Here is a 144,179-nt window from a genome sequence, read left to right on the forward strand (position 1 = left end):
ACTGTCATTCTCATTTATTGACTCTCTTTTTATTTATTGATCTATAAATACCTCTTTCTTTAAAACGTGTATAACATTCTGGTGTGATGGTTTGGAAGGAAAAGAGCAAAGTTTTGTCAGGAATTTCTAAAAGTTAAGTCTGAGAAATTGTTTTCCTGCACCGTTCATGTTTACACACAAATCTAGGGTTAGGGTTAGGGTTAGGGTTAGGGTTAGGGTTAGGGTTAGGGTTAGGCAAGGTGATCAGTGGGGACTGGGGGGGGGGGGGGGTGTTGATGAGCGCTGCTTGCTAAAAATTGATGCGCCCTTTGGTTTTGATGCCAATGACCTTCAGACACTGAAAGAAAGAAAAAGTGAGAGATAGAGAGAGAGAGAGAGAGAGAGAGAGAGAGAGAGAGAGAGAGAGAGAGAGAGACCTCCTGTCTTTCAGGCCAAGCATTGACCTCACAAAGAACCGCAGGTTTTAAACAGCTATTAGTTATTCCACAGAGAACAAAACAAGTTGGCTGTTTACTAGGAAATCCTGCTAGGACATCAAATCTTAAAGACGTCTTATGATTTTTAAGCCGGGCAGGTAGACACGCAGCAGAGCAAAGCGCAATTAGCACATAGAACGGAACAAACAAAGAGGCATTTGGGGAAATCTAATCCTTTTTACACTGTTCCTCTCTGGATGTTGGCAATGAGTTCCTTTATCTAATACATGGCCTGGAATAATTAGTTCCCCCCCCCCCCCCCCCCCCCCAAACACACACACACTTTGGCTTAGCTAGACGATAATTACCGTGGTCCTGGGTGAATTCTCATTAGGGTATTGTGACCTTGAAGAAGAGCACGCACCATTGACATCTTAACTAAAGAGCGGAACCGGCTCTGTGATCCTGCTGACTGCCCAGAGCCCACAGTAGTGGAAAAGTTGTGGAAGTTCAGGACATGTGGAGTTTTTACTCTGGCCTGCTTTCTCCTTCCACTATTCGTCCTTTCCTCCCATTTCCCATCTTATCTTCCATTGTTCCCCCCTGTACAAATTCCAACCAAATCTCATGCAGAATTCAGGAAAATCCAGTTTCAGTGAATTTAATGGAAATTGTGTTATAAGAAGGTCAAGCTATGGGCTGTAATCCTGCCCCTGATCCCAAACATTTTAAACCAATTTGTTTGTCAAAAAATTTACAAATTCACTCCTCCAGTTCCAGCTGTTTAACATTGCACTCGGGTTGCCAGGTCTGCATGAAACAGCACAAAAACAAACCCAGTGAAATAAAAATAATAACAAAACCTAATAATAAACACTACAAATCCCAATGTCATAATCACTACATGTAAAATATCTTAAACAATGCAAAAACTATATCCTTTGAAAATATTTTGAATATTAATGTATACTAACACCAGACAAATTCTAGGTGTTTAGAAAGAAAATAATGACAAATTAAAAATATTAACTCACCTACCTGAGTTAATATGTACACAAAAAATATTTTTCATGGGTTGATTCGATAATTCAAAGTTCTTAGGTTAAAAAATGTAAAATTACATACAAATAGTTACATAGAAAAAAGATTCTACATGGAACCAAATAACCTCCTAATACAAGATGAACTAAGCCGAGACATTTTTAAATGTGTTATAGAAGAAAGGGCTCTAATAAAAAAATGTGAAAAGTGGACCATTAATTGGGAGTGAAAACGTATACACAAACTTTTACTCCATTTTGTAAAAAATAAAATGAAATAAAAATAAAGGTTCACTATATGTATGGTTAGGTCACATAATGCCAAACGTGCAGAAACAGAAAGACAACTTTAATAAAAGAAAACACACAAAACACCAATGAAAACAGTGAACAAAACAGCGAATACCATAACCTAAACGTAGACCCAGGAAAATAGCGAAAACCATGAAAGACATAAACAAATAAAAAACAAATTGTGCTGTGAGACGTAGGCATTTATACACACATGCTAATTACCGTAAAGGTGAATCAGGTGCACAAACAAACACCTTTAGACTGTCAAGCAGGTGAGTAGTCCAGTGCAGTGATCCGTGGAAAACGTAGTCCTGGCCAGAATCCTTACAAGTTATATGTAGGAGCAGAGTTTTAGGTGGGTAAAGACAGACAGTGTAACAAAACTGATAAATTTAGTATAATCTAAAAATCATTGTGTTAATACCTACTTCTTTCTAAAAAACAAAACAAAAAAAGAAAGTATCTGATTGTAAATATTTCAGTGAGATTTAGTGTATAATTCAATGTTACTACAGATTATCTTTCTATTTTTACAGGATAAATATTTGTGTATTTTTAAAAAATACTCTTTAAAAAGCCACAACCTGTCAGATGATCATTTATTCTTTTTTTTTACCACACTGCAAATGTTTATGGAACTATGAAAGAAAGTATTACCAGCCTTTTTCGAACAGTATCCCGGAGTTTCCATTTCTCATTTTCTGACTCTTTGGTGTATTTTCCTTATATTCTATCCATTTTGCAAAATAATAATGAATATATTTTCATCTGACCTAGCTAACAGAGCTGATATTGAGCCTACAATCACGAGGCATGGCCGCTAGTACATGCTGATCATGGGGTCTTTTTAGTAGAAAATTTGCTTATAAGTAAATCATGTCTATTAATCTAATGTATGCAAAGCGTCAAACTCCCAACCTGCAATACAGAAAGGAGGTCAAAAGTCTACACGGATTCCTGTTTATTTGCTGTGAAGAAGGGATTTTCCTGCAAACATGCAGAGGTGTGCTTTTCCTGCAAACATGCAGAGGTGCTGCTTTGAGAGGTCAAATGTCAAAACTCTGCACTGCCTCTGTCCTTTAAGTAATGAACTGAAATGACAGCACTAACAAATAATGCTTCTCAGTATTCTCAGGTATTCTCTCTAACTACCACTCTTAAAACACACACACACACACACACACACACACACACACACACACACACACACACACACACACACACACACACACACACACACACACACACATACTTAATGCCCACAATAAAATTTAATTCTCACATTTAGCAGGATTTGTGAAAACAAAAAGTGTGTGTGTGTGTGTGGGTGTGTGAGAGCTTGGTGTGTCTTGGGCCGGGGATCTGTGAGTCATCCACAGCTGCAAACAAGGCCACAAGCATCCGAGGATTAAGTATGAGCGTAACTCTTCATTTGCCTGTTTTCCTGCAGAAGAATGCCTTAATAGCCGTCCAGAAAACAGGTTTACTGCACTATCCTGTTAACTTATACATGGTGACAATTTATGCTGAGCAGTCAGGGGACAGCATGTCGAGAAATAACAAGAAGTGCCATTACATAGTCTACTAACAGGGTGGGAATTAAAGTAAACGATTACACTTGGGAAAAAACAAACGCAGCTTAGTTTTGCTAAGGAATCGAATGTTGTGTCGAATAATCCTGCTGGAAGCTGGCGCTTAAAGGTGAATGGAGCTTTCAAGATATTTACGTCTGCGTGGAAATGGTCTTGTTTTTTTGTTTTGTTTTTTTTACATTTCTACACAATGGAACTCCTGCTGAGCCTGAACTGGGTCATAAAAGGATTTTCCCTACAATTATACTATATTCTCCATTTCAGCTATTCTATGCACTTAGTCTAAATGATGAAAATGTACTTACATTCAGTATCATATTTTAATTTAATATTGTCTGCAATAAAACGGTTTCTTTCCTAGCTAGAAGAGCAGATGTAAGTTCATAGATTTTTCAATTGGATTTGCAGGTCATGACATTGTTGAAGGAAACAGAGATCATGCGCATGTTTATGGCCTGGAATGAAATCGGTTAACTTGTCGAAGCATCCAGATCTTTAGTAAGACTTACTGGCACTGGCTGTATAAACACAATGTTCCCTTGGTATGGTGGTAGCCAAGTTGGATAATCAGATTTTTCGCCGTGTTGCCAGTGTTGTATCATTAAGAGTCACAATTTTTGACAGTGAAAATTGTCGGACACACTGTAGATTACATGGTTGATGGAGGAAATTATGACAAAATTTACTAATAAGATGTCTGCTAGTCCTGCTGGTCTGTTACTAAGAAAATATGTTTGCTAGTCCTGCTGGTCCGGTACTAGCATGTGGTTGTTATTCCTGCTACGAAACACTTCACAAATCTGACAAATATAGACTTATAATTAAAAATAAGGTTAAGCATAGGTAACTATATTAACGATCGGTGTGTTAGCTACTCTGCAGAACCTGTTCATTATATTAGCTTTGTAGCTCCAGGCCTTGTAGGCAGTATTTAACCAGTGGCTTTTACAGAACTGTTAAATCAGCACGTTCAGTACAATGCCAGTGAAGTGGAAACTTCACTAAACTCTGCTTAAAAAAAAAGCAAGGCTCAGCTAGGAATAGCGAGAAGCGGATCACAGTAAGAGCCCTGAGGCACTCACACCACCGCCGTCTTGTAAAAAGAGAGACAACACGCAAAAGCTGGCCCAATTAAAAGGTAACAAGCACCACAAGTGCTTTGTCATCATTAAGCATGAACAGTTTTACAGCTCCTGCTCACGCCTGGCGTGTAATTATGCCCACTGTCTCCCGCCCACCGGCAATGAAAGGCTGGATCGTGATGTAGGGTCACCAGGGGTCAGAGATCATGGAGGGGGCAGTGGGAAAAAGCTGGTGGGTGTATGTGTGTGCATGCATGATCTTAAACACACGCACACACACACACACACACACAGGCGCGCGCGTGCATGCACACAAACGCATACACACACGAATAAACCTGAGCAAACAAAAAAAGAGCTTCGAGTTAAATAAGCAGCAAATATGTATTTAGATAAAGCTTTACAGTCCAATGAAATTTGGGTTAATCTTTTATATAACAGTAAATCAATTCATAAATTTATTATACTGTTTTTAGAAAAGGATTTATATATATATATATATATATATATATATATCTAGTGGTTAAGATGCAGCGCTCCCACCGCTGCGACCCGGGTTCGATTCCCGGTCAGGGAACCATCCCCAGCCACTCTTAGTGCCGGTCCCAAGCCCGGATAAATTGGGGAGGGTTGCGTTAGGAAGGGCATCCAGCGTAAAAACACGTGCCAAATCAAACATGCGGAGGATCCGCTGTGGCGACCCCTAACGGGAGAAGCCGAAAAGAAAGTTATATATATATATATATATATATATATATATATATATATATATATATATATATATATATATATATATATATACAGTACAGACCAAAAGTTTGGACCTTCTCATTCAAAGATTTCTCTTAATTTTTATGACTATGAAAATTGTAGAGTCACACTGAAGGCATCAAAACTATGAATTAACACATGTGGAATTATAAACATAACAAAAAAGTGTGAAACAACTGAAAATATGTCATATTGTAGGTTCTTCAAAGTAGCCACCTTTTGCTTAGATTACTGCTTTGCACACTCTTGGCATTCTCTTGATGCCTACTTTGAAGAACCTACAATATGACATATTTTCAGTTCACTTTTTTTATGTATATAATTCCACATGTGTTAATTCATAGTTTTGATGCCTTCAGTGTGACTCTACAATTTTCATAGTCATGAAAATAAAGAAAACTCTTTGAATGAGCAGATGTGTCCAAACTTTTGGTCTGTACTGTATATATATATATATATATATATATATATATATATATATATATATATATATATATATATATATATATATATATATAGAATGTGACCATTCCCAAGTGATTCAAACTTTTAGTTGATGCCAGACAGACTGGTTTGATCTCGGGGGATTTTAACACACAGCAGTCTCTAGAGTTTCAATTTTATCTTATTGAGGAGAGAGTTGAGGTGAGCAGAAAAAAACCCCTCAGAAATGCATCATGTGGCTTGGCAACAGAAGATGATCACATTAGCAAAGAACAGGAATGAGAAGCTACAGTGGGCACAGGATCACCAAAAGTCGACATCTTAAGATCCAGTTTTGGTAAACTCATTGTGCTCAGTGTAACCTCTGGGTAAAATACAAATCCCATAAAAAATAACATACCTGTCATAAAACCAATATGGTAATCTAATCATAAATCAATCGGAAGCATCATAAACCGTTAAGCAGTGTAAATAACCGACCAGTCGAACCAGCTGTTGGTGATAATTACACATCAGTGCTGACTCACAACTACCTGTTAGACAAGTTCTGTCATTTCACAAACGTAAGAATCAAGACAAGGGCATAGAACAAATACCACTAAAATTAAACATAACCTTGAAAAATCCTTAAAGGAAATGACGCGTATAAGTGGCTGGTGACAGTCTAAAGGCCGTCCTCTTATTTATTTCCTCGCCGTGCTCAGGTGGAATGCGTGACCAAGTGTAAGGGTACGTTTAGGGACGCTCACAAGCAGCAGGGTTCAAACAATTGCATTGCAAAAAAAAAAAAAACATATTGATAAAACTATTGACTAAATATATATATATTTTTTTATATTATTATATAAACGTTGTTTAAGATTTATTCATTAGCTTTTTCTAAACTATAGTACACTGTAGAATCTTGAATATAGTCAGATTTAGCTGGTATTTCAAAAGCATCTACTAAATAAAAGAAAATACTGTAAGTGATATGTTTTAGTTTGACTAAAAGAATGTGTTTCCAAAAACTACATGGTCTCAAGCGTAAGATAAATGCAGAGGATAAGACACAAAACAAAACCTCAAAAAAAAAAAAAAAAATGTAGTTAAACTAATTTAGGTAAAAGTGTAAAAAATAAAAAAAAAGTGCTTATGGAAACCCACGTGTCTCCCTCTCTTCCTCTCTGCGATGTGCTGACTATGCAGCTGGTTTCGGGAGGCACGGCAATAAAAGGAAGAGCTAATGAAAGGTCACAACGGGTCAGCATGCTTGCATACCTTTGCTGGAGCAGCCAACAAGAAATCGCGCCAAACTGTTTCACTTTTTGACTGAAGGGCATTGAGGGTTCACGAGGTCACCTCAGGAGTCACAAGGTCGTGAAACTCCAGGTTCAGATTCCGAGCACAGCCAGGGGTCAGAGGTCAGCACAGGCATGTGAACAGCCTGGGGGGAGGGTCGCTGTTATAAGCAGCCGGAGGAGAGAAAAATATCATGCCGTCCCTCTTTTTGCTCACGCTTCTGCTGATTGTCTTAAGGTTATCAGGTTGGCCTTCTTCACACCTTAAATCGTCTCCTCTAAAAGAAATGAGTTCCACTGAGTTATGATATATGACGTTGTTCCTCTGAGATATCAGTGATGGATTGATGTTTTTGTTTTCTCTCCGGAAGCCTGGCACGTAAACGACACCTCAAATCAGCTCTGGTTGTACATCCTTTCATGATGCGAGGGCACATAAAAAAGCCAGGCCTCTGTCTGTGTGAAAACCTGAACTTGCTTAGTCACAATCCACAACACCAAACAGATCAGGTGTTCAGAGGCAGGGATTAAATCCGTACCACTAACCATTTTTTCATTCATATTAAAGCGTTTATATTTTGACACTACTTTTTTTCTCCCCTGATCATGTCATTTTTCTCAGTGACATTCAAGAATTATCAGGGGAGGTCAGCAGCACTGCAATCTTTCTGAAGAAAGACCTTTTCCAGGCGATTTGCTGTCATCTATCTGTAGTCTCATGTGCAATATATTTATTATCAGTGGCGGATGATATGAATGGTCTCACAGGGTTAAAGCCTTCTGCTGTTCCATAGGAGGTTTTAGGGATTTAATTGTTTTTCAAGTTTAACATGTAATTTGTAACCCCCAGAATGTAATAAGCAAAAAAGTGAGGCTGGGGCTGATTTCTTTCGAATGTGGATTGTAAGATTCATGCAGCCATCAGGCTCCCTGAAATAAAAAATTTTTTACCAGTAGGACGTCATCAAGGGGAAGGAGCCTGAGATTGTGCGTGAGGTTGAGAGGTTCCGACTAGAGATAGTCGGGATCACCTCTACGCACGGCCTGGGCTCTGGAACCACACTCCTCGAGAGAGGATGGACTCTTTACAACTCTGGAGCTGCCCATGGTGAAAGGCGTCGGGCTGGTGTGGGTTTGCTTATAGCCCCCCAGCTCAGCCGCCATGTGTTGGAGTTTACCCCGGTGAACGAGAGGGTCGTTTCCCTGCGCCTACGGGTCGGGGATAGGTCTCTCACTGTCGTGTGTGCCTACGGGCCAAACGGCAGTATAGAGTACCCGGCCTTCTTGGGGTCTCTGGGAGGGGTGCTGGACAGTGCTCCGACTGGGGACTCCGTCGTTCTACTAGGAGACTTCAATGCACACGTGGGCAGCGACAGTGACACCTGGAGGGGCGTGATTGGGAGGAACGGCCCCCCTGATCTGAACCCGAGCGGTGTTCAGTTATTGGACTTCTGTGCTAGTTACAGTTTGTCCATAACGAACACCATGTTCAAGCATAAGGGTGTCCATCAGTACACGTGGCACCAGGACACCCTAGGCCGCAGGTCGATGATCGACTTTGTGGTCGTTTCATCTGACCTGCGGCCGTATGTCTTGGACACTCGGGTAAAGAGAGGGGCGGAGCTGTCAACTGATCACCACCTGGTGGTGAGTTGGATCCGATGGCGGGGGAGGAAGCTGGACAGACTCGGCAGACCCAAGCGTACTGTGAGGGTCTGCTGGGAACGTTTGGCCGAGCCTCCTGTCAGAGAGATCTTCAACTCCCACCTCCGGCAGAGCTTTGACCAGATCCCGAGGGAGGCCGGAGATATTGAGTCCGAGTGGACCATGTTCTCCACCTCCATTGTCGAAGTGGCCGCTCGGAGCTGTGGCAGTAAGGTCTCCGGTGCCTGTCGAGGCGGCAATCCCCGAACCCGGTGGTGGAAACCGGAAGTAAGGGATGCCGTCAAGCTGAAGAAGGAGTCCTACCTGGCCTGGTTGGCTTGTGGGACTCCTGAGGCAGCTGACGGGTACCGGCAGGCCAAGCGAACTGCAGCCCGGGTGGTTATCGAGGCAAAAACTCGGGCCTGGGAGGAGCTCGGTGAGGCCATGGAGAAGGACTATCGGCTGGCCTCGAAGAGATTCTGGCAAACCGTCCGGCGCCTCAGGAGGGGAAAGCAGTGCCCCACCAATGCTGTTTACAGTAGAGGTGGGGAGCTGTTGACCTCAACTGGGGATGTCGTTGGACGGTGGAAGGAATACTTCGAGGATCTCCTCAATCCCGCCGTCACGTCTTCCATTGAGGAAGCAGAGGCTGAGGGCTCAGAGGCGGACTCGTCCATCACCCAAGCTGAAGTCACCGAGGTAGTAAAGAAACTCCTTGGTGGCAGGGCACCGGGGGTGGATGAGATCCGCCCTGAGTACCTCAAGTCTCTGGATGTTGTGGGGCTGTCTTGGCTGACACGCCTCTGCAGCATCGCGTGGCGGTCGGGGACAGTGCCTCTGGAATGGCAGACCGGGGTGGTGGTCCCTCTTTTTAAGAAGGGGGACCGGAGGGTGTGTTCCAACTATAGGGGGATCACACTTCTCAGCCTACCTGGGAAAGTCTATGCCAGGGTACTGGAGAGGAGAATACGGCCGATAGTAGAACCTCGGATTCAGGAGGAACAATGTGGTTTTCGTCCAGGCCGTGGAACACTGGACCAGCTCTATACCCTCTACAGGGTGCTGGAGGGTTCATGGGAGTTTGCCCAACCAGTCCACATGTGCTTTGTGGATTTGGAAAAGGCATTCGACTGTGTCCCTCGCGGCGGCCTGTGGAGGGTGCTCCGGGAGTATGGGGTCGGGGGCCCTTTACTAAGGGCTGTCCGGTCCCTGCATGACCGAAGCAGGAGCTTGGTTCGCATTGCCGGCAGTAAGTCAGACTTGTTCCCGGTGCATGTTGGACTCCGGCAGGGCTGCCCTTTGTCACCGGTTCTGTTCATAATTTTTATGGACAGAATTTCTAGGCGCAGCCAGGGGTCGGAGGGTGTCCGGTTTGGTGACGACACGATTTCGTCTTTGCTCTTTGCAGATGATGTTGTCGTGTTGGCTTCATCAGACCAGGACCTTCAGCATGCACTGGGACGGTTTGCAGCCGAGTGTGAAGCGGCTGGGATGAGAATCAGCACCTCCAAATCCGAGGCCATGGTCCTCAGTCGGAAAAGGGTGGCTTGCCCACTTCAGGTTGGTGGGGAGTTCCTGCCGCAAGTGGAGGAGTTTAAGTATCTTGGGGTTTTGTTCACGAGTGAGGGAAGGGTGGAACGGGAGATTGACAGTCGGATCGGTGCAGCTTCTGCAGTAATGCGGTCGATGTACCGGTCTGTCGTGGTGAAGAAGGAGCTGAGCCGCAAGGCGAAACTTTCGATTTACCGGTCAATCTACGTTCCTACTCTCACCTATGGTCATGAGCTCTGGGTCATGACCGAAAGGACAAGATCCCGGATACAGGCGGCCGAAATGTGCTTCCTCCGCAGGGTGGCTGGGCGATCCCTTAGAGATAGGGTGAGAAGCTTAGTCACTCGGGAGGAGCTCGGAGTAGATCCGCTGCTCCTCCACATCGAGAGGGGTCAGCTGAGGTGGCTCGGGCATCTGTTCCGGATGCCTCCTGGACGCCTTCCTGGGAAGGTGTTCCGGGCGCGTCCCACTGGGAGGAGACCCCGGGGAAGACCTAGGACACGCTGGAGAGACTATGTCTCCCGGCTGGCCTGGGAACGCCTTGGTGTCCCCCCGGAAGAGCTGGAAGAAGTGTCTAGGGAGAGGGAAGTCTGGGCATCTTTGCTTAGACTGCTGCCCCCGCGACCCGGCATCGGATAAGCGGGAGAAGATGGATGGATGGACGTCATCAATAGCAGGCAGGGAATATATTTTGCCATTGAAGGGAGGAATTAAATGTGAAAATTCACATATTTACCAGTGTTCAAAACAATTTTTTTTGTCTGAATGATGTTATGACTTTTTTTGAAGGAAACACAGCACGCACCAGTAGAAGACAATGGAATTTGAAATAACAAAATCTGAAATCACAATGCAGCTCTGAACTCAGTATTCAATAGTGAGTGATATTGTAGGCTGCATCAATCATATTATACCTTATGATATAATGCATTTCTCAAACATTTTAAGAGATTTTATCAGATTTTTGGGTTCACATGTAATATAGTACTGAGTACTGTAACATGCAGGTCAAACATTTAAATTCAAGATCAATAATCTCAATAAAATCAATATTTCTATGACTTAAAATCTGATCCTTGTTTAAACAGAAAAAAATAATTCAGGTTTGTCCTAATCTATGTGTCATTAATATACATTCCACTGAAAAAACGATGATAAATCATTGATGATCTGCAGTTTCCACAAACTAAGTGCAGCTGCTTGTAGGCCACATCAGTTTAACCGGCTGTGGACTGATGTGAAATGTGAAGGCCAACAGCTTCAACAATTTACGAATAACTGAACAAGGGGGCAGAAAATCAATGACGCCCAGCCCATCCACATCACCGGTGGATTTTGAACTTTATTGCAGCTCACATAGATCATCCTCAGGGTCTTTTTTCTTCCTCCTCTTCTTCTTTTTCTTTTTTTTCCGCCTTTTGTCGACCTCTTCGGACTCTTTGCACCTCTAGTAATTTTTCTCTTTCTTCTTTTGCCTTTCACAGTGTTAAAAATCAGCAGGAAGTCTACTTTAAATCTCATCTCATGCAAATATCTTCAGATTTGCATTTGAAAAGGAAAGAAGATGAGATTCCCCCCCCCCCCCCTTCAAACCCCCTACCCACAAAAAGCATTTATGAATAGAAAATCACAAAATGAAGAACATCATGAACCAGATCATCATCATCATTATCATCATCATCACTGAGTGGCTGAGATGTGTTACAGTATTTTGAAAGCAGGACAGTATTTTTCATTTAGGCCACACGAGCACTAAAAGTGACAGCAGCGCCATCAAGTGGGCACAAGTGCAAAAGGCAGATTGCATGAGATGGATATAGATGTATTAAAAAAAAGGAATTATTGCTGTTAGTTTTAATAAGCAATCAGCCCATCAGTAAAGTGCCACCATAAACTTTCATCCATTTTAAACATTGATTAAAAAGGTTTGAAAAGGGTTTGAAAACATTTTCAGAGCAATTGATCATGACCACAAAGAAAGCTGGTTATGATCTGAAAAAATCTTTTTACCGTTTTTCATAAACTTTGAAAAATGAACAATTGATGGAAGGAGTCTATCAGTCCAGTGATAATGTTTAATAAAAGTCAGAGATAAAGCTGGAACTAATGGGTTTTATGTATCTTGGGACATTTCTCAGGATATCTCAAGATGTCTCTCGGTATCTTTTGTATTAATTTTAGAAGTGAGAAAGAGAGAGAAAGCGAGAGAGAGAGAGAGAGAGAGAGAGAGAGAGAGAGAGAGAGAGAGAGAGAGAGAGAGAGAGAGAGAGAGAGAGTGTTGTTCATAGCTGCTATCACATACCTGAGAAAAAGAACGGCCATGTTTAGCAGATGTAAATAACTAAATAATTTTAAAAAGTGCTCTTTAATATAATTGCTGGTAAATATAAAAATAAGGGGGGGCTATATGAGGAATATAAAAACGACATTTTTAAAGTGGTAACAGACACCACATCACCATATCTGTTAGATCTGTTCCTTCACCTTACACTGACTCAGTGTATTCAGGAAACAATGTTTGATAGCAACAGCTTTTCTCTGGCTGTATCATGCAATAAATCTTACATATGCAACCAGTTAACAGATAATAAATAACATTTAACATAATTGCATTCTTATTTAGTTACTCAGTGTTTGGTAACGAAGGGCTACATTGCATCAGCAACACTGACTCAATAACAGACAAGTAATTCATAAGAAGACAACTGATGGCACCTGCATTCATAGCGATACTTTGAATTTAATTAATCACTTGATTTTTAATCATAAATATAATATATGATGTGTCAGGCAGTTATTCGTGTAATTGTATGCAAAATCATGATCCTACTAAATAGCTACTTTAATTATGGTATAATATTTAGCAATCAAATATTAATTTATCAATCATTGGGCACCTGTTTGAAAGCTGGCAGTCTGCAAGTGTTTTACCTTCACCACCTTCATCCATATGGATCAATTTCTTGTTCTGATCTCAACAAGTCTGGGCAAACTACTGGGTAGGCACCAATAAAAGGCCACATTTTTATGATGTCATCGTGTAGACTTATTACAACGTATTTTACAGTATTTTAAAACCAAACAAAAATTCAAAACACTAAAGTATTTTGATACATAATATGAAGCCATTTTCATCAACCTTATCAAATACCCTATACCCTATTTTATAATTAAAATACATATTTGAAATACATGTATCATAAATACTGCCCAGTTTTATTCTTTATATATTGGGTAAGAATAGAAACATTTATGTATAAGTGATATCCAGGCATCATGTTTCAGGCTATTTTAGAGCAGGTCTCTTACAATAGAGATCGCCATCTCTCTTATGAATTTGCATGTTCTGCCACAGGCTTATACTAACGATATTATTATCCAAATGTACCTCAATCCTGAGAGGCAATGAGAAAGACATAGAGGCAAAGAGTGAGGGGGAGAGAGAGAGAGAGAGAGAGAGAGAGAGAGAGAGAGAGAGAGAGAGAGAGAGAGAGAGAGAGAGAGAGAGAGAGAGAGAGAGAAAAGGTAGGATGATGTAGAGAGTAGTGAAGCAGGAAGTAAATAGGATTAGTAAGAAGGAAGTGAGAGTTGGTGAAGGTGGAGGAGTTTAGGTACCTGGAATCAACAGTGCAAAGTAATAGAGAATGTGTTAGAGAAGTGAAGAAAAGAGTGCAGGCAGGGTGGAGTGGGTGGAGAAGAGTGATAGCAGGAGTGATTTGTAAAAGAAGAGTATCTGCAAGAGTGAAAGGGAAAGTTTATAGGATTGTGGTGAGACCTGCGATGTTGTATGGTTTAGAGACAGTGGCATTGAGTAAAAGACAGGAGGTGGAGCTGGAGGTAGCAGAGCTGAAGATGTTGAGGTTTTCGTTGGGAGTGATGAGGATGGACAGGATTAGAAATGAGTTTATTAGAGGAACAGCGCATGTAGGACATTTTGGAGACAAGGTGAGATGGGCGATTGAGATGGTTTGGACATGTGCAGAGGAGGAAAATGGGGTCTATTAGGGAGAGAGAGAGAGAGAAAGAGAGAGAGAGAGAGAGAGAGAGAGAGAGAGAGAGAGAGAGAGAGAGAGATAGAGAGAGAGAGAGAGAGAGAGAGAGAGAGAGAGAGAGAAAGAAGATTTTTTCACAATTCATCAGAACAACTTCTAGCTTCTGTTTATTTTCATAGACAGTAACAGAACAGCGGAGTGAGACTGAAACAGTGCCTAAGACGATTCACAACTCAATACAGAAACCACAAAGATTCAAAACTGTCCTTAATTCTGTTTCTGTATACAGCAAATGTAAAACTACTTTAACAAAATAGACAATCATTTTGGTTCTTATTTCTCTTATCTGAATTATCTTTAACAAAATAGCTAAGATTTGTTTTCAAATCTATAGGATTTGATCACAGTACAGATTAATTCCAAAGCAGTGAATTGCTAATAAACAGCGTGTCCTGAAGTGCCTCATTTCTTCATCATAAGAGTGCATCAATAGCATTATTAAACAGTCATTTCCTCACTATCACTTGGAGTTTTTCACAATACAAATACACACACACACACACACACACACACACACACACACACACACACACACACACACACACACACACAGTATATATATATATATATATATATATATATATATATATATATATATATATATATATATATATATATATATATATATATATATATATATATATATATATATATATATATACAGTGAGGAAAATAAGTATTTGAACACGCTGCTATTTTGCAAGTTCTCCCACTTAGAAATCATGGAGGGGTCTGAAATTGTCATCGTAGGTGCATGTCCACTGTGAGAGACATAATCTAAAAAAAAAATTCAGAAATCACAATATATGATTTTTAAACTATTTATTTGTATGATACAGCTGCAAATAAGTATTTGAACACCTGTCTATCAGCTAGAATTCTGACCCTCAAAGACCTGTTAGTCTGCCTTTAAAATGTCCACCTCCACTACATTTATTATCCTAAATTAGATGCACCTGTTTGAGGTCGTTAGCTGCATAAAGACACCTGTCCACCCCATACAATCAGTAAGAATCCAACTACTAACATGGCCAAGACCAAAGAGCTGTCCAAAGACACTAGAGACAAAATTGTACACCTCCACAAGGCTGGAAAGGGCTACGGGGAAATTGCCAAGCAGCTTGGTGAAAAAAGGTCCACTGTTGGAGCAATCATTAGAAAATGGAAGAAGCTAAACATGACTGTCAATCTCCCTCGGACTGGGGCTCCATGCAAGATCTCACCTCGTGGGGTCTCAATGATCCTAAGGAAGGTGAGAAATCAGCCCAGAACTACACGGGAGGAGCTGGTCAATGACCTGAAAAGAGCTGGGACCACCGTTTCCAAGGTTACTGTTGGTAATACACTAAGACGTCATGGTTTGAAATCATGCATGGCACGGAAGGTTCCCCTGCTTAAACCAGCACATGTCCAGGCACGTCTTAAGTTTGCCAATGACCATTTGGATGATCCAGAGGAGTTATGGGAGAAAGTCATGTGGTCAGATGAGACCAAAATAGAACTTTTAGGTCAGAATTCCACTAAATGTGTTTGGTGGAAGAAGAATGATGAGTACCTTCCCAAGAACACCATCCCTACTGTGAAGCATGGGGGTGGTAGCATCATGCTTTGTGGGTGTTTTTCTGCACATGGGACAGGGCGACTGCACTGTATTAAGGAGAGGATGACCGGGGCCATGTATTGCGAGATTTTGGGGAACAACCTCCTTCCCTCAGTTAGAGCATTGAAGATGGGTCGAGGCTGGGTCTTCCAACATGACAATGACCCGAAGCACACAGCCAGGATAACCAAGGAGTGGCTCTGTAAGAAGCATATCAAGGTTCTGGCGTGGCCTAGCCAGTCTCCAGACCTAAACCCAATAGAGAATCTTTGAAGGGAGCTCAAACTCCGTGTTTCTCAGCGACAGGCCAGAAACCTGACTGAGCTAGAGAAGATCTGTGTGGAGGAGTGGGCCAAAATCCCTCCTGCAGTGTGTGCAAACCTGGTGAAAATCTACAGGAAACGTTTGACCTCTGTAATTGCAAACAAAGGCTCCTGTACCAAATATTAACATTGACTTTCTCAGGTGTTCAAATACTTATTTGCAGCTGTATCATACAAATAAATAGTTTAAAAATCATACATTGTGATTTCTGGATTTTATTTTTTAGATTATGTCTCTCACAGTGGACATGCACCTACGATGACAATTTCAGACCCCTCCATGATTTCTAAGTGGGAGAACTTGCAAAATAGCAGAGTGTTCAAATACTTATTTTCCTCACTGTATATATATATATAAATTGTGCTTTGAAATAAACATGCTCTTTGTTTTGAGCTTTCAGAACTCCCATTAACACCGTCTGACCAGTCATACCGTTACCTATTCACTTGTTTCATACAGATCTACTAAAAAAGTTTTTTTTTTTTTGGCCCGAAATTAATACGGACAGAAAAACAGACAGAAAAAGAGTGATAGAGTACTAAAGAAACACAGCTTGGAGAAGAATGGTACGATGCTTGTCAAGAGGCCTGAAGGCTCAAAGTCCAGATCATGGCTACATGCATGTACAGTACACACACATCTATCTATCTATCTATCTATCTATCTATCTATCTATCTATCTATCTATCTATCTATCTATCTATCTATCTATCTATCTATCTATCTATCTATCTATCTATCTATCTGTCTGTCTGTCTGTCTGTCTGTCTGTCTGTCTGTCTGTCTGTCTGTCTGTCTGTCTGTCTGTCTGTAGATATATACCATCTAGATAGACATACACATATCTCTCTCTCTCTCTCTCTCTCTCTCTCTCTCTTTCTCTCTCTCTTTTTTTTCTCTCTCTTTCTCTTGATACTCGCTACACTTTATAGATGCACTCATTAAATAAACACTTTGTAGGTGAACGGTTAGAGACTACAGCTTATCCTTTCACCAAATCCTCCAAGTAAAACATCTATTCCAGAGATTCAGAAAAGTATTTTAGTTAACTACATCTAACTTTTTTCGACTGAAAACTGAAGAATCAAAATTAGATGTATCTGATCAAGTTAGAGTTGATGCCTCCAGTCAAAAACGAGCCACATTGAATTGTGAATGGTTAAGAATAAAATACATTACAGTTTCTTCCAGTTGCTTTGGAGCTTTTTTCAGTGCAGAAATGAAATTCTCAAAACTCCTTGTTCAACCTCCGACCATAGCCACTTGCGCACATCATAAAAACATTTCTCCTTGCTTTGATAAAATTTAGAATGCTTTAGTACATTCATTTAATTGATTGTATACACGTTTACTACATTATCAGTTGTTTATGTCAAGTTGATTATAATATATTACACTGGTTTCACCTGAATAGTCTTAACCCTGAAAACATAGAGGCATCAGTTTGTGGCAAAAGTCAGAGAATGCAAAATGTTTAAACCAGTTCTCAAAATCTGTCAAACTTAAACTTCTATTAAACTGTTTTTTTTGGTAAATGTTTCTTGAATTGATGAAAAGTGTAGGTGAATCTTGAATTTCACTAGGCTAGTGTACAGCATCAAATCAACCAATAATCAACTAGTTCTCAAAAACAGGTCAAAGGTGAATTTTGTGAACCCTTTAAATCGAAATTCAGAATTACAATTTCTGAAAATGAATGAACAACTAAGAAACAAACACTAGTATAGAAAAAGAGTGAATCCTGTTTGGTTTAATGCAATCAATATAAATCAAATATGTAATCAAATAAATACATTTGTGCTACTGAAATTCATATACAGAGTCAGCAGTATTAGCTGAAGATTACACTGAATAATCAAAAAATTTAAATATCTACTCTACTACTAGAGGATGCCATCATTGTGAATCTTTCTCCCTTTAGTACAAAGGGTTGATACCTCATCTATTGGATTAGGGAAGGGATTTTCAGCTTTCTGTTAATCTGCAGCGTGTTGGATAGTTACTCTCTGAGAGCTTGTGTGTACTCGAAACACCGCTGTGCTCTCCTGGTGGAAGAGGTAGAACAGAAGGGAGAAAAGAAGTGGCTTCATAATGAACCTTTTCTGCTTTAGTCTGGTAAGTAACTTTCTTTCGGCTTCTCCCATTAGGGGTCGCACAGCGGACCATCCGCATGTTTGATTTGGAACATGTTTTTACGCTGGATGCCCTTCCTAACGCAACCCTCCCCATTTATCTGGGCTTGGGACCAGCACTAAAGCTTTTGTAACCCTAATGGCTGGGGTTGGTTCCCTGACCGTCATGGAGTTAAATGCTCGTCTCATACAGCATGACCGAGATGCCTTGTTTGCTAACATGATCTATTTTGGTTTGGTTCAGGAGAAATAATTCTCTACACAATGTGGACAGGGTACTTTAGCTGCAAGTTGTTAAAAAAATTAGTTTAAAATGGTCTAGCTTCTGTACTTAGAGCTAATGAAAGCTGAAAATGTGACATGCCTGAGCTGTTGTTACCCACAGAGATGTGAAAACAATTTGCACAGAGGTGAAAAAAGCTGAAAAAAAGATAACGTTCCACTCTAAGCAGCAGCCCAGTGACATTGCAGTATTAGCAGATGTACAAGCGGACTTGACTCCACTCCTCGAGCTTTACTGTGAAGCTGCATGTCCAAAACACATATATCTGCACCTTCTGCTCTATTTTGATATTCAATGAACATCAGAAGTAATTATCTGTGCCATTCTCAGGGTAAAAAAACATCAAGCTGAGCCCAAATAGTCACTGTTTGTATCTAACATCTAAGAGGAGCCCAAAGCTACCAGCTTAGGTTTAGAATTAGGTGAAACTGCATGATTAAATCAGTCTCTTACAACGAATTACTCATGTGGTTTCTAACAAGTAGACATGTTAGTATTTATCAGAATGGATGAAAGAATGTCACAGAGCACAACATAACCAGAAGGTAAGAGTCAGGCTGGAAGTGTGGCCTAAATTTTGAAAGGCTCACTTGATATAAAAGTAACCCTTAACAATGTGGCCAAAAATCTTTTGAAATACTAAAAAGAAAAAGAAACAAAAGCACAACATCTGTGCTGACTGAGGTAAAAAAAAAAAAAAGGTTTTGTCATTAAAAAATTTAAATCTTATATCTTATCAATCTCAGGTAGTTATTTTTTCCCTTTTTTTAGGAGGGATCTACAGACAGTTTGTACAAGGCTCCGTGCTCAAGCCCTGATCTAACATCATGGAGTCCCAGCTTGGACGGCTCGAAACCCTGCGTTGCTTTGGTGAGCTCTTCATATAAAACCCAAAAATCACACAACAGATGATTAGTTTCAGTCAACACGTGTATTCCCAACGATCATTCCATGCGTGACTGATTCACGTTTGAGTAGTCCTTTCTCTGAAGAGAGGACATTAATCAGAATAAGTGTCCACCATCTGGACACTGCACCATTAATCTGGGGCACATTCATCAGGAAAATGTCCAAATCCTAAATTAATTCACCCACTGTTTTAGTGAATATTGAATTAGAAATAAAATGGAAAATATAACTAGGTCAGGGGATTCAATCTTAACAATTTGTTCTGGTTCTTTATAAATGTAAAATATTCATCACAGATTAAAAATCCTGCGTTTCTGTACTAAATCTATAGTAAAAAATAATCAAAATTAATAAATTAAATTATTCATGATTTATTATTCCCCATCCTTCAGGAGCTTCTCCAGACTCCCACCAAACAATGTATGATGGAATCAAAGACAGAAAAAAATAAGTAAGTAATCGTTTATTTTTCTGTGACACGACATTTTTCAAGCTAAATTGGCATATTTACAGAGTGTTCAGCTTATAGGGTGCTACGCCAAGACCTAATTGTTTAAGTAGAGGCTTTTAGTCTCTGTGTGTGTGTGTGTGTGTGTGTGTGTGTGTGTGTGTGTGTGTGTGTGTGTGTGTGTGTGTGTGTGTGTGTGAAAAACAGTTGTATTTTTTTTCTTAGACACGTGTTGTTATGATCACAGCCTAAGTATTTAGTATCTTATCTTAAACTATTATTATATATTGTTATACAGTTATAATACAATCTATATGTCCCAGGATACCCAGAATTTTACACATTCATGATTTTGTGAATGAAAGAACAAAAGCACAGGATTAATGGTTGAGAATAAATCTGCTGTTTGTCCAAAACAAGGTCTAGAGCATTTTCTCCCTAAAATCATTGCAGTACAAATAACCTTGAACCACATTCAAGAGAGTATTACTATGAACAAACTCTCTATTTTTTGTCTTTATTGTATCTTACTTGGGGTCTCCCTCTGTCTTTTTCTGGATTGCAATACAGTTTTTTAACCTCTGCATAAGTTTCACATATAAATCAGGAAGTTAGCATGATATATGCCACACCAGAGGCTCCTAGATCTTGGAATCAACCACAATGTAGAAATTTCTATGTAAAAATAGTCAGATTATTTTTTTATTATTTACCTAAAAAAAAAAAAGATGCATTGGATGTTTTGAAGGGCAAAATCTGTTTTCTAAAATTGTTATTAGTCTATTGAGGAAGGTGGAGACTAACGTATGCACCATTTCTATTTTGAAACCTGTGAAAGTTCTTTAAAAGTATAATGAAAAATGTGCTCTGTCTGTATTCACTCTCCTTCTTTAGTGACATTCAAGATTCATCTGTACAATTCATCAATTCATGTCACATTTACAAAAAAAAGTTTAATAGAAATTTTAGATGACATATTCTGACAACTGGTTTAGCCATTTTGCATTCAATGACTTATGCAATGAAATAATGCCTTGATGTTTTGGGGGTTAAGACTATTCTTATATTTTGATCAACATGACATAAACAACTGATAATGTAGGAAACAGCAGATACTAAAGATTGTGGAGGTTGAATAAGTAGTTTTGAGAATTTCATTTCTGTTGACATACACTCCAAAGCAACTGAGAAAATTGTAATAAATACATAATGTTCAGGATAACTAATCCACCCAGCCATTATGGTTGCAAAAACCAGTGCATTTTAGTGCCATTTCCAAACCCGGATTAATGTGGAGGGTTGTGTTAGGAAGAGCATCCAGCATAAAACATGTACTAAATCAAATATGCAGATCACAAATCAAAAATTCCTACCGGATCGGTCAAGGCCCGGGTTACCAAAGACTGCTACAGATATCGTTAGCCAACAGGGTACAAATAGTGGAAATTGGGCTACTGTTGGTCGAAGGAGGAGAAGGAGAGGAGGAAGACGTCTACAGAGACGGCAGGAAAAGGAGAAGTGTAGGAAAGTGGAGGTTAGGATGGGCACTTTAAATGTTGGTACTATGACTGGTAAAGGGAGAGAGGTAGCTGATATGATGGAAAGGAAAAAGGTAGATATGTTGTGTGTTTAGGAGACCAAGTGGAAAGGGAGTGAGGCCAGGAATATTGTGTGGATGTTAAGAGAAATGGCGTAGGGGTGATCCTGAGGGAAGAGTTTATTAAGAGTGTAGTGGAGGTGAAGAGAGTTTCTGATAGGGTGATGAACTTGAAGCTGGAAGTTGAAGGGGTGATGATAAATGTCATCAGTGATTATGCTCCACAAGTGGCTTGTGAGATGAAGGAGAAGGAATGAGTTAGAAGAAGTGGTAGATGGTGTACCAAAAATAAAAAAGATTGGTGAGAGGGGCAGACTTTAATGGGCATGTTGGTGAAGGGAACAGAGGTGATGAGGAGGTGATGGGTAGGTATGGCTTTAATGAGAGGAATGTGGAGGGGCAGATGGTGGTAGATTTTGCTAAAAGGATGGAAAAGGCAGTGGTAAATACCTAGCTAAGTAGAAGAAGGATCACAGGGTGACGTATAAGAGTGGAGGAAGGGGCACACAGGTGGACTATCTTTTATTTAGGAGATGCAAACTGAAGGAGATTGGAGACCGTAAGGTGTTGGCAAGGGACAGTGTAGCTAGACAGCATCAGATGGTGTATGGTCTGTAGGGTGGTTTTGGAGGTGAAGAAGAAGAGGAGAGTGAGGACTGAAAAAAGAATAAGATGGTGGAAACTGGACGAAGACTGTAGTATGAGATTCAGGGAAGAGGTCAGACAGGGGCTCAGTGGTGCTGAAGAGGTGCGGGATGATTGGGCAACTACTGCAGAAGTGATAAGGGAGACAGCTAGAAAGGTACTTGGTGTGACATCTGTAAAGAGAAAGGAAGACAAAAAGACATGGTGGTGGATTGAGGAATTGCAGGAAATCATAAGGAGAAAGAGGTTGGCTAAACAGAATTGGGATCGACAGAGAGATGAGAAAAGTAGGCAGGAGTACAAGGAGATGCAGCAGCAGGTGAAGAAGGATGTGGTTAAAGCTATTTAAAAGGCATATGAGGTGCTGTATGAGAAGTTTGACACTAAGGAAGAAGAAAAGGATTTGTACGGATTGGCCAAGCAGAGGGACCGAGCTGGGAAGGATGTGCTGCAAGTTAGAGCAATAAAGGATGGCGATGGAAATGTGTTGACTAGTGAGGAGAGTGTGTTTCAAAGATGGATGCTTCAGGAGAGATGGCAGTGGAGTTTTTAACTGGATTGTCTAACAAGATTTTGGAAGGTGAAAGGATGCCTGAGGAATGGAGAAAACGTGTGCTGGTACCGATCTTTAAGAACAAGGGAGATGTGCAGACTTGCAGTAACTACAGGGGAATAAAATTGATCAGTCTATTAAAGTGGGGATGGGGCTGCATCAAGGTTAAGCTGTGAGCCCTTTCCTGTTTGCAGTGGTGATGGACAGGTTGACAGGCGAGGTCAGACAGGAGTCTTCCTGGACTATGATGTTTGTGGATATTGTTATTTGGGGTGAGAGTAGGGAGCAGGTTGAGAAGATCCTGAAGAGTTGCAGGTATGCGCTGGAGAGAAGGGGAATGAAAGTCAGTAGGAGGGCAGTGGAGTGGTGCAGTTGCAGGGAGAAGAGGTGGAGAAGGTGGAGGAGTTCAGGTACCTGGGGTCAACAGTGCAAAGTAATGGAGGGTGTTAGAGAAGTGAAGAAAAGAGTGCAGGCAGCGTGGATTGTGATAGACGAGTATCTGCAAGAGTGAAAGGGAAAGTTTATAGGACTGTGGTGAGACCTGCGATGTTGTATGGTTTAGAGACAGTGGCATTGAGTAAAAGACAGAAGCTGGAACTGGAGGTAGCAGAGCTGAAGATGCTGAAGTTTTCGTTGGGAGTGATTATGATTGACAGGATTAGAAATTAGTTTATTAGAGGGACAGCACATGTAGGACATTTTGGAGACAAAGTGAGGGAGGCACGATTGGGATGCTTTGGACATGTGGAGAGGAGGGACATGGGGTGTATTGGTAGAAGAATGCTGAGGATTGAGCTACAATGAAGGGGGAAAAGAGGAAGACCAAGGAGGAGGTTTATGGATGTGATGAGGGAACACATGCATGCAGTTGGTTTAAAATAGGCAGATGTAGAGGACAGGTGGTATGGAGACAAAGATCTGCGGTGGCAACCCCTAATAGAAGAAGCCTACAGAAGAAGAAGTTCAGGATAACTAATCACATAATTTTAAAGATACAAAACAAACTATGCAATTTTCAAAAGGCAACATATGACATTAGTTTCTTAATTTCCAGCTTGCTAAGCCCCACCCAGTGCAAAAAAAATTTATCTTCATTTGTTAAGCCCTGACAATAGCTCTTTCCTGTCACAACAGAGCTGTCAACTGAGAAGGGTTAAGCGTAAGTTTTTGATCAATCTCTCAACAATACAATGCTTCTTTCTTTGGTTTCATTCTATCCATTCAGTTCTCCAATTCAGACATAAACCATTATAGTTGTGACCATGCTTGTAATTACATTATAATTGCACTTGTGCTCATTGTTAATTAAACTCAATGTACGTTTATTATGTCTAACACATCTTTTGTGTTTTATGGCTCAGATCACATGCTTCAGAGTTAACACGCATCAGTGGTACGTCAGCTTTACTGTTTAACTGCACTGCACTCAACTATTTTTAAGTAACATTTAAAAATACACTTACTGATGCCTTGACTTTAGTTACATGAATTTCCCTCCGATCCATTGGTCCTTTATCACTCTAATTTTGGCCTTCCAAATTAAGCCCACACTCCCAAATGGCTCAGATGGCTGTCACCCTCCTACCCCACTTGGCTGCCTCAGTTGCTGGCACTTGATTTATTTCACACATTAAGTGTTTTACTCACATAATGACTTATTTTTGGTCTCTTCTTATTCAAAGACAAAGCAGCTTCTGGTAATCTGGTCTACTGTCCTTGCATTGGAAAGAGAGATAATCTAGGCCACCATCAAGCTAAAAGTAAGTGATAGCAGGATGTAGGAAGGTTAAGAATATTTGTGTATTATGTGTATTATATAAGTGGCGTTTCGACTGACTGGTAAGCCATGAACCTCAATGTGTCATATTCACAGTGCAAACATACTGCACATGCTGCTTGGGTGAAAGATCACAAAATGGCTGTCAGGTTAATTATGGAACAATGATGTCACTTGTAGACATTCATACAATTATAAAACCATATTAGAATATTTGCATTCAGTTTGTATAAATAGTAGCTGGTGATCCTTCTGACTCAACTGATTATTTATGGTCTCTGCATTCTGAGCAGATGCAAATGAAGATCCTTTCACGATGAACACTTTGACTCAAGAAGAAAGACTTCAGAGAAATGAGAGGGATTATAATGTTCAGGTACACCAGCAAACCTCAATGCCATATAAATCATTTATATAACTTCTGTATCTGCTTGAAAACCTTATGAGGAATGCTACAAGACCACCCATCTCACAAAAGGGTCAGTCAATCTTAACAAGAAGTCTCGTTTTCTTGCAAATGTAGAACATCTGACATCACTGAATCACATTTTGGACATTCTTTATCAGTCATTATAATAGTAACACTGTCAAACATTTGACAAATGAGAGGGTCTATTTGCAAATGTGCCACTGAATGGCTAGTGATTTAAATCTCCATGTGCATAATGTGTTTGATTATTTTGCACATAATTCCTCTGTGCTGGCAATCTTTCAGTGTCACCTCTGCTTTGAGGATCCATAAAGCAAACCATCCCCCAAAAAAATTTAGTTGCTTCTCACTAAATTCATGAAACTCATTAATGTGATCTATGTGATCTGTATAATACACAATGTGTTATCATACACATTAGCCCTGCTATCTGTGCAAACGAGATGTAATAAGTAATAAACTTGATCACTGACAGCGAGGCTGCAGGATGTAATGCAGATAATACAATAAATGTATTTCAATTCAATGTAAACATAGAGAAGATAAGACTTTTATGCTATCCGTTAAAATGATGCAACACAACAGGGGTCAACAGGTATTCGGTACACTTGCAGTAACCCTCACATCTACATAATATTCATCTCACGCACTTTTACTCTCGCTCTCTACTGCGTTTTTTTTCTCCTGAAGCTCAATGTCGAGTTTTTTTGACCAGATCTAAGTTTCATAAGAGCGACACATCCTGTGAACAGATGAGGAAGTATGGGCTCGGCCTGTGTGTGTGTGTTTAAAGAAAGTGTTTAAGCCGTCGGTGTATGTGGTGTGTTTGGTCATGCATATGAATATTGATTTCTAAAGAAAAATTACGCATCTCTGAGAGTCATGCTTCAGAGGAGAGCTTCGAATGCCTCAGAGAAAACGAGGAATAAACCAAAGGTAAAAAAGAAAGATTAATTATACATATAATACTGCATCAGTGTTGGGGTGCACATTATAATGGTGTAAGCCAGCCACAACTGGAATTGTGCAAGAGTTTTTTTTGTTGTTGTTTTTTGGGTGCGGTGGTTACAATATTGCTTTGTTTCAGTTGAACTACTTTGCAATTAGCAAAATGATGATTATAAAACATTTCAATTTGGCTTAAATGACTTTTTCATGGACTACATAACATAAATACGCAATAATGATAACGGTAAAACTCTGTACTGTGTAAGAATGACAGAAAAACAAGTGAAAATGTTTTCTGTAATAAAAATGTATATGAAAATCTCCAAAAGGCCAACATGATGTTTTCTTTTTCCTTATTTCCTCATTATTTGAGGTAAATACAATGTAGTTCTTTGGCTTGTTGATTTTTTTCTTTTCTTCTATCTTTTTTTAAAAGGTGTCTTTCAAAACACACGTCTAAAAGTAGTTTTCAATCCCCTTTTTTCATTATAAAAAAAAAATCAGGTTTAAGTAAAAGTTTTGACCAAAATTTGTAATTGTTGCAATTGTGGCTGCTTTTTGTATTAGTAACAGAAAAATGACATTTTTAATCACAAATAATCTATACTCATGCAACAGTCTTACATTTCACCTCTGTCTTTATCAGCGCTCTTACAGCTTTGGTAGGTTCGATTCACCCAAAAATCAGTCCAAGCAGGAGGAACATGAAAGCACTTCGGTAAATCTGCATTGCTGACTGTATCAATAAAGTTGTAAAGAAATAATAATCATGTACATTATGAAACTTGTCGTTGTGCAGTTTTGCAGTTTATACCAGCATGTGTACCGTTCACGCTTTTACACTTTTTTTATACAGAAACAGGGTGCTGATGGCGAATCACCCGAGGTAGATCATATCAAAGGGGGGTTAGGAAAGAAGATGAAAGCAATCTCAATGACCATGCGCAAAAAGATGGGAAAGAAGTATGTGAAGGAACTGTCAGAGGAAATGGTAAGCGCTGAAGTTTAAAATAAACGGGTGTTTTTTTGTTTCTGCAGCGTCTGCGTTTTTTTGCCACGTTTCATGTAAACCTATCGCTGGAAAGCGTCTCAACTTTCTAACCACTAAAAAACAAGTATAAATGTTACAGATCAAGAAGCATAGTAAGGGCATTTTGATATTTGTTTAAATAACATGTAATGTAAAGAATCAAATGGCTGGTAACACAACTATTTACTAAAACCAGCAACTTAGAAACAAGAAAAAAAAAAATACCTGATGGTGTGCTGTTACAGGAAAATAATCAATAACAAGGTTGTGTGCCACAGTTTCCTTGCTGCAGTTGATCTTTTTTTTTTTTTTATCAAAAGTTGTCTGGAAGTGTTTTATACCTTAGTTGATGATTACAATGTAAATTTGATTAATACATGACACATACTGCATTTAATGTAGTGGAACATCCACTAAACAAGCATGTTATTACATACATCAACTGAAAACTATCATTCAGGATTCACCATCTTGTGCTTATGTGTAGATTAATACAACAAAAATGCAACATGTTACCAATAAAAAGCAAAACCGCAAACTATTCTCCATTGTGGAGGATTTTCTGTGCTAGATGCATTTTTATTTCTGAGCACTGTGACAAAATGCTTACACTTAAAAAAAATGGCATCATCTCCTTACAGTGAAACATCTGTTATAAAGAAGTGAATGCTTTGATATAAGCTGCAGGAAAATAAATATATTAGTCAATTAATCACATTTAAAAATATATTTCTATACTGAGAATTAAATTGTAAGCTGAATGGACATTTTGGCATCTTTTGCACAGGGGGAAGGTGTGGATGGAGACCAGGAAGCTAAACAAGTAGCTAATGCAAATGAAGATTCAGTCAAAGGGTGTACAAAGTCGAGTAACTCAGTGGAAAGTCTCTTCAGTCTCCACAGCGGCCAGAGCTCCTCCAGTAGTAAGCTTCACACATAGATATTACACCTCATTTGCCTTTTATAGTCCTATATTTTTCAGTAATGTGGGATTTATTTACCACAGTGTGGTGTAGACGGAACGAGGTGTATGTCACAAAACTAGGCAGTGTGGTTTATTGTGCAGGCCAGGTTGACTAAAGGAAATGAACTAATTTTTGTGAAAAATAGTAAAAAAATTTATAATTAATAATTTATCCAAATCATTTATGTCAGATAAGATAAAGATAAACAATTTCCTGATCCTGAAAAATCCTGATAGAATGGGTGGAAAAGTTTGTATAGCTTTATTTGGTGCTATGATGTTCCTTCATAGCACAAATTAATGAGTGGCTTTGTACATTTCATTATTTGCATTTTTGTTCTTGGGTGTGATGTAAAGTATCTAATTTAGCCTATATGTACACCAGTCTTCAGTCTTCTGTATATCTTCTGCAACAAATTCTATTCAAAACAAGAAAATAAGTGACTGTTGATTATACTGCTTGTACATATGCCCTGTTTAAAAGAATAGGAAGCAATAAGACATAACTTTCGAATTGCTAAGTTGTAGCTTAATGCCAATAAGTTGCAAACATTAGGCCTCAAGACGCAAGATAAGATAGAACTGTCTTAATCTTGAAAGGAAATTATCTTGCAGGAAACTGCTTCAGATTCGAAGAAAAATAAATATAGATGAAAAATAAATAAAATATTAAATATAGAAACACAGTATCACACAAAAGCTAATTGCCACCTACGATAATGGCTGTATGTTGAGTTATTTTCAGAGGACAGTTATTCTATAGTGCTACTGCTACCACTTTTGTAAGATGCTATCTATCTATCTATCTATCTATCTATCTATCTATCTATCTATCTATCTATCTATCTATCTATATATATATATATATATAATGATGAAATAATACAATTTATTAATAACAATGCAATTATTAATTATCAGTGGCGGGCCGTGCATTTGTTACCTGGGCCTTCAGTGGGGATTTCCCGACTTAATCCACCTCTTAATACCACCACTATCAAGTTGCAATTATAGAAACCATCAATACTATACATAAGCGCATTATAACAATGCGTAGCATTACAGAGAGAGAGGCATTTCACCTATGGAGGGTAAATACCGTTTTACTAAAGCAAGAAACCCAGTTAAGACTCCAAGCCTCTACACTAAAAACTCACTGCTGTGCCACCTACATCATCTGGAGCAGTTCAAAATATTTGTCTAAAAACATGACAAAAACATAAAAATTTCTATAAAATACAACCTACTCACAAGAGATGCATACTCATAATTTGCACCGCTCCTCAGAGTCTGTAATCCAGTGATACTGTTTGTATTCACTGGTATTAAAGTGGAGAACAAACCCTTTCCCAGGCTGAGATAAGCTAGCTAGCTTCGGGTTTGGCCGACCTTTCCTCAAAATGTCTAGCTTTTCTTCAAAATGTTTTTTAAGTATGTCCGAGACCAAATCAATTTCTCTTCCTCCGTAGGCATAAAAAAAAGTCTAACTCAGATGTATTAATGTGTGCAGAGTGCTACACACGTGTTTTGCCAGTCAAACTTGGCTGTAACAGTTTCTCTCTGACCAACCAATTAGAGGACGAAAAAATGCTGACGCTATTCAGGGCCAGCTAGCTGCCCTGTGAGGCAAATATGAAATCTGATTGGTTAAAGAAACAGAGGTGTTTATTAAGGAGATTATGGTAAAAAGCCAGCAGAACATACTTTGAAGGCCCTGGGCAGATTAGATTGACATGGCAGCACATAGAGGCTGAAATCTGATTGGACAAAAAATCTTACATGCACATACATGTACTGGAAGCAGTGCAGCCAAGAGAAATGCTACAAAATGAAGAGAATAAACTGTTGGGAATAAATTAATACAATTTCATGGAACAAATATGTAGAATTTAGGTTGTAAATGTAGGTCAGTGCTTCTAAAAGTGTTTAGGCCAGCAGAGAAGGCTTTGCTGGCCCTGACCGCCCGCCACTATTAATTATAAAATGAAGTAAAATGTTAATACAGTACAGTACTATGTTAATCACGGTTTTTCGTTTATTGCTGGTGGTTTTGGAACGTAACCACCACAATAAACGGGGGATTACACATATATATATATATATATATATATATATATATATATATATATATATATATATATATATATATATATATATATATATATATATATATATATATAGTATCTCACAAAAGTGGTAGCAGTAAAAACAGGATGTAATATTGTACATGGTATATCACATCCTGTTGCTGAGCAACAGGATGTAATATTGCACATGATATATTGCACATGGTATTATATTAACATTGTAATTATTGTGGAATTATGGTGATGCATATAATAGTTCAGTAAAACTGTTAGTGTTTATTGTGTCAGCTCTGCTCACTACTGAAAGGGGGGAACTGTTTTTGCTCAATCGCTCAGCTTAATGCCTCGATTTAATACTGCTCCCAAAAGCATTTGCTTTTTTATGAATTGCTTGATTTTGCTGGTTATTAGATGGCATCACCAGTGGATCAGAAGGCTTTTGTAACATAGAGAGTCTGAAGCTGGAGGAGGAAGTCCCAGACAACATCCAGTTCTGTGGCAAAGCGAAAGTTCATACCGATTTCATCCCGAGCCCCTACGACACAGAATCCCTTAAACTCAAGGTAGGCAGATCAATAATATACTCTAGTGACTGTTATTCACTGTATTGACTCTATTCCCGTGGCCAGGGGTGATTATAGCAACACAGTTCATTTATTTTAAATATCTCTTATATCACATACATAATGTAAGCAATATAATGATACTTTAGACCAGAGATGACCAAATCAGGGCTTGTAGGTCAACATTGGCCCATGGTTACCTGTGATTTAGCCTGCTATCCCATATGCAAGAAGAGGAAAAAGGTAAAAAATGTCATTTGGAAAAAAAAAAAAAAAAAAAGAACTGGCTTCATGTCTCATTAGAGGTCACAGAATAGCTGTATTAGGCATCAAACTCTATTGTACAATAAATGTTGATTGGGTTCTTATTATACCATATGTTTTAGTGAACTAGACCTAAATGAGAGGAACTATGGAAACTCTAATTTTAATATAATGTTTGGTATAATGCAACATTCATAGGTTTCGTACAGTACCTCTGCTTTAGACTGTCCTATTAGATTGTAAGCTGTCATTTGAAAAAGAAAAAAAAATTGCTAGCGACAGTGATATCAATTGACTCTAGACCAAAAAAAAAGCATTATGTCATTATGTCTTCACAACTTCTTAATATTTTGTTATCTCAGGCCGGAGACATGATCGACATCATCAGTAAGTCTCCCAATGGCATCTGGACAGGCATGCTGAACAGCAAAGTGGGCAGCTTTAAGTTTATCTATGTGGATGTCCTCCCTGAGGAGAGTGTTCCAGTGTACAGGATGGAAAATCATCGGAGAAGCAGAAGACCTCGACCCAAAACGCTCCAGGAATTCCTCGAGAGACTAAACTTGGAGGTGGTGCTTTATAACTGTATTCTAATCTCTGATATGGAAATCAGGACAATACACAAACACTGCATTAGGAACTAATAATTGCAACAGAGGTACCTTTAAAAAATCCAGATATGCATTTAGATACCTAAGAAACAGGAGGTGAGAAAAGAAATACATAAGGAAGGTCTGGTTTCACTCAAGCGACCCAAAGTGTCCATTAGAGTATACAGATAAAGGAGAATAAAGACGTTTATTGATGTATTGAAAGAAAGTGTACACATATGAAAAGATTGACTCCTGAGATGAGCAACAGGACAGTCTTAATGTTTACAGCTGCAGTTCTGAGGTGCAAATGTACAGTATCTAGGTGACATTATGCACTGATACAAAGTTTACAGTTGGGTGTCAGGTCTCAAGCCTGCTGCATTTGCTCTAGTCCTATTTGTTTGTGTACGTGTGTACTCTCCAATTCAGCTAAAGCTTGAGGGTGCCATTTTTTACACACAGTTTCGAATAAGTTATAATCATTTAAATCAAGTCACATTCATCCAGATGTGCAGCCTCATGAACTTGTTCAGTAAGCCAAAGCAATTGGTGAATAACAGATTTTTCTTATCTAGAAAGTTTATCAATGTGCGTAGCTGCTGCTGTCATACGTTTTATCTTCCTAACAGTGTCATGAGGCTTAAGCATAATGTCACTCAACATTAAACCAAGTTTCTTCTTGAGATAACCTTTAGAACTTTACGCTTCATTTATTACACAATTCTTTGGAAATGTGTAAATGAGCAGTCAATCTTTGAATCACCGGTTATTTCTTAATGTGAAATAATGAGGTATCCTGCAGCAAGGCAACAATTATAGAGCAAAATAAGGAGGAAAATTAACAGAAAAATAAGGTTAGGAAGAAATTTTATCCTGACTCAGTATCTTGACCTGATGTGAAGAAGGTGTGTGACTGTTAAGAAGTTAAGAAGTTTCAGGCTATGAAAGTTGTTGTGTTGAATGCAAAAATTGGTCTTATGAGAGAATGTCTAGAGCATACATGGAAATAAAAAAAATTTTTTTTATTCTTTTCACTATAAATTATGGACATGATTTGAGCAATTTTTTTGACTATTTTTAGACTCATTTTTTAGCATGTGAAAGTGAACAATCTACATGTGTTGCCAAAATAAATTTTTCCACTTCACTGTATTTTTTTTTTTTCCCGATAAAAAAAGTTTTTTATGCAAAAAAAAAAACAAAAAAACAAAACCAGTTCATCTGTGGTTTTAAAACCAACAACCGGTAGAAAACATTTTCAGGTATGCAATGATGTGAAATCCTAAGCAGAAAATTTACATTTTGATAAACATGTCTAAACTTTCATTTAGCTTATCAGCGATAATCAAGATAAATGCTTAAAAACATCATTAATAAGGGAAACTGTGCTTCACCGGGGTTTCAGCATCAGATCACAGTGTGTGATAATGGGTGTCAAAAACGTAAAACTTGTCTGATGTGATGTGACCTAATAAAATATGCAATCTCTTCTGTCCATCTTTCAGGGGGAGTGCCTGCAGGAGTTTGTGTCGTCCCTGTTACTAAACGGTTATCAGACGGTAGAAGATCTGAAGGATCTGAAAGAGCAGCACCTGATTGAGCTGAACATGACCAATCCCGAACACAGACACAGACTGCTGGCAGCAACTGAGTGTTTACATTATGCAGAGTGTGAGTGACACAAACAAACACAAACACATACACAGTTAGCTCAATAAACAGCACAAACTTTAGGCCAAAAAAACAACAAAAAAATCTGTTTTTGACTGCAATACTTTATGTTCTACTATTTCTGGGCTAAATGTTAGCATCAAGCTACAGTCACCTTTTCACAGACAAGCTAACTAAAAAACAGAAATGGTTACGATTACTTCTTCAAAAATAATAATAATAAAATAAAATAATCTGAAATGAGAAAATGATGTGCTGTGCAATGGAAAAAGTGCTAGCTGCATTAGATAAAGGCAAAAGTCACAAAGCTAAAATAATAAATAATAAAATTAACAGCAGTAACACCTTAGCTAGCCTACTATAATCAACTACACTATGCTACACTAAGTGTAGTGTAGCATATTGTATACTAAACTCACTACACAGACAGTGTACACTGCACTGTACTACACTACATTATGCTACACAAGGGTAATTATTGTGTTATGCTAATAGGGTAATGTGGACCAATGTTAGTCCAACTGCAGTGTAATTATGGTGTAGGGGTTTATGCATTATGAGATGTGTGTTCACTGTACTGTACTGTACTGTACTGTACTGTACTACAATGCAGTGTAATGTATGTAGTGTAGCAAAATGTAGAGTAATGCAGCATAGTGTAGTGAAGCGTATTGTATAGTACACTCAGTGTAGCATAGTGTTGTGTAGTAGAGTGTACACTACATATAAAATTGTATATTTATAGTAGTAACACACATCTCATAATGCATAAACCCTACAACATGATTACACTGTAATTAAGCTAATACACAATATTTACATTACCCAATTATCATAACCCACAATAATTACCCTTCATTTAGCCTACACTATAAATTGCTACACAACAAATTAGCATAGCTAGCATGGTACAGTAGCTGAGGAGTTATTTTCCATCCTATCCACAAGTCTACCCTTTAAAATGTAGAAATTATTTATGCACTTGTAACTCTGTGTGAACACTGCTCCTCCATGTGAAAAAAACCCAAACCATTCTCTGAGGGACGTAGCCACAGTGTTACCCATCGGATATCCAGCTAATTAATCACAATAAGTTCAGTTGTGTAAATGCAGCTGATAAGCGGTTTAAAGTTAGCATACTAACCAGAAATCCACCTTATAACTATAGTTTAAACCTATAGATCATATTTTATTTGAGGTTCTTTATAGGTGAAGAAGAAGAGTGTGAAGGTAAAGAGAATAAGCAGGTTATGATGCAAGGCTTCAGCTAGTTACAGGAAATGAGTGCAGTGGTGACTTTGTGGTTTCGTTCTTTGACACAGCCCAACCCTAAACGTGTTACAAAACTAGCGTTTTATTCCAAAACATGCTGCGTGCGGACAAAAAGTCTGCTGTCTATTGAAATTAGTACTTTCAAAAAGAAAGGGTTAGTAAACTGATGTAGATGTAGTGTACCAAAAGGCACACCTGACCTACTATATCAACACCTCTCTAAAGGCCCTAAACCTCTCGTTACAGTAATGAGCAATAAAAGGTCATCTCGCTCTCTCTCTCTCTCGATCAACAAAGTATGGAATAGCTTTTTTCTTTGGTGTCTTTAAATGTACATACAGATTTTTACACAAAAAAGAGTCACTGTTGGTCCATAAGCATCAGTGGCTTCCAACAACTAATGAGTCATTCAAAGATTGTTTTAAACACAGACATATTTCAGATTTTATAAATTTTATTCATTAGTATGATGAGATATCGTAGGGTAAGTGAATTTTCCTCATCAATGATGTCTTAATATTCAACCCAGTTTGTGCTGCTACCATCCCAGTAACAAGGAGATATTATTACTCAAGATGAAATTCTGAAACCCTTCCTGTTTTTTTTTTTTTTTAGCTAACAGTCAGAGAGAAAGAGAAGGAGAAGAAGTGCCCAAGTCTCAGAGCGAGACGGTGAAAGCTGAGCCGAACGACGGTGAAAGTAGTCCCAGAGACTCTGGCTGCTACATCGCCTCGGACTGCTCTGACAACAGCAAAGAGGACGCAGAGAACCACCATTCTGTGCCTCTGTCCTCATCACAAGCTGAGGTCTAACCACAGTGTGCTCCTGCACCTGGAGAATCTGACCTACTTCTAACAAACAACACAGTCCTCATGCAAATGGGTCAGTGAATAATCTGTGTTTAATGTCAGAACACATCTTTGGTTGTTTTTAGAGTGAATCTGGAGTATTTCCTTTTTAAGATGTCAGTCAATTGTGCCATCATACATAGAAATTTAAAAAAAATCATCTGAAATCCATATATACCTATGTGTACGTGTATGTGTGTGTACATGTGTGTTTTATTCATATAGATCATTCTTTTCAATAGTCTGTGACCGTTTATCATAAAGAACAAATACTGTAAATATAATGTAAAAATGTAAATAATATATTATGTAGGGAATGGATGAATAAACTTCCCAAAGTGATGTTATTTTTTTTTTTATCCTTGAACACACCATGATTTCATTAGTATTTTTTTACAAAGTAAAAAAAAAAAAAAAAAAAAGTTACTGTGGAATGGATCAATGATGCTGCTTATTTCATTTTCAACAAATTGCACACTGCAGTTTTAATCTTAGTCTCGATGACTCCATTCCACACTAAAGAGTGTGTGTGCTATGTAAATAATTTTAAATAAACCTGACATACTGTATGTTCCATATTTATTTTATTTAATTTTGGGTGGGTTTCTTTTAAAAAAAAAATCACTTGGATAAAGGAAACACGACTGAGTTTGGGATTTGGCAGTGTCTTTTTTTTTTTTTTTTTTTTTTTTTGTAAAAGTAATTTTTCTTGTTAAATAAACAAAATAGCAGGAGGATTCCGTCAGTAGAATAATAATAATGATATAATACTCTCTCTCATATATTCATATATTCACAATGGATCTTCCCCTCAGTATGGCATTTTGCATTTGAAGACTAAATAAAGATCTATTCCTGCTATTCACGAGCACCAGATTAAAGGTACGGTCACAGATATAAAAAAAACAAATAAATAAAAAAATAATGATCAGATGAATCAAAGGATCTGTACATTAATGTCATATTTACAAACTGTAACTTTAAGACTGAGTACTGAGGAACTTCTAGACAATTGTGCTCTAGTTTGTGAACAGATGAATGGCACTGTGAAAGATCTGTTATGTGCGATCAGGTATTTGTTCAGAAAAACAACGACCCCCAATTCGGAACAAAATCCGATTGCTGAAACCGTTTTCCTTTCAATGAATACAGCAAAAAACATAACTGTTAATTTTATATATCGGCTTAATGTGAATTCATGTTCATTACTCAGTTTCAGTGAAGCCCCTACACTACATCAGATTCATCTAATGAGGGCATTAAATTGTAGAGGACACCACAGTCTAACTTTATTGACCTTTATTTTCTCCAATGACTTGTCTTTATTGACTTCTAGAAATAAAGATTATTAAATTCTGTGCTTCATAGAGGCATTTCATTCGATACCTCAATACTTCAACCACTGCAGTGTAGACGCCACAAAATACTATAGTAGATGTAGATAAAATATTTAAATAAAAAATAAAAAATAAAAAAGCCTACTCCATTATACAAATAATCCTTCAATCCTTCCTCCAAAGGTCACAGATCTGAGTCATAGATTTGATTGATTTGCAAGAAAATTAGAAACAATAAGCCACTTGCTGACTATTCCACAAGATGAAACTGTACACACTACTGCTGCAGCAACATTTCATCTTATATACACTTTAATACAGCGCATAAGGCATTGGCGTGAAGGTCCTTTATATAAATATGCTATTCAAATCCAATCACGCAGAGCTGATGTTAAAGATGAAGGGGGAAAAAAAAAACAGAAGATAAATCAAAGATGCCTTTCGGATTTCAGATATTCAGTCAAAAAATGAAATTTTCCCAGAGACCAGGCAAAATGTTTAAGTGAAAGGAGGAAATCCAAATGACATCCGGCTCAGCGGGAAATGGTGTCGCGTGTATATCCTTCGTATCCATGCTCCATGTAGAGGGGAAGCTCGTCTGTGCTGCTGACTCCATTGTTTATTTCTATGAAAAAATCAATTTAGCGTTATGAGGAAAAAAAATGGTGTATCAGAAGTACAGTAGCATCATAAGAGCATCGTTGTTAGAAGTGATAATTGTTAGGATTGTTAAAAGTTAAGAAACAGAGCAGAAACACGAGTATGAATAAACACAATTCTTTTACACGTTCAAATCCATCCAAAAATAAATGATTCCTAGGTTTTGGTTCATTTTCGTGTTTGTCTGTTATTCATGCAGGTGTGTGTTCATGTCTCTCACCTGAAAAGATAAGTTTCTCCTTCATGATGTTGATGTCTCGACTGGATCTGCGCACCACAGCACTGAGCATGATCTGCTCCGGGTTGTAGCTGCACATCCTGCTAATCCTCCACCTGCAAAATATGCAGTTCTCGTTTTCAACACTGTATTTAATATGGTATATTAAATACTGGTTTTTTTCCTCTGTGCCTTATTATTCAGCCTTCAGTTTGGGTTTGACATTTTTTCATTTCACTACATATTGTTCTGAAAACAACAAGCTTTACTGAATTTATAAAAAGCACATCCGGATGAAGGGTTAAATGGTAAAACCTTTAAGTGAAAAAACAACAACAACAAAAAAGCATAAATTGTGGTTTAATATATAAATCAATAAAATTAAATAGAAAATAAAACAATAACTACATTTATCTTTATATACACATTTATTCTTTTTTTATTTTATTTTTTACATGTTTTGTTAAGGAAATAAATGTCTTAAAAGGCAATAGTTCATGGACAAATTATAAGCAAAAATAACCACAGGCTAATAAAAAAAAAGGATAAAATGTAAAAAAAAGTTTGAGGTCCGATGTTGTGTTGAGCAGTGGACAACGGTACAAATATGACAAAAAATATATACACAAAGTAAACATTGCGATGAAACTAAAGAAGCTACAGATTAAGGCAAAGCTTTCCAGCTGCTGGTGTAATCCTGCTTTACCTGAAGAAGTGATAGCTGAGAGATTTGCAGAAAGCAGTACAGCGAAGAGGCATGCAGCGAAGAAGGAGGACAGGATTGGGGAGAGAGAAAAAGAATAACAGAAGGAATGAAAAGAACAATGGCATCAGTTCAGAAGCAGCGAGCAAACAGACAGCTTAATGTGTGAGTAAATGTGTGGGTGTGTCTGTAGGTGCAATGAAGAGGTCATTAAAATGTATACCATTCATATTTCAGAAATATACTCACCTCTGAAATATAAACATTCCGATGACGACTGCTGCAGATATGAGATCAGCCATAATCCATATTAAGCAGTACTCATCTGGACTCTGGAGGGGAAAAAAGACCATGTTATTAATGCCGTTCTCCACTAGATGGCAATCTAACTGTAAAAATCGTTCAAGGAGACAACGATGGGACAGAAATAGAAATAAAAACCAAACATTGCAGGCAACTTGCATAAACAAATTATAGTATGACTTGCAATTTATTAACCTGTTAACATTAACAGTTTATTGAACTGTTAATGTCACAAATTGCCCCATTACACTTGTGTGGAGCGTCTGTAATAGGTCAGGATGAAATGGCTCATTTGCATTGGTATTCCAAAGAGCCAATAATACTGTGATGATGATTAGAAAAATGATCCATCGCTCACCATTAACCAGATGGGCTGAGGCACTTTGCGGAGGATGTGAGGCGCGTCGGACGAGACCGACTGAACACCACTGCACCACAGCACGGAGTAAAGCCACGGCTCGTTCACAGGGTACACGTTTACGCTCATGTTGTTGCCTCTGAAGCGTCTGCTTGTACACATGGAAACACACAGATGTACAAATTTACAGCTTCGAATCAATGCAATATAATTTAAACGTGTATTAAGAAAGTTGGGTGCCTGGGTCTGTTAAACTCCAGCCTGAGGAGCCCATATAGTGTAGGAGGCATCACCAACACAAACACAACAAGCATTTCAGACCATAATTCTCAATGACTTAATAAACTGTTTCTATCATGCTCTATATGTCTTCTAGTTTATTTGTGCATGTAAAGAATTAAAGGTCTGGACTATTGGACTAAGGGGCTCTTAATTTTTAAATGTAAAAAGATTTATACCGACCAGGCATAACTTTATGGCCACTAATCAGGCATTAAATTATGACCACCTGCCTAATATTGTGTTGGTCCCCTTTTTGCTTAAAGACGTTAACAGCATTAACTTCTTCAGCAATTAGAGCTACAGAAGCTCCTCTGTTCAATCGGACCACAGTGGCCAGCCTTCGCTCCTCACTTGCATCGATGAGCCTCGGCCACCCATGTCCCTGTTGCCGGTTCACCGCTGTTCCTTTCTTGGCCCACTTTTGATAGATATGGACCACTGCAGACTGGGAGCATCCCACAAGAGCTGCAGTTTTGGAGATGATCTGACCCAGTCGTCTAGCAGTCACAATTTAGCCCTTGTCAAACTCACGCAAATCTTTACGTTTGCCCATTTTTCCTGCTTCTAACATGTCAACATTGAGGACAAAATTGTCACTTGCTGCATAATATATCTCACCCACCCACTTAATCCATTTATGAACAATTTTAATATTAGGCTCATTATTTGAATGTGTACAATATTAAGCTATTAAGCTGTTTTTTAGAGCTAGTACATTTGCACTCATATAACAAGGTGTCATTCCATTAGACATTAGATTAAAAGGGAGCTTCTTATTGAGTTTTTTTATTATCATTGTCCCCCTGGGTAGGCTTCCGAAACCCTGTGGGGTCCACTGTGTGAAGCATGAAACTACGGAATACAGCAAGTATTTCTTGAGAAATCGAAAATCATGGAATGATCGATATGGTGGAAGGCAATCCAACGCCAATGTCAATGTGATGCAATGTGATGCAAATGTCAACTTGTAATGTCCAATGTGCTGCTATACATTGCATTACTGAAAAGACAACTTTACTAAATTGCAATGTCATGCCCCTATGTCGTGTCATTAATGTGATACAGTGCAATATCATACCGATACCAATGCACAGGAATAGAATAGTCCGTTATGCGGTCGTTAACGCAAGTTAAGGTCATGCCATCATTATTGTGCTGCAATGTCATGCCAGAATTACTTTAAGTCATAGGACATAATTTCAATGCAAATTGCAATTTCAAACTTTCCTCAATGTAAATTTGAGATATTTTTGATCCATTGTATTCAAATGCAAGGGCTTTCAAAAACAAATCTAATGCCACCATCATGACCATCATGTTAACCAAAAAAATATTTTCTCTCCCTGGTGTAAATCTCATTATGGCATCTATAAAAGAAAAATTTCCTTGCCTCATTGCATAATCAGTATAATGCTATATAAGCTGTGGCCACATGCGTCCATGTCACCATGGAGACTGCATACATTTATTTATTTTTTGGTCAACCATAATTGGATGATCAAATAATCTACAACACATTTTTTTCTTTTACCATTGTACAGATTTATTTCTGTGTTAGAGCTTTTTAATTACAATTAATTCATCACTGAACCTTTTTTGCTCTATGATTTGCCATGTAAGAGTAATATTTAGTTCTAAATTTTTTTAAAGAATGTTATCACAAAGACTTTAAATAGTAAAATGGAAAGACCAATATTCAGGTTATTTCACGTAATACATGATAATAAAAAAAGAAAGCATTTGTTTGAGATTATCAGTAGCATTGGCCATTACCATTTTTTTATTCTAACATTATACACGTTTCCATTCAAGGAACATTTCTAAAAAAATAAAATAAAATAAAACATTAATATTTTTGGAAAGTCTAAACTTCAGGCACATTGTAAGATGAACATCAACCGAGGATCTTGCAAACTTCCACTAAATGAGACAAACGAGATTCCTGAGACATTGCACCACGAACATGAACATTTGTAGTTCTTGCTCTAAAGTAAATACATTTCTGAATTCTAGGTACTATTATGAAACCACTAAATCTTGTCATTAAGCATTAGCAATGTTTACATGGTGGTAGTGCAACAAGGCAATACACCTAATAAGTAAATACATTTAGCTGTCTTCCATCTACAGACTTGCACTATATGGACAAAAGTATTGGGACACCTGACTTTCCCAGTCATATGTGGTTCTTTCCCAAACCGTTATCGCAAAGCTAAATGCACACAATTGTTTCGGTTGTCTTTAAATGCAAAAGCATGACATTTTCCTTCACTTGAACTAGGAGACCCAAACCTGTCTCAGCATGACAATGCCCCTGAGCACAAAGCAAACTCTATGAAGATATGATTTGCATGGGTTGAAGTGGAAGATCTGCTGCTATAGAGCTCTGACCTCAACCTACTGAACACCTTTGGAATGCTAATTCAAAAAGTAAATACCATACTAATGACGGGTTTCTGCAAACATTTGACAATATAGTGTATGTGCTTATTTATTTTTTTTTACTCTCTTTTACACATTCAGTCACATAAGAACACTTACATCCACCATCACCCTACTGAACTTTACACTACACAGTTAAACACTATAATCACTGTGTATAACTTCTGTACATATTGTACATTTATATAGCCCTCTTTCTCTACACATACTGTGCCTCACATACATCTGCACTTTACTAATATTTTATTTATATGTATGTGTATCAATATATACCCTACATACTGTACATCCTGACTAAAATAAATAAATATATATTTTTTTATATTTATTACATGCTGTACATATACTTATATATTTATCTGCACTTGTCTGTCTGTCTGTCTGGTATTGTGTATACATTCATATCTTTAAGCACTGATATGGAGAGTTAGAGTTCTATAAAAGCACCTGATTTGTGGTTGCGTTACTTGGCTATAGTGCAAGCTCACTGTACGGATTCCCCGGTCCTCAAGCTCCTCTGCAGAAAGCTTCTCCTCCTCCAGTTGCTCCAGAAGAGGCACAGTGGATCGCACCTCCTTTCTGTACCAGTCTGTGACCCACATCACCTACACACACACACACACACACACACACACACACACACACACACACACACACACACACACACACACACACACACACACACACACACACACACACACACACACACACACACACACACACACACTTTTCTAACCACTGACTCACACTGCTAGACACACACCACCGTCTTGACACTAAAATGAACTCATCATCTACATTCCAAAAGTGTGTGTCAGCAGCATGTCCAAAACAAGCACCGGCATTATCTCTGCTTGATGCTATGCAGCAGGTGCCTCCAGTTTTAAACGGAAAACAGACTGGGACTTCGTGTTTTCTCAGATAAAAATGGCCTGGCCATTTACAGTAAACCGTGCTCTAATGGTGGTACAACAAATATGAGCATCAATAGTTTTTTCCAAAATTCCAAAAAATGAAGCCCAGCAGTTACACTCAACCGCAGTACTGGAGATTTGCTCTGAAAAGCTTTCTCTAATTAAACATAATTAAATACTTAAGACAGCATCGATCAGGCTTGGTATCAGGTTGACGTAACACTAATATATTTAACTAAAATTTCATTAAATAAGACCACCATATGTGTAAATACGCCTTAAATGGTATGTATTACTAAATTATACAATTAAATATAATCTATTATTGTGTAATTGTCAACCAAATATCATCATAATGTATTAAGTTATGATTTTCTACACATCAGATGTCGGTGTTCTTTAATAAAATGTATGCATGTATGCAAGTATCTAAGAATTATAATTATTATTAAAAAGTCACATGTCACCTGTTCAGGCTGGATGCCTGAGCGCTGCACTGCCTTGAGGGTGTCGTCAATCCAGAGCTCGTGTCGTGGGTGTTGAGGTGGAGGTCTGCGCAGGCTCAACATCACGGAGCGGTTCGTTTTCACTGCCAGACGCAGCAGTTCCATCAGACTACATACCGTCTGATTGGCTGCTCGTCCTCGTTCCTTTACTGACATGAACTGGGATGTCCAGTATGGGTCGTCCTGAGGGACCAAAAACTGCGCTGATTAGAACAATTATTAGTTTTAAAACAATTAATGGTTCTAATCCTAATTATAAAGAGATCATAGTGGAAGCTAACCCTGCTTTGTGTGGGTGGGTGTGCGAGTGTGTGTGTGTGTGTGTGTGTGTGTGTGTACCCTGAGAAACCACAGGCCAGCGTTTAGAGAGCGTATTTCTGGCCAGGTGAAGAGTGAGGCATCTTCATGTTGCCGCTGAGGAAAGACCCGGGCCACGTCTGTGGTACGGCGCAGTGTACGATCACGCATCAGGAAGGCCACTCCGTCTGCACTGAGTACAGATATGAGAGCGACAGACTGTAATTTCAGTTCATTAACAGTTTTTTTTTTTTTTTTACTGAAGCAGCCTTTTCACAAATACAATAACCCTTGTTTTGTGTATTTTTCATCTTCCTTTTCAGTTAGGAAAATACTCATATTTCTGAAACATCATGATTCCTGCAACAAGAACCCAGACCAGGAACTCATCCAGAAACTGTGTAGCTCTCATTCAGGAGCTTGTTTCTTGGTCTGAGGGGACATGTCTCACGCTACAGAAAACGTCTGACTCAATTCAGCAATTCAGAAAGCTCAGTGTGTGTGATAGGGATTACTAATACAGACTGCACTTCATCAGCTGAGTCAATAACAAGCCTCTTGAGAGCTCCACAGCACCTGCTCGATATTGCCTCTGTGGCAGGAGTCACAATCAGGAACCATGTGGAGCAGACCAATCCAAAATGCAGGAGGTGTAATCACACTCTGAGCCGAATTCACTGACTCAGCCGAGTTGATTGGTTGGATGATTCAAGCTCTTTTTCTTTTAATTTTAGGTGTAAAGGTGTGAAGAGAATCGTGAGTGAACAGGTACCTGATGGTGACGTCAGCCTCAAAGCCGCTGACTCTCTGCTGCAAGCCTTTGTTGAAGGACATGATGGTGTTTTCTGGAGCGAGCTACAAAGCGAGAATGCAATGTTAAGAATATAAAGAGACAAAATCTTTAATGTACACATCATCACATTTGTCAGATGCATTTGTTTATTTTGTTTATCTTATATATGCATTTCATTCATTTTAATTACATTTCATAATATAAAACAATTAAAATAATATAATCAATCAGATTTTTTCATATATACTGTAATTTCATATAGCATTCGATTATTACAACATTTCACACACATTTATATACCGGAGACTTTACATGATTTCTAGATAAAATTTAAAGATACAACCTGAATTCCAGAAAGGTTGGGACGTTTTTTTATTTGAATAAAATGAAAACTAAAAGACTTTCAAGTCACATAAGCCAAAATCTTATTCACGATAGAACACAAATGTTTAAAAGGGAGAGATTTTACGCACAAAATTAGCTCATTTCAAATTTGATGCCTGCTACAGGTCTCAAAAATGTTGGCTCGGGGCAACAAATGGCTGAAAAAAAAACAGAAATTTAAAAAATATTTAGCTGGAAGAACATCTAGCAACTAATCAAGTTAACTGACATCAGGTCTGTAACATGATTAGCTATAAAAGGGATGTCTTAGAGAGGCAGAGGCTGCCCAATCTGTAAACGAGTGTGTAAAAAGATTGTGGAATACTTTTAAAACAATGTTCCTCATCGTCAAATTGCAAAGGTTTTGCAAATCTCATCATTTGCAGTACATAACACCATCAAAAGATTCTGAGAGACTGGAGAAATCTAAAGAGCTTTGTTGGTCTTCAAGCCCTCAGACGACACTGCATCACTCATCGAGTTGATTGTGTCATTGACATTAATAAATGGGCCCCGGAGAACTTCCAGAAACCACTGTCGGTAAACGAGCTCATTTTGTGCAGAAAAAGTGTGAAATCTCTCAGTTTAAACATTTGTTATGTTATCTGTGTTTTAATGTGAATAACATTTTGGCTCATGTGATTTAAAAGTCTTTTTGTTTTCATTTTATTCTAATAAAAAACAAAAAAGAATGTCCCAACATTTCTGGAATTCGGGTTGTAAATAAATCTGTGTTTAATCACCATTGGAGCTCCTCGGCGGCCAAAGACGGCAGGCCGGGGCTTCAGGTTCAATGGGTCCATAATGCAGGGGGAGGAGATGGTGAGAGGAGTCAGATAGAGAGCCAGGAGAACACACACATACAGCAGGAGTAACAGCATCTGAAATCCTTCACACACACACACACACACACACACGTAATTATTGTATAAGCGTAATTTCAGTGTTCAACTGCACAAACCACTACATTTGCACACTCACTCGTTCTTTCTCCACGCACAACCTGGCCTGCGACAATCCACCCCAATGCAGTCATGGCAGCCATTGCCCCGATGTGCAGGAAAGGTCCTGTTGCCTGGATGGAAACATAAAACCAACCACACTGAACATGGGAACCAAGTTGGGCATTGAATCTGTGGAAAAATATGGAGCATGACATCTGTACAGGTAGTACATTAATGAAGATGTACTGAGTGAGCCAATGTGTTCTGACCTGTAGCGATATGAGGATGATGTCCAATTCGTCCCTCCATATATCATCGATGGACACCACGCCTGTGATGGTAGTGAGCAGGACGGCCAGCACACCAATCTGCAATGTGTATATTTTTTCAAATGAACAGAGCTTCTGTAGTGAAGTTCAAAAACAGGGATTATTTGATAGCCATCATACTGAATTCAATGTGAACACAAAGTATGATGGGCTGTAATATTTCTGCAATTTTCAAATAGTATACTCTTACAAAATTAAAACAGTGGCTAAAGAATATTCTGAAGATTTAATTAAGATCCTGAGACAATATAAATGTTTTAAATAAATGTTACCAATATACAAAAGAATCAGCACCCTAAAGTACTACTGGCCTGATTAATGCAAATCTTAAACAGGTATTAAAATCAATACAAATTAAAAATCTATTGTTGTGAACACAGAAAAAGTCAGGCTGCATGGTCCACTGTGTTTACCTTATGAATCCAATAGAGGTTGAGCTGCTGCCCCAGTGCGATATGACAAAGGCCTAATAGCTGAAAATGGATCAGACAAGAGAGAGAAAAAAAAAAGTATAGTTTGTATTACATAACAAAAATGCCATATCCTGATAGACATGTGTACAATGCAATATGTGTCACAATATTGTATATACATTTGCTACCAAACTGACAAACTGTAGCGTTGCATTAAACACAATGATAACTTTTGTCATTACTTTGATTTTATTGTCTAAACAAATTGTTTCAAGCTATTTAATTTATTAACAACATTGGAAACTAAAACAAATGCATCCAAACAAGACTCAATACTGAACATATAAAACCAAACATAAAATATCCGTTAACATCAGTGCAATCATAAGTCCTGAATTTGGACAGCATGCTCTTTTGCTTGGTGCGTTCAAACCCAAGGGATAATTTTTGGCGTACATGAAACAGGGACGCAAATCAAACAAGTGACATGGTGCGTTACGGTGCAGTGGCTAGTGGGAAAAATAGTCCTTGTCTATAATCCTGACAGAGTTGCAAAAGATCCCAGACCAATTATTTTTACATTACTGAATTCCCTTTAGTGCAGTGAAGTTAAGGGCAATATTTTATTTTAAAATCTTGGAACTCTATTAAAGTATTGTAAGGTGACAAAAAGTAAAATATCTTATTTTTACAAATATATATATATATATATATATATATATATATATATATATATATATATATATATATATATATATATATATATATATATATATACACACACACACACACACACACAATACACTTTAATATCAGTTTAAATCACCTTTTTCTGCAATAACAGTGGAGTTCATATGTACCAGCTTTGCACACAAGTGTTTTTAGCCCTATTCTTTTTGGCAGATTTGCTCCAGGCTTCAGGTTGATTAGGTAATGCTTGTAGACTGCAATTTTCAAATAATGCAGAAAATTTTAAATAGAATTGATATCAGGACTGGGTCACTGTAGGGCATTTTGAGCCACTTGAGTGTTGCTTTAGCCTTGTGCTTGGGATCAAATTTCCTGCTGAAAGCTGAATTTCTCCCTCAGGCTTCAAGTTTTTGAAGTTTAGAGGCAGGTTCTTTTGCAGTATTTCACTATAATTTTTCTAGTCATTCTTCCTTTTATTTTAACTTTTGCATGATGCCTGGTGATTGCTGATAAGAAGCATCCCCACAGCATGATGCTGCCACCACCATGTAGGGGTGGTGTGCAGTGAGGCATGTAAAGTGTTAATGTGCTTTCTGGTGGCAGCACTTTTTTAATAATGGCTTCTTTCTTTCCAACCTTCCACACAGGCCACTTGTGCGCTTGATATGGTTGACTGCTGCACATTATGCCACATTCCACCCACTGAATTTTGAAACTCCTATGAAGTGATTGCTGACCTCTCTGTGACTTCTGTCACAAGTCTTCTTTTTTAGATTGCTGTTTTTTTTTTCTTGGCAGTGCCTGGGTGGTGTGGTGCAGCTTCCATTTCCTAATTATTAATCCAACAGTGCTCATTGGATTATCCAAATATTTAGAAAATATTTTGTACCCTTTAACCTTCTACCTTATGCATTTTTATTACTGTATCTATAACTATAATTTCTGTGAAATGCTCTTTATTTTTTTTTTCAAATTTACAGCCTGACCATAGATCTTTCAACAATGGACTTTTTTATCTAGAAAATGTGATAGCAAATATAATGATGCCCAGGAAGATGCTCATGTAATTGTGTCCATGTTATTTTTTTTAGATTACATATAACAGGAGTTGAACACTTGTAAAAATAAGATTACACCAGACTTTCCTTCCACAGTTTTTTATAGTTTCTTTTTTCACTAAATTATTTCTCATTAAAAAGACGTCACCTTACTATAATTGATTTAAATCCCAGTGTTTTCAAATAAAATATTGAACAGAATAAAATTTCAATGAAGCTTTTGTAATTCAGTAATGAAAGATAATTGTTTTTTTTATATAGAGGAAAAAAAAAACTGTACAATCTCTGAAAATTGTCATAAGGGAAATAACTGATGCTATTTATAATTACAGAACATCAGCATATTACCCAGCTTTAATCAGGATACGAGTGCTTACAATAAAATAACAATGAAACTAGTGCATAAAAAGTGTGTGAGAGAAAGTGTGTGTTAAATGCTCACCATTAAAAATGCAGTGTAAGAGAATCCCACGAGAGTGGTGGTGAGAATGGGGACGGTGCCATCACTCCACTCTCCGGATCGGTTATACAACAACCTGTGAGAGAGATGTGACTCAGTGTGATGGCCTCAAAAACACCACAACCTGAGACTAACCACCGCAATTACTAATTACTTGCTTGGTTTGCATTAATTGACCTTCACAGCTACAGCACGTCACATAAGTGAGCAGGCCAGGCCAAGAAAAGTACAAAACTAAAAAACTTTTTTTTAAAGCAAAGGTTAACATCTTGAGCATCTTACCAGTTAAATTCATTGTAGTCATTGTGAGCTTCCCACCAAAAGTAAGACCAGACGAGCAGGAGGAGAAATGAAGAGCACAGGATGAGGAACCAGGAGCATTCCCACTATCAAAGAGAAAAGAAACACAAGATGATTTGTATTTTTTGTTTTTATCAGTGTGTTAATGATTTGGGTAAACACTTGTGGAGCATAAGAAGGCAGTTGTTCCTATTTTACCCTTATTTTATATTTGATTAGACATATAGTATAATAACATTATAAAATTTATGGCAAAATAATAAAACTGCAACATGACAGCATGCATTCAGTGTAAAGACTCACTTCACTATATGCAGATTTATTTCAAATTTGCTAGCAGCATTGATGAAGATGCTCAGCTGCAAAGATGTGTAATTCTTCTTCTTAGTTGCCAAATTGTATGCCAAAAATACCCCCAAAATATTATTCAAACACAAACACGTTTTTTTTTTTGTTTGTTTTTTTTTTTTTTTTTTTTAGATTTGAACTTCTGTAGCTTCAGTCAGATGTGGTTGTAAACACATCATGTAACCTGTTACCTTGGAGGCTATAGCAATGACTGACCTGGTAATCGTTGATGTTGAAACTGATCTAAACTGGTTTTAATAAACAACAGAAAAACATTAGAAAAAGTTTCATTCTGAATTCTGTGAAATATGGAGGAACCTGTGTTTATAAGTATGATGAAACTTAGGCACTCTAAAAAAAAAAAAAAAAAAAAAAAAAGGAACCCTTGGACAGGAAGTGTATATAAGGATGAGTAAGATGGGATCCTAAGTGGATTTAAGACCTGGGCCTAAATCTTGAACCTTTGAAGATGTCCTTAAGTTTAGAGAAAAAAAAATAAAAATAAAAATGACAGATCACCACTTAATTAAATTCCTTCTCCATAGAAACCTCAGTGGCAGGCAGTAAAGCGCAAACGACTTGAGAAAAATAACGCGCCGCAGGTGGTAACCTTCAAGTGGTTGAGAAAAGCACAAGATTCACACTAGATCACTGTGGGAGACGGAGGGACGGAGCTTCAGGGTGTAGGTTAACCTGCCGGGGAACCACAGCCCCAGATCAGCGGATGTAATATAATCAACACACAGGAGATGAGAAAGGTCAATCTATCTGTATGGCGAACTTTCAAATGACTTACAACAAAGAACTTGCAAGACCTGTTAAACCCGTGATGCGGAACAGACCTAAAGATTTAGTCCAGATGTCTGGAACCATAAGCGACAACTTAATATCCCTTTATCCTAATTTTATACTTTTTTCTCATGTGCTAGTCCACAAAGTAGAAATCTGAGTGACAGATGTAGTTACACACTACACACGTTTAAACATGCAAGAAAAAAAGAAACTGTCATGGAAAAATTGTCATAGAAATCATTAAATGGTTTTTAACAAAAATCAAGGAATTTGTGATAAATAAATAACACTTGCATTTGCATATTCTTATTATATTGTTCTTGATTTTATTCTAGAACTTTGAGAATTTTCCATTGTAAAAATGCCTGCTGTGTTTAGTATATGAAATGTACCATAAAATATGAAATCTGATGTGCATTATTAAGGCTGCGTTACCACAGGGGGTAAGCTAACGTTTAAAAAACAGCATATATAAAACTCTTAATAAGTGGCTCATTTCATACACTATATTTTTCCAGACCTAGGTTCGATTTCCATAATGGTCTCAGCATCAATAAATGAAACAGAATTGGGATCAACAGAGTGATGAGGAAAGTAGGCAGGAGTACAAGGAGATGCAGCAGCAGGTGAAGAGGGCTGTGGCAAAAGCTAAGGAAAAGGCATATGAGGAGCTGTATGAGAAGTTGGACACGAAGGAAGGAGAAGAGGATTTATACCGATTGCTCAGGCAGAGGGACCAAGCTGGAAAGGATGTGCTGCGAGAGAAAGAGAGAGAGAAGGTAGGATGATGTGGAAAGTAGTGAAGCAGGAAGTAAATAGGATTAGTAAGAAGGAAGTGAGAGGTGGTGAAGGTGGAGGAGTTCAGGTACCTGTGGAGAGAATGTGTTAGAGAAGTAAAGAAAAGTGTGCAGGCAGGGTGGAGTGGGTGAAGAAGAGTGATAGCAGGAGTGATTTCTGATAGAAGAGTATCTGCAAGAGTGAAAGGGAAAGTTTATAGGACTGTGATGAGACCTGCGATGTTGTAGTGTTCAGAGACAGTGGTATTGTGTAAAAGACAGGAGGTGGAGCTGGAGGTAGCAGAGCTGAAGATGCTGAGATTTGTTGGGAGTGACAATGAACAGGATTAGAAATTAGTTTATTAGAGGAACAGTGCATGTAGGACATTTTGGAGAATGTAAGGGTGGCGCAATTGAGATAGTTTGGACATGTGCAAAGGAGGAACAAGGGGTATATCAGTAGAAGAATGTTGAGAATAAACCCACAAGGAAGAAGGAAAACCCTAACCATAACCCAAGGCCAAGGAGGAGGTTTATGGATGTGGTGAGGAAAGACATGCAGGTAGTTGGTTTAAAAGAGGCAGATGTAGAGGACAGAGTAGTATGGAGACAGATGAGCCGCTCTGGAGAACCCCAACGGAAGCAGCCAAAAGAAGAAGCAGCACTTTTTCTTTACTCTATAATCATCACTGCACCAAAATCTTGTATCCCTTTTCCAGTTGTTTTTTTTTTTTTTTTTTACATATTTCTGTAATTTTTTAATAAGAGCCTAATGTTTAATTTCTAGATATCACACAAGGAGAATGAAGAGCATTGAAGTGTTTCAGAGCTGCTGATGCATAATCAGTGCTCTTATAAATAGAATTATGTAAGAGGATCAATGATAATTCACTTAAGTGTGAAAGCAAAATGAGCTGAATAAAGTCTGACACTCTCCAAATCCACGTCTGGACAATCGACTCAGGACGAGTTCCAGACGGCTCATAAACTGAAGGACAAATCTCCCAAACCATAAAAAGGCCATGTGGAAAGTTTAAATAAGGTCATTGCCTTAACAACGCAAAACAAACTCACTTTAGTGGAGGCGCAGCTTGACGTTTACACCGCGTCTACTTTTGTGTGGGACATTACGGCGTGTCAAGCCTGCAACACATCCCAGACCTCACTGCCTAAATCATTTGTTGCACAGAGCTTACTTGGGCTAATCTGGCAATCTAATCAGCTTCTCCTAAACCTCACGTGAACTCTCTTCAAATCAGGACAATTAGGACCACCAATTGTTACCATGTAGGAGAACAAAAAACACAAACTTTTCAATACCTAAAGAGATAATTTGATGGTGTTACAGAAAGCATGCAAACGTTTGCAATCTATTGTATGTATTATTCTAATGCTGGAAAAAGAATAAGATTAAGCAAATTCAGATTCTTTGACAGTTCGATTGTACAATTCCAAAAAAGTTGGAATGCTGTTTAAAATGTGAATAAAACAGAATGAAATGACTTGAAAATCCCATAAACCGACATTTTATTCACAGTAGAACACTCAAATGTTCAGACTGGTATATTTTTGCTATGTTATGGCTTAAATGTAATTTAAAAAAATCTTTTTCTTTTTTTTGCTTTGCTTTTGCTTTACAAAAATCATCCATGCTTGTAGTATCTGTCAGAATATAGCTGCATTAATAGGGAAGCATGTAATTTGATACTGTTTCTAAATAATACCACTCAATTTAAAAGAACCTTGTCGGGAATTTAGTCGGTTTTGTACGTGTTCTCATTTCAGAAGTCAATAATAAAACATCATGCTGCATTCTGTTAGAAAATTCTAAGAAAATTAGTGCCTTCACCACTCCCACCACTGAAGGACACCATGGTATATAGTGCATATGTTAATATCCTCCTTTTAAAACCTTTTCCTCTGGTATTTTTGCCACTTTACATTAATGAATTAATGTCATGTCAAACTTTAATATTGTGGCACATACAAATTACATTTTCTTCTCATTTCTGTTTTTTTTTTTCCCAGATATAAAAATTAGCTCCATCAACAGTTGCTTACTTTAAAAATGATTAAAAGTAAATCCAAATAAACCTTTGTTGTTACTATAGAACCAATATAGTAAGTATATTGCATTAACACAAACATGATTTGTGGCCACGCTACAACCAGAGCTGCTATTCTAGAAAATGACAATCCATTGACCAATCAGAATTGAGATTTCTGTACACTGGGGTATAAACATTGACATTTAATAGGCAGCAAATTACAACAAGAAGGAATGCTGCAATCAGCTTGCCACGGAGCAGACTCAGCTGCATGTGTAAATGTGTAACGTCGCTGTATCTGTTCACGTTTCCCCTGTGATCAGCAGTTCACTGTTTTGCCCACTGAACACATTCCGTAAACAGCCTAATTTGCATTCACCCGCATGAGCTTTTGTTTAGAAACAGACAAAAAAGAAAGAAAGGGGATCAGTGATTTAAAAAAAAGAAGCACACAATGACAATTTTATTTCATTTTAGTATATTAACAAACTGCTACATTGCTGCTCTGTTCCAAACTACTGCATCGGGTTTTGGGGGTTTATACTACTGTATAAAACATTTGCACAAACCTCTAACAGCATGTCCCCTAGGGTTTTATTCTTTACACATTGGAAGGTGTTAATGTCTGTAATAGTGACCAGAATGTTGACAGTTTAAGCCCCAGGAGCTGTGATTTACACCCTCAAACATCAGTCACATCCTTGAATTGTAACTGTGCTAAATTGTCACTTTAAATAATCAAATGAATCAAAATGTAAATGTATTACAAGTGGCTGAAGTCCAAGCCATTAAAGCTCCTCTATCAGATGGAGCCAGACTGATTATGTTGATGAGGCACTTGCTTTCCAGACAAAGATCATGAAAAACAGCACACATTTATAAAAGAATAAACAAACAACCATGCCCAAAAAAACCCAGGCATGTTTGACTCACATCCTGAGTTGATTCACTTTCTCAATCCAGTTCCGTTTTAAGCAGGCAGAGACCATCACACTTAGCTGTTTCTGAACCAGTGTGCTTGCTGTATTATCACCAACTGCACCCACATAAAGGATTGAACCATTTTGAATGAATACAGACAAGTTTAACAACCACTTTTACTTTTTTTAACAAATCCACATGATTGCCTACTAACTAGAGACCTCTTAAAACCACCATTGCCTACTAACCAAGACCTCTAAAAACCCTCTCGGCCTGATTCAACATTATTATTGGTACCCGCACTTGTATTACCAGTCCAGAGCGAAGAGGGTGGAAAACCTAACCAGGCACTCTCCTGTATGCATTGTATACAGACACGAATGACCTACAGCGTGCCCTTTGGGAGAACCTGAAACCTTGGCTTGGGTTTCTCTTGACCGTCACACACGGAAGAGGAAGTGCTCCAGCAAATGTCCATAATTCAGGAAAACCTTTTTCAGTACACAAAATTCTAAGCATCAGTGTATTGGTACCATAATAATATCCGAATCATGCCTTATATAACATTTTATTTGAGGTCTACAGAGGCTCTTTAATTTGCACCATCAAAGCTACTCCAGGTGTGTTCTCTTACAAGATGCAGATCAGAAGAGCATGGGTGATTGTCTCCACATCAGACAAGCTTATCTGCATGTAATACGATGATTGATGAAACACGAGCATATAAAGCGATAAAGCCGCGTCCTACCTTGGAGCTGTCATCGTGGGAGCGCTGGTAGCGTTTCCAGCGGCACCCGTATATCCCGGTCAGGCAGGACAAACACAGCTGTCTCTCGTAGACCTGTAAGGGTTGGTGTTTTACCATGCTCCTTCACACTCGGCCCAACACCGATCTGCTCACATCCCACTGGGTGCCAGGAATCCTGCAGATAAACACACATAGTATTTACTAGCGCTTAGTAATGGATGTCCCAATAAACTAGAATGTTCTGATCAGATTAAAGAACATTGAAGATGTAAATGATCAAACAATTAAAAACAAATTATCTATATTATTTCCTAAGTTTAAAGACAGATACTTACTGTCCTATAAAACCTCAATGGTTCAAATCTTTAAAACCATTTATTTTTACTCTCATATCAAAACTCCCTGATCATCACATATACTGTATACAGTTAGGAGCAAATTGAGAACGATTGGGTATACATTTAATGTGTGGAGTTTGATATTTAATTAAATTGTCAACATAAAAAAACCTATAGAGAATGGAAAAAATATAATCCTAATATATAGCTATTAATTGATATTTTGAAAACAATTAAATAAATATATAAAAAAGAAAATATCACTCATTAATTCAGTAACCTATTTTTAATACCACATTTGTCTTTTTTGTTGTCTTGCTGTAGGATGCAGGTTAACATATAAAAAAAATATATAATAATTTTAGATAAAACGGAGCTAGCCCTTTTCCGTCTGAAACCATGCGGTTGCAAACTTAAGCAAATGTGGTGTTTTTTTAAACAATACTTCATGATCATTTCATATTTGGAAACTAACTGATGAATAAAAAATGTAATTACAGCCAAAAGGAATCTGATTCTCATACGTCCTATTTAACCTGGTGTAAAAACAGTGTAAACCCATTAAGCTTGATAAATTAGCCATTCAGGATGCACCGAACACCGATCTGTAAATGACATCAGTTAGATGACATTGGCAAAGACAGCATGAAAGTTTAATGTTGGCTGGTGGAGGTCAGTTCATCAATGCACGTTACTGTATAAATAGCAGCGGACATGATGAAGATTGCGAGGTGACACCTACGAGTGAGACATGAGCATGAAAACCAATGATAAGTGAAAAAATCAGTCTGGAAATTTTTTTCGCTGATTGATGATCCGAATACAATCGAATAATAGGTGTGGATTTCAACATAAAGCTATAATGATTGCCATTTTCCTAGTGCTCGGATTATATAAAAAAAAAAAAAGAACAACAAAAACACCAGTTAAAATAAAATTGGCAGTAAAATGCTTTGCTGTTATTCCTGTCAGACATTTTGTACTCAAATTTCTTTCATGCCAATAATTGCATTTTGGGGTCATTTAAATCAATTAAACCGACATGACAAGTGCGTACAAATCTCCTGCCGATTCTGACCAGACACTTTAGTCAGCATGCTAATCACTATTATAAATAGTGGCTTCAATTATTTTGATCCCATGTTCATTTATCTACCATAACAAATAAACTGCATTCAATTACAATGGCGTCTGGGTAAAATCTGCTCTTGAGGTCAATAATTTAACCTTAACTTTCCAATGGCTTATCTAACAGCTTTGCTCGAGACAATGATGCAGACGGGGATTCCCTGAGAGGAAAAGGTGAAAGGAAGTCGACAAGGGTGTGTACAAAACAATTCTGGAACACGGCCCAGAATTTTCAGCCAGAACATCTTATATATGAGCACACAACCGAACTAAGCAAAGTAACTGAGGGTTCAGAATCTTGCACAGCAGAGGCTCTTTGCTCATATTTTGACTGTTAATTGCTCACAAAGCTCTCCTCCAGATCCAGGAAAAACTTGATGCAAGAATGTGATGACCTCATTCTAGACTTGCAAAATGATTGCTATTATAAGTTTTCGATTTAATAAAAAAAAAAGTCCAGGCAGTAAATCAGTTTGAAGTGTTTAATCACTTATTACTCTACAACCCCTACGGAAGTGCTTGATATTAGTCCCGTCCTTCCATAAAATGTGACCAGATGCATCTCTGTTTGTGATGTAAGCAGCAGATGTTGCACTCATTTGAGGAGGTTCTTGGAGAAAAGGGTAAATTGTGGTAATTAAGCAGTGATAATTGGCTGTGTCTCGTATTGATGACCTCATCATCCATTGATGCCTTCTCGTGCTGACAGGAGGTCACAGCAGGCACCTATTAGCATGTTAAATACACTTTCACTCGCTCGCTCACACACATACATACACACACATGCACACACGGGCACCCAGTGTGAAGGTCTTACTTAGTCACTTCCTGTCATTAGGCCAGATTAAAGGGCTGTGAGATCCAGAGCTGTCATTAGAGTCTCAGTGTCCTGATCAGCAGTGCACTAAGATCATGATGCTGTAGTTACTGGACTATGTACAAGTCTAAAATGATTTCGAACCTTTAAGGATTCCTTGGTTGTGCCTTTTGGGGAATCCTTTAAGATTCTAACCCTTCAATTAAAGATTTACCTGTCAGTAAGGTTTATATTTATGGGGAAACCTTGATTAACCATGTAACCCTAAAGAACACTTCATACATGTGCTAAAAATACAGGGTCCTTCCAGAGGTCTTTGGAGAAATAACACCCCTGAAACTCTTTCTAATAAACACACACTTACACATTAATATTGCTACATACAAAGCATTCATCATAACTGAGAAGTAACCCTAAACTTAAATGTCAAAAGACAAAACATGGACGACTCTCTGAAAATTCTAGCTAACTGTTGTGAGTCATACACTAAAGTGCACTTACGCATATATTGTAGTTTTGCTTGATAGTAAACATTTGCTTACTTTATGATAACCTCTGACCCTTTACATGCTCCGCTCCATTCTATGCACTTTTGCATAGCTGTGTCTGTAAATATGTCTCAGTCTAAATAGTGCTTTTGTTTGAAATATAATAAACCAGCACAGACAGTCTGATGAGTTAACTTCTGCTTGACATCTTTGGAGAATGATGAATTATTCATCTTGTCGCAGCTGAAATCTCTGTTGTCTTGGGAACTTCACATTGGCTGGAAAAAACTTTCAACACTGGTGCCTTTGGCTCCCACATCCTTCACCACTTAAATATTTATTAGCGACACATTTGATGTATCAGAAAGGAATGATTTTCCACATAATGAATATGCATGTATTTATTTTAATGACTTCCTTTCTACACTGTATGTGTTTCGTTCACGCTGATGCGAATTTGGTGTATTTAAGGACTTTCCTACAGTTTCACGATCACAAAATTCCCAGCCACTATATGAGCTGTAAGAGAAAAACCAAATCCATTCAACTCGATTCTCACTTTTGACATCTCAAACTTTATGAAAATGCACCAGCATGAATTGGAATAAAAGCAGACACTAGTTTGGAGTGTGATTAGAAGACTTGTTAATAATAGAATAATGAACTGGCCTGTGTAGTTGATGAGATTTGAATGTTAATGAGTCATTAGAGTACCTGAGGTTTTAAATAGCTGAATATTTTTTTCCCCTCAGGTGTGACTCAGCACATAACACGATATCAATCACCATCTGCTGCTCAAATATTTAATAAATAGGCTTCATGGAGTACCAAATTAGCCACACGGTTCGAAAGATGGCTTTATCTGGGTAGCCGACATGACAATACATCGGATATCCGGAAATAATGATAGCATGCATAACACCAGGTCAGCTTGCACTACCAGTAACCTGCACGTTCCAGACAAAACCTGATGATGGGGTTGGTAAGGCTTGCGTGAGTCGGAATTCACACGTGAATAAGGTGCTATATGTAAATATCGGTGACTTCCGTTTGGCTCGGGCCTCAATTGTTATCGCATGACCCCGAGCTCATGTTTTTACATGTGGTTAAAGTTCTACCAGACTACAGGAAGCTAACGTGTTAAATATTTCTAGGTTTTTCTGACATTACTTTTATTCATTGAGGAATATTCAGCTGAAAAACACCATAGGAGAACAACAAACAAAACAGCAAACTAAGGTTTATCATGTCAGAACCATATGTTAGGTGAAGACTGTATATTTGCATGCACATTCCTTTATTAGCCTCTACCCTAGACATGCCCGGTCACATAAACGACTGCAAAAATTGCTGTAATTATGCTTTACTTGGTTTGAATATGGCTAGGTTATTATTTCTGTGTGCATGTAAACATACCCTAAATGATCTTTGGGTAACTCTCCTGGTAATAAAATATCTGCACATGATTGCTTCCTAAAGATTTAATAAAGAAGAATTGTTTTAATTAAAAGGGCTCATCATCCCAGTGAAAAGTGAGCTACAGTGAGGAAAATAAGTATTTGAACACCCTGCTATTTTGCAAGTTCTACCACTTAGAAATCATGGAGGGGTCTGAAATTGTCATCGTAGGTGCATGTCCACTGTGAGAGACATAATCTAAAAAAAAAAATCCAGAAATCACAATGTATTATTTTTTAACTATTTATTTGTATGATACAGCTGCAAATAAGTATTTGAACACCTGAGAAAGTCAATGTTAATATTTGGTACAGTAGCCTTTGTTTGCAATTACAGAGGTCAAACGTTTCCTGTAGTTTTTCACCAGGTTTGCACACACTGCAGGAGGGATTTTGGCCCACTCCTCCACACAGATCTTCTCTAGATCAGTCAGGTTTCTGGCCTGTTGCTGAGAAACACGGAGTTTGAGCTCCCTCCAAAGATTCTCTATTGGGTTTAGGTCTGGAGACTGGCTAGGCCACGCCAGAACTTTGATATGCTTCTTACAGAGCCACTCCTTGGTTATCCTGGCTGTGTGCTTCGGATCATTGTTATGTTGGAAGACCCAGCCTCGACCCATCTTCAATGCTCTAACTGAGGGAAGGCGGTTGTTCCCCCAAAATCTCCCAATACATGGCCCCGGTCATCCTCTCCTTAATACAGTGCAGTCGCCCTGTCCCATGTGCAGAAAAACACCCCCAAAACATGATGCTACCACCCCCATGCTTCACAGTAGGGATGGTGTTCTTGGGATGGTACTCATCATTCTTCTTCCTCCAAACACGTTTAGTGGAATTATGACCCAAAAGTTCTATTTTGGTCTCATCTGACCACATGACTTTCTCCCATGACTCCTCTGGATCATCCAAATGGTCATCGGCAAACTTAAGACATGCCTGGACATGTGCTGGTTTAAGCAGGGGAACCTTCCGTGCCATGCATGATTTCAAACCATGACGTCCTAGTGTATTACCAACAGTAACCTTGGAAACGGTGGTCCCAGCTCTTTTCAGGTCATTGACCAGCTCCTCCCGTGTAGTTTTGGGCTGATTCTCACCTTCCTTAGGATCATTGAGACCCCACGAGGTGATATCTTGCATGGAGCCCCAGTCCGAGGGAGATTGACAGCCATGTTTAACTTCTTCCATTTTCTAATGATTGCTCCAGCAGTGGACCTTTTTTCACCAAGCTGCTTGGCAATTTCCCCGTAGCCCTTTCCAGCCTTGTGGAGGTGTACAATTTTGTCTCTAGTGTCTTTGGACAGCTCTTTGGTCTTGGCCATGTTAGTAGTTGGATTCTTACTGATTGTATGGGGTGGACAGGTGTCTTTATGCAGCTAACGACCTCAAACAGGTGCATCTAATTTAGGATAATAAATGTAGTGGAGGTGGACATTTTAAAGGCAGACTAACAGGTCTTTGAGGGTCAGAATTCTAGCTGATAGACAGGTGTTCAAATACTTATTTGCAGCTGTATCATACAAATAAATAGTTTAAAAATCATATATTGTGATTTCTGGAATTTCTTTTTTAGATTATGTCTCTCACAGTGGACATGCACCTACAATGACAATTTCAGACCCCTACATGATTTCTAAGTGGGAGAACTTGCAAAATAGCAGGGTGTTCAAATACTTATTTTCCTCACTGTATGTTTAGAAACCACCAATAACCTCAATAACTCTCACAGCCTCTTAGCAGAAAATTGAAGGTGTGTGTGTGTGTGTGTACGGTCATTTTCATGATTGATGTGAACAAAAGAAGCCCCTGCTTTTGTGCTGCTATCGCTCTACGGCATGACTTCCTGTTCTGGCCTCGCACCTTGAGAACAAATGGTCCCGTCTGGGTGAGATAATGTTGACCATCTGCCTTGAAAAAACACGAGCTGATTTGTTAGTTAGATGGGAACAATTTGCATTGGGTAAGAACATTCAGGTGTGTACTAGGTCTTAATCATCTTTCCTTAAGACCCTTTCCTTAGGAATTCTATACTACAGAAGGGATTTTGGTGTGGAGAATCACCCAATTGAGGAAGCACGTTAAAACTTTTGCTGAAAACCAGTCAGAATTTTCAGACCCCCCTAGACTATGAAAGACCAAAGAAAACACTCCGACAACTCAGAATTCCTATCAAGAAGGTCTCTACAACCCTGAGTGACAACCCCCATTAAATCAACACAGATGCTAAACAGTAAGCAAAGCAGAATTGAGTTATGCTGTAGAGGTGTCCATGTTGGATAACAATCAGGACATGAACAATTGATATTATACCAGAGAGCTCGTGAATTCTCCAATCTGATTGGTCAGAAGTTGTTGATTTATAAAAACAGTTGCTTTAACAAATTATTCTTTCAATATTAACATCTCATCCAGAGACATGCATAGTTGAGGGTGAGAGTTATTTATGGAAAGAATCTCCAATGATAGCATGTAATGGTCACCAGGGTTGGAAAAGATTATTAAAAAGTAGGGGGTAAGAACTTTCAAGGATTCAAGGACTTTCATTTGGACAAAACTGGAAAAAATAAAAAGGAATTTCAAATCACCACTATTAAAAAATAAAGCATTTCTCCAAACTCACCATTGTGTGTGTGTGTGTGTGTGTGTGTGTGTGTGTGTGTGTGTGTGTGTGTGTGTGTGTGTGTGTGTGTGTGTGTGTGTGTGCGTGCTCTCAGCAGCTGTGCGTGCTCTCTGCGCTTGTGTATGGTTGGCTGTTGCAGCTCGTTTCCATGACACTGGCCTCTAAGCGCTTTTACAATTTCACAAAAGCAGCAGCATTTCAGCCACTGTTTTAGGCAGATCCGTTTTCAGAGCCTCTTTATGTGTGCGTTTTCAGACAGGTCAGCTGCGCTACTATATCTCAACCCTCTCTCTGAGAGAAGTGTCTGTTTACATTTATTCATTGCGAAGGTGCTTTTATCTAACGAGAATTACAAGTCAAGCAGGTGTCGAAATGTATCACTACCGCTTCTTGAACAAGCGCTATATGGTGGAGGTTCCATGAGCTTAGAAACAGAGATGAATAACCATAAGAGGTGAATGTGACTGTGGTTGTAGCCATTGTGCTGTTAAACAAACTTCTAGGCAGACAATAACCGAGAGAATAAAGAAAATGCTAATAGACAGAGAGAAAAAAAGCCAGCATAATACAAGCTGTCTCATATCTATGTAGGAAGATGCCAAGTACTACAGAGGAATCTTTTACATAGAGATAAGGGTGATTTGGGTATTTCTGTATTTTGAAAGAGCACGATAAAAGATAAAGTGAAAAGCTGAAAGAAAGTTGCTTGAACTGCTTCATGCTTTGACTTGTTGACACTGTGAACCTTTCATGAAAACTTTCTGCACGTCTAATCATCAACCTGGCTCAGAAAAGCGACTCATTGTTTGGTCCTGACGGGAAGCGACAAGCTCTTTGGACAGATCTCTACAATCTGGCTAATGACCGAGGGCTAGAAAGGCTACTCTGGCTTTCTGCAGGACACATCAGGGTTCAACAGGGGTCAACCGATATCACAAGGATGACGACAGACGATAGACCACCAGTGTCTCACCACGAAATAGGATCTTTTGAAAATGCTAGAAACAGACACTGAAATTCGAGACTTGGCACTAGTCCAGGATGAGACGCTTATGTCCTTTCCATTTATATGATCAGTGGCTTCTTTAGGACTACACCAGGTCAAGAGGATGAAGAGCAGGAATTGGTTGCTGCATCCTGGGGTTACGAGAAGTCGTCTACGTGGTTGTGTAGGAGACTGGCTGCATGGCGTAGACTGGAAAAAACAAAATCCTTAAAATAGCAGACGTTTCATCTCAATGTACACCTCAACACTATTCTGATAAATGGTTTACCAATGCACAGCAAAAATTAAACCCTCTGAATACGACGAGCATATCTGCAATGCTAGTTCTGGTACATTCTAAAAGCTGTGCTCTTCTTATCAAACCAGTGGAAGCCAAGACTGGGCCATTTATTAAGACCATTAATTAATATCAGCACTACGACTTTAAATAATTGATGCGCTTTCTATTCCTGCGCTCATAAATGATTATAGGTTTATATCAATCAGCTTCTTCTAACGTGGTACTGTTTCGATAGGAACAACTTATAGTGGATGCACCACATAATTTTAGTGTTTAAAATTATTGACTGATTCAATGATAAAGATCAAAATGTACATTATTAAGCTTTCAGTAAGAATGTACACATCCACACACACCTATCTATCTATCTATCTATCTATCTATCTATGAGAATAAAATATAAGAATATTATAATAAAAGTTATTTTCCTTGTCTTTTCCACTAACTTCAGGAATGAATTGACCTGGGGGAACGATGCGATCCGGTTACAATGCTGTACTTAGATAAAGGACAGCCGACAGAAAAGCCTTGTCATGGTGCACATAGGAAGCCTGAGAAGTTGCTGGGAAGAGAGTCGTCAAGCAAATCTGCCGGGGTCAATGATCAAATCCTCGTCAACAAAAGGTATGTTTTGACAACCCATAATTGATGCTGTGTGTCTTAGAGATTGCTGTAAACACCCCCCACCCCACCCCCATCAGCCCACACCCCAAACTCACCCTGTCAATGCGAGGGTCTATACAGTGTCATGCTCTCTGGTGGTCTAATCCCCAAACTATGCATCGTAAACACGGTATACTGTTCACCTAATCCTTTGTTATGACATTTAGCAAACCCACCTGCTTCACGAGGGAAAGAAAGAAAAGACCTCCCACACTGGCAGACATTTTTTTTTTGTGAGCTAGCAATTACAACCTCAGCTCCTGTTTACCTTTTGATATTTTGTAGAGATGTATCAAAACGGCATCAGTATGTCTGCTCTCTGAACCACTTGATATGCATTTAATCAAAAGGTGGGACTATAGGAAATTGTTTAAACAACACATAATTGATATTTAGAATGTGGTTTTCTGGCATTTCTTTTTGATTCATGACAACACACATTAAGCGACTTCAGTATTTACATGTAAAAGTGTCAGGTTTATGCAAACGGCTCATTTTTAACTGCTTTCTCTGTTCATGTTTGTGTAAATTACATCTAGAACAGTGAGTCTTCAAGTATCATGTTTTTGCAGTATTGTCCACTGTGTAATTATGATCCTGTGAGCACCCTTGTTGGGTGAGAAAACCCCCTAATTGCTTATTATTCAGACAGCCGTCTGTGTCCGAGCTTTGAAAGGTGGCTGATAAAGAGGTCTCACATCCTTCCATCAGAAAGTCCCGACTTTTACACAACACACTTTTTTTCATGCTCAATGGGAAACTTCCTGAGGCATCAATGCAACATTTCCCAGAACGAATGTCTGAAAGCCAGTTTATTAAAAATAGCTTTCTTAGTATGTAATATAATAAAGAATATACTGTAGGAAACATAGCAAATATATATTCTTACAGTCCAGCCACATTATTCTTTGTGATCTACTTTCCAGTTAAAAAGTAAACACAGCATAGGAAAATTGGTATTATTCTATTTGTAATCTTGACATCAGAATAGCCTGAAATATGCAAAAGAGCTATCTAAAAAATTATAGCCATGTAGATACTGCTAAAAAAAAAGCCACTTAATCAGTTGTAACTTTAGAATGAAATCGAGAACCCAGTGAGGGAAACAGCTCTTTATAGCTCAAATACTCTAAGTGATATATATTGCAAGTCAAATACAGGAATCATAGATGTCGGCCAGTGTACTTTTATATAATGAAAGCGATAAGGATAATGCCACAGTGTAGCAAAGCAGAATGGACAGGAAAAGACAAATGACTTTCAGTAAAGGAAACTAACTTAAAAAAAAGCTAAAATGATATCATAAAAAAAGATATATAAAAAAGATATAAAAAAGATATAAATAAAATAAAAAAAATAATTATATATATATATATATATATATATATATATATATATATATATATATATATATATATATATATAGACCTGCTGTATATAATTTTCTTCTCGAGCATCTCACACATCCAGCACTGTATAATACACATCCCTGTTTAATCAGTCAGCATTTGCCTAATGAAAGTAGGGTGAATTATGTATCTGAAGGCAGTTCATCAGGGAAATAAAGCATTTTTAAAAGTCTTAAATATTTTTTTTATTTCATCATTTGCTTGATTATTCAACCAACAAAATGGGAAAAAAAACAGTAAATACATAAAATTTAAGATGATTACAATTAGTAGATTGCCTCTGTTTAGCGTCTGTGATGTTAGTATAAAGTGTTGAAATAAGCACTGGGGTAAAAACAACACTGTTTCTGGTCACTAATAGTTGAATATTAAAAGTGATTATTTAAATTGTTCTTTTTTTTTTTCCAAGAACTCTAATGATCTTGGGTGATGATTCCCCTACCCATGTTCACAAAGCTACGCTCTCTGATTTTATGCTGCTTTGTAAAGGTATCTTTAAGGAAAAATTTGCCAAGGTTTAAGCGATGTCAGAGCAACAACTGCTCTTTTATACTTATGTCAAAAGAGGTGTTCGAAACAATCTGCCCATTTAACATTAGTGAGAACTCCAATGTTGATTGATTCAACTGTATATGTATAGCACATTTTGGCAACTGATGTTGTCCCAAAGCAGCTTTACAGAAATAAATAGATTACAGATATAAATGAAAAAATGTATAAATTAGTATGTAAGCTTAACCAAAAAGGAAGCGATGATTTATATGGTTTGCTTGTAGTCAAGAAATTCCAAGTCTACATTAAATGTAGTAATATATCCATACAGAAAATCAGTCTATAAAATGACCGACAGGGGGCGCACCCAAACTTAAACAAGCATTCCGGGCCGGAACTCATTGCTTTTATAAACTTTAAGACCAGGAGTTAATTTATGGATATTTTTCCTTAATATTGTGGTTATTTAGATCATGTTGCATGGTATAGTATAAATATAATCCAGGGAAAATTTTAATGACTACTGCACCTTTAAGTCACCTATGTCAGAAACAACCTGAAAACATGAAAAAAAACAAAAAAGTTGGAAAAAACCCCCCAACAAACAAAAGCAAATCTGAGTTGAATCCAAACTAGAAAGAAGTTGATAGAGAGTTAATCCGGGTGTAAACACTCACCCCTTCAGATGCTCTAATCCTCCTGCTCACAAGGTGAACGGCGCAGGTATGCCTGCTTTCACACGTGTCCTCTAACGGTGTTCATCTTCACACACAAATCTCACCCAGTTCCACTTGAGTTTAATGTCTCCTTTTTTTCTTCTAAATGGTGGACTGAAACATCAGAAAGACTTTATAAGCGCATTTCTTCCGACTGTCTCGCTTAATGTGTTAAATCTGGTTCTCTTTCTCTTTATATAAAACTACAACGCTGTTTAAAATAAGAAAAACTCGTGTTAGGTAATCCTTGTGGTTTTTTTCTTTCTTTCTTTTTTATATCCAAACTGCATTAAATCCGGTGGTTTTGCATGTGCATTTTCTGCAGCAGGGATAAAGGTGTAATTCAGCTCCGAGAGCTCGAGCGAATGATCTATCGAAGAGCGCGTGGGCGTGGTTTTAGGGGATCCGTGCAGGGGCGTGTACTAAAGGGGCGTGGTTTATGTCCTCCAAAAGCCTAGAGGCAAGAAAGAAAGAAATCATTTACTTGTACCAGTGATCAGTGCTCCTGTCCCTTTCTTCATTTCAGATCCAGATTCATTCCTACGACCTACTTCTAGATGGAGTTCTCTTCAAGTGGAGACCACCCTATACAGCTGGGGAAGAACATCCTAAAGATCCATGAAGATAATTTTATTATCTTCATGGATAGAGTTAGAGATAAAGTTATTTAGGAACTATGAGAGTGGATTTGAAATGTAATTTAATATCAGCAATTTACTACAATGCCTTAGGGATGCAGTTTGAATGAACATTTCTGCATTTAATTCAATCTAATTGTATTTTATTATTATTATTATTATTATTATTATTATTATTATTATTATTATTATTCATTCATTTTCTCCCGCTTATCCGTAATTCGGGTCGTGGGGCCAATCCTCACAGCACCGTCCCTTACGGTCCCTCCTGCAGGTGGTGAGCCCACGGGAAGTATTATTATTATTATTATTATTATTATTATTATTATTAGAAGAATGTATACGTTTGTTCCTTATAATTGTAGGTTTGTCCCTTATGAGCAAGCCAGTGGCGACTGTGGCAAGAAAAAACTACCTGAGATTGCATAAGGGAAAACCTTGAGAGGACCCTCATCTGAATGGCACTGAATGACTCTGGAAGTTTTTTCCTTGCAACTGTCACCACTGGCTCGCTCACTAGGGATAAACTTGTAAGGGTTAAATGTATAGGCACTAAACTTATAGGCACTAACATATAGATAAAACAAATTTCTGTAAAATTGCTTTGGGACAATGTCCACTGTTTAAATCACTATACAAAAAACACTGAATTGAAGTGAATTTGTCACATCTACATTACAGCACAGTAAAATTGCTTTTTTTCACATATCCCAGGATGTTAGGAAGCTGGGATTAAGGGCCATGCTCAAGGGCCCAACAGTGGTGGCTCGGCCATATTGAGGCTTGAACCCCGAACCTTCTGATCAGTATTCCAAAGCATTAACCTGGGTTAAGGCTTAACCTGAGAGAAAGGCTTCGCTGTGATGCCACATGCGTCGTTTTTCTCCCAATATTAAACCCACCCGATCGAAATATGTTTTAAACTAGCAATTATTTGTCACTAAATTAACATTACCTCATTTTGATTGATTAAAAGGTGTTGATTTATTTTCTATACCTGCAGCTCTGAAACTAGTTCATCTTCAAAGCAAATTAAGCACAGGGTAATACTAGTGGAGGACAGTGCATTTCACACGAGGCTTTCAGTGGTGTCCTACTTGAATTAATCCACCTCTCAAAACCATTATTATGACGCCACGGTTATAGGAACCATCAATATAATACAGAAACAGTATAACAGAGCACTGCATCACAGACAAGTACCCCATGCAGTGAGAATGAATTGCATTACTAAAACAAGAAGCCCGAAGAATACAATTCATCAAGTCTCCATTTCACTGCAGCCACTGCTGTACTGCATGCATACATCATCTTCAGCAAAAGTGTCAATATTAACCTCATAAAATGTCCCTGGGATTTCCATGCATTTTTTTTTTGTTCACAGTGAAAACTGGCAGCAGATAGATACCTTTGACCCCAGCAAAACATGAAATCTGTTTGGATAGAAACTTGGATAGCAACATAAACAGTCACTCAGGTGCACTGTGCAAGTGAGAGAAACTCTATTATATAAAGAGAATAGACTATTGGGAATCATTGAATACATATTAACGAACAAATATATATTAAAATGCAAATCAGTCATTCTGATAACGTTTAGGTCAGCAGAAAAGGCCTTGCTTTCCTGGACAGCCTGTCACTGTCATTAAGAACTAATGAGCTATTGTCACTTTGTATGTGTACGTAGTAAGAATGGTATTATTGTTTGCAATCTGAGGCTGATTTTTTCCATCTCAGTGTAGAATCTATATTAGGATGGCGGTTAGAGTTTGACCTCTGACCTGGGCGATTTTTGGCCTACGTCACTTTGTCCTGCTAATCTCCCACAACCTGAAAGAGCTGCAACAAGCTGTTCATCTACAAACATGGTAGCTGAGAGCTCCTGGGTGCTGTATGTACTGTATGTGTGTACAATGGTTAGTGTTGGTTCATTTACAAGTAATGGTTCATGAGTTTTAACGTGAATGATGGGAGCTGACTCACCTCATTACATTAAAAGTTCAATTAGACTGCACGCTCTTGCTAATGTAGGTAGGCAATGCTTCATACCAAAATAGAAACTCTTAGTGTGAGAGTCAAAGTGTAAAGTAATAGCACAGAGATTGAAATAACTATAGAGCTTTAAAGTGAACAAGAGAACATTACCAGGGAAACCAACGCAGTTTAGAAATGAAAAGGTGTAAGAAGCACAGTTTGGACGCTTCAAGGTTTGAAAAGCTGAATGGCTTCATACTTACTTTATATATAGATCCATGGTTATTCCAGGTGGTAATGAGGTCTATCCAGTTGATACCTGGGAGTATTTATTTTTTAATCAAATGATGGTGGTGATAACCAGAGTCATTTGACTTGTCATTTGAAATGAAAATGGTTATTTAAGTAACCCAATAATCTTCAATGCTTTAATTTCTCTCAAATTTATCAGAATGCATAATTAGATGATTGTATATAGGTGGACTATAAACATAGAGATAAAAATCTATTCAGGTTCTGTGTTTTTTGCCAGTCTAAAATTAATTGTTCATGCTTAATAACTTAATAAGATTTTTAAATTGTTGCTGTATTCTTTATATGATCAATGTCACATGGTTTGCATATGAAAAAAAGCAAAGATGTACAAGTGATCCCATAATAAAAGCCCATCTGTGTGAAATATAATCAGAATTGAATACAGTGTGGAAGAAGTTCTGACTAGTTCACTAACCTTTAATCGGTCCTTGGGGTCTATATGACCCCAATCGACATTTCCTTGATAAAAAAAAAAGGGTTCCCTTCATCTGAGTGGAATAATATTTTGTGACTTTTCCTACATAATCTATCAATACACACACAAAAAAACTGGGCTTGATTCGGTTGTTCTAAAGGTATGTAAAAATATTTTTTTACACTTCTGGTCTTCGGGGTCAATATGACCCCACATTGAAATGAATGGGAAATGTGAAAAAAACTCAATATTTTTTCTTCATTTGTCAAAAAAGAAATCTATAAATCAGAAATTTAGATCATCATTTAAGTGATTTTTTCATAAAAAATTAATATTTCATATGCAAGCTTATGGTGTAGTTGAGGAATTGTGTGGTAAATAGGTACAAAAGTACTTCATATCTCCCAAAACACAGCATTAATGAATAGATGAGAAGTAAACAAAAAAATATATATATTATTTGTATAATTTAAAATGAATATTTTTTGTATAATTTCTCTATCAATTGTTGGGGTCATATAGACCCCAAAGACCAGATTTGTAAACAGGAAACGAAGACCTTATGAGGGCTAAAGAAGAACTGAGTGCCGTTTGCTGTTAACTAGCACCACCTGGTGGCTAAATTAGAACAGCAAATAATCTATTGATTTTTTAGACTCACAATATAATCTATAATTGGTATTTTCAGATCAAAATAAATTAATGTATCGTGTCAATTTTGCGACTTTGATAAATGAATATATTAACTTTTACATTTTGTAGTATTAAATGCCATAATTAATGCTATCCAATGTCCACTAGGGGTCATACACCGCTATTCTGCCATTCTGTAAAGGAGTGATTTTGATTATCTGAAGAGGACAATTATTCTTTCCTAACTGTAACTGTGACTTAAACAAGGTTAAAACTGGACCACTGTTAACAATGCTTTTATACTTAATCTACAGTTAAGCAATGATGATGATGATGAATCCAAAAATGATGAATCCAATGTAACTTCATTTGAATGTAAATCCAGGGAGAGGTGGAAGTGCATCATGTGGAAGATGAGACAGATTCTGAGAGGTCCCTGTGTGCTGTCTTATTTTAGATAAGAGTGTTTGGTGAATTGTTGGATGTATGTTTATTTGGCAACAATGCTGATAGATATATTCTTTGAATAACACATCAGTTTCTTGGCAAATAAGAGCTTTTAAGCTGACTTAGGTGAAAAAAAAAATATCTGTCCACTCCTTATTAAAAACTCAGCCCTCACTGTGCACTTTTCCTTTCTTTGGTCCCTTTATTGTTAAAGGGTCAATGCAATAACAAACGTGATGAATGAATTTCTGTGTGTAGAGATGATGGAGTTAGCTTTAGTAAAGTTTGGTAGTATTTGGAATGCGCTATCTAGTCAAATCTTCTGAAAAGCATGGTATTGTAGGAAAAAGGCAAAATGAATGCGGTCAATTTTGAAAATATACATAGTTCCAGAGTTGCAATGGTTCTACTGACAATGACGATAGAGATACAAAAAATAAATAAAAATATATAGTAAAAGTTTCACTCGCATTAAAATTTGTGTATGATATGTTTGGACGCTGCCAGGATGTAAGCATCGCCCGCCTTGTGAGATGACTTACTCTGACCAGTGATCGACAACAGAGTTCAGTTGTCTTGATATTAGAGCTTGTGTTTTTGGTGTTTAAAAGCACAATCTGTCCGGCTCCGTCCTCCACTCATGAACTGTTGCTTGTGCTTTTCCACATACATAAATGCATTTACATACATAATTGCTATGTTTTGTTAAATTGTTATACTACCCCATATTGATCACCATTCCTCCAGATTCCTGGGTAGGCTACAAAATGTCTCGACAATATTTTTAAGTTATTGTGGTGTAAAATTCAATAGTAAATCGAGGGACTACCTGTACTTGAGGGTTGGATTAAATAGCCCAACAGTATAATTACACAGAGGCCAACAGTTTGTGGCCCCCGGGCTGCACTTTGCTTACCAATAATAAATGAACATTTTGTTCATTTATATAACACTTTATTTTACACTCGTACCTGTTTTTTTAACTTTACATCCATGTACCAAGTCTAGTGAGTGTCTTAATCAGATTCTAATCCTTCATCAATGTAAACTCCAATGTAAAAGCCAGTCACCACTGGCTTGCTCATCAGGGCTAAACAATTAATAGGAACCACCTTATATGCAATAAACGTACACATTCTTTTATACAACCTTATTCTGACTTTATCTGTGAAAAGCTGCTTGGAGACAAGCCCATTGTAAAAAAGCACTGAACTGAATTGAATTAAATTAAATTCTATGTAAATCAGTAAAGTAAAGTTTGCGTCTTTAGTTCTTTTTTCCATGGGTCTATGGGACATTGTCCAAAGTTTAAGTCTTATTTATGGTTATGTAATTCGAGCCTGTGGCTAACAGGATATATGACAGCGGATATGATGCAATCCCAGGGTTTATCCTTTGTTCCCAGGGTCCACATTGTTTCCATGCACTGACTTGCAAATAAGGGAAACTTTGGAAAACACTTAGTATAATTAGCACAGTTGTTAGCTTTATAAGGTCCATTGCTTTAAATACTTTCAACAGAAATGAATGTGGTACAAATTTGTAGACAAAATAAAGACTAAATGGGTGGAAAATTACTTTGAACTGCACATAATCTATGACAGGATTTAATAGACTTACAAGAGTGTCATATTTGTATATGGTTAGTTTCATTAAATTTTAATGTACTGAATTGTATTTCTTTTACTAAACAAATACTACTGACATTTTCATTTTGCGCTTACAATACTTCAGGATCTTGTTCAGGTGATGTTGTACTTCACCTTCATTTTCTTTTCACACAGATCTTTTGAGACTTCTACACAAAAAATTGCTTTGTGAGTGTAATGTGCTGCAGTTTTCACATGCAATGACACAGATTTTTGCGTGAACACTGCCCTTTTGTTGCCAGCAAAATACTTGAATGCATTTCATGCGATTTCTATTCTGAAACTACAAAATCTGTCTGCCCTCAGGCACTGACAAACAGACACATGACAACCAGCTCCTGGCAGTGAAACCAACCAAAAATTTTAAAGCAAGCAGAAATAAAGTTAGATGTTTGTTATAAATCAGTAAAACAAGATTAGATCGGAAAGTTAGAATACCCTCCACCACCACCACCACCACCGTGACAGAGGGCTGGGTCTCGTCTGGGCCTGCTTCCGACGTGGCAGTGTAGAGAGAGGAGGAGGAGAGAGGGAGGAGGTAAAGCCTCCAGTTCAGCAGATAATTCACACACACACACACACACACACACACACACACACACACACACACACACACACACACACACACACACACACACACATTCCTTTAACTTTGTCATCCGTTAGGACATGTCCAGCAGTCTTCATTCATATAGACAATCATTTTTAGAGGATAGACTATTATTAGTAATACTAAGACTAAAGACAGGATGAGAATAAAATGAATAATAAACAAGAAAAATGTATATGATGAGTTATGTGTATATATCTACATTTATATTTACTGTAGTTAAAAAAACAAGTTTGGTATCATTTATATTCTTTAAAAAAAAAAGGCTATAAATATAAGCCTGCACAAGAAAAAATGTTGCCTTACCAAACTCTCTTTTAATCCTCTTTTATTCAGATTTTCATTGTACCAAAAAATGTTTTACAAAGACACCTGATAAAATTATACCACCAGACTTCTGCTCACATCTTATCATAAGCTTGATCTTTTGATCTTCTTGTGACTCAAATTTCAGAACTGTACAGTATGAAGAACTTCTCTACTACATGTAAATTTAAGATTTATTCAGGCCATGCAACAGTACCAGTCAGTTTCTAACAGCATTAGGACCTGGAGGAGTGAACTCATTTTCAGCAGTAACTGGAGCTTGGGGGCGGAGGGGGTTCGGTGTCTGTCCTCTTGGAGAACACAATCACAGCTGCTTATTTTAACTCCACTTTCCAGAAGTTTCCTTGCAGTGCAGGACGGATTTCACTCCGTGAAGGCCAACGCCTGAGAGGAAACAACAGATTCCTGTAAGGTAACACTTATAATTTCAACTTATAAACTAATTGCTATTGCAGAGATCATGCAACATGGCAGTGGTGCTGCCCTCCTGCCTTAAATGGTCTGGATGTAGCTGCGGTTTGGGCTTTAGAAATCAAATATTCCTACCTGGGACAAAAGAGGGATAAGGGTTCTGTTTGGAAGCTTCAGAGCAAACCATGAAGGAGATAAGCATGTATTAAATGTAAAAACTTTCCTAAGTTTTGCATAGTTAGTCTATATTTGGTCCCACGATGTAGTATTGTATTCCTTTGCTTCACTCACAGAAGTAAAAGATACTATGTTTTTGCTGCTAAATCTATAAAACTTACTCTAAATGCTAAAAGGTATCCTTGTTTCTGATAATACTGAGTACAACACATATAAACAATCTCATTGACTATTCATTGTTGTACTAAGGTCTTTGCCTGGCATTAAACTGTGCTTAAAAAATGTGTTTCCGTTATCTCTAAATCCTGAAATCCAGTCTGAACTTCCAGTGATTGGAGCATACTTATCCCATGCAAAACCGTGACAAATCCTTTTAGATCTACAGATAAATGTGTTGTATATGGACATTCTGCGTTTCAATATTGTACACATACTGTCACAAAAAATGTATGCACAAATAACACCTTCAGCTATCACAGCAATCTATTTAGCCTTGTTTTTCATCAGTTGTGTGTGTGTGTGTGAAAAAGGGTCTGTTAGATAAAAAGATACAAAAGATTACAAAAAAGGTTTTTGGTACAGCTGCTCCTGTTTTGTCTGGAGTTATAGGCGCTGACGTGGCAGCTATGTGAGTACTGTATTCCTACTCGATGTAAGCTCAGATTCTTTTGATGGAGCTCAGCAAGCCTGTAATTACACGACTTTGGACTATGTATATTTCAAATCGAGTTTGGCACAGCTCAGGCCATGCTGGTCATCTGCTAAAGCTACAGTAACCAATCAAAACTGGACTACTCAAAACAGCAACCCCTTTAACTATAATGAACCAAAAGAATACAAGATTAGAGTAATTTTTTGTGACAGTTCATTAGACATTTGAAGGGAAGCCTCTCTGCAATGTGGTCAACCCAAATTTCTTGAATAATGTTATTCCTATTTATAAATAAAGAACAAACAAGAAAACATTACAAATAGGAATTAGAAGATGGGGTGACATGAAGAACCATTGGACTTTGCTAATGTTTTTTTAAACTGCAGCTGTATATAGCCAGAAAGCTAAAATCCTCTATTTGAATCAGATAGAAATCCACTGCTAAAACAAACCAAGTTTGAAAAATACTTTTAGGCATGTACTAAAACTAATGTATATGTACATAGGTAATGTATTGTATAACTTTTGTAGTTCATTGATCAAAAATGTACTGAAAGCAATGTTGAAAATAAAGTTTGCACAGAGTTTACAATATGTGTGGTCTGTTTCTTCCAGAGGAAGATCAGTCACAGCTTGAGAACCATGTGGGTGAAAATCCTGGTCAGCCTGTGCCTGTTGATCAGCGTCGGAGCAGACAAAAAACTCAGCAACCATGCCACCATCCTCGCTGACAACAGCGCCAACCTGGCATTTAACCTGTACCAAAACATGGCCAAAGAGAAAGATGTAGAGAATATCCTTATTTCCCCTGTGGTGATAGCTTCCTCGTTGGGTCTGGTAGCTCTTGGTGGAAAGGCTTCCACAGCCTCGCAGGTCAAGACAGTCCTCAGTGGGGATAAAGTAAAGGATGAGAATCTCCACTCAGGCCTGGCTGAGCTTTTGAGTGAGGTGAGCAACCCTAAGGAGCGTAATGTCACCTGGAAGATTAATAACAGGCTGTATGGCCCCAGCTCGGTCAGCTTTTCTGATGACTTTATGAAGAACAGCAAGAAACACTACAACTACGAGCACGCCAAGATCAACTTCCGTGACAAGAAGAGTGCCATCAAGGCCATCAATGATTGGGCTTTAAAGTCTACTGATGGGAAGTTGCCTTCAGTCACCAAAGATGTTGAAAAGACAGATGGCGCCATGATCATCAATGCCATGTTTTACAAACGTAAGTATTTGTTTCCTATGGATTTAACAAAAATCAATGCAAAATGTAACTAATGATCTCATTTAATCTTAATAGCGCATTGGGATGAACACTTCCATCACCAGATGGTCGATAACCGTGGCTTCCTCGTCCATCATTCATACACTGTGGCAATATCCATGATGCACCGCACAGGTAAACATACAAACCACAAAAAAAAAAGATGTCTGTTAATGTATGTACATATGTACATATACAATAAATTAATTTGTTTACTTTGGCAATTCACTACAAGGTATCTATGGCTTTTACGATGACACTGCCAACAGCTTATTTGTTTTGGAGATGCCACTGGCTCATAAGAAATCCTCTGTAATCTTAATCATGCCTTACCATGTGGAGTCTCTGGAGAGGCTGGAGAAAATGCTGACACGTAAACAGCTAGACATCTGGCAGTCTAAGATGGAGCAGAGAGCCGTAGCCGTCTCTTTACCAAAGGTCAGCATGGAGGTCAGCCACAATCTGCAGGTAAGAGTACGTTCAATAGCTGCAGGTACCAACATACCTGCTCCAATGGTGAGGATTCATATTGTATTTCCTGGAGAGCTCTTAAACATTCTCTGATATTTATATTAAGATAAATATTTCATAATTATTCATTAATTACATTTAAAAACTTTTGCAGAAATATCTTAAAGGACTTGGTATTACTGAGGCCATGGATAAAACCAAGGCGGATTTATCGAACATCTCTGGAAAGAAAGACCTTTACCTGGCTAATGTCTTGCATGCCTCTGCGTTTGAGTGGGACATTGCTGGCAACCCTGCAGACACCAGCATCTTTGGCACAGACAAGGTGAAGAACCCCAAACTGTTCTATGCGGACCATCCGTTTATCTTCCTGGTGAAAGATAAGATCACAAGCTCCATTCTCTTCATCGGTAGGATGGTCCGTCCCAAAGGCGACAAGATGAGAGACGAATTATAACTGTCTTCAATGCAAGTTTGAATTGAATTATATGAATAGCATGTGTGCATGTGTATGCAAATGAGAGTGAGAGAGAGAGAAAGAGGTGTGTGTGTATGTCTGTGTGTGTGTGCGTGCGTGTGTGTGTGGCATTAGCTTCCCACTGAACCAGCGGAGGACTGTTACCTCTGAGGACATTCCAGAAGAAATGTGGACCACAAATGGAGGTTTAAGGCATTTTCTTTCTCAAACTCACCAACACGCATGTGCACTGTGTGTACTCAGCCAAAGAAATCCAACTCAGCTTCAGTGTTGTTTATGTTTGTTTCCATTCAAGGTTATTTAAAGCGTAAAGAAATTGATGGGACATTTGTGACAAAATCGTCTTTAACCGTTCCGATGCTGTTCCAATACTGTTTGACCACCTTTATTGTCTTCCCCTTAATTCTATACCACTAACAGCTTACCAAAACAGTGCAATTTAAGTGATTTCTTCGCCAATCTGTGTTTTTTTTCTTTGCATTATGTGCAAACCCTCATGCTGATTGGCTACTTAGCATTTTGACTAATTTTGCTCATAGCCTGCTATCTGTTATCGTTCTGCTTTGCATTTAGACACAGCTTTGTCCTCTGAATTTGCTCATATGTAAAGGAAATTGCATGAGATTTAGGTTTTCACTTGCTAAATTTGCTTGACCTAATAAAAGAACTGGAGCAGCTCTCAAAATGGCAAAGGGGATTCCCTGAAGGGGAAAGTTGATATGGGTGTGCTAAAACCAATAATGGCAATGGCTATGTTACCTGTCATATTGCCTTTTCCTGATTCTACTCTTTACTCATTCTGTCAAAGAAAGTAGGCTTATTTTTTTGTCTAAAGCAAGAGCACGATCACATGTTAATCTGAAGTACGGTCTCTGAGGTACATCCTTTAACATCATTTTCTCAGGGTTTTATCTTTTCTTGTATATGCCTGAATGGTTCTGCTGAGTTTCAATATATGAAAGATGATCTGGGTTGATAAAATATCCCAATATCTGAAGGATTATTCAAATGTTTCACAAAGTGCACACAGAGTACATTTCTGTCAACCCTTAGATACACCTGTGTCTGGCCTGGTTGCAGTCCGCACTGAAAATGCTTCTCGGCACTAGAAAACCTGTGACTGACTGAATTTGTTGATTGGCTTAGCTATGAAATGATGCCATGATTTCTTTTTTCCAATAAAATTTGCACCACCAAAATGCTTTTATTTGTATTTGTATTATATTTATCGACATCTTTCCTGCACATAAAAAAGAGCTGGTTTGCATATGCAAATTTGGCTATATGGACATAAATTACTTTGAATGTAAATTTTTCCTGATGCAGCATTCAGAAAAATATTTTAACATCAAAAACAAATAAAGAAAAATGACTAGGAACATTTAGAAAGACTCGAGAAAATAGCATACATATATACATACATAAAACATACATGCATTACATGTATCCACATGTATAGTTCCTTAGTTAAAGTTACTGATAAAATAGCAGGCTAGAATAAAGTTCCCAGAAGGATACTGATGCTATTTCCTGTTATACGTTTTCATGTTAGCAATCACAGAACCTTCAACAATAGACAAGACAATGCAATGAAAAATAATTCGTTTAGATTATATTTTAATCTAAGAAACATTAAATAATATGAAAATATGTAGCATAAACAAGTAACACAGTCAAAAGCAAAAACTTTTAATGTTTTAAAAGCTGGTTAATAATATACAGTGTGGAAATAGTGTGATAATAATACATCAATTTGTACTTAAGGTTCTAAAATCACCAAACATGTTTCTATATTTTTAAGCTTTTTCAGGATTAGCACTTTTTATGTCCACACACATCATGCATAATCATAATCATTTTTATGTCCACACACATCATGCATAATCAGAATGGAGCGATGCTTTTTCTCATCCCACATGCTTTCAAAAAAAATAAAAATAATAAAAATAATAATTCTCAGCATTATTAACGCACATTACTATTTTTTTAAAATTAAGCTTAAATGCTAACTTTCTGAACCACAAACAATTTATCAATATTTATTTTTGTCCAGCTGTTAAAAGCTTACAGTTATACATATAAGGAAACATTAATGGTGATATTGTCAGCTGTCAGGACTTTAAAATAAAATTATTAAAAAAAAAAAGGAGAACAAAGGAGAATAATTCCCTCTAGTTTATTTATAAAAATCGATTTGCCTGAATGTTTTCTTAAAACAGTTGATTCTCACAAGCTTCAGTAGTTGGTGAGTGAAGTCTGGTGACACCTAGTGGAAATTTGCATCAGCAACAACCTACTGCCTGTACAGCTTTTTTTTTTTTTTTTTTTTTTTTTTTTCTGTTGAATGGTTGAATATATTTTCACTGATATAGTGCAAACTTATGTGTCCTGAACATGTAAACCAAATGTTTCAGACCTAAGCTGAATTTCACACACATGTCTATTCATGCAGGTGAAATGCAATCCAGGAGTACCAGTGTACCATATCAAAACTGCTGCTGCTGAGGAGCACCTGGAGTTTCAACCTAAAAAAAAAGATTTTCATTGAAATACATTTTTATCTGGCCTGTGGCGAGTGACTGTAAGAGAAAACCTTTAGTGATACTTAAACTAAATCAATGTACAGCCAATCACTATTCTGAACTATAATAATTTCATTATAATCAGCATGCTTTTTAATAATTGTCTAAAAGCACCTTGCTAATTGTTTATGTAGATTGCATCACTGTTATTTCGATTGTTTGTACCATTTTTATTAGCTGGTAAAGGTTGAATTTTTTTATTTAATAGATTTTACTTTTGTTTGTTTTTGGAATACTGTCCACAAAATTGCACAAAATATTGAGTATTAGGGCCAGTATGCACAATTGTTCTATTTGAAATTAAAGTTATTTTATAAAATAATAAAATATAAAAGCTATATTTTCAGAGGTTTTTTAATGTTATTATATGTATATATATATATATATATATATATATATATATATATATATATATATATATATATATATATATATATATATATAATATAATATAATATATAATTTTTATTTATTATTATTATTATTATTATTATTTTTTTTTTTTTTACAAAAAAACAGAATTCCAGCTAACACAAATTAGCTAACACAAATGTCTAAGGTGACATTGTTTGCTTAATTAAATTCAATATAATAAATCACCAGACAATTGATTATATGTAATTAAGTCTTGAAACCATTTGTGAAAAATTCAAATAAACTCTGTTTGCTGGATGAGACAGTCATGAGACAAGGGGATTAGGGGAACTAATTAGAAAACAGTGCCCTCTCAAAGATCAGAAGTTTAAAGTAAAAATATATCAGTGTTTAAGGAAATCGTTTATCAACAACACAAACAGATGCAAATACATCAACAAAGAGTGAACAACATTGTTCACCATGTTGTGCTCAAAGTGAACTCATAAAAATAACCTTAGATAAACTTTGTTGATTTTTATCTTTTAAAAGTGGAATGAACCCATCTGTATAAAAATCCAAACCCGCAGTGCTGCTGTGTTAACAATTTATAAAAATTTGCAATATACATGTAATCCTGTTTTTAATGGCCATCTCCAAAAGAGGCACAGGAAACTGTCATTGTTGTGTGATTAGCAAAAAGCTCTCTTTGTGCTTTCATTTACACTCTGGTGTCAAAAAAAGGTGTTAAAGTGAACAAAAGGGCCGACCCGCTTTCTCTATTCTGAGAGTATTTAAGGATAATTAAAAGCAGTCTCCTCTTTCATTACAGAACGATGGCCATCCTCCTGGCAGGAACAATCGTTGCACTCCTTGTTCTTTTTTTCTCAACAGTGAAGACGTGCTATCCTGGGTGCCGCTGTGAGGAGCAGAGTTTTGGAATGTTCAGCAGCTTCAGCCTGACCAAAGTGGACTGCAGTAGACTGGGACCAAGAACAATTCCAGTTTCAATACCATTTAAAACCTCTTTGCTGGATCTTTCCTTCAATGGCATCTATTCTATAGAGGGCACGGTCTTCTCTGGACCGGGATACACCACGCTGTCTAGCCTCAATTTGAGTAACAACCTTATCTCTGTCATGAATGGAAGTGTATTCTCCAAACTGCACTATTTGGAGATGCTGGATCTGAGCTGGAACTCGATCCAGGACCTTGTTGAAGGTTTTTCAGGCCTCCTTCTTGCCGAGGTAAATCTGAGTCACAACCGGATTCATGAAATCAATCTGAATGTGTTTTGTGTTCAGAATCATGGAAGGTCTCTCAGCATGGATCTGTCTTATAACTCATTAAACTCAGTTATAAGGAGGAAACTTTCACAGCCTCTCAATATACAAAGCCTGGATTTAACAGGGAACGAGCTCACTTCTGTGCCAAACCTCCGGGACATCTCTTTACGGTTCCTCAGCCTGGATGATAATCCCATATTGGTCATTCATGAACAGAGTTTCGCTGGATTGAAAAATCTCATTTACCTTTCTCTAAGCTCCATGCCCGAGCTACACACCATCAAACCTCAAAGCTTGCAAGAGCTCCAAAACCTCCAAGTGCTTGACCTTTCAAATAACATTAAACTAAAGACATTGAGTGCAGAGGTTTTTAGTGGCCTTACAGCTCTACAGGAGCTTAATTTGTCGAACTGCTGGGTCATGTCTTTGCCGGCCAACATCCTTCAGCTCCTCCCGAGCATTAAAAGCATTGCTTTGAGGGAGGGAGTGAATTGTTGGAGGATCCGGACACAGAAACAATTTGACATACGCGTCGGACAGAGTAAAGCTGAGGAAGCTTTAAAATGTGATGTGACTGGTGTTATTTTGTAGAATGCAAACAATAAATTAGACTTTTTAGAAATATTAGAAATATTACATTTGCACTATTGGAAAATAATTAATTGATTGTTGATAGATTTGTCATTTTCTTTATAAACAAATGAGTCTATTTAACAAGTCACAAAGGTTTTTTCTGCAGGCGGAAACGAGTTCTTTTTTATTTTTAGTGTGTTTCTGTTTTTTTGAATTTTTATGTAAGGCACATTATTACTGCCTGGGTGGAGGAATTATCACATCAATCGGGCTGCATATTTAATCCCAGCCCTTTAGAAAAATGGTATCCACCCAGATAAAGAAAACCTCGAACTGCTTTCTAGTATGTGTATATGATTTTAATGAAACATGTACATTTTGGTTCATTTTGTATTTTCAGATGTCAATAGCCAACCAAAGATCGAATTATAATATCCCTGAAATAAAGTGCAATACAATAAACATGTCCAAATGTATGCATGTTTTTGTTTCACTAGTTCTCATGTTATGAATTCTTGCTTTGCAGAGTTGAGGCGTTTTGGCATGTCTTGAGATAAAAAAATGAGCTCGTAGTCAAAACAGATCCTCGTTCTACCACAAGATATGTGTTAAACATCTTGAATGGGTTGCCCTACAACATGTCTGGCGTCAGAATAAATACACAATCCTGCTTAGATCATCAAGATACACCTCCTTCCATTGTTTGCTTCCGTTTAGCTTCTTTTTCCTTTCGCTTCTGTTCATTTCAGGAAATAGCATTTCTTTACATGTTTAAATTAAGGGGGGAAAAAAAAATTATCCTAATCAGGGTAGTAGTGGATCTGAGGACCATACCAAGAAGTAGGGAGGAATAGGTGATAGATGGGATGCAAGCGTGTTACAGAACACAATGCACGCACATTAATTCACTCCAAGGAGCATTTTAGAGTTGTGATCCGTCTTCTGTCGTTTTTTGGTGAGTGGAAGGAAGTCAAAAAACTCGGAGGAAATCTAGAGCAGTAACCTGTGTTCAGGAACAAACAGTGGAGCCTGGAGCTGTGAGATGACAGTGCGATGTCTTCTTCTTCTTCTTTTAACTACTCCCTTTAGGGGTCACCACAGTGAATCATCATCTCCATATCACTCTGTCCTCTGTATCTGCCTGGTTCCAAACCAACCACCTGCATGTCTTCCCTCACCACACCAATAAACCTCTGTTCACCTTCCTCTTATCTTCCTGCCTGGCGACTCCATCCTCAGCATTCTTCTATCGATATACCCCAATACATAACCCTATTCAGTTATATATACATATATAAATTATTGGTATGTTCATGTATTGACATGTTGGGGCATCTGCTTATATATATTTTTTTCTGATTAAAGGAATGAAATGAACAAAATGACTCAGAAAATATTCGTTCATTTGGATGAGCGAGAGCCAAAGAATCAGAGAATTCGAAGGAGTCACTAAAATGATCCGATCTTCACATCACTAATGTACATGACGTAACAGTACGATTCTCCAGCTGCACTGTTATCTCACGTGTTCAAAGTGTATTGCTTTCTGATTGGCTATTCTCCAGAGCCCGTTAGTACACGCCCCTCCTTTTCGGCAGCGGAAGCCACGCCCTCTTGTTCATCATGGCTCCTGCGGCGGACAGACATGGTTACTGGGGAGCTCCAACCTCAACATTGGACTGGTGTGAAGAAAATTATGTCGTCTCATATTACATCGCGGAATTTTGTAAGTACAACACGATACAGCAATATCTGCAGCCGAGAGCTGTTTTTGTTAGTTAGTAAGTTTGCTAGTTAGTTTATTGTTGCCAACGTTAGCTAGCTAGCAACGGGTGAAGAGAGAGAGGTAGGTCGTCCGGCCAACTTACCGCTAGTGAACAAACTCGGACAGGAAGCAGATATCTCAGATTTGAACCCCGGGTCATGGTGCACAAATAACGAGCCATCGCCATCTAGTTTATGGAAAACACCGAGGAAGGCGATTGTCCTCCTAAATGCTCCAAACCGTAGCTAAAACGTTAGATTATGTGAAATGTCAAAAAGTCTTATTTTAAAAGAAGTGCACTTGGTAGGGAGCATAAACACTCCTTTCGTGTTCTATAGAGCTTACTTGTATAGCAAGGGGAGAGTCATTTAGGATCATTGTTTAGCTTGTCATTTGACACGCAACAACAACAAAAAAAATCCACGTAGATTATAATTATTATTAATAATAATAATAATAATAATAAGTCAAGTCAAGTTTATTTCTATAGAGCTTTTCACAACAGACATTGTCTCAAAGCAGCTTTACACAAATCAACAGTTAAGGTGAATGGTGTGAATTTGTCCCTGATGAGCAGCCGTGGCGACTGTGGCAAGGAAAAACTCCCTTAGATGTTGTGAGGAAGAAACCTTGAGAGGAACCAGACTCAAAAGGGGAACCCATCCTCATTTGGGTGATATCAAGAGTTTGATCATAAATCTTTCAACAGTACAGAACACTGGAGAGTGAGAACTAACATGATTACTGGAGTATAAGATTATAAGTGATGTTCTTTCTGCAGTCTTATACAGTCTATATGGTTAGTAGCTCCTAGTTTTATGAGCTCAGCATTTGTGATCATAACAGATCCAGCATCAGCTTCTCCATGCCAGAGCCTTTAACACTCCAGGAGGTCCAATTTCAAAACTCCACACATGTAGTGGGATCCAATTGGCACTGGTACGTCTCTAGATGGTTCGGGATATTTGCGAGTTCAGCATCTACTTCTTCAAAGGTCCGTAATCATCACGAGGTGGGAGGTGACTGGAGCTGGCCAACCCTCAGGGTGTCTCGGGATGGGGCGAGAAAGAGAAGCAGTGGAGAGCAATTAGCGTAGCTGCTGTTCATGATATTAACAGCACAAGTTGATAATGTGCATGTGATCAGATGTTCTGGAGCACAAGGTTATGATGCGAGACGTATGTTATGTGTAGGCTTTGCTAAAAAGATATGTTTTTAATCTACACTTAAACTGGGTGAGTGTGTCTGAGCCCCGAACACTGTCAGGAAGACTGTTTCAGAGTTTGGGAGCTAACTGTGAAAATGCTCTACCACCTTTAGTAGACTTTGCTGTTCTAGGAACTACTATAAGCCCAGAGTTTTAAGATCTCAGGGAGCGTGGCGGATTGTAGCGTGTTAAAAGACTGGACAGATACATGGGAGCCAATAAGATTGGGTTTATGTGATCATATTTTCTTGACCTTGTGAGAACTCTGGCTTCTGCATTCTGAACTAACTGAAGCTTGTTTATTAATGATGCAGGACATCCACCTAGTAATGCATTACAATAATAATAATAACAATGTTAATAATATGACTAGTAATAATATTAATATTAATAATAATAATAAAAGGTAAAGCATTTAACGCCCATGAAATAAAATAATCACTTCCGAGCTTTTAATTATATTTCAATTATTAAATATTTCAATTAAATGTTTCATTTTAATAGTTTATCCCTTCAATTTTATTCATCTATTTCTGACAACTCGTTCTGTACTATTACTCTTTTGCCTAATTAAATGCTATCTTGAATGGACAGACCCTGCCCATGTGGGCGTGTCTCGATTGACATAACCGGCTTTTTAACAGTAACTCACGTGGTTGTGGGTTTTTTGTTGTTGTGGCTTTTCGTCTTCATGCTCATTATTACAGTTCCAACAGCACATGGTTTGGGTGCATTGTTTTGGATAAAAAGATAAGGTTACTGGGTGTTTGGTAAATCAGTCATGCACTGAAATATGCTGTCACTTTTACTTACTGTTTTGAAGGTAGATATATATCAACTTTCAGAATCGAAACATGGTTCTTGGTCTGTTTCATATTTCATGGATGTGGTCGCATTAAATCTTCCCCTTATTTTAACTGGGGAACTCAAACCTGTACAGCATGACAATGCTCCTTAATGATGGGAAGATCCGAACATTTTAGTGACTCGGTTCTTTAAATCTCGTTCATCAAACAAATGTACAAATCTTCTTTCGAGTCATTTAAAGTATTTCATTCCTTTAATCAGAAATAAAATGTTACATTTTAAATAAGCAGAATCTCCAACATCTTGAGTGGTCTGCTATAGATCAGGTCACTCAAGATCTCAAGAACACGACACATGGCTAGTGTTCATTGTTTTGGGGAAAACGGTAATGCTTGTTATGTAAAGCAATCATGCGTTCAAACATGCACTCTGTCTGACTTACTGTTTTGAAGGTAAATATATAAACATTCACAATTAAATCATGGTTCTCGGCCTTCCATTAGATTCATACTTAATGTTACGAGGACATTATATCCTTAAAATCGATGGTATTTATTTGTTTTTCTTTTCGAAAGCACACATGTGGATGCATTATCATTACATTTTCCCCTCACTTGAACTAGGAGACCCAAACCTGTTCCAGTGTGCCAATGCTCCTGTGCACAAAGTACATATATAAACATTTGGAATCAAATCAGGGTTCTCTGTCTTTCACAGTCTTCCATTAGATTCTTACTTAATGTTACTAGGACTTTATATCTTTAAAATTTGTAGCATTTTTTTTTATTTTTTTTATTAAATGTGGGATAGTATAAAACCTTTCCTTGATCTACAAGACCCAAACCTGTTCATGACAATGTTTAATGCACAAAGCCAGCTACATAAACATATTGTTTACATGGTTTGAAATGGAAGCTTGAGAGTGGCCTGCTGTAGAGATTTGACCTCAGCGCTGTCGAACTTGATAGACACAAATTGTCACGCAGACTGCACCCCCCAGGCCTCTTCACCCATCACCAGTACCTAACTTTACTAACACTCTTGTGGCTGAATGAGTGGAACCTCTTCTAAAAAGGGTAGAGGGTATTATAACTGTAAATGGGGATTAAATGTGGAGTGGAATGTTTTAATGAATGGAAAAAGCACATGCTCAGATGTCCACAAACTTCTGCCCAGTTCACTGTGCTTAGTGTGTTTTTCTCTCTTTACAGATAACACAGTCAGTAATCTCATTATGATCCTTCCGCCGATTTATGGGGCGTTCCAGTTGTTTAAAAACGGATTTGAGTTCCGCTACATTTTGTCCTTTTTGGGACTTGCAGGTGAGTCTGAACAATTTATTCAGTTTGTTAAGAAAGTCACGGAGTCTTAATGCTTATTCCACAGCGCTGCTGAATTGTTGCTGGTACAGGTTTATATTAATGCGCTTGGACTGTTGTTTCCATGGTAACCACTCATTAGTGTTGTAAGAAATATAATATAAGGAGAGCAAAGATCATAATTAAACGTTTTTCCCAACATGACAGTAACAATATACATGAAGTACTTTGGGTTCGTCTGAGTCAAAAAGAACCCAGGACAATTCCTGCTCAGACATTTTATACTGTTCTTCCTGCATGTAATGCAAATGGGATTTAAATGTGAATGCAAATTAAGTGTAAGGATTTAGTAATGGACCAAATGACCTGGTGATACTATTCTCTCTATATATATATATGGGTCTTACCACCCAAATGGTCGAGTGATAGTATTGTTTAAATGGTCCTGGATGTCCCTCTGCTGCTTCTATACTAATATTAATGAAAGTTATTCACACATATTACATAATTACTCCTATGATATTTGACATATATTTTGGAGTCCAGGTTTTGGCAATTTGAGGCAATTTTATTTTTTTTCAAATCTAACAATAAACACAAACGGATAACAAAATGTGTTAGTCACAGATCATGGTGGTGATTAAGTTTTCTTTGAGGAGATTTTTGTTGAATGTTTGCAGAAGGAGCCTCCAGTGTCTCGTTTTTAACATGGAAAATATAGGACTCTAAGGAGTGCTGATTCTTGACAACATGACAAGCCACATTCATTTACTTTGTAACTCTAAGAATGGAGCTTGTTAAAGAATGCCTAAAAGATTACTGACGTGCATCAGTACATAAAAAAATAAATTGTAAAAGGATAAAAATTACAACATTCCATTTCTTAATTATTAACCATAGCCAAATTGCTGCTTTATAAGAGAACATTTCTGTTTCAGGACCCGCTGTTACCTGTGCCAATGTAATCAAATTTATTCATTTTCTATAACAGCATGTCCATGAGCTTCTGGCAGAGGGTTTCATTCCTGTGTTTCAGCCGTGTTTATTGACACACCCTCTCCGTATCTAGTACTTCACACAGGCATGCACTTGCAGAACAATGCAAGGAGGGTACACATACACTGGAGCTTGGCAGGCAGAACAATCTAGTATGCAGTAAATGTGATTATCATGTTTACAGTTTATACGCTCTGTTTGTTTCGAATTATGGCACCACCTTTCACCTAATTCATAATGTGTGCTCCAGAGCATGATGATCCCAGAGTGTTTGTCTAAACACAATGCAGGAATGCAGGAATGCAGGGCATGTTTCAGACAATTTGCATATGTGTTGGGGAAAAAAAAAAAATAGCATGTGATTTTTCTTTCCTGTTATTGATCCAGCTGTTGGCATCGGCTCATGGTGCTTCCACATGACGCTAAAGTACGAAATGCAGGTGAGATTAGTTTTTATTTGTATTTAAGTGCATCATCTTTTCCACCCTATAAGCAATATAAATCCCTGGAGCTTTTATAGACCCTATGCAATTATGTAGTAAATATTTATTTAGTTCACATGCTTCTTTTTAATCACAACATCTTTCTAGCTGCTAGATGAGCTGCCAATGATCTACAGCTGCTGCATTTTCGTTTACTGTTTGTAAGTCGGTTATCTTTTATTATTGTATCGATATATCTATATTTTGATAATTTATGAAAAATATGTAGATTTGAGTGACGCACCCAAGACATAAACATTAAAATAATAAATAATGCAAACTTTTAAATAATGCATTTTTCAGATATGAATGCTTCAAGCAAGAGAATGCAGTTAGCTATTTGCCAATTGCACTCCTCCTCATCTTCAGTGTTACAGTCAGTGTGGTAAGGCTGCTCAAAGTCTTTAATTTCTTACACATAGATAGGATAGATCAATCCATTGATCGATCAGGCATACCATCGTAAAATTATGACCGATGAAATGAATAGTGTTATTCAACGGTCATAATTTTATAATTGTGTTTTTAAACAACATTAGGCAGGTGGTCTTAATGTTAAGCCCGATCGTGGTTTGTCCTATCTATCTAGCTATCAATAATAGATACTAAGGCCTTTTTTTTTTTTTTTTTTACATGTAGGTGTATTTGCAGTGGAAGGAGCCAGTATTTCATCAGGTAAGCCAAGCTGTGCATATTAAATGGGTCCCCCCCCCCCCCCAATCAATTTATGTAGCATTTAATAATATACTTTAAAAAAGACATTGCGTCAGTGCGAACATGACTATAACGTTCCTACCACACTTTACACCATGCTTTAAAAAAACGCCCAAGGACAAATGTGTTGCACCCACAGGAAAAAAAAAAAAGAAGCGTAAAGACTTTACGTTGCAGAGCCGGTTAAGTCTGATGGCATGAAGCCAAGGCTGGTTCTGATAAGAAAGGCTGACATTCAAGCACGTAGGCACTTAATCACTTTGTGCCGTTTTGTGTTTGTTTAGTCCTGGGTTTCTGGGAGAGTGTGAATAATCCACACACAATTTCCTGGGTGCCGCATAAACCCTGATGTGTTTACAGTGAATACAATACCTTTTGTTGACCTTTACATTCTTTCCTCTAGGTCATGTATGCAGTGCTGGTGGCTTTTTTAGTGTTTCGCTCGATTTTCATAGTAACATGGTGAGTGCATGTGATTTAGATGATTTTTATTAACACAAAACCATAGAAGTCGTCTAGTTTTATTTCTAGAAAATGTGTCTGATTGAAAGGTGACTTTTTGCTCCAGGGTGTATCCATGGATGAGAGAGCTGTGCTACACCTCCTTATCCGTCTTCCTGTTGGGATTTGTTTTATGGAACATTGATAATATATTCTGTGACTCTTTAAGGTAATTACTTGTACAGTTCTTGCAGCGCTATGTTTTTTTGGTATATACGTGCTGTAATATCACTAATAGACTCTGTGTTTGCGCTATTCTTTCAGAGCCACAAGACAGAAGCTGCCCCCTGTAGTCGGAGCAGTGACACAGCTCCATGCATGGTGGCACATTCTGACAGGACTCGGCTCCTACTTGCACATTCTGCTCAGGTATTTCTTAACTTGGATTTTAGCCCAGTGAAGTACGAGGCAATTTGGATTTCTTGGAATGTTCATTATTTTATTTGTACTCTTGTGACGTAGTCTTCAGATTCGGACCACCTACCTCAAGTACAGACCAAAATTAAAGGTGAGTACTGCTTTGCCGTTCTACCTCCTGAAGAAGTCAAGTATGTACAAGATGTCCAATACTACCATCTGCTGGAATAAGGTGGACATTACAGGGTTATGCCGGTGGAACCTTTGACACAACGTTTAGCTGCTTTCAGATGCAGATCCTAATTTGCAGCACAAACAGCATATGCCAATTTATTTAAAAATTACAACAAAAAAAAAAAAGGCCAGCGTGATTGTCTGGCCGATTAATCGGTTTGTCTCTATGTTTCTCCATCTATTATTTTAACGGATAGTTTTGACTATTTATCGTTTTCATTTTATTTACGTTTAACTATTTCTTTGTATGTATTCATGTATGTATGTCTGCTTTCTATATTTTCTTGCTTCTTTGGCTTTTCTGCAGTTCTTTATTCTTTTTTTTGTGCTGCTTCTCTGTCTAATTATGCCTTATTGTCTTAGCATTATAAAATGAGCTCCGATTTAACTGTCTGTTTTAGCAGTCGGTTTGTCTGGTTATCTGTCTCCATGGCATATCCATGGATAATCAGTCCATCTGATTCTCCAATTTGTTAAATAATCATAATTTTTTGCCGTTGCAGCTTGTATGTGGCTTATTGCCTGTGCTGCACATCGAGTCCCAGAAGACAAGTTGAAGGAATGTTGAGGGGATGAGCTCACGGATCACAGAGCTCGAGCGCTTCAAAGCCCAGCCATTTGCCTCCAGCCTGATCGGGGAAGTGAGCAGCAGCTGGCTGTACCCTCAATCCCCTTCAGTTTGAAAGTGTAGTTTGTACTTCCCATGTTGTGGAAAATGCTCAGATTGTATTGATTAATCATTGATTAGATCAGATGTTTGTGGAAGCAGACAGCACAGCCGCTTAATTTCTGTCAAGTACGTAACTTATCCGCTGCCACACACTCATGTGAGACCTGCAATAGGTTCAGACTAGCAAGCGACACAACAATAGCTGGCTGAAAAAAGAAATGATATACAGACATTACTGACATAAAAAGATATTCATCTGCCTGTGTTGCTCGTACAAACTTAAGCATGTAACATAAACCAAACTTAATAATATTAATAAATCATAGTGTTATGTAGATTTTATTTTGGATTTTATCATTTCTCTAAAGAGATTGTCGCTTGCTAGTGTGAAAGCTAATGAATGGAGATCATGGTCAGTGCCTGATTTTATTATTTGTTATTATTTTTCACATGTATCTACCTTGGAATGATGTTAAAACTTGATATTGATTGCAAGCATTATATATATTTTCATTATTTGCCTAATCATTAATATCTATTTTTGCTCTGCTTCCGAATCATGACGCATCACTATTTACAAAAAAAAAAAAAAAAAAAAAAGAATATTTTTTCCTGGTCTCTGCTCTGGCAAAGTTTATGATTAAGTGTTTAGCTTTTTTTTTAAGGATCATAAAAGGTGAGTTTAAAAGGGTCTTGAGATTAGTGATGGCTTGATGCTAATTTTAATGGGGAGGGAGTCAGATCAAATTCTTTAACTGGAATTGATTGTTTTTTTGGGGGGATACTGGATCCTCATTTTTGAAGGAATTGACTGAATGAATTTCACATTGTGCTAATGTGCAGAATTACTGTAAACAAATTTCATAGTGTTGTCTTGATGAATGTACATGCATTTGTTTTATTTAAAATTAGGGATGCATTCATACTTATATCAGTATCAGATATCAATCAGAAATTGAACGTGAAATATTGCGACTTCATGCGCACGCACTTCCTCTCAGCGAGCACTGAGACACTCCCATGTTACGAGGGTTTTAATCATCAGGCTTGCTAAGAATTACCACTTTTGCCATGACGTAAAAATTGAGTTCATTTCAAAAAGACTCCTCATGCTCTTCAGTTCTCTGTCAGTTACTCATTTCATTTTCGGGCTCATAGTATTTTTAAGCTCGAGCTCCGTCTAAATGGTATTGATGCATCCCTAATTTTATTCAACAATGTTATTGATTCCTATATGTGATGATCCTTAATTTTGCTGTTATTATTGTGATTTTTGTATTTATTTACATTACTGGTTCCGGAAGTATTTTATGAAGGACCACTTGCCTGTGAAGTGGCACATAATTTTCTAAAGGGGAAAGGAGGCTTTAAGCGATCCATCAATTTCATCATTCTTCTAAACACTAAGAAGTGAATGATAGTAATTTGGAAAGCAATTTTAGAAAATCAAGCATTTTTCTATCTTTGTCAATACCCTACTCTATGCACAATAACATAATTTGTTGTTTTTATCTTTTGGGAATGACTCTGCTCATACCCGCACATTGACGTATGGACCCGACACGAGCTGTACATCTAAAGGGAATCGTTTATTCTCGCTCTTCGGAGTAGCACCGAGTTCCACAAACGCATTCTGCATACATCGTATTGCCTCTGGGTGAACTTGTATTCGTTTACTTGAATTATCAATGTGAACTGTTGACAACGATAATAGATGTACCACGTCTACGTTTTTTTTTTTTTTTTTGTTCAGTGAATGTCGTCGTGTGTTACATGTATACATCTGTGTGTTACTGCATCACTATATGAAGCTGAAGTGTAATATTGAACATATTTGTATGTTGCTGCTGTATGAGTGGACCTGCTGATATTATCAAGTGTGCCTTAGACGTAGTCCTATTGGACTTGATATTACCATATACTATCTATACATACAGTTGTCTTGATTGTCAAATGCTAGTTCCTGTATGTTATTCTCATTGTAATGTCATATAAGGCAAAAAGAACAAACAAGGAACTAGTGCCAATACGGTTCTTGTGCCATTTTATGACGGCATCGATCGACTACCTTATTTACTTATGTAAAATCATTAAGCATACCCTGTTGAAACCACTGCACAAGTTTTTGTCTTGATGCTTCATTTAACTGCTGAATGTTGAGTCATTTAAGAATTATGTTATTAAAGTCAGTGTCATTGTGTATCACTGTGATTCTTTTCATTCAATTTTACAAGTTTTTTTTACTAACACATGGCTTTTACATACCCAAACGTGGTACTTTTGTGTTCCTTTTTACATTTGCCAACCTTCTCCCAACCCTGAACACCAGGGGGCAACAGTGACTGCAATTGTGTAGTGCATTTTTAAAAATGGTCAGATCTATTGTTTCCAACATGAAATCCAGTAAATTGTTACTTTGTTACTGTACTTAAGTTTTACTGAGTATCAAAGATATAAGCAACTTTTACTCTTTTACTTTTTCTATTACATTTATCATTTGATATATGTACGTACACACACACACACACACACACACACATATATATATATATATATATACATACATACATACATACAGTGAGGTCAAATGGTCATTGGCAAACTTAAGACGTGCCTGGACATGTGCTGGTTTAAGCAGGGGAACCTTCCGTGCCATGCATGATTTCAAACCATGACGTCTTAGTGTATTACCAACAGTAACCTTGGAAACGGTGGTCCCAGCTCTTTTCAGGTCATTGACCAGCTCCTCCCGTGTAGTTCTGGGCTGATTTCTAACCTTCCTTAGGATCATTGAGACCCCACGAGGTGAGATCTTGCATGGAGCCCCAGTCCGAGGGAGATTGACAGTCATGTTTAGCTTCTTCCATTTTCTAATGATTGCTCCAACAGTGGACCTTTTTTCACCAAGCTGCTTGGCAATTTCCCCGTAGCCCTTTCCAGCCTTGTGGAGGTGTACAATTTTGTCTCTAGTGTCTTTGGACAGCTCTTTGGTCTTGGCCATGTTAGTAGTTCAAACAGGTGCATCAAATTTAGTATAATAAATGTAGTGGAGGTGGACATTTTAAAGGCAGACTAACAGGTCTTTGAGGGTCAGAATTCTAGCTGATAGACAGGTGTTCAAATACTTATTTGCAGCTGTATAATACAAATAAATGGTTTAAAAATCATATCTTGTGATTTCTGGATTTTTCTTTTATAGATTATGTCTCTCACAGTGGACATGCACCTACGATGACAATTTCAGACCCTCCATGATTTCTAAGTGGGAGAACTTGCAAAATAGCAGGGTGTTCAAATACTTATTTTCCTCACTGTATATATATATATACTAGCTGAAAGTACCCGTGCTTCGCTACGGAAGGCAGAAAGCTAAGCAATATGGCAATAAGCAGTAAGAACTGAGCAGGACTGGATGATCAGAGATCAGAACGTAACGTCAACAAATAACGTACTACCCCTTTGTAGTACCGATACAGGGCAAACTACTTTGAAAATATTTTTTATCGTGCATCTAACATGTAATAAGAAACAATGTAGTAAGTTTCATGAGGATCCCTACTGTTATTTCGAAGAGTTTACAATGCGTGAGAAATCGCGTTTTTCGCGAGTTAGCCGCGATCCAGGACGAATTTTTCAAAACCCTTTCTTAGTGAGCACCTAAGACCCAAGAGGAAGGTATGTTCCAAATTTCATTGCAATCCGTTTAGTGGTTTTTGAGATTTCGTGATGAGTGAGTGAGTCAGTCAGTGGTATTTGAGCTTTATATATATAGATATATAGTATTTGAGTTAAAGTGGAGATAAGTTAGGCAAAATATTACTTTAGTAAATGTAAAAGTGCTCCCTTTCAACGTTCACTTGAGTAAAAGTACAAAAGCATTTGCCTTCAAATGTACTTAGTACTATGACATTATGGCTATAATGTTTACCGTATTTTTCGGACTATAAGCCGCTACATTTTCCTACCTTTTGAACCCCGCGGCTTAAACAACGAAGCGGATAATTTATGAATTTTTCCTGCTTTTTTCCCGGTTTTACAAACTTCAAGCCAAAAAACTGAGCGACATAACATTAGACCAATGAAATTTCCAAACGGAAACGAAAAAACGCATCTCACCTGTGTTCTGAGCTGCACAGGTTTGGGAGAAAAAACGGTTTTTTTTTTACGCACGATGATGCCAAAAGATAAACTCCTGAGAGAAATAGTTGTGAAAGGAAGGAGGAAGACAGTGAACAATGACTTACTTGGTCGGCTACTGTTTAGATACAAGCCGTTGTAATGTGTTGAGTCTGGGTAAAGAGAGAGCTCACTAACTCCAGTTGCAACAAAAATCATATAAGCACAGACAGGTTTCCAAAACTTGTGCTTTTTTTTTTTTCTTGGCAACAGCGTTACGGGTTAGTCAAAGAAACTTAGAAATCAGCATCAGAAAATAATAAGGACATAATCCTTGTCTTGAACACACACAGTAATAGCGGAAAAATGCAGTGGCATGATATCAAAATGCTTCCAAAATACCGCTATGCTCCTAAAGGAAGTGCAACATATTTCACCCGTTGTCTTTCCTTAAAGCCTGTGTAAAGTACATTAGTGTAGACACCTGCGGCTTACAGACAGGTGCAGCTTATTTATGTTAAAAATAAAAATATTTGTAAAATTCAGCTGGTACGGCTTATATATGGGTGCAATTTATAGTCCTGAAATTACGGTAAATATGCTTTGCTTAATCAACTCAGTTTATGTTAAAAGACTCATGTTAATATCAGCATGCCAATCTATTAATAGAATGATATTAATGAGTCAAACACTGAGTGATATCTATTCAAATTATCATGAGCCAAAACCTTTTTAAAGAACTTCAACAAAATATTGCACAAATAAGGCCACAGGTGTTGTTGCAAGTCAGGCGTTTCTTTCATAATTTATTATTTATTAAATGTTCTGCTTGCTGTTGAACTGATGCTGAATTGTATGTTGGCACTAAGTAGATACCACCAAGTGGCAATCGAAACAAGTTAAATAAAGAGCAGTAGTTGGTAAAATTAAGATATTTGACTTTGAAATGTAGCGAAATTAAAGTGAATATTTCCCAAAATGAAAATTCTTAGTAAAATACAGATTTGAGAAAAAGCTACTTAATTAATTAAATGTAATTTGTTAATGTAAACCACTGCTCCACTATACTTTAATTGACAATTACTTTTATTAATTACATTTTGAATGGTAGCTTTAACTGCTGTGGTGTATTTATTCTGCAAAAGAGGTAATGTTTACTATAATAGTATTTGCCTATTAAATACTAATGGTTCTACTTTGTGACATGATACAGTAACTTTATTTGTTAATTGAAGATACCTTTTTTTGCTACTTTTTTTTTTATCTATTCGTATGATCTTTGTTTTATTCTGACATGTTAAAGAAGCTAAAAAAATATATATTTTTTATTTAATGGAAAATCTACAAGATGGCCTCCTAATTTCATAGTATTTAAGTACTTTTCATTTTGATAGCAAGAAATGAGGTGGAGGCTGGTAAGGGAGTGAATGCTTGTATAAACTGTAACCTAAATTATAACAGGAACTGGACATGCTGCAGCATTAAACATACTTACTATAAATGTATTAAAGTAAAGACAAGTACATTTTTTAACAATTAAAAATTACATTTGCTGGAAAATTTCTATTATATAAGATAATTAAACACGTTATTATTGTGATGTAAACTTTTTTCCCTGAGTGCTTTATTTCTTTACATATTAACCTTTCTAAATTTGTGAATTATGTTATTAAAGAAAACATTACTGAAAGTGATTTTTACCATCTAGGTTGTCAATCAGTCAGACATTTTTTTGTAAACAACTGACTTGTCCAACTGTTCAATCCTGACCTACCTGTGAATTAGTCCATCTTAATCCTTTTGCATGTGAATCGGAAATGGAAAAATCGAGGCACAATATTGGGAATAGTGGGATTTCACACATGTTCTTAGGAAAACTCCAAATATCTCACTTAATTACATCCACATGCTTATGCTGCAGATCATCTGCTTCAGTTTAAGTGCATAAAATGTGTAATGGAGCAAAATGTGACTGAGAATATAATTTACACATGTGCTGGAGCCTTAGCTTTCCCAAAGAACACTAAGAACTAAGAACACTAACTGTTAGGGACCCTTTAAAGTACACTTATAAATACCCCAACCTTTTTTTCAACCTCTATATAAGTAAAATGTTTGCACTTTAAAATATATCCAGATGATTAATCCAGATGAAATTAGTGCAATTTACCAGAGAAAATGGCAAACATTGTAAATTAAAAAGGTTTTCAGGTTTTTCTTTAAATAGAATTATAAAGTCAATGATCCAGAAATTTTTTTTGTCACAAAAAGGAATGTCCCTCTGAGACTGTTTTACTTTTTAAAGTTCATTGTACAAACCCGATTCCAAAAAAGTTGGGACACTTTACAAACTGTGAATAAAAACAGAATGCAATGATGTGGCAGTTTCAAATGTCAATATTTTATTCAGAATACAACATAGATGACATATCAAATGTTTAAACTAAGAAAATTTATAATTTTAAGGGAAACATTTGTTGACATTTAATTTCATGGCATCAACACATCTCAAAAAAGTTGGGACAAGGCCATGTTTACCACTGTGTGGCATCCCCTCCCCTTTTTATAACATTCTGCAAACGTCTGGGGACTGGGGAGACAAGTTTAGGAATAGGAATGTTGTCCCATTCTTGTCTAATACAGGTTTCTAGTTGCTCAACTGTCTTAGGTCTTCTTTGTCGCATCTTCCCCTTTTTTTGATGCGGCAAATGTTTTCTATAGGTGAAAGATCTGGACTGCAGGCTGGCCATTTCAGTATCCAGATCCTTCTTCCAATCAGCCATGATGTAATCGATGCAGTATGTGGTCTGGCATTGTCATGTTGGAAAATGAAAGGTCTTCCCTGAAAGAGATGACGTCTGGATGGGAGCATATGTTGTTCTAGAACTTGGATATAAATTTCAGCATTGATGATGCCTCTCCAGATGTGTAAGCTGCCCATGCCACACGCACTCATGCAACCCCATACCTATCAGAGATGCAGGCTTCTGAACTAAGGGCTGATACCAACTTGGGTTGTCCTTATCCTCTTTAGTCCGGATGACATGGCATCCCAGTTTTCCAAAAAGAACTTCAAATTTTGATTCGTCTGACCACAGAACAGTTTTCCACTTTGCCACATGCATTTTAAATGAGCCTTGGCCCAGAGAAAATGCCTGCGCTTCTGGATCATGTTTAGATATGGCATCTTTTTTGACCTATAGAGTTTTAGACGGCAACGGTGTATGGCACAGTGGATTGTGTTCACCGACATTGTTTTCTGGAAGTATTCCTGAGCCCATTTTGTGATTTCCATTAAAGAAGCATTTCTGTTTGTGATGCAGTGCCGTCTAAGGGCCCGAAGATACCGCATCCAGTATGGTTTTCCGGCCTGGATCCTTACGCACAGAGATTGTTCCAGATTCTCTAAAACTTTGGATGATCTTATGCACTGTTGATGATGATAACTTCAAACTCATCGCAATTTTTCTCTGAGAAACTCCTTTCTGATATTGCTCTACTATTTTTCACAGCAGCATTGGGGAATTGGTGATCCTCTGCCCATCTTGACTTCTGAGAGACACTGACACTATGAGAGGCTCTTTTTATACCCAATAATGTTGCTAATTGACCTAATAAGTTGCAAATTGGTCCTTCAGCTGTTCTTTATATGTACATTTAACTTTTCCGGCCTCTTATTGCTACCTGTCCCAACTTTTTTGGAATGTGTAGCTCTCATGAAGTTCAAAATGAGCCAATATTTGTCATGACATTTCAAAATGTCTCACTTTCAACATTTGATATGTTATCTATATTCTATTGTGAATAAAATATAAGTTTATGAGATTTGTAAATTATTTAATTTTTTTTATTCACAATTTGTACAGTGTCCCAACTTTTTTGGAATCGGGTTTGTATTTACAATGCAAACGTGCATGCTAATTAAAAAAAATTAGATATTTTCAGAAAGCCAGTGTTTACCCAAGTCACTGTATTTACAGCTAGCAGTGGACCTTGAAACTTACTTTGATTTAAATTTTGCCGCAAATTATAAACAGAATTACGCGCTGACTAACTTCTGACATCAACAGCTTTTACCATCCGGTCATGGGCGTGGTATTGCGAACGTCTGGAAATCACCTGAGCCAGTCATCTGGCTGAGCAGTTTGGGAAAAATCCCTTTACACCCACACTTACTTCCTACAAACACTCCTAAACTAAATACACTTGCAGGCCTGTAGCAACATGTCTATGCTGGGATCCTTTTTTTAGACTTCAGTGACTGAAAACAAACATTTTGAGAACATTGCTTTTCATTTCCCATTGAAGCTATGCAAGTACATGGACAATAATGTTTCTTTCGGCTTCTCCCGTTAGGGGTCGCCACAGCGGATCCTCCGCACGTTTGATTTGGCATTTGTTTTACGCTGGATGCCCTTCCTAACGCAACCCTCCCCAATTTATCCGGGCTTGGGACAGGCACTGAGAGTGGCTGGGGATGGTTCCCTGACCGGGAATCGAACCCGGGTCACAGCGGTGGGAGCGCTGCATCTTAACCACTAGACCACCAGGGGATGCAAGTACATGGACAATAATATTATTAATAATAATATTAATATTAAATGTAATATTAATAATAATAATATTAAATGTAAACTTATTGGCCATTTATATAAAGTACTCATGCTAGTCGGGCCAGGAGCTTCACATAAAACATATGGGATATGGGGAAGCGTGATTTTTATTGTCACATCTTGACATATGGAGTTGTAACTTTATCATGACCAAGTGCTTAATGGAAATAAAGAATGATTCATAAACACTATATATATATTTCTAAATCATTCCACATCACCTCCCAAGAAGAACGTAACAAATATGAATCAGTTTTTATATATTTTGTAACCAGAAAAAGCACTCAAAGTGCTATACAAATAAAAATTAATTGAATTGAAAACAAGGCAAGAGGAAATGCTTCACTCCTTTTAAAGGCATGTCTGCCTTGAAGTAAAAGCTCATTTGTGTATTTCACTAGGATCCACAGGCACACACACACACACACACACACACACACACACACACACACACACACACACACACACACACACACACACACACACACACACATATACACACACATATCGATGTGGTCCTTATTTATTTTGTAGTGTTATTTTATTGTATTTATTCTTTGAATCCCATCAAAACGACATGTAAATTATATGGCATTCAGGTGTTTTCCTTAACCATTAAAACTAGAAAAAAGAATTCATCTTTAGATTATAAATAATTAATTTTATTTCTTTGTTTAATACATCAGCACACAGGACATAAAAAAATCATGGCAGTAAAATTTTTAGCAGAGACATGGTAATTTCTAAAACAGATAAGAAATGTGTTTATAATTTTTATTCATGGATTTACTGAGATACTACTGTAAACTGAATGTATAATATAGAACTTAGAGTCACATTTTAATTTGTCTATGGACATTTGTTTTTTTTTCTTTCCTTTCGAAATAAATTTCCAACAACAAAACGACAAAAAGATTTTTTTATCCCAGAATCTAGAATCCTATCATTTTGATCATCAGTCTAAAATATATTCTACTGCATATATAAAAATTAAATTTTTGTTTATAGACACAGTGGAAGTATTTTCTTTTTCATTTCAGGTCTTAACTCTTCCTACTCATTGCAACACTATTTACTTTTTACACAAAGCTTTGGCAAAATAGATTCAAAATTCACTTTATGTACAATTTTGTTCTTTGAGGTTTTTTTATATATATTTTTTTAACTGAAGAAAAAACATTATTGGTTTTGTATTTGACTTTTTTATGACGTTTTTTATGACGTTTTACTGATTGATGGATGATTCATTAATCAAACCGCTGTGCTGAAACTCAACATTTTTAGTTCCTTATGAATTATTGTTGTCACTCACACATGAGACATTTCCCCAATGACGCTTGGCTTTCTGCGTCACGCACTCAGATGTGTTCAGAAAGCCAAATCAGGAAACAATGCTTTTTTTGCGTAATTCGCTACACCCTCTGTTAAAGAGATGTTGTTCTAGAATATTGTTGATTTACTCGTAGCTTTTGTAAAAGGATCAAACCAAATGACAAGATCTGTTATACAGTTATGATCAAATGATACACATTTTAATGTTTTCTATTGCAAAATAGAGTGTAGTTACTTTCTCCACCCTGATACTGTGATTTAGAAAGTGACACTCTTTATACCTGCTACAATGAAGATAACAAAACACAACATAAAACATAACATAAAAGATAACAAAAACCAGGTTTACAGCTTCTCCACAAGATGGAGGGGAAAGATTTTGCCATACCAGCCTATGCAAGGACATTTGTAGTCAGATTTGTGAAATTATTGGGAATTTGGTTTACGGATTTTTCTAATGTAATTCCTAGAGAAAAAAAATGGTTCAAAGGAAAAAAAAAACAAAAGAAAGAGTTAAGGATTCCACAGTCCTATTATGTATTGAATGTATATTATAAAGCTATCAAGACCTGCTATTATAGCAAAATTGTTATTATTTTGCTATAATAGCACATCCTGTAGTGTTTTATTCCTGCCTTTTTATAGTTCTAATACAAATACCAATACTGTTTGTAAAGAGAGAGAAACGGAAAAGTTAAATTAGAAATCTAAAATTCTGTTGTTGCACAGAAAGGTTCTTGGGTAACAGGATGTTTCAGGTGCCAGTTCTTCATTATCATCTTTTCCAAAGGTTTGTGTTCATTTTCAATTTATCCTTTAAGTTTATTGGAATTGTATTGGAATAGGATGCTGTTTTTGCATTTGTTATGAACGGAGTACTAAGAAATTACAGGTCACTTATGGTAAAAGTATGGATTCTGTCACAAATAGCAGAAGTAGAAATACTGAGTAAACATTTGTATTTAAGTAAGAGTCATTAAAAATATTTAGATGCCTCTCCTGTAAATATCCTACTATCAGGGAAGAATGCACGATCTGTTTTAAACTTGTTTTGATTGCCACTTGGTGGGATCTACTTAGCATGAGCATATAGTTCAATGTCAGCAAGCAGAACATTTTGATAGCAATAAATGAAGAAACTCTCGACTCTGACTTGCCACAACACCCGTGGCCTTATTTGCAAGACATTTTTAAGTAGTTGAAAAGGTTTTGGGCTCATGATAATTTTAATAGGTCTGAATTAGTGTTTGACTCATTAATATTATCCTATTAATAGACTGGTTTGCTAAGAGTAACAGAGTCTTTTCACATAAACTGATGTGATTAAGCAAAAATCTTGTGACAAAAAAATGATAATAGAAACATTATAGCCTTAATAACTAATACAATTTGGATACTTTAATACATTTGAAGACAAATACTTTTGTAATAATAGAAGGGTACTGGTTCAGATGTTTTTTATTTACATTGTACATTACATTGTTAATGTTTCTACGCATTTTAATTTAAAACCAGAATGGATTCACAAGGGAATTCCCAGCAATATAATTTCTAATAATAATCAGGTAGTAGTCTGCCCATCAAAATATAAATCTAGTTGATTTAAAACAGGGTGTGAAATATGCGTTACAAAACCTCCTCAGAATTAAATCAAAACTGTAACATAAACTTGCATAAGCATTGAGGAACTAGTTTGTGGTTTTCTATTGCTGCTAGGAGGTTCTGAGAATTCATGCAATACGTTTGTACAATGACATGCAAATGCTGTAGGGATTTGCTTTATTGGTATTAAAACATCTTTCTCGAGAGATTTTAATTATTCTACTCACTGTCTAGACACCATTTTCAGTCGAACATCACTCTTCTGAACCCTACACTACAAAGTTAGAACACTGTACAAACACTATATAAACATTGTGTATAACTTCTATACAGTTGTACCTACAATTTACATATTGCATATTGTACATTTATATACTCCTCATTCTCTACACATATTGTACATACATCTGCACTTATATCTTATTTATACATATCTGTATCTATATGTACACCTTACATACCTTACAAACCTGAATACTGTATCTCTTTATATCTTACATACTGCACATTCTTCCTAATATTCCACACACATGTTTACATACTGTATATTTACTTCATCATTAAGCAATTTGAATTTTTTTTTCAATGCCGTAGATTTATAACTTGTTGTACCTTTACAACAGTGTTTGCCCATTTTTTACTCCCTTAGCCTTATAACTATTTACTTGTACTTTTCAACAGTGTCTGTAAATTTTTTCCACTGCTATAGACTTTATATTTATTTACTGTAAATATGTTTGCATATTTTACATGCTGTACATGTACTACATATTTATCTGCACTTGTCAATTTGCACAATTGCTATTTATCTATCGCCACGGCTTGCTCATCAGGGACAAACGCACACCATTCACCTTCACTGTTGTTTTCTGTAAAGCTGCTTTGAGACAATGTCTGTTGTGAAAAGCGCTATACAAATAAACTTGACTTGACTTGACTTGACTATCTAATCCTATACAGATCAAGTTAAACCAATTCTAAGTAAATTTTTTATCGCATGTTGTCAAAGGCAGGTCTAAAGCAGGTGTTTAAATAATGGAAATAGGACATGAAATGAGACATATCTAGATGTGCTTTTGCTGAGGGCTATATATTATTTTGTGATGCAAAACAGGTTCAGACATGTCCATATTCCAAACAGGGGTGGTAGATTTAGTGATATTTGGGGCAGTGGTATTTTATATAGTAGAAAATGAAGCAGTTGTGTGTAGTGTGGTGTTAAACAACATTGTGTTTTGTGGGACAGAGGTATTTGAAATAGTGATATTTTTCAATATCCTGCCCTTATAGAAATCACAGCTCAATTTTGCTTCCAGACAACCAGAATAAGAGAAGTGACTATGATTACATCATCAACCAAAACACTCAACAGAAACACCCACAGGATATAGACATGCACACAAAGGCACACACACACACACACACACACACACACACACACACACACACACACACACACACACAAAATTAAAAATAGCTGATGTACCATGTGATGTATTTGTCATTAAAACATAATTACTTTAAATAGACTGAAAGGAAAATATTTAAAATATGATCTTTATATAAATGTTTTATTAAGTAATCATCTCTGTTGATCATGGACATGGCATTTAAGCAAAAAAACAAAACAAAAAAACAATATGTACATATATTTGGTTAATGGTGACTTATGTAACCATTACAGTTGACACAACCTTTTTTTACTCACATCCAAACATTTCCAAAAAATTAATTTTAGGTGTAAAATATTTGTGATTGTTGAATAAGACTGATTATTATTGTAAGTACTATATAAAAGGAAATTCACTATATAGAGTCATCTGTAATTTCCTTCCTTATCTTATGTCACCAGCCTATGACTCAAGGTTGTTGCTTAATACCTCAACCTTTATTGTATATATATAAGCAGGCAGTGGATCCCAAACTGCATTAGTTTCTTCAAGGAGAAGCAAAATGAAGACTTACTACCAGTTGTGTGTCCTCATTGGTCTGGTGTTCAGAGTTCACTCAGGTCCTGTAACACCATCTATTGAGAAGAATGATGAAGAATTTGCAAAGGTAAGAATGGTGCTGCACTGAGAAATAAATGTTTTCATTTTTACATTTAGTTTAGCCTGATTTCTAAATCCTTTTTTCTTTTTTCACCAGAATTACTTGAAAAAGCTGTACAACATGGAGGAGGAGAGCAAGCAGCCATCTTGGCGTGCGGTCGATGAGATGAGCTTGAAGCTGGGTGAGATGCAGCAGTTTTTTGGGTTAAAGGTGACAGGAACTCTGGATGCTGAAACGATGGAGATGATGAAGAAGCCTCGCTGTGGGGTTCCAGATGTGGCTGCATACAAAGCCAGACCTCAAAGAAACAAATGGTCGAAAAACAGCTTGACTTACAGGTAAGAAAGCTGTCCAATGCATTCATGTAACCTCTTCTAGCTTTATCAAACAAACTGCTGAATATATTTAATAATTTACACTTTGTTATTTTATTCTACAGGATTTTAAATTATACTCCTGACATGTCTGAGGCTGAAGTGGATGCCTCAATCGAGAAAGCACTGCAAGTTTGGGCTAATGTCACCCCTCTAAAGTTCACTCGCATCTTCAGTGGTGTAGCTGACATCATGATCTCGTTTGTTGTTAGAGGTAAGTCTCCCATTTTTCCAATAGAATTGGTACCATTTCCTGTCGACACTGAAGCCGGTTCTCGAAACACATTTGTGCAGAATATTACAGAGTAAAAATAAAAAAGTACCATAAATATAATTTTAAAGAGTAAATGTAGATAATAGGTTCAACTATAAGTACTGAACAGAAAAGTATGCATCTCTTGATTTCAAGTTTAAAACATATGGGTATCTCTCCCTGCTTCTAGTCATACCAATACTAACATGAAAAACAAAATATAACCACTTTAGACTGCCAAGTTGATAACCATAATTTCATCACAAATGACTACATATCAAATGGTGATCTCTGTGCTTATCCACCTTCATGAAGAATTGTAGGTAGCCAGACAAGATGGACAGCTTTCAAGTAATTAACATATAAATTATGAATTTCCAATTTCAGATCACGGCGATGGCTCCCCATTTGATGGACCTAATGGTTTCTTGGCCCATGCATTTTTTCCTGCTCCTGGCATTGGTGGTGATGCTCATTTTGATGACGACGAGACATTTACCTTCAGATCTACCAGGGGTAATTATCTTACATCTCATTCAAATAATGAAAAAAAATAAAAAAATAAAAAAATAAATATATATATATATATATATATATATATATATATATATATATATATATATATATATATACTATTAAGAAAGCATCATAAACAACACATATTCATTCACAGGATACAACTTGTTCTTGGTGGCTGCTCATGAATTTGGACACTCTTTGGGTCTCGAGCATTCCAATGTTCCTGGTGCACTGATGTACCCAACATACAGCCCCGTCAATGTTAACAAATATCTCCTGCCCAGAGATGATGTCAATAGAATTCAGGCTCTGTATGGTAAGTTTCTGTTATAAGTTACTGGCAAATGTAGAAATGCTTTCTATAAAATGCAATGCAATTATTTAAAGTGAAATGACTTCAACAGGCCGAAACACTGAAAAACCCGTTAACCCTGATAAGCCTGAGCCAACACCTCCAGTCACCCCTAGTGCCTGTGACCCCAATCTGGCCCTGGATGCTATTACTACCCTGCGTGGAGAGAAGATCTTCTTCAAAAGCAGGTACACGTAGTCCTACACGTAGCAGGTACACGTAGTCCTAAAGTAACATTAATCTAATGAAACTATTTATAATTCATAATCATCTAATACTGTTTTCTGTTGTTCAGTTTCTTCTGGCGCAGCCACCCACAGTTCACAGGAATTGAGCAATATCTGATCAAGTTCTTCTGGCCACAGCTTCCTAACAATATTGATGCTGCTTTTGAGGATCCATCAGCTGACTTGGTGTACATCTTTAAAGGTAAAACATATGGTGCTCTAAACAACGGCAATCTGTTTGTGGTATTATGCATGAGTAAGTATTAACTTGTGCTTGTGAACTTTAGGTCAGAAGGTCTGGGCTCTCAGTGGTTATGACATTGTGAAACAGCTGACTCTCCAGAACTTTGGGTTCCCAGCTGGTCTGAAGAGGATTGACTCTGCTCTTTATGATGAACGTTCTGGAAGGGCGTTGTTTTTCGTCAGCAAGACTTACTACAGGTACTTCTTATTGTGTAGATATTAAAGCTATCAAAAGCATGCTCTTTTTCCTTTTTAAAAATGCTAAATAATACATTTCGTTTTTTTAAGCTATGACATGAACAGAAAGGTGTTGGACAGTGTTAAAGCTAAACCCGTGGAAAGAATCTTTCCAGGAATGACAAAAAAAATAACGGCAGCGTTGCAGGAAAATGGTCAGTTTTTTAAATACATTTCCGAGCTGCTGAATCAGAAGAGTCATCAGCTTTGACTAAAACACCCCTCTATATGTTTTGCAGGTTACACCTATCTCTTCAATGGGCCAGATGTTCACCAGTTTGAAAATGGAAGGATGACAAAACTGATGAAAACCAAAGACTTCTTGAAGTGCTAATATGTCATACATACTTCCCATACAGACAGCAATCAAATTAATTTATAGAGTAAATTATTAAATTATGTACATGCTAGTATATTATGTGTTTTACTGACTTATTGTCATTTATTTTTCATGTTTTATTGTGCTTTGTTTTGTCTTTTCTGAGTTTCTGAGTTATTTTTTGGAATTAAAGCATTTTTAATTACAATTTCAACCTGTTTCATGCTGCTATTTAAGCCATATATAAAATCCAAATCAGTCTGTAAAACTGTTGAAAGAACTGTTGGAAATGAACAGCTCTTCCTTTTTTACACCCTGTTACAAAGGTGGAAGTGTTAGTAATAGTATGTAAAAAAAGCTTATGTTTGCTACAGCATTAAAATATGTGCCAATAATACAATAAAACATGGCCTGGACAAAGAAAGGAATGTTAAGACAAAGACAACATGGTATACTGTAAACAGACAAAATAACCAGATGGTGCACACATTAGGAAACAGAACTAGAATTAAAGCAAAGACAGATGGTAAAATAAACAAAACTGAAACTCTAATTTCTTGCATTTTAAACCTCATCATATTTTGAGAGAAGGAAATTGTTACAGTTGTATACAGCTAATAAAAAATGGATTGGATTTTTTTTTTTACAAATTAATAAAACAATAGAATACAGTTTAACATGAACTGGTGATACTGGGATGGTTCGGGGAGGTACACTTTAACTATAAGAGACCAAATGAGAAAAAAAAATCCCCAAAATCACATTGTCTGATTTTTAAAGAATTTATTTGCAAATTATGGTGGAAAATAAGTATTTGGTCACCTACAAAAAAAGCAAGATTTTTGGCTCTCACAGACCTGTAACTTCTTTAAGAGGCTCCTCTGTCCTCCACTTGTTACCTGTATTAATGGCACCTGTTTGAACTCGTTATCAGTATAAAAGACACCTGTCCACAACCTCAAACTGTCAGACTCCAAACTCCACTATGGCCAACACCAAGGAGCTGTCAAAGGACACCAGAAACAAAATTGTAGACCTGCACCAGGATGGGAAGACTGAATCTGCCATAGGTAAGCAGCTTGGTGTAAAAAAATCTACTGTGGGAGCAATAATTAGAAAATGGAAGACATACAAGACCACTGATAATCTCCCTCCATCTCGGGCTTGAAAATGAAACCATCAAAAGGAGAGAGTCAAAATCTCTCGGTTTTTTGTTACTCGCGAGGGGTCATAGAACATAACCCCTGCGAGTATCGAGGTTGCACTGTACATGGATAGAAACAAGGAAGACTTAGTGCCGCTAGAGCCATGCGGCTGTGAAGTGAGTAGGGGGGATTTCAGACATTTTGCTTCTTAAAATTATTAGTGGTTTCAAAATGGTACACTTAGTACACAAAACACAGACATGAAAACACGATAACAGCATATTCTGTAAATATTTAACATTTAGATGCACATAAATTGCATGCTGTTTATTTTGAATTTGGAAAGACATTGACACAACCTTTTTGGCACAACAGATCAGTTGATTGTGTCATTCTTGTGGGTCTCAGAAAATGTGTGAGACGACATGCAAAATATCACAAGCAAAAGATGATAAAATGCTGCTGGAGGTTTCTGATGAAGGAAATGATGTTTCTTCATATCCAGCCTCTGATATTCTCACCATAGTTACATTATGTAAATCTAACTGATGTACATATTGGCAAAGAAATTAGTCAAAAAGTCTAAGCGTTATTCATGGGTTATGTAACAACTTTTCTGGTGTATTTTATTTTATTTTGTATGTGGGTTGTTATGCCTGGTGTAGTGCTGGGAGGATTTGCAGGACCAGAAACAACATGGTGATGCAGGTATTTGTGTTGTTTACATAAAATAGTTAAATAGACTCTCTGGTAAGTAAATATGTCATGGTTTGTGCTTGTAAGTTCTACTCACTCTAATGCTGTAAATAAATGAAAAACCCTGTTTGTCCTTCACTGTCTACTCAAACAGGACTAATCCCAGTCCCATTGTTACCAGACAAACTGTTAATGCAGATTTCCTGCATTCTTAACTTTATTAATCTCTGAGAGGATTTGTGACAGTTATATAGACTTAATAAAAATATCAAGTAAGTATAAAAAAATGAACTACACTTTAACCTTAACTGGTGATACTAATTTGTGTGTCCTGTAATGTGCTGAATGCACAATATCATTGGTTGAGACAAGTGCTGGTAAATAATGGTTTTATTAAATAAACAGTCAAAAAATATATACTTAGCAACAACAATAAACAGAGTAAAATTAGAACGAGAAACAAGAAACAGAAACAAGATCATAAAACATGGATATGTATCAAAACACAGAAGTAAAAAGACCTGTGAAAGAAAAACACCAATAATGTAACAAGGATGGCGATATGAAAACACAGTCACACATGAAACATCAAATCACAAAAACATGGAATTCTTATTGTGCAAGCCCACATGTTACCTTCTGCTGCAAACAGACAGGGGGGATTTCTCTAACATAAACCCCATCCGGAAAGCATTCCTACTCTAGTGTCTCTAACAAGATTTTTTTTGCCCTAGTGGTCCAGCCCCTGTGGGCCAAATGTTCATACTAGTTCATACATTGTCTGGAGGCAGGCATAGTCTTTTTCAGGGTACTGGGACAACAACTGCAACTTCAAAACATTACAAACATCTGAGGTTTTTCTACATGTACATGTGCAATACACAGCTCTTTTTCTCAGTGAAATGTGCAGATTTTGCCAACACACTAACATGTCACAACACTTAGGCAGTGATTTTTTTCCACTCTATTGCTGTTCAAAAAAAAGTTAACAAATTTACTTTGACATTTCATGAGACAATGGTGTTAGAAAGAATGAAATTTGATATAATTTCATTTGGTAAAGTGGTAAATAATACTTATGATAGTGATATTTGGAACTGTGATCTCTGAGATGGTGACATTTTGGACAGTTGTATTTGAAATGATAGTATTTGGCACATTGGTGTTTGTCAATTTCCTGCCATTTGAAAAGGTTTTCTAGGATATGGCTCAACTTAAAAAATAACAAAATAAACAGATGTGAAGATGATTCAACAACCGGGCAACAAAATCAAATTACACTTAAAAGGGTATACTTGGTACACAAAATCCAGACATGAAAGCACTATACCAGCATATTTTGTATTTTTTATTCCCACTCAGATGCACACAGATTGCATATAGTTCATTTGGAAATTGCAAAGACATTGGCAAAAACTAGTTTCTTGGGTCTCAAGGGTGTGAGAGGACATGCAAAATATCCTGGTGAAATTCTGTTGAACGTTTCTGAAGAAGGAAAAGATGTTGTTTCATATCCAGACTCTTATTTTCTTACCAAAGTTTTAGTATGGCAAGAAAAATTATGAAACATTCAGCATCATTTCATCATCATTTGCTTGAATTTTGGCAGCATATTGGCAGGGTGGAGTGGGTGGAGAAGAGTGACAGGAGTGATTTGTGATAGTAGGGTATCTGCAAGAATGAAAGGGAAAGTTTATAAGACTGTGGTGAGACCTGCGTGTGGTGAGACCTGCGATGTTGTATGCATTGAGTAGAAGACAGGAGGTGGAGCTGGAGGTAGCAGAGCTGAAGATGTTAAGGTTTCCGTTGGGAGTGACGAGGATGGACAAGATTAGAAATGAGTTTATTAGAGGGACAGCGCATGTAGGATGTTTTGGTGACAAGGTGAGGGAGGCGAGATTGAGATGGTTTGGACATGTGCAGAGGAGGGACATGAATTATATTGGTAAAAGAATGCTGAGGATGGAGCCACCAGGTAGGAGGAAAAGAGGAAGGCCAAGGAGAAGGTTCATGGATGTGGTGAGGGAAGACATGCAGGTAGTTGGTGTGAAAGAGGCAGATGTAGAGGACAGGGTGGTATGGAGACGGATGATCCGCTGTGGCGACCCCTAATGGGAGCAGCCGAAAGAAGAAGAAGAAGAAGAAGACTTTAATCCGGTTTCCGACTCTTGATCCGTGCGTGACACATATACTGTATGTTATTCATAAAAAATGAATAAATAAATAAATAAATACATTAAATAATATTTCGTGTGTACAGTATAAAATTCGGTTATAAACTAAAAACAAAAGGTTCCCAAAAGCAAATTAAATGAAACTACTGAAAAAGGTTGCTCACAATATTACACCTACAATCATTTGCTACAACATGAAAGGCCCCTTTTTAATAATAATAATAATAATAATAATATTAATAATAATAATAATAACAATTATTATTAATTATTATTATTATTATTATTATTATTATTATTATTATTGTTATTATTATTAATAATAATATTTATTATTATTATTATTATTATTATTATTATTATTATTATTATTATTATTATTTTATTTTATTTTATTTTATTTTATTTTTTATCACCATTATCATCATTATGACAATAATAATAATAGTGATTATAATAACTACTACTTCTTCTTTTGGCTGCTCCAATTGGGGGTCGCCACAGTGAATCATCCGTCTCCATACCCCCCTGTCCTCTACATCTGCCTCTTTCAAACCAACTACCTGCATGTCTTCCCTCACCACATTCATGAACCTCCTCCTTCCTCTTTTCCTCCTTCCTGGCAGCTCCATCCTCAGCATTCTCCTACCGTAATTATAATACCAATAATAATAATAATATCAAATGACATAAAATTTTATTTGTCACATTCATACAGAGTACGACATATTGTGAAATGCTTTTTTTATGACTGTCCAACATGTAATAGAAATAAAATATAGCTAAATAAAATAAATAAATATATAATATATAATAAAAGTATAGTGTAACTAAAAAATATATAGTATATAAATAATATATATATATATATATATATATATATATATATATATATATATATATATATATATATATATATATATATATATATATATATATATATTATTTATAGTTATATTCATTCTCACATTTTTCTACTTTTTAATGACAATTTATACTTTAATTAAACTTTTATACTTTATATTTATATTAATATTTTTTTTATTCATGGAAAATACCATGGCACTGCATATGTCTTTCACAAACTGTCGTGTTTGTCATGAAAAAAGGCTGTTAAATACAGTACTTTGCAAAAGCCTTAGGCCAACAATACATTTCTCAGTCTCTTTATTAGAATACAATCAGAAAGTAAACAAGATTTGTATACAGTTTTAAAAAAGGGCTTTTATAAGCTAAAGTGACCAGTATTTAGTGTGACCTCCACTTGGAAATAGCAGGAACCTTCTTGTAAACCTAAATTGAATGGAACCATAATAATAAATTTCATTGATAACATCTGTTTTTGTCCTACTATTTCTTGTCAAAATGACTGCTGTGAAAAAAATGTGTATTACACCAGGATTGTACAAGAACTTCTTAATAGTATATGATGTATTAGTTCAATTCATTATAACTTGTTAGTCAGACCAACTTTCAACCACATCATTCCATTTAGAATGCAAAAGCTCACAGAGTTTGACAAACATAAAAATCATACTTTTGCATCAGCAAGGCCACTCTCGAAAAGAAATCAGCCAAAAACCTGAATACTCAAGATGTCCTATTCAAGCTGTTATAAAGAATAATCAGGTCAGAGACAAATTAAGGACTAGAAGACAACTTTTAAAATTAGCTTTGAAGTTTTAGAGTTTCTTCTTTGAGAGACCAAAAAAAACTAAAACAACAAAGCTGGTAGCGGCCTAAGACTTTTGCACAGTACCGTATAAAATCTATTTTCATTAAAGAAGCTAGCAACAGTTGAGTCAGTGTGAGCAAAACACAATTATCTCATGTGTATAAAACAGGCTCTTAGTACAGGAAAGCACAAGCTTGGGAATAATTGGAATACACAGGTCCTACACAAGTGATGGGTCAGAATGCCTGATCTTTTGATGATGGCATCTGTAATGGAAACCTGACTGCACATGTATGTAAACAAGTTTCCTGCAGGTTGAGAAAATTGGCCAAAGATTAAAGGGAAATGCTTGATGATCAGCAGGTACACATTCAGATTGAAAAACTTGAAGACAAGAAAGTATTTGTCAATATCCTGCGTTTACAGCTGTTATGTGGCTTGTTTTGCCTTGAGCAAGTGTTTTTCAGTGTATGGCTCAACATCCTTATATATGGCTCAAGACCCAGTTTAAAACAGGATAGAACCGGTCTCTGCTGGCAAAACAACACAAGAGCACCATAAAATCTAATATTATTCTCGCTAAAGACAAATCTTTAACATAATACAAAAATACCATTCTATAACAATCCAATGGAGCTAATGTTGTATCTTGTTCCAAACTGAAAGAAGGAAAAGTAAGTTAATGCATAATTTATCCAGACTGGTGTCAAGCTGACAAGAGTTTTATTATATAAAAACATAATAAAAATAAATCAATAAACAAATAAACTGATTACAACCCCAATTCCAAAAAAGGTGGGATGCTGTGCAAAATGTTAATTAAAAATACAATGCAATGATTTGCAAATCCCATAAATCCATATTTTATTCACAATAAAACTAACCAGAAAAAAACATTAAATGTTTAAACTGAGTATATATATACCATTTTAAGGAAAACATATGGTCATTTTGAATTTTATAGTGACAACAGGTCTCTCACTGTGTAGCATCATGCCCTATGTCCGTATATATCTGGAAACTAAAGCGACCACTTGCTAAAGTTTTGGGAGAGGAACGTTGTCCCATAGGTGTCTGATACAGCTGGTCAACAGTTCTGGGTATCTATTGTTGTATTTTTGCATTTTTATTAAATTTTGTCTGACCACAGAACAGTTTTCCACTTAGAATAAGTACATTTTTAATGAATCTTCTTTGCATTATAGACATTTTATGTGCATTTGTGGATGACATGGCAAACTGTGTGACAATGATTTTTTTCTATTACAGAGTCATGACTGTTTTGAATGCAGTGCCACCTGAGGGCCCGAAGATCATGGGCATCCAATATTGATTTTCACCCTTGTCCCTTGTGCACAGAGATTTATCCAGATTCTTTCAAAATTTTAATGATATTATTTACTGTATAATGAGGTATTCAACTGTTTTTTTTTATTATTTTTATTTTATTTTATGAACATTATTCTGAATTTGTTCCAAAATCTGTAAACACAGTGTTTACAGATTGGTAAAGCTCTGCCCATCTTTTCTTCTCTGCCTCTCTACGATACATAAATTAAATCTAATCATCTTTCTGACCTGTTGTCAATGAACCTAATTATGTTGCAAAATCTTTCTCCAACTGTTTAATTTTAATAACAGTTACTTTTTACAGACTTCTGTTGCCCTATTCCACCTTTATCTGAGATTTCGTGCAACCATCAAATAAAAAATTACCTTATTTGTTTTTTTAAATGGTACATTTCTTTAGTTTAATTTGATTTGATATGTTGTTTATGTTCTATTGTATATAAAATATGGCTTTATGAAATTTGCAAAGCATGGCATTGTAGTCAAAATTGCATTCTGTTTTTATTTACATTATACACAGTGTCAAAACAAATTGTGGTTGTAACTAATTAATTTAAAAGTCCATTATGATTTATTTCTATTCAATATCCTGCATTTTGTAAATATAATGTTAGGCATGCATTAAAAAGTATCTATGTGTGGACCTTTTCTTTAATTAATGGATGTTGTGGGTTTTGTTTTGTAAAGTATTTTATTATGGTTTGAAAACTGATCACATTTTAAAGGGAAAAATTACTCAAATGTTCTTTGGATGTCTATGGTTCTACTTTTCTACTTGTTCTCTCAGCGGTACAAACACAGGAAAGACTTTACAAAAGAAATCTGTTTACTATTAAAGTTTACTGTAATAAGTAATTCAATCAATTGTCAGTGTAAAACATTTGTAATTAAATTAAATATTTCTTGTGGGTAAAAAAGGGTCTTTAGGCTGTACTTAAGGAACTTCAGGATATGGAGTCATCCATTTTTTAGGTATGCGATCTTTTGTGGTGTAATAACGTAGATTGTTACTCAATATCCCCTCCTTTTTTGTATAAAAGCTTGAGACAAACCTCAAACTACATAGGTTTGAAATCTTTATTAGAAGATAATCAAAATGAGGGGTTACTACCAGCTGTGTGCTCTTGTTGCCCTGGTGTTCAGGGTTAATGCAGTACCTCTGGCTAAAGACATGAGCGATGAAGTACTTGCAAAGGTAAGAATGGCACGCACTGTGTGACTACAAAACACTCAGGTTTTATTACAATTTACATTTAATATTTTATTTGATGAAGCCAGTGACTGTATTTTTTTTTCTCTCTTTATCCAGAATTACTTAAAGAGATATTACAACATGCAAGAGGAGAGCAAGGAGTCGTTTGGGCGTAAGGTCGACGAGATGAGCTTGAAGCTGAGTGAGATGCAGCAGTTTTTTGGTTTAAAGGTGACAGGAACTCTGGATGCTGAAACACTGGAGATGATGAAGCAACCTCGCTGTGGGGTTCCAGATGTGGCTGCATACACTGCTGGATCTTCGAACAACAAATGGTCAACAAATGATCTGACTTACAGGTACAAGAAGCATAGCAGTCATAGCCTATTATAGCTTTATGTATTAAGCACATGAATTGATTTATTTAGTTATGCTTCGTTTTTTTATTCTACAGGATTGAGAATTACACTCCTGACATGTCTGTGGCTGAAGTGGACAAATCTATCGAAAGAGCATTGCAGGTCTGGGCTCGTGTCACTCCTCTAAAATTCACTCGCATCTCCACGGGCGTAGCTGACATCATGATCTCTTTTGCTGTCAGAGGTTAGTCTCCCACTTTATGTGGAGTACCATCCAGAAATTCTGTCATTTAATTATCAGCATGTATACTGATTATAATAGTCAGCATTACAAAGCTCTGTATATTAATATTTCGTATTTCCAGACCATGGCGATGGCTCCCGATTTGATGGGCCTGATGGTCTTTTGGCTCATGCATTTGGCCCTGCTCCTGGTCTCGGTGGAGATACTCATTTCGATGACGACGAGACTTTCAGCTTTAAATCTCCTGATGGTTAATATCATAAATTACATTAAACATGAAATACACCAAATGCAATGTGCAAGATACAAAATTTTAAAAATCATGTACATCTATCTTTATTGGGGTACCACAGGATACGTCTTGTTTTTGGTGGCTGCCCATGAATTCGGACACTCCCTAGGCCTCGACCATTCCCGTGATCCTGGAGCGCTGATGAATGCAAGGTACATCTACAGAAATGTTGACCGCTTCCTGCTTCCTCAAGATGACATCAGTAAAATTCAAGAGCTCTACGGTATGCTTTTGGAGTTCGGAATTTTGTAAGTAGTTGACCAGAAAATTTGACGTATCAAACCTCTAATTAACAAAGTGAAATTAATTCAACAGGCTCAAACAATGAATTGCCTGTCGGGCCTACACCTCCTGTCACTCCCAACGCCTGTGACCCCAATCTGGTCCTGGATGCTGTTACAACCCTGCGTGGAGAGATGTACTTCTTTAAGGAGAGGTATGAATGTATACACAAATGTATACACAAACTTTAAAATGTTTCCAAAATATTTTTTGTGTCTTTTATAGTTGTAACCATTTGATGCATTTTTCGGTTGTTTAGATTTTTCTGGCGCCGTAACCCCCAACTTCCTGAAATGGAACAATTCCTGATTACAAGTTTCTGGACTGAACTTCCAGATAATATCGATGCTGCTTTTGAGAATCCATCAGATGACTTGGTGTACATCTTTAAACGTAAAATACTTATAAAATATATTGCTAATTGAATTTTTAAACATTGTGATGTGATATTGTGATATAATTTGGCATGTACTTGTGTTTATGATCTTTAGGTCAGAAGGTCTTGACTTTGAACGGTTATGATGTCGTGAAGCAACAAAGTATCAGTAACTTCGGCTTGCCAGCTACAGTGAAGAACATTGATGCTGCCTTTTATGATGAGTACACCGAAAGGACTTTGTTTTTTGTTGGCAAAAAATATTACAGGTACGTTAAAGTTTTATTGTTATATTTGTTTTTAAAGAAAGAAGACAGGCTGCAAAAAAAAAAAAAAAGTTATTTAATAAAAAAAATCTTTTTAAAGCTATGACATGAACACCAAGAAGATGGACAAGGGTTACCCTAAAGCAGTGGAAAAAAGATTCCCAGGAGTGACAAGAAAAGTTACTGCAGCCTTCCAGCAAAGTGGTCAGTATTTATTGAATTTATACATTTCATAAATAATCTGGATTTAGTTCTGTAAAAATGCTAACTTTTTTCAAACCACACGTTTCTGCAGGTTTCACCTACCTCTTCAGTGGAACCAGCGTACTTGAGTTTAGTGAAACAACTCTGATGCGCGTGCTGGGAAACAACTACTTCTTGACCTGCTAGGGCTTTTACGTCTTAGATATTTGTATTATTTAATATTTTATTTGACAGCAAACGGGATAATAACACAGTAAACTATTTAATAATTTAAAGAGTGAATTGTTATTTCAAATCATAGTAATCAAATTCTAATTTAAATCCAAATAATACATGTTATTTCTTATATTGTACTTGGAATACACTGTTTATGCTCGAATAAAACATGCTTTGCAATAATACTGTCTTATTTATTATTTGTATATTATTTATTATAAGTCGATATGCTTCATTATTGGAAATGAAAAGGAGGACAAGAGCTGAGGCAAGAGCACACATGACAAATAAGCACTCATTACTGTCTGGTTATTCTCTGAAAAAATTTACATCTTATTTTGATTTAAGAACTAAATACTATCTGAAATATGTTCATATAATATAATTAATTTAGCAAATCAGACACCACGCACTATGCAGATGAAATGATTAACAGTTAGAGGGTAGCTGATATTTTAGATAAGAAATGTGTCACTTTATGCAGAGGACATTACCATATTTTGACCCTTATATTCTATCTTCCATCTATTGTGGTTTTCTCTCAGATAGATGTTCCACATAGACCCTTATAAGATAGATGTTATAATACACTTAAACAAGGGTCTTCACCCAGGGGTTCCACACATTAAATCACAAATTATTATTTTGTAAAAAAAAAAATTAACAAGAGTAAAAACATCAAAGATAAAATATTTAATATTAAAATGTAAAATATTGTAATTATTAAATTAAAGTTCTATTGAAATTCAAGCTAAAGTTCATGTAAATGTATAATAATCCACCTTAGAGTAAAAGGAAAACGTATAAAACTGCAAATCTATTAAAACAAAAGACAACTGTGAACAACTTAATAAACTGTGATATGATTTTAATTGCAAAATATGTTTATTATGCATAAATCTCTGAAATATTTAAAATATATATTAAAATATATAGACAATGATGCATATATTACAACGACAACATACAGACACAGGGCCGCTGGAAGTAATTTTGAACAGGGGGTGCTGTGAATTATTTTGTTTTATTTTTTTTGACAAAAAAACCTATGAGCCTATGGGCCTATTTAGAATACATTTGAAAAAATATCATAGGGCTGTGACGATGGCACTTTTTTTTTTTTTTTACCACCACGGTGGTAGTGGACCAAATACCGGCGGTGTTGCGGTGGTTGGGGGGGTTGTTTTGAAATAATAAAAAAAAAAAAAAAAAAATGTTATGTTATTGTAAAAGGTACGGAGAGTTAATTTTATCTTCCACAAGGGCAAGGCATTTAGGCTATGTTTGCGCGCTGCCAGAGAAAGCCAAACTAAAATCACCCGCGCGTCTGAAACGCACTTTACAAATGAACTTGAAAAATCAATATAATTAAAATAATCAAAATAATTAAATTAAAATCCAAAATACACTTAATAGCCTACGTGTGTCAAAATCATTTCCTAAAATATTCATAAGGAATTTATAAATTGTGCAAAATATTTTTAATAGGCCTACATTAAAAAAAAAATCTCTCTCTCGCCAATAGGGGGTGCTGCAGCACCCCCAGCACCCCCAGTTACTGCGGCCATGTAGACAACACTAATTGTCTTAGCATGATATAACTAGCGTAATGTGATTGATTTCTATTATCATCAGTGGCTATGTTTGACACATTTTGTATCAAGGGGTCCCTGCCCCATGTCTCTATCACCTAAGGGGTCCTTGACATGAAAAACGTTGAAGACCCCTGTCCTAAAAGTTTACACGACACACAAACAATTTACATTTTTACCCTTATTCACACCACTAAATTCGGGTTACAGCCACTAGATGGCAATCTAATACAAGAATCAGTAAGTCTTAATGCAATTCTATAAACACGGTCATAGATAAAAGGAAAAGCAGGAATCACAATATTAAACCCAAATACTTGGCTGTTTAACTTGTCAATTTTAAGTGCGTTGTAGGCTTATGAAGTTATTAGTCATGGTGATGGATTGATTCTATTCTTATACTTCTACTCTTCTGTAAATTACTTTTAACATGACACCAAGCAAACATTTATCACATCAAATCAAATATACAAATCTCTATTAGGTGTGACTACCTTTTGGCTTCAAACTAGCATCAATTCTTACACTTGCACATTTTGTACACTTGCACAAAGTCAGGGATTTTTTAGAATCGGGTGTGAGTCAGGTGTAACCAATTACCCAATTATGCCAAACAAAAGCTAATGATCATGGATTTTATATGTAGGTTGAAATGGTCATTAACTAAAACAGAAACAGCTGTAAACAAGGTTTAAAAATCTGGGTAAGGAACAGCCAAACTCTGCTTCTAAGTTGAGGTTGTGGATTTTGTCACAGATCATACACCATTCAATTCAAAACAGCCTGGGTTTTCAAGATGTGTTGTACAAGCTATTTTGAATAAGGACACAGAAACTTAACGCAGCAGAAAAGACACATCGTACTTCCTTCCCTTCTACACCAGATGTTCAGCAGTGCTGTCGGCATAGAACTAGCGGAAACCAGTGGAACTGAAGTACACCCATTTACTTCCCAGAGGTGCTCTTCATGAAAGAATTGAGCATGCTGATTCATAATGCAATACAATCAGGGAAAGGTTTAATTAGCCCCAAATTTATTCTACAACAGGACAATAAGCCCAAACATACAGCCAATGTCATTAAGGCCTATCCTCAGTGTAGAGAAGAACAAGGAGTCCTGGGAGTGATGGTTTGTCCACAGCAGAGCCCTAAACTCAACATCGAGACTGTCTCGGATACCACATCATATGTATAAAGGATATGATGCAGTACTCGCTGCATCAAATAGGGTTAAATAAATTGTTGCCAGCTGCAGTAATTATCAGTAAACATCCATTGCATATATTGCAGGTTTTGGGATTATAAGCCACAGACTGCAATAGGCTCATTGCACAGTATTGCAGCATAGATAGACTTTGCTTCCCCTGTGCACAAGCAGGATATCAGTGTGCTACTTATTCCAACAAAAGTAAGAGACCTGATACTAAAGTAAGTAAATTAAATACCCCCTTACTCCTGCATCTGAGTTTCTCTATCCCAGTGACAATTAAGAATAATGGATCTTTACAGTCTGTTTTATTGTTCGTGGACTCCAGAGTCGCCGTCAATTTGATTTACCACTAATTCATTATTTAAACTCAATCTACCCACCACATAATGGAAGTTAACAATTAACCTATAGGGGCAGGCATTACCCAACAATATGTACTGTTAACTATACAGGTTGGTTTATTACACACATAATATATTTTCCTATATATTATTTTCTCCACAAATCATACTGGGTCACCAACTGTCACTGACCCCAACATTTCATGGTCTCGAACCATGAAATTTTTAGTGACACCAGTACATGAACAATCTCTACAAATCTCTAAAAGCAAGCCTGTTACAGTGTGTGTGTGTGTGTGTGTGTGTGTGTGTGTGTGTGTGTGTGTGTGTGTGTGTGTGTGTGTGTGTGTGTTTCTGATGTGTGAGTATCTCTTGCTTATTTTTTATACTTTTATACTTATGTATATTTAATTTTCTGGTTTTTTTTTTTGTTTGTTTGTTTTTTTTAATTCCTAATGTGACTGCACTCAGCAGCTGGCTGGGAAAGTGAAAATTAAGTGTAAGTGTAAAATCTTGCTCTTTTTTTTAAATAACAAAAAGACTTAAAATATTAGAGAAAATGTCACCAGGGTTGAAAACTGTTTATTTGCACTAATAAAGATGATTCATGATGAATATGTTGGCTATGCTATAACAGATGTTTAAGCGATAAATATGTTAATATACATTAAAAGTGAATTTTTCATCTTTTACCCAGACACCAAAGTGCGGGAATGTTTATGCAACCAGTGAGAAGAAATGTAAGTTACTAATGTGTGAATCAAAATCAGAATTTGGTTCCAGCTGTTATTGACTCTCAAAAGTACAGACATAAATAACACTATATATTTAGCTTGGACTATACAAGACAGAACAGACAAGACACGACAAAACAGACTATACGAGACAAAACAGACAATGTGAGACAATATAGACAGTACGGGTATTAAATAGGGATACAGAGTAAATGACAGATCAGTACTGTATATAAAGTGTGAAAGTGCATGGTAGTGCAAATAACAGTTTTGTGTGTCAGGTACGATAAAGAATGATGGGATACTGTGTCACAAATGTGCCAGTAAAGAACTTAATCCTAATATCCATTGTTCTTTTGTGATGATGTTTAGCTCTCCAGGGCATGCCTTTTTTTCTTTTTACTATAATGCTTGGAAACTATAATCTGCAAAGCTGTCTTGACAAGTTTACACCGACAGTATCGCGCTTTCAGATCTGCGCAGTAGACGTCACATTGAGTTTAAGACGTCACAGAACTGAATCAGAGACGTGTTTAAATGCTGGGGAACTTCCCTTCATGTTGAAGATCTAACAAAATTGGCTACACAGGCTAGTATAGACAACATACAATACTACAATACTATATTAATGTAATGCATTAAGCACACATAATATTATACAGTATCAACTTCACTGTAAGACTAGTTTCTGAAAACAAACCTAAATTATAATGTAAATTATAATGTTTTTAAGGAAAACAATAAAAATTAAACCATGTACAAAGTTTTTTGGGGATTTAACAATACTCACACTGATACATAAACAAAATAATTAGTATTTAGCAATCAGAGGGAGTCCACTCTTAATTAAGTTGTGTTTGCTGATGTTTGCTGCAAGCAATGGCATGTCCTGGTTGTTAAAATTAAGCCCAGAGTGTTATATATTACTTGCATAGTATAGTTGCAAGTATAGACTCTCAAGTATAGACAAGCAAATTAAGGCAGACTGTGTTAATGATCAGTGATACTGTGCACTCCGGTCAGCAGTCAATGTTCAGCAGCTCAATGTTGAGAAATACATGCTGATTCATCATACCATCAGGGAGATGTCTGATTGGCCCTAAATCTATTCTGCAGCAGGACAGCGACCTCAAACATACAACCAATGCCAATGACAGAGAAGAACAATAAGTCCTGGAAGCGGAGGTTTGGCCCCCATAGAGTTTCGATCTCAGAGTCATCAAATCTGTCTGGGATTACATAAAGAGACAAAAGGATTTTTAGCAGTCTATACCCACAGACGATCCGCGGTTAGTTCTCCAAGATATTTGGAACCTACCTGCCGAATTTCTTCAAAAACTGTGTTGCTGTTTTGCAGGCTAAGGGGTTCTCACACAAAATATTGTTTTCATTTGGATTTCTCTTCAGTTCTTCTACTTTCCATTTTGTTAACTGATTAAAACAAACTTTCACACATGCCTAAAACATTTGCACATTACTGTATATACATTTATTTCATTAATACTCTGGTCAGCAGTCATGTTGTCAAGTTGTGAACATCACAAATGTTCGCTGTAATTTTTTGTTACTTGTTTTTGGCACATCAGGGTACACAACAGACCTATATTTTGCTGTTGGGGTTTTTTAAATATATATTGTTTTAAATGAGGATGGTTTTATACCAATATATATTAGAAATAATTTGCCCTAAAAAGATGCAAATACAGATGCATCTACCAATACAAATTAGGGTATGTGTTTGTTGGTATTTTGGGAAATAGACCAATTAAATGAAAGAAAAAAAACCTTTAGGCCACAGCTGCCTAAATCTGTATAAAGATATAGATATTTAGGAAGATATTTCAGTGATATAAAATAAACTGAGTAGAATTCTACTAAAAGCTTCTCTCACATCCTCTTAAAAAAATCATGGCCCTATATATCTGCTATAAACTCACCATGCGTGTCATCACACTGATTTCACACACCTGGGAAAACCATTCAGATACGTGAAAAAGGTCCTTACAGCCCAGTCACAAAGCAGCGACACTGATGATGAATGATTTGCTGTATGAATGGCATCTGGGAGAGACGGTTGTGATTCAGGTATAGCATTAACAAAAACAACTGTGTCACTTCCCTGAAAAGATGCAGCTTAGACACGCCCAGGCTTGTGCTCACACTTTCAACATGTTTCCAGAAGCGTACATCACGTTTACAGTTACCATTCTTTACAAATATTTACATTAAATTTATTTACTAATAATTAGCTGCAAATAGACTTCCTAATTGTACTAATGATATTTTATGAATAGAATATCATATATGACTTTTTATATAGAGATTCTAACTTTTTGTATTTTCTTTATTCCTGCATTTTAATTTAATGTCTTAGTGTATTAGTGCCAACTATTAGTCACCTAATCCACATTATTCATGATTAGCAGTAAATTTAAAATTTAACAGTCAAACCAGGTTTAAATTACATTTAATTAATCATCTACATGTATTTCATGCTTTCTGGTTGTGGAAATCTGAGATTTGAACAAACATATTTATCATTTGACATCATTAGACATTAGAAAAACAGTCATAATGGTGACAATTTAAATATATTTATATGTAAACATATATCTGCAAACATGGAAATAAGAGAAATAATAATTTGCATATTTCACCAAAACAACTGTATTTTTTTGTAATTTAAAATGGTCAGTGATAAAAATGTAAAGATTGCAACAAAATGACCTGTTTTTAAAAACATAGTTTAGTGTGTGTGTGTGTGTGTGTGTGTGTGTGTGTGTGTGTGTGTGTGTGTGTGTTGTGTGTGTGTGTGTATTAACATCAGTTTGACACAATTAAACTGTGTAAAAAAGAGCAAAATTGCTAATTAACAAAATAATTTGCTAACAAAATTCTTTATATAAAGAAACAGTGAATTAATACATCACATGGAGATTCATTAAAAAAAATTTATGAAAACATTTAAATACTTTTTTATTATTTTTATTTTCCATGCTTTATATGATGTAAAACACAGACTAACATTATTAACAAATAATATAACGATCAAAGAGATAAAATAAAAATGTAAATTATTTATATAGAAATAGAAATATTAATATTTTAATAAAAGTATGCAGATGAGCAATAAACATTTAAGTAATAAAAAAACAGAATAAAAAGACAGAAATACAAATACAATAAGAACCAATGTGTAAAATGTAAATCCAACACTAATTTTGTCAAAATTTTGTATATGCATAAAGGACATTATCAGAAATTATATTATAAAAAAATTAAAAAATACAAATACAAAATACAAAAATAATGCAGATTAAAGGAAAAGAAATAATGAAGAGCCTTGATGAACGATTTGGGTGTAAACGTTTTTGACAAATCCGGATTTTTCTTGCTCGATCCATCAAGCCAGTAATTATATATGTTGTGCAATAAGTCTGCATCTGAAGCGTATATAAACCTCTCAGCCTCCAAGTCCAAACCAAAAACTGAAGATCCTTGAGGAGGAGGCAAACATGAAGATGTGCTACACAACCTGTATTCTGATTGCTCTGGCGATTGCCGTCCAGTCCGATCCGATACCAAAGACAGAAGAGAAAGATGATGCCTTTGCCGAGGTATGTATCTTCACTCTATCTATCATCCCTACATGTCCAGGTATCTATTTACAACCATAAACATGTCAGAACTTTTCATTTCTCTCTAGGCTTACCTAAAGAAATTCTACAACCTCACCTCATCCACTAATAAAGGACGATTCAGTCAGATGAGTCTGAAGATAGCTGAGATGCAGAAGTTTTTTGGACTCACCGTGACGGGGTCGCTGGACTCCAACACCTTGGAGGTGATGAAGAAACCACGATGTGGAGTGGTCGATGTGGGCGCGTACTCCACGTTTGGCACAGATCTTAAATGGCAAACAAACCAGCTGACATACAGGTGAGAAGAACAAGTGTTTTATAGAATGCAGAGATCTGAGTACAAGCTGACATACAGGTGCCACAAATCCTTCCATGCATAAGCTCGAATTTCGGTTTGTGGTTGTTTCCTCTACTAGGATTGAGAATTACACTCCAGACATGTCTGTGGCTGAAGTGGACGACTCCATCCAGAGAGCGCTGCAAGTCTGGGCTCGTGTTACCCCTCTGAAGTTCACTCGCATCAACAGTGGCATAGCCGACATCATGATCTCCTTCGGGAGAGGCTGTAAGTTCACCCACTAACATCCAAACACACAAACACACCACTGTTATCATTTTACAAACCTGTAAAGTGCTAAAGCATTACTTTTCTGATCTGTATATATATATATATATATATATATATATATATATATATATATATATATATATATATATATATATATATATATATGAAACAGATAAACAAAAAATAAAACACTCTGGAACATTATGTTAAAAAATCACTTTTTTACATTACTTTTGCCTTTTTCTATTCTATTTCATATAATATAAATATAACATTGCTTTTAGGGATTTCCATTTTAAACACTGCTTTATTATGATTTCTTGTAAGTTGTTATTGGAAGTATATGTAAGTTCATTAGTGCTTTATTTAGTCAATAACAAATTAGTAAGAATGGAATCATGTTGAAAAATGTGGGTCTAATAATAATGTTCTGTACAAATAAAAAAAAAGATTCTAACCCCCTCTATTAACTGCAAGGATTTGTAATTATTATTGGTTAGCACAGGTTTGTAATGGTGTGTGTGTGTGTGTGTGTGTGTGTGTGTGTGTGTGTGTGTGTGTGTGTGTGTGTGTGTGTGTGTGTGTGTGTGTGTTTAATCCCACTCCCACAGAACGTTAGACCAGTCATGTTTACCCAAGCAGATGTTAAAGCTGTTGACTAGACATGCAACAATTTCAACACTTCCGTTCCTGAGCTGTTGGAAATATTTTGTTTAACCACTTGGTGCATGCAATAAAATCCATCTCTTTCTCATAGCCCATGGTGATGCCTACCCGTTTGATGGACCATCCGGCACTCTGGCACATGCTTTTGCGCCATCTACTGGTATCGGTGGAGACGCACATTTTGATGAAGATGAAAACTTCACCTTCAGTTCCACTAATGGTGAGACAAATAGATATTTAAACTAGAATCTAATAAACCTTAAGCATGTAGACTGACCATGTCTATTTTTCATCAGGATTTATTTTGTTCCTGGTGGCTGCTCATGAGTTTGGTCATTCTCTGGGTCTGTCTCACTCCAGTGACCCCGGGGCCCTTATGTACCCAACCTACAGCTTCAGAGACCCAAAAACATTTGTCCTGCCTGCAGATGATGTCAACGGCATTCAGTCACTTTATGGAAAGAACACAGGGTAAAAAATGACAAACTTACATGGAAAACAAAAATTGTGGCTTATTTTGCAAAACAAATCCTAATTACTTTGTTGTTCGGTTGGCAAATATACACTAAATATTTTTTTATTTAATCATTCATCATTTAACCAGCTCTTTTATTTGAGCGTTGAGATTTATACAGTGTTTTTTTTTTTTTTTTTTTTTTTTTTTACAAAATATTATTTAATGGTGTAGATGTACAACAAATGCCTTCAACATTGTAATGTAATTAATTTCTTTGCCATAATTTCTTCAAAATTAATTATTTGGTTTTGTACAAGCATGGCAACAAGCCATTCAGAAGCTGAAAGAGTCCTAATTAGTAAGTCAAATGATCTGACTGAATAAAAAGTCGAAATTGAAATCTATTAGAAGGAGGAACTAGCTATTAGTCAGTGAACCTACCTGTTATTGCTTAGGGGACATGGTGTAACAAATGCTGCTCATTACTAATTAACACATTTTGAAATTGTTTAGAATTTGTATTTGTAATTATATATTTTAATAGCTATAGGCTTTACTTCTATTTTAAGAGGGTTTTGCCAATCCTAGTCAAAATTTTGGTGAAATATTTTGGAAAAATTTGTAAAAAGACCAATAGGATGTATAGTTTTACAAGTGTTACTCTAATTATATTATAATCCCTTTTGCAACAGACAAATGTTTTTTTATTATTTTCCTCCACTGTAACTATTGACCTAAAATCACATGAATATTGCTTCTCAAATGCTTCTTTTTATTTGCACAATATACATATTTTTTAACATCTAATTTATCTGTAACTTTACTTCTACATTTAGACCAGACCCAAACCCTGTTGACCCTGTCAACCCCAGTAAACCTGACCCACCTCCAGTCACCCCAAGTGCCTGTGACCAAACGCTAGTCCTGGATGCTGTGGCCACACTGCGTGGAGAGAGGCTCTTCTTCAAGAATGGGTATATATTCCTAAAATAACAATTTTATAAGTTTTATTAAATTAAATGTTCACTATTTTAACGTTTGCTTTCCCTCTGTTAGCTTCTTCTGGCGTTTATTTGGAGCCAACACGGTTCAGCTGCAGCTGATCAAGAGCTTCTGGCCTGATGCGCCAGATAATATTGATGCTGCATTTGAGAACACTGTGCAAGACAGACTATACCTCATCAAAGGTAATTAAATATTCCTTTGTGGTTGTTTGCAGTGCTTTTAATCATAAATCAGTTTGAGATAACCATATGATCTTGTACTGTTTAGATCAAAAAGTATGGGCTTTTACTGCTTATGACCTTGTGAGTGGATTTCCCAAGAGCCTTAGCAGCATGGGTCTGCCTGCCATTGTGAAGAAGGTCAGTGCTGCTCTTTATGACCAAAACACTGGCAAGACATTGTACTTCGTGGACAACAATTACTACAGGTAGGAAATACATGACATTGCTAATCATCATTAAATAGATAAAAAAAAGCAAAGCTATTAATTACCCAGTTTTGCTTAAACCTGAAACTTTAGCTAGTTTTATTTATAAGGAATTTATAAGACTACTAACTACTCACAAACAAAAAAACTGTTAATAAAGACCTGCACATTTACGTAAGAACTAAACAACTCATAAATCTCCGCAGTTATGATGAAAACAAGAAAAAGATGGACACCGGATATCCCAAACGGGTGGAAAATGGCTTCCCAGGAGTTACTGAAAAAATCACTGCTGCCTTCCAGTACAAGGGTCAGTATTTTTATAAATGCTTTTGTTTTTGAATATTGTGATGTTCTTTATTCTTTTCTTAAGAAGTAAGATTTTTTTTATTATGAATGTATGCTGATTTTCATATTATGTCAATCCTGTGTTTCAGGTTTCACCTATCTCTTAAGTGGAACACGTATTTTTGAGTACAGCACTTCTACCAAGAAGGTGTTGCGCATGCTGAACAACAACTACTTTTTGAAGTGTTAGTGGTTGAGTTTTTTTATATTTTTTAATATATTTTTTTCCAAGAGCCAAATACTGGATCTGGATTATGGAAAAATCTCCATAGATTATATAATGAATTCAATTTATTTATAGATTAATGTATTTTTTTTTTAATTAAATTTTATGAGGACCTGTTTAATTTTGCTGTGTAATGAAAAATAAAGAACTTAAAAACACTTGTCATGCGTCCTTTCACCTTTTATAGTTCTATATCAAAGCTAAAATGCATACTTTTTTGGTAAAAAAAAAAAAAAAAAAAAAAAAAAAAAAGCAGAATATTAAAATTCTGAGAGACAGATAGAGAGAGAGAGAGAGAGAGAGAGAGAGAAAGAGAGAGAGATTTTTTATTTATTTATTTATTTTATTTATTTATTTATTCTGGACCTTCAGGTTATGGAAACAGAACACATGACGTTATATGAACAAAAAACATACATTAGCATCTCTGTCTTGCTGGAACATGTCAGCTTTATGTGTGTGTGGTGTGCGTGTGTTTATGGTTCCTCGATGCATTCCTTGTGGAGCAGCTTCAGTTGACATAAATAAAGATGGCTGTGACAGATATATGCTCATGATTACAGTCATTTGATGCCTGTAAAAATCTATACAGGAAAACATCCAGGACATTTTGTCCAAAGTGTGTAAGTTTATTTGATAAGGCTGATTCATTACTTACATCTGTAATATAAAGACAAATGACAGGCAGTCTGTAACCACATTGTGGAAATTTACATGTGCATATACTCACTGTGTGCTAATTTACATGTGTATATCGGCTTTTGTTTTAAGTAATTGCCCTCGAAATTGCCTATTTTTTGAATGACTGTTACGGGTCATCAACCCTGCAGCTTTTCTCAATAAGGCTTGATTGTCCTTTCAGAAAACCCTTTAGCCTGTAAACCATTTGTAACTTTACATATGCATAAACAGCATTGCTCTGTATAGAACTACAACCTAAATAATTATTTAAAAATGAAGCTTCCGAATGTAAAATGCAAAAGAACTATTTGAAACATCTAACCATACAGGTGAAGACTGGGATCTTGCAAAATGTATATTGTTGGTTTGATTGTTATTTAGCTTTGATTAAGGTGGTTTTCAATCTTTTCTTAATTAAATAAACCAAAAAAGCAAAATGATGTTGTCTGGCACTATGTATGTTGGCAGCATGTAGGAATGAAAATGTTCTGACAATTTACTGAAAAAAAAAACGAGATGATCTTCGATTGCTTTATTTTTACTCATTCTTTCTGAACTGTGTCAAATTAGAGGATTTAACCTTGTATCTAAATATGGAGAAACTCTAAAATGAACAAATATGTTTATATCCACTCCTCTTTTATCATATGTACCATATCAAACCTGTTCACACACGTATGAGCTTCTTCCAGCAGCATCACAAACACACAAAAAGACCCTCGTTGGTTCTGATTAGGGACTTGTCATGGCACGGTTTATCTCTCTTAAGAATTCAGCTCTGCTTTAGGGAAACAGGGAAACCATGTGTGTCTGTACACAATAAGGTGGGTGTGGGTGGATAGAGCTGATATAAGCTCATCATCATCCCTTTAGGAATCCAGAAGAAGACAGTTTGGAGATGAGGAACACAACCATTCTCGTGCTGATGCTCACAGCATGGGTTCTTTGCAGTGGTGCTCCTGCAACTCCCACAATGGATCAGGAGACAGCTGAGGTAAAAACTCATAAATATTGTATTTTATCTTATATTTTTATTTCTAAAAGATCTCCAGTCCTTTGAAAATGCATATAAATATGTCTACATTCCAGTATTAACCCCAGTCATTCTTCTGATTTTAATGCCATTACTGATCAAATGTAATAAAGATAGGAAAAAAAAGCATATCTGGGCATGATTGATAATCTTGTTTTCCTTTTTTTTGTATTTTCTTCAGGAATATCTGAAGCAGTTCTTCTCAGAGCACAAAACTCCGTCTATCAGTGGAAGACGAGTGAAAGTGCAGGACTTTGAGACAGTATTGAAGAAAATGCAGGAGTTCTTTGGGCTCCAGGTGACAGGCAAACTCGACACAAACACCATCGAGGTGATGCAAAAGCCACGCTGCGGTGTTTCTGATGTTTCAAATTATGTACATTTCAGTGGCAAACCCAAGTGGGATAAGCAGACCATTACATACAGGTACAGACTGCTTTTTATGGAGTAACTGATGCCTAGAGGTATGAGAAATGTATATGCTTTATTGCTTTTTTTTTTATATGCTTTTAATGCTTTATTGCTGATCACAGTTACACAATGTAGGGTACAAGATGAGGAAATAAACAAGCAAGATATTACATTTATGGATTTCTTTCCTTACATTTTAGAATTACTGAATACACACCAGATCTGAGTCAGGGTGAAGTGGATACCACGATTGCCCAGGCTTTTAAACTCTACAGCGATGTCACTCCACTCGTCTTTAAGCAGCTCTACAGTGGCATGGCAGACATCATGATTCTTTTCAAAGCCAGAAGTAATTGCACTAGATGTTCTCAAATACACCCTGGCTCCTAGATAGAGCACTTGTCTGCTGCTAAAATGCTGTTTGACAATATTGCATTTCCTATCTAGTGAACAGGATGTTACTTAGGACATACTGTATTTTTGTCATTTCATTTGTGCATTCTTTTTCTTCAGATCATGGAGATTTTTACCCATTTGATGGACAGGGTGGTGTTCTGGCTCATGCCATGTCTCCAGGTCAAGGTGAAGGTGGTGATGCCCACTTCGATGAGGATGAAAAATGGACTCTGAGCTCAGCAGGTAAAGTAGATAAAAGTTTATATAAATGGTATGTATGTTGGAAATAAATAAAAGATACGCTACCAGAGAAACAGCAAAGAGGGTTTTCCTTTTTTGTTTCTTTTTTTTTTACTTCTTAACATTTTATAACTGTTTTGCATAATTTTTTTATTTTTTTCTAAAGTCCAGTCAAAAGTACACAAACATCAACATATTCAAATGTTAAAACACCTTGTGCTATAGGTATGAACTTGCTCTTGGTGGCTGCCCATGAGTTTGGCCATGCGCTTGGACTGGATCACTCACAAGATCCCTCTGCACTCATGTACCCTACATACAAATACGTCAACACTCACGGATATCAGCTGCCTATGGACGATAAGAGAGGAATCCAAGCTCTATATGGTGAGTATATAAGCAAATCAGACAAAAGCAGGAAGAGGGATTTCAGTACAGAATACATTTTTATGACTTGCTTTTGATTGATTTCCAAGGTGCTGGTCAATCCCCCAAACCTCAGCCACAGCCTCAACCAAATCCACCAGAACGATGCAATCGAGACTTGGTGTTTGATGCTGCGACCAGCATAAGAGGAGAGCTTTACTTTTTCAAAAATAAGTATGATAATATTTAGTTTATAATCTTTTTTTTCAATCTTTCATATGACATGACTTGAACTGACATAATTTAAAAAAGATTGTTTAAAACAAAAAACATAACCCGATGTTAAGCGAGATGAGTTAAGCTTCAGTGTCACGCCAGCATGTGCGATATCCCATTGTTCGCAAGTTTTAATGTTTCACAAACTAAATACTATTCTAAAGGTCTAAGACTCAAGCATCGATTTTAGATCACTGCTTTTCAATGGAAAATGTATAACAAATGTATTTGCTGAATTTGTGAAGGTAGAACACACCAACAACATGCATAAAAAAAAAAGCAGTACCTACACTATGATTGTAATAACAAGTCAATGGGTGCAGGATTCTAAAGATATATGGGAGGATTTTATTCCCCACGTGGGGGTTCTTAGTGGGTTCTAAACTAAGGGGGTTAGGGGGTTCTAAACTAAGTTCTTAGTTTATTCTTCTTTAGAAGTTCTTAGTGGTGAAAGAGTGCAGCATGTGTTCTGCTCTAACAGCTGTTTCCATCTAGTGCTAACTGGGCTTTGTTTGCAAAAAAGAAAGAAAACAAAAAAAACAATGGACAGTAAAAAAAATTTTTATCTGAGATTGGATGAAGCAGCGATGAGGAAAAGATTATTGGGGATCTGCATGGGGATTGAAAATCTGAGCCTATTTTATATCTCTGAGTTAAAATATATCTCCCTTATTGTCCGTTTGTTTTTATTAGAGAAATGATTTAGTGTGTGTGTGCATGTGTTGTTGGGCTCACTCCTGTCCATTCGAATGGCCGGACATTAGTATGAATTGCCATCACTATAAAGCAATAGTTTGTCTGGCTACCTGACCATCAATATGAATGCAAAATCAATATCAATAGCTAAACATGTATAACAATAACCTGAACGGCCAGCAATTATTTTGAATGCAGACTGTATGAATGGCCACCTGAGTCTAGCAGATGGCTCTCAAACAGGGGGAGAGAGAACAGGATCAGACATATTCGCAGATAAATGTTTCTAGGCATCTCATTTGTCATGACAACTTCATAAAAGTTTAAATCTAAACTCATGAAACATGTGGCTTTCAACATTTAAATTTAGGTGGGTCATTTTTCAGCTGTGAGTACCAAAAGCGGGGGGTGAATGCTAACAGGTTAAAGTATGTTTGTAGAAATCAAATTTTTCATGATATCTTCATTCAATTTGAAATATAAACTCATGAGACATGTGGACTTTAACCCAGTACTTTCCTGGATTGCTGGACAGTAAAGCCCAAAAGTGTCTTCTGTCCAAGGATATTTAAATTGTGTATGTAGCCCACTTTTGTCAAGAAGGATTAACATTTAAAATTTAGGTAGGTCAATTTCAGCTGTGAGCCACCAAAATGCTAACAGGTTAAAGTAGAGATACACTGGGTGAAATATTCCAGTAAAAATGCTTCCTTTTACAAAAGTATTTGCCTTTATATGTACTCAAGTATCCAGTATTTGTTATGTCCTTTTATCATTTTCATTGTTTTTTTTTGTTGCTTAATCAACTCAGTTTATGTGACTCACTAATCTAACTATAAAATAGAGATATAAGATAGATAGATAGATAGATAGATAGATAGATAGATAGATAGATAGATAGATAGATAGATAGATAGATAGATAGATAGATAGATAGATAGATAGATAGATAGATAGATTTGCTCACTAAACTTTGTTTCTTTCTTAAAAGCTATTACTGGAAGAAAAGCACCCTGCTGAAAGGAATTCCCCAGACGCTAATCAGAACCACATGGCCCTCCATCACGTCTGTTGATGCAGCTTATGAAATCAGATCAAAAAGGATCAGTTTCTTTTTCAAAGGTTTGACTTTTAAGTGCATTACACATTCTTATATTCGCACAGCTTATAATAATAATCATATAATCATGGCATTTACAAATATGTGTGTGTGTGTGTGTGTGTGTGTGTGTGTGTGTGTGTGTGTGTGTGTGTGTAAATGTACAGGTCAGAACTACTGGGGCGTAACAGCAACCGCCATTTTACCCGGATATCCAAAGCACATTTCACAGTTTGGCTTTCCAGCTTCAGTCACAAATATTGATGCTGCAGTGCACATTGGCTCAACTGGACGCACTTTGTTCTTTACTGGTGAAAAATATTGGAGGTAATTTGTATAATATTATTTGAAATAATAATAATAATAATAATCACATTAACAACAATAATTTGACTGTATATTGTATATATACTGTATATAATCAATAATTTTGAATCATTTGATCATTTGAATAATTTATTTTAACTGAATGACATTTCTGATCAGCTTTAATGAGAACACCAGAAAAATGGACGCCGGTTTCCCCAAACCCATTCGCATAGATTTCCCAGGAATCGGCTTCAAAGTGGATGCTGCTTTTGAAAACTATGGTAAACACAAGTCAACTATCTTTTCTTTAATAAAACTACCCATGGAACATATGCATGATTTAATTTACACAAATACGGACTCATGTGAATGTTTGAATGTTATTTTTATATTTCCTTTATATTCTGAAGGTTTTCTGTATTTCTCTGATGGAGCCAGACAAACAGAATACATCTACAGGACCAAAAGTGTGAACCGTATGCTGCTGAATTATGCATGGCTAAACTGCTACTAAGCAAAATTTCATATTTATTTTGATATTTTGATGTGTTTGCTATGACTAGAACTGGATGTCTATAGAACTTATCTATATCTATCTGCAAATATATGAGCTGTATGAGGATATTTTGTATGGCAATATAAACTCAATGAGACTTTAAGTGGCGGTGAGTAATTTTCAGTTTTTTCCTCTGTGTTAGAGACCAGACACAGTAAGTACATGGTGCACTATATTTCGATTTTTTTTTTTTAACCCTTTTATATCTGAAACACATAGTGAACTTGTGAACTTTGTAATTATATACAGCAGCATGTTACTATCTTTAACAGGGACAAATAGATACTGAATAACTAAAGTCAGTAGGCCCCCATTTCAGACATGGTAATGAAACACTAGTGGATCTTAGGAGCTGTGTTTCTGTATTGCATCTCTTGAAAAACGGGTGGACCTTATATAATTAAATAATACAAATCAATTTCAGATTTTTCTAATTCAAAGAACTTTTACAATATTTATTGAAATGGAGTTGTGTGTTCCACATGATGCAGCCTCAGATGACACACATAAAAACTTTACTGATAACTATGTTCAAAATAGAGATATTAAAACCAATAAAATGTATTTGTCCAACATGTCCGATATTAATTTGATGTCTCACATTGTTCCAATACTTTTAGCCACAATATAAAAGTATATAGCATCCATCATATGGTAATTTACATTGCCTAGCCATCAAGTACTCATTTACATTTGATTTACATTTCTATAAGGGCTTTTGGCTCATGTTACTGTAAGAACAATCGCTTGTCTTAATTGCTCGGCTTTGCATTGTGAGGCTTGATTGTCCTTCAGGATGACCTCTAATTCCAACTGTTAATCATTTGTATTTTAATTACAATTCAGTTCATGTTATTTTTTTGTAAATTTCAATATAGAGAGCCAGATGACTTCTAAAAGTAGCTGCTCATGCTCACAGAGTTTCACTACATGCTGTACCCTGAATAAACTATCTATATAAAAACTAATACTTTATTTAAAGTTTTTAGCAGGTGTAAACATATATTAATGAAAAGGTTTATAGCAATTAGCAGACGCTCTTATTTAGCACGATATGCAGAAGTGCTTTGCAGTCTTTATATCAACCCCTAGGAGGTCGGCGGCGGTACTGCAGGGGGTCTGCTAATTAAAGCAATAGTTTTCAAAGTGTGTGTCGCGGCCCCCTAGTGGGGAATAAAGAAATGACATGTGGGGCGCAGTGAACATCAGTATTTATATAATTTTGTTTGTTTATTATTAATCTTCATTTAATTATTTTTTCTATTAATAATAAAGCTCATACACTTAAAGCAACCACAAACAAACAATGAGGCCATTCATGCAAATACGTTAAAACATTAGTTTGGGTACCTAAAACAAAAACATTTATTTTCTTTATTTATTTGTTTTATTGACATAGAACTTGATATTTCAATAAACATTTTTAAAAATTATATCATTACCATTTTTTGGAATGATGATGGACAAGTGGGGCTTGAAAATCCATCCCCCTCCAAAAAGGAAATGGCAGAAAGAGGTTTGAGAACCACTGGACTAAAGTCACATTTGTCACATCTTTTGATTATGGTATGTAGATGATATTTAAGATTTACAATATTAACAATGTTATGTTAAGGAACATTATTCTGAAATTGTTCCACAATTTGTGTATATACAAGAAGTGTGACTTGGACTGGAAATATATAAAATCCTGAACTAAAGAACCTAAACATAAGTGCTGTAATGTATTTAAGAATATATATATATATATATATATATATATATATATATATATATATATATATATATATATATATATATATTATTTTTTTTTTTTTAATAGTGACAGCATATGAGTATTACATAAATAAATAAATATTTAATCGGAACACTATATGTACAAATATTCAAAATAAATAAAATAACATTTATGTTGCACATTTCATTATCCTTAATGATCCACATACACAAAAATGAACTACTATTAGAAAGTCTTGTATATATGACTACAAAGCGCAATCCGTAAGAAAACTACACTACCCATAGTTTTTGTAAGGGGCGCGGCAACACCACACCTCCCAGCGTGATTGGCTGTTCTCCCTGTAAGCTCTTTTTCCCTACTGAGGTGAAGGTGAAACTCGCTTTGTGGTAGCGATGTCACTCTTCAGCACTCGCACTCAGTTCTGCCGGCGGCTGGTGAGTAAAAATTAAATAGCCGATGCAAGTTCAGTCGATCTGTGAACCTTTCTTTCTCCCCCCTGAGTCAACAGCACCACGTATAGCCGGCTAGCATGGTCGTTTTACTCCTCCACAGCCAAATCAAGTCCCTAGTAGCCGGGGCTGAATCCCATTGGGCTTTGTGATGCCTAATTAGGTGCACTTCATACGCCTGGAATACAATGACGTGCAGGGTACACGAAGTGCACTTGTGCAGTGCGGAAAGCGCGGTTTGAGATGCAGCCTGTGTCTTGTAGCAGCTGCAGGCCTAAAAGTTTATATATAACAGATAAAGAGATTACATTTCAGCTCTAGCTTCGTTTTATTGATTATTTTTGATTGTGCACTTAATATATAATTATTTTACATGTTAAATGTCTTCACCAAAAGCATGAAATATGTTTCCACAGGCACACAAGTATGTGGCCAGGACTTACACATCACGCCCTACTCTCAATGTGAGTTGTCAATATAAATGCATAAAATTATACCAAGTTATTAGTTTTTTTTTGTTCTGTTTTTTTTTTTTCTTCCTGAAAAAGTCTTTCAGGAGCTTAATGTCAGCTGTAATTATAAGATAAATATTAATGGTTTGAACCAAATAAAATGCTTTCATTCAGTTACCATTTCAACACAACCAACATACACTATATGGACAAAAGTGTGTGGACACCTGGACATAAGAGTTGTATAGAAATTTTGGGATGTCTCATTTCACATTTAGTCCCCATTTTCAAGTTCAAGGGGTTCAATAGGTTGAGGTCAGGGCTCTATAGAATGATATCTTTCACTCCAACCCATGTAAAGCATATATTAATGGAGCTTATGGAAATTGTCATGCTGAAAAAAGGTTTGGGTTTCCTAGTTAAGTGAAAGGAAAATGTAACGCTACAACGTCTAAAGACTTTCTATACAATTGTGCCCCTCCAGATTTGTGGTAACAGTTTGTGGAAGAACCACATATGGCTGTAAATGTCAGGTATCCCAATGCTTTTATCCCTATAGTGCATATAAATAAATAATAGAAATAAATCAGTGTTTTTGTATGAGTGAAAGTAAAATGACTTTAAAGTGATTTTTTCTTTAGATTTTGCATGGACACTATGTAAATATTACTTTAAAAAAATCTCTAAATTATCTCCATAACTTTGTATGTGTGAAGTGCTAGAAATTTCCCCACTGTGGGACGAATAAAGGTTTATCTAATCTTATGAACAAGCCACAGACCCACACCATGTATCTTCTCTTTATAGAAAGATGTTGAAGTAATTTTATAAAAGTTTTTATATATATTATATATTTGCACTCCAACAGGAAGTTGTCATTGTCAGTGCAGTCCGTACCCCTATAGGGTCGTTTAAGGGCAGTCTCTCGTCGCTTCCTGCAACCAAGCTGGGCTCTATCGCCATTAAAGGAGCGATCGAGCAGGCAGGTAAAGACCTACTAATATACACCTGCTAAAACTGCTTATTTTCACTGATAGAACATTGACACAAGCACGTGTTGTGCATTGTTTGTTTCAGGGGTAGCGTGTGAATGATACATACTCTAGTGTAGCCTGAGGTGGAGATTTGTTGTCTGGTCTTTGCAGGAATTCCACTAGAGGAAGTGAAGGAGGTCTACATGGGCAATGTGCTGCAGGCGGGTGAAGGGCAAGCTCCAACACGACAAGCACTTCTCGGCGCTGGTACGACTGTGGTACAAAAGGGCAAACAAACACGAAAACATGTCAAGTCCTTGAACTCTGGACGGCCTCGTCTTGGTTTAATCTCATACTAAGAGCGATAAGGACTTAATAAATTAAACATCCTCATTTATAGCAGTGTTTCAATGAGATTTTAAGTAACACTTATACAGTATTAACCATGTAAACATCATGGGGGGTTAGGGGGCACAGAAGAAAACGCAGTTGCAGCAAAGTGGCATGAAATACAGTATGTACGATAGAAACCACTAAATACAATCAGCATGTCTATTATGAAAAATTGTCATTAGATATATGATCATTTTTGTCTCTTTATCTTGCAGGTCTTCCTCTGTCCACTCCAGCGACGACAATTAACAAAGTCTGTGCCTCAGGCATGAAGTCCATCATGATGGCTGCTCAGAGTCTAATGTGTGGGCACCAGGTATCAGTCCGTAGCTTTAAATAAAACGACTTGCTTGTGCAAAACATATTCCTCTCCGCTTATGTGGTTTTTCATTGAATATTTGGACGGATGGAAGAAAATATTCTATTTGAGGCTGAGGGATAATTTAATGTGGGCGTTTTTAGGATGTGATGGTAGCAGGCGGCATGGAGAGCATGTCTCAGGTTCCTTACATACTGGCGAGAGAGACTCTTCCGTACGGTGGGGTAAAGATGGAGGACCTCATCGTGAAGGACGGCCTTACGGATGTGTACAACAAATTTCACATGGTAATTTCCTTCCTGTTTTAGTACAAAAAACTGTATTGAGTTTACCTTTAAACATGCCAGTCATGACTGTTTCATGTTTAGGGGAACTGTGCAGAAAATACAGCCAAGAAAAGCAGCATTTCCCGAGAGGAGCAGGACGCCTATGCAATTAACTCATACACACGCAGCAAAGCAGCATGGGAGTCCGGAATCCTGGCCAAAGAGGTGGTTCCAGTCAGCATCCCTCAGAAGGGTCAGTCATACCTGCTGGTTACTGTACAAAAAAGTGCCGTCATGATGCTTTCATAGACATTGAATAAGAGGATCTCAGGGTAACTCGATCAAAATCCACACATCCTTTCAACATAAATGTAATCCTTCCTTCAACTTGCACATTTTTATAACATTTTTCATTAAAGGACAGATTTTTTTTTTTTATTTGCTGACCTAATAAAATTATATATTTTTTTACATTTATTTCTATTTATTGTGATCCCAATAATGTGGAACTACATTTACAACTGACCTTTCTGTTAAAACTGTTTAATTAATTTCCTTAAGGATGAGGAGTAAAAAGGTACAGCTAAGGAACTGATGGGCCAGAAAAAGATATTTAAAATTTGGAAACTCTGCAAACGAAACATTTATTGTTTAATTGTAGACATTACAAGTCAGTTTTTAATGTCTGGGTTATTTGAAATATTTTGATTATCACAGTTCTACATGAATGGTGCAAAATTATATTTAAGCTCCGGTATCGCCATCTTCCACTCTTGGGCCCTTGAGCAAGGCCCTTAACCCTTTGTGCTCCAGGGGCGCTGTATCATGGCTGACCCTGCGCTCTGACCCCAAGCTGGGATATTCAAAGAATGAATTTCACTGTGCTGTAATGTGACAAATAAATTCTATTGTATTCTATTCTATATGATTTTTTCATCCAGGAAAGCCGGATATTGTAGTTAAAGAGGATGAAGAATGGAGGAAGGTGGATTTTAGCAAAGTGCCCAAACTAAAGACCGTCTTCCAGAAAGAAAACGGTAAGACATTTTTTTCTTTGGTTTTTCTATTAGATTAATTATACTGATAAAATGTGTCTAAATTTAAACTGTATGAATTTTGACCAAACTGCCTCACTTAAGTAATAAATATAATTTTTCAATTTCAGACCAAATGTACTGACTTATATGATGGAAACTGCTTAATAGTATCATTCCGTTTCTCCAAATACTCTAATTGCATTTGTGGGCATATCTGATTTGCAGGCACGGTGACGGCAGCTAATGCTAGCACGCTGAACGACGGCGGGGCTGCGATCGTCCTCATGACCGCAGACGCAGCAAAGAGACTTAACGTCACACCACTGGCGAGGATTGCAGGTGAGATTTCAAGCATCTTGCGTTAATAGTGACCAAAACTATCTTTTTTTTATAATTGGTTATAAAAAACAGTTATCATCTCTCTCTTGCTATTTGTTGTTGCATTTCTTTATTAAACCTGACTCTATTTAATCCGTAGCGTTTGCTGACGCTGCCGTGGCTCCTATCGACTTCCCGATCGCTCCGGCCTTCGCTGTACCCAAGGTGAGCAACTGTTTGTTTTTTACGTCGAGAGAACACATTTCTGAGCTTTGTATATTGAGTCATATTATGGTGTAGGTGCTGAGCGCGGCCGGTGTAAAGAAAGAGGATGTAGCCATGTGGGAAATAAACGAGGCGTTCAGCGTGGTTGTTCTGGCCAACATTAAGATGCTGGACATCGACCCGAGCAAAGTAAACATCAATGGTGGTGCAGTGTCTCTCGGCCACCCTATTGGGTAAATAACAACAAACAATAACAGATCGGTTAAAAAAAATATTTGCTGAATGTAAACAAACATGCAGTCACACAATTAGTAAAAGTATTGTCTTAGGTGCAGTTATCTTAACTCTAATTCCTGTTTTATATTTGTTTTTTCCTAAGAATGTCTGGGACGAGGATAGTCGGACACATGGTGCACCATCTGCAGCCTGGGCAATACGGCCTGGCGGGCATTTGCAATGGTGGGGGCGGAGCCTCGTCTGTTCTCATCCAGAAACTGTAGCTGTAGATCTGTTGATCTCTTTTTCAATTTAACATCGACAGGTCAAATTACCAGACAGTACGACTCCAACTCTATACGGTTACAATCACTCCAGAATAGGTCACTCCCTCTGTCAGCATCAGAGAAATTATTAAATGTCTTTTTGTTGTTTTTGTTTTGTCGAACATTTGAAATCCTTCATCAAGTAACATATATTTAAGATTAGCTTTATTTAAAGTGTCTTCTGATTGTGTTTTCCGGTGTAGAGGTTATTAAAAAATGCTGATGCAATAAAAGGTCATTAATTGTTGGGTTTTTTTTTTTTTTTTGGTTTACATGCTTAGCATTTTAAATTTATTTGTTTTGGTAAAAACCTTTTTTCAAAGTCACTTTGAGAAAGCGAAGGAACGTGATCTATTCATGTTGAATTCCATGGTTCATATCATAACATGATCACACACTTTTTCAGCATGCGAGCTACTTATAAAATTATCTACCTACTAAAAATGCATAAATAAATATCTATTTTTTTAATGTCATGCGATCTACACTCACTAACTTTGCGATCGACCTGTAGATTGCGATCGACGTATTGGGCACCCCTGATGTAGAGTATAACATGATGCACTTATGTTTTATGTTGTAAGGTAAAACTTTTTTTAAAAAGGTGCACTGTTTCAATGAGTTATGTTTAAAAAAAAAAAAAAAAAAAAAAAACCACTTCAACTAATAAAATGCTAGAGAGCAAACTGTGATAATTTGCAAAATACCATAAGGTTAGACAAAATTTATGAATGAACTAGATATTTTTAACCATTGAAAAATTTCTGCAAATTCAAGCATAAGTTTGAAAATCTGCCTTCAATGTATAGATGTTTTTATGTTAAAATCTTTGAGCTGTGAGTAAAAAGTGTCTGCAAAGAGTTGACAAATTTCCAGAGTTAATGTCCTTGTCATTGCCTTCATTTCTTTGATGTACTCTACTTAAAAAAGGGGTTTCACAGTTTTAGCTGTAGTATGGTTTAAAAAAAAGAGCTAGTGGTCTTGTAAGCACAGTATCTCACAGAGTAGTCGATGTGCAGTTTGTATAGCTGTACAGATTTACTATTCTCTGAAAATAACTCAACATACAGCCATTATTGTCTAAATAACTAGCAACAAAAGTGAGTACACCCTGAGCATGTCATAACTGTGCAAAGTGTCAATATTTAGTGTGAACACAATTGTTATCTAGCACTGCCTTAATCCTCCTGGACATGGAATACACCATTCATTCCACTCTTCCATAATTACATCACGGAACTGCTGGATGTTAGACACATGGTGCTTTTTCACCTTCTGTTTTTAGCTATATCACCTTCAGCTTCCTCAGCAAGGCACTTGTGGTCGTTATTATGTTGAAAAACTGTTTCGACATTTTCTGACGGGAAGCTGTTTCAGAATGTCACAGCACATGTTGGAAACCATGTTTACTCAATGAACTGCAGCTCCCCAGTACCAACAGCACTCATGCAGCCCCAGACCATGATGCTACCACCACCACCATGTTTGATTGTAGGCAAGACACAATTTTCTTGGTGCTCCTCACCAGGGCATCACCACACAGCTGGATACCATCTGAGCCAAACAAGTTTATAATAGTTTCATCAAATTTTTATTCTTTAATCCTCAGCGTGTTCATTGCCATGACAGAAACATGATCAATAGGACGTGGATTTGCATGGATGTATGTTGAGGAAGGCCAACGAGGAGGTTTATGGATGTGCTGAGGGAACACATGCAGGTAGTTGGGATGAAAGAGGCAGATTTACAGGACAGGAAGGGTATGGAGAAGGATGATCCGCTGAGGCGACCCCTATGGGAGAAGCCGAAAGAAGAAGAAGAAGAAGAAGAAGAAGAGAGTATTGTCCCTTTTAGAAGATTATACTAAGATTAAACTTGTTGAAATGTGAGGGGTGTACTCACTTTTGTGAGATATAGCATAGTTTTATGAATTAGAAAAAGCCCCAGCAATAAGTTGTTTGGCCGCTGAAGGAATCATTGAATTGGCTCCTACTGGTGAGTCAAATTATACAGTATATTTCACAGTTTTAACCACAGGAAGTTCTTCTTCTTCTTTTTCTTTCGGCTGCTCCCATTAGGGGTCGCCACAGCGGATCATCCGTCTCCATACCACCCTGTCCTCTATATCTGCCTCTTTTACACCAACTACCTGCATGTCTTCCCTCACCACATCCATGAACCTCCTCCTTGGCCTTCCTCTTTTCCTCCTACCTGGTGGCTCCATCTTCAGCATTTTTCTACCAATATAATTCATGTCCCTTCTCTGCACATGTCCAAACCATCTCAATCTCGCCTCCCTCACCTTGTCACCACAACATCCTACATGTGCTGTCCCTCTAATAAACTCATTTCTAATCTTGTCCATCCTCGTCACTCCCAACGAAAACCTCAACATCTTCAGCTCTGCTACCTCCAGCTCCACCTCCTGTCTTTTACTCAATGCCACTGTCTCTAATCCATACAACATCGCAGGTCTCACCACAGTCCTATAAACTTTCCCTTTCATTCTTGCAGATACTCTTCTATCACAAATCACTCCTGTCACTCTTCTCCACCCACTCCACCCTGCCTGCACTCTTTTCTTTACTTCCCTAACACACTCTCCATTACTTTGCACTGTTGACCCCAGGTACCTGAACTCCTCCACCTTCTTCACCTCTTCACCCTGCAACCGCATCACTCCACTGCCCTCCCTCTCATTCACACACATGTACTCTGTCTTACTCCTACTGACTTTCATTCCCCTTCTCTCCAGCGCATATCTCCACCTCTCCAGGCTCTTCTCAACCTGCTCTCTACTCTCACCACAAATCACAATATCATCTGCAAACATCATAGTCCAGGGAGACTCCTGTCTGACCTCGTCCGTCAACCTGTCCATCACCACTGCAAACAGGAAAGGGCTCAGGGCCGATCCTTGATGTAGTCCAACCTTCACCCTGAACCAGTCTGTCGTACCTACTGCACACTTTACTGCCGTCACACTGTCCTCATACATGTCCTGCACCACCCTCAAATACTTCTCTGACACACCTGACTTCCTCATACAATACCACAACTCCTCTCTCGGCACCCTGTCGTACGCTTTCTCTAAATCCACAAATACACAATGCAGCTCCTTCTGTCCTTCTCTATACTTCTCCATCAACATCCTCAAAGCAAATAAGGCATCTGTGGTGCTCTTCCTCGGCATGAAACCATACTGTTGCTCACAGATGGTCACCTCTTCTCTCAGCCTGGCTTCCACTACTCTTTCCCATAACTTCATGGTGTGACTGATCAACTTAATTCCCCTGTAGTTACTGCAGGTTTGCACATCTCCCTTATGCTTAAAGATCGGTACCAGCACACTCCTTCTCCATTCCTCAGGCATCCTCTCCCCTTCCAGAATCCTGTTAAACAATCTGGTTAAAAACTCCACTGCCATCTCTCCTAAACATCTCCACGCTTCTACCGGTATGTCATCTGGTCCAACCGACTTTCCATTCTTCATCCTCTTAATCGCTGCTCTCACTTCCTCCTTACTAATCCTATCTACATCCTGCTTCACCAACTCCACATCCTCCAACCTTCTCTCTCTCTGATTTTCCTCATTCATCAGCTGCTCAAAATACTCCCTCCATCTTCTCAACA

General features: G+C 36.9%; 7 protein-coding genes, 1 long non-coding RNA gene and 1 pseudogene across 17 annotated transcripts; 7 read left to right on the forward strand and 2 right to left on the reverse strand.

Annotated features, from left to right (window-relative positions):
* The first annotated feature begins 18,166 nt into the window (after positions 1-18,166).
* samsn1b (SAM domain, SH3 domain and nuclear localisation signals 1b) lies at positions 18,167-39,044 on the forward strand. Of its 7 annotated transcripts, none has more exons than XR_014537827.1 (14): positions 18,167-18,205; positions 19,277-19,375; positions 19,807-19,865; positions 24,019-24,050; positions 24,340-24,417; positions 24,728-24,810; positions 26,459-26,530; positions 26,669-26,803; positions 27,630-27,762; positions 30,305-30,456; positions 31,083-31,289; positions 32,819-32,984; positions 34,872-35,138; positions 37,301-39,044. XR_014537827.1 is itself a non-coding variant. In XM_083568541.1 (13 exons), exons 1-13 carry the CDS (start codon positions 18,182-18,184, stop codon positions 35,066-35,068), a joined length of 1,440 nt encoding a protein of 479 aa, XP_083424667.1. In that variant the 5' UTR covers positions 18,167-18,181; the 3' UTR covers positions 35,069-35,475. The 7 variants fall into 7 exon arrangements, 4 of the variants coding, with proteins under 4 accessions (XP_083424667.1, XP_083424668.1, XP_083424670.1 ...); XR_014537828.1 differs by having other exon boundaries at positions 27,630-27,765; positions 37,301-37,880; XM_083568541.1 differs by lacking the exon at positions 37,301-39,044 and having other exon boundaries at positions 27,630-27,765; positions 34,872-35,475.
* Positions 36,387-65,924, reverse strand: gdpd5a (glycerophosphodiester phosphodiesterase domain containing 5a). 2 transcript variants are annotated; one of them, XM_083568535.1, is made up of 17 exons: positions 65,503-65,924; positions 54,128-54,302; positions 48,477-48,580; positions 48,177-48,270; positions 45,987-46,046; positions 45,514-45,612; positions 45,282-45,375; positions 45,044-45,189; positions 43,896-43,978; positions 43,166-43,316; positions 42,788-43,009; positions 41,854-42,011; positions 38,683-38,830; positions 38,271-38,353; positions 38,025-38,039; positions 37,322-37,434; positions 36,387-37,066 (listed from the first exon to the last, which is right to left on the reverse strand). In XM_083568535.1, the coding sequence occupies exons 2-17, from the start codon at positions 54,242-54,244 to the stop codon at positions 36,975-36,977; spliced, it is 1,779 nt and encodes a 592-aa protein (XP_083424661.1). In that variant the 5' UTR covers positions 54,245-54,302; positions 65,503-65,924; the 3' UTR covers positions 36,387-36,974. The 2 variants fall into 2 exon arrangements, with proteins under 2 accessions (XP_083424661.1, XP_083424662.1); XM_083568536.1 differs by lacking the exon at positions 38,025-38,039.
* A 6,770-nt stretch (positions 65,925-72,694) lies between these two features.
* Positions 72,695-77,195, forward strand: serpinh1a (serpin peptidase inhibitor, clade H (heat shock protein 47), member 1a). 2 transcript variants are annotated; one of them, XM_083568561.1, is made up of 5 exons: positions 72,695-72,956; positions 74,405-75,008; positions 75,084-75,182; positions 75,283-75,515; positions 75,673-77,195. In XM_083568561.1, exons 2-5 carry the CDS (start codon positions 74,432-74,434, stop codon positions 75,973-75,975), a joined length of 1,212 nt encoding a protein of 403 aa, XP_083424687.1. In that variant the 5' UTR covers positions 72,695-72,956; positions 74,405-74,431; the 3' UTR covers positions 75,976-77,195. The 2 variants fall into 2 exon arrangements, with proteins under 2 accessions (XP_083424687.1, XP_083424688.1); XM_083568562.1 differs by having other exon boundaries at positions 72,811-72,961.
* LOC310741118 lies at positions 76,538-82,910 on the reverse strand. Its single transcript, XR_014537844.1, has 2 exons — positions 82,660-82,910; positions 76,538-77,560 (listed from the first exon to the last, which is right to left on the reverse strand). It is a non-coding gene; the product is annotated as an uncharacterized lncRNA (long non-coding RNA).
* On the forward strand, positions 79,654-81,719 carry LOC310741001 (tsukushi pseudogene; annotated as a pseudogene). Its single transcript has one exon. The product of its transcript is annotated as a tsukushi pseudogene (transcript).
* acer3 (alkaline ceramidase 3) lies at positions 82,398-92,046 on the forward strand. Its single transcript, XM_083568589.1, has 11 exons — positions 82,398-82,517; positions 85,782-85,892; positions 87,273-87,325; positions 87,476-87,528; positions 87,671-87,752; positions 88,007-88,042; positions 88,485-88,543; positions 88,650-88,751; positions 88,847-88,951; positions 89,045-89,090; positions 89,677-92,046. The coding sequence occupies exons 1-11, from the start codon at positions 82,415-82,417 to the stop codon at positions 89,728-89,730; spliced, it is 804 nt and encodes a 267-aa protein (XP_083424715.1). The 5' UTR covers positions 82,398-82,414; the 3' UTR covers positions 89,731-92,046.
* Positions 92,047-103,405: 11,359 nt separating this feature from the next.
* LOC310741079 (collagenase 3-like) lies at positions 103,406-106,296 on the forward strand. The gene is made up of 10 exons (XM_083568547.1): positions 103,406-103,564; positions 103,655-103,896; positions 103,998-104,146; positions 104,573-104,701; positions 104,859-105,020; positions 105,109-105,244; positions 105,352-105,485; positions 105,571-105,724; positions 105,815-105,918; positions 106,003-106,296. Exons 1-10 carry the CDS (start codon positions 103,460-103,462, stop codon positions 106,095-106,097), a joined length of 1,410 nt encoding a protein of 469 aa, XP_083424673.1. The 5' UTR covers positions 103,406-103,459; the 3' UTR covers positions 106,098-106,296.
* Positions 106,297-114,169: 7,873 nt separating this feature from the next.
* LOC310741545 (uncharacterized protein) lies at positions 114,170-133,827 on the forward strand. Its single transcript, XM_083569467.1, has 30 exons — positions 114,170-114,317; positions 114,432-114,673; positions 114,769-114,917; positions 115,039-115,167; positions 115,271-115,432; positions 115,525-115,645; positions 115,751-115,884; positions 115,983-116,136; positions 116,234-116,337; positions 116,429-116,520; positions 123,891-124,046; positions 124,136-124,368; positions 124,487-124,635; positions 125,396-125,524; positions 125,601-125,775; positions 126,598-126,735; positions 126,818-126,948; positions 127,034-127,193; positions 127,400-127,503; positions 127,631-127,724; positions 129,322-129,442; positions 129,663-129,907; positions 130,093-130,241; positions 130,406-130,531; positions 130,754-130,915; positions 131,005-131,128; positions 132,858-132,988; positions 133,133-133,292; positions 133,452-133,555; positions 133,685-133,827. Exons 1-30 carry the CDS (start codon positions 114,219-114,221, stop codon positions 133,786-133,788), a joined length of 4,281 nt encoding a protein of 1,426 aa, XP_083425593.1. The 5' UTR covers positions 114,170-114,218; the 3' UTR covers positions 133,789-133,827.
* Positions 133,828-135,854: 2,027 nt separating this feature from the next.
* On the forward strand, positions 135,855-140,793 carry acat1 (acetyl-CoA acetyltransferase 1). The gene is made up of 12 exons (XM_083568921.1): positions 135,855-136,005; positions 136,437-136,484; positions 137,341-137,458; positions 137,618-137,713; positions 138,055-138,155; positions 138,302-138,445; positions 138,527-138,677; positions 139,366-139,461; positions 139,687-139,800; positions 139,940-140,004; positions 140,080-140,237; positions 140,384-140,793. Exons 1-12 carry the CDS (start codon positions 135,964-135,966, stop codon positions 140,502-140,504), a joined length of 1,254 nt encoding a protein of 417 aa, XP_083425047.1. The 5' UTR covers positions 135,855-135,963; the 3' UTR covers positions 140,505-140,793.
* The last annotated feature ends 3,386 nt before the right edge of the window (positions 140,794-144,179 follow it).

This window comes from Silurus aristotelis (assembly GCF_946808225.1).
Source record: "Silurus aristotelis genome assembly, chromosome: 18".
NCBI classification, from domain to species: domain Eukaryota; kingdom Metazoa; phylum Chordata; class Actinopteri; order Siluriformes; family Siluridae; genus Silurus; species Silurus aristotelis.

Coding starts and splice junctions, on each gene's coding strand:
- samsn1b (XM_083568541.1), top strand. CDS start 18,182: ATGAACCTTTTCTGCTTTAGTCTG. Junction 26,804..27,629: donor AGGAACTGTCAGAGGAAATG/GTAAGCGCTGAA, acceptor TCTTTTGCACAG/GGGGAAGGTGTGGATGGAGA. Junction 30,457..31,082: donor CAGAATCCCTTAAACTCAAG/GTAGGCAGATCA, acceptor TTGTTATCTCAG/GCCGGAGACATGATCGACAT.
- gdpd5a (XM_083568535.1), bottom strand. CDS start 54,244: ATGGTAAAACACCAACCCTTACAGGTCTACGAGAGACAGCTGTGTTTG. Junction 46,047..48,176: donor CTTACACTGCATTTTTAATG/GTGAGCATTTAA, acceptor ATCCATTTTCAG/CTATTAGGCCTTTGTCATAT. Junction 45,613..45,986: donor ACCTCTATTGGATTCATAAG/GTAAACACAGTG, acceptor TACACATTGCAG/ATTGGTGTGCTGGCCGTCCT.
- serpinh1a (XM_083568561.1), top strand. CDS start 74,432: ATGTGGGTGAAAATCCTGGTCAGCCTGTGCCTGTTGATCAGCGTCGGA. Junction 75,183..75,282: donor ATCCATGATGCACCGCACAG/GTAAACATACAA, acceptor ATTCACTACAAG/GTATCTATGGCTTTTACGAT. Junction 75,516..75,672: donor AGGTCAGCCACAATCTGCAG/GTAAGAGTACGT, acceptor AAACTTTTGCAG/AAATATCTTAAAGGACTTGG.
- acer3 (XM_083568589.1), top strand. CDS start 82,415: ATGGCTCCTGCGGCGGACAGACATGGTTACTGGGGAGCTCCAACCTCA. Junction 87,753..88,006: donor TCAGTGTTACAGTCAGTGTG/GTAAGGCTGCTC, acceptor TTTTACATGTAG/GTGTATTTGCAGTGGAAGGA. Junction 88,544..88,649: donor TCGATTTTCATAGTAACATG/GTGAGTGCATGT, acceptor TTTTTGCTCCAG/GGTGTATCCATGGATGAGAG.
- LOC310741079 (XM_083568547.1), top strand. CDS start 103,460: ATGAAGACTTACTACCAGTTGTGTGTCCTCATTGGTCTGGTGTTCAGA. Junction 104,147..104,572: donor GATCTCGTTTGTTGTTAGAG/GTAAGTCTCCCA, acceptor TTCCAATTTCAG/ATCACGGCGATGGCTCCCCA. Junction 104,702..104,858: donor TACCTTCAGATCTACCAGGG/GTAATTATCTTA, acceptor ATTCATTCACAG/GATACAACTTGTTCTTGGTG.
- LOC310741545 (XM_083569467.1), top strand. CDS start 114,219: ATGAGGGGTTACTACCAGCTGTGTGCTCTTGTTGCCCTGGTGTTCAGG. Junction 115,433..115,524: donor TAAAATTCAAGAGCTCTACG/GTATGCTTTTGG, acceptor TTAATTCAACAG/GCTCAAACAATGAATTGCCT. Junction 116,338..116,428: donor TGCAGCCTTCCAGCAAAGTG/GTCAGTATTTAT, acceptor ACGTTTCTGCAG/GTTTCACCTACCTCTTCAGT.
- acat1 (XM_083568921.1), top strand. CDS start 135,964: ATGTCACTCTTCAGCACTCGCACTCAGTTCTGCCGGCGGCTG. Junction 138,156..138,301: donor GTCTAATGTGTGGGCACCAG/GTATCAGTCCGT, acceptor GGGCGTTTTTAG/GATGTGATGGTAGCAGGCGG. Junction 138,678..139,365: donor AGTCAGCATCCCTCAGAAGG/GTCAGTCATACC, acceptor TTTTTCATCCAG/GAAAGCCGGATATTGTAGTT.